The following is a 144,179-nucleotide window of genomic DNA, read 5'->3' as shown; positions in this document are numbered from 1 at the left end:
TCTTAATTTTTGCTTATTTACTCTTTTTTCCCCCACTGAATATTGTACAAAGTCAATTAGTCCTTCCACTTAATTATACAGATAAAAGACACTGTGGATGAAATAGCACAGTCAATATTGACTCACTGTGTGCTGTGGATCATTCCTCATTCTTTTTAGCTGACTGATGTGCAAGAAAGGCTGTCTGTGATATTGTGTTATCAAAAATGGTTTACAACATAGTGAATGTATGATTATAGTAGCATGCATAACTGGACGCTACAGGAACACACAAATGTACTGCATGTGCCATTTGCACAACAGCTTGCAGTGATGGCCCCTAAGTTAGGCCTCATTAAAGTTTTATTCCTGCCCCATTACCAGTGCATCATGGCTAGCACTTGATGTTGCGCAGGTGCCTCTGCTGCCAATTTATGTGTGATCTGAGCAGGGGAACAAGAGAGGCAATCATGGAACATGAGGTGACATTGCTTTCCATTAAACTCTATTGTTGATGTGTCAAACAGTCTAGATCTTAGCTTGCATGTCTCTGATTAAAATGAACGTGGATTACGATGACTCACTTCAAGCTTAATAAAGTGTGTGTGAAACCTTGTATGGAGGTTTTGATGGGCTATTCCAAGGATTTTACATTTATCTAGAAACACTTTAAAAAAATGTATTTGACTGCATTTGAAACTTGTGTGCATGTCACAAATATGTTTGTTGGTAAATAGATGTACACAGTGTGAAGTGCTACTACAAACAGTTTGGTTTTTCATTATAGACTTTTTATGGTGCATTAGAAATTTTTGTTTTTCCAGCATCTTTCAGTATCTGTTTTTCCCAGACATGATATTCATATTCAGGCATATTTAATGCATCAGACAATCATACGTTTTTTAGCTTCACACCCTATGTCAATTCAGGTTTGTTTGTTTGTTTGTTTATGTAATCAATTAATCAACAGATAAATTAACTGCTAAATCAAAAATCAATTGAGTAACATTCATGTCAGTGGCTAAATACTGTAAAGGATAAACAAATGAACAAATTGATAATCAAAAATGTCTATAAAAAAATACAAATGCACTGATAAAAGAATATTGAATTCCTTAACTGATAAATAAAAAAATCATGATACATCTTTTACTGGCCTTTGAAGACTGCCTGATTTTTAGAGTAAATGGGAGCTTGAGTAAATATCCCTGAAAGCATTAAAAGATAATGGAAATTGTGTGCTGTGAAGTACACTGGGTTTTTCTGTGGTAATTCCACTCTGCATTAGGGGTTGAGGAGTCAGCACTTAGTCACACAGCCACACTGATCAGCATTCACTAAGCATTGGAAACACTAAGCACAAAAACACAAAACACACACACACACACACACACACACACATCAAATACTCCTGCTGGTGGGGGAACACAATCAGCCAACTTCCTGTCAGATACATTCAGTATATAGCTATATCAAAACAGAGACAAGGTTCTGCATGTACTAATATGGAAATATAGACAAAGTGCTGAAAAATTTGTGCTTGTGGATGTGTTTGTGGTTATCTCTGTTTGTCTGGGTTTGTTTATCTTGGTGCAGAAATTGTGCAGTGGGTTGCACTTCACCCCAGCCTGATGATTTTCCATACTAGAGAAGCACAACAAGGTAAAAGATGGAAATGCCTACTTAATGTTAAAATACCTAGAGATAACCATTGAGGAATCTGCTGAGGCAAACTCAATGCACTGTGACCTATAGTAAATAAATAATGTGCTGACATCGATAGCATGACATTAACTGGATAATGCCTTACCAATATAACGTGGCACTATCAGCATCCTATAAACCAGCTACAGTTGTGGATTTCTGTAATTCATTATCATAGGTGCTATGCAGAGAAATGATGCATTACTACACTGACCAACCGCTTTATTAGGAACACCTGTACACCTGCACGTTCATGCAAGCAACAAATCAGCCAATCATTCAGATACAGGTCAAGACCTTCAGTTATTCACATGAAACATTAAAATGGGGCAAAAAAAAGTGATCTGTAAATGACTTTGACTGTACCATGGTTGTTGGTGGCAGACAGTCTGGTTTGAGTATTTCAGAAACTGCTGATCCCCCAATAACACCTTACTGATAAGAGAGAGTTCAAGAGAGAATAGCCACACTGGTTTGAGCTAACAACAAGGCTATGGTAACTCAAATAACTGCTGTTTACAACTGTGGTGAGCAGAAAAGCATCTCAGAATGCATAACATGTAAAAGCTTGAGGTGGATGGGCTGTAATAGCAGAAGACCACAGGTTCTGCTCCTGTCAGCCAAGAACAGGAATGTGAAGTTACAGTGGGCAGAGGTTTATCAAGACAGTATATAATAGATTCATGTTTTAGTGGGCTAATTAAATGGAAAACTAGTAAAGCCAAATTACCCTTTATTCATCAGGATGCGCTATGTGATTTGGTCAGGAGGATGGGAAAATGAGAAAACCAATGCTTATATCAATGAATAAATACAAATATTATCTCCCTTGTAATGATCAGTGACTCTGCTGTGATTGTACATTTATTAAGTATTACTCTCAACCTTGCGATTTAATTTGATTTGATACTGTGAACAAGAAATTGAATTTGGTAATTGAATCACGCTTAAAGAAGACTTCAATTACAGTATCAATCATAGGTTCAATTACAGTATGAATCATAGGTCCTTCTTAGTGATCTTAATGGATCACCATATTTTAGTAACGCTACTAGAACGATAACTGAAAATGTCAACTCTGGCCGTTAGGCAAAAAATAAAGCCTTTGAGAAGACAATAATTACTGTGCGTGAAGCTGGAATGGTGGGCTATAATGACAGCAAAATGAAGAGGAGCTGCAAGAATAATTACTTCCCAATGTTTTCACTGTGTGTGTGTGTACACACTGTGACATTGCAGTTCACTTTTTCTGTATGTCTAATAAGCTGCTCATTGTAAGTTGGCAAAGACTGAATCCAGTGCTAGAGAGTCTCATCTACTTGCTACTTCCTATGACTTCAGACAGATACAATGGTTCATTTAGCATGGGACGTGTGTGAGTTGGGTAATGAAGCCATAATATAGCTAATAAGCCGGCTTGGCAAGATTGCTGCTTCTCATTGATAGGCAGCTTGTATTTATGGCCATATAAAGTAACATGGAAATAGGATTTGTCTTGCCTACATGCAGATGCTTTTCGGTATTACTGCAAATCCATATTGTATGAGTTAAAGCAAGGCTTTGAATGCAATTATTGGCAAGAGTGCACCTAATGGACATGGTTATTTAATAAAAACACAAAGCAGGTAAGGTAATACATGTAAGGAATCAGTATAGTCTTACAAATCATTATGGTTTACTTCTGGTTATTGAGAAGGAAGAAAATGTAGCATGACCAGGCTATAAAAAAATATCAGTCAAATTTAGCCAGTGAGGCTGAAATAAGCAGCTTCAATTCAGCTTCAAAACGTGAGAATTCTCTCAATAATGAATGAGATTTCAGGAAAATGGTAAGAAATGCTGAAAAGATAGTCATACATTTCTTCCTGCTTCCCTTCCCCATACCTGAACCTACTTCAACCAGTGTCACTGCTTTCAGCATACCACGTCTTTCGGTTACTATCATCCTGAGTTATAACGGTGGATAAAGCATTGCATCTCTGATTCAGCGATTAAAATTTAACATTATATATTATCAGCTACCTGCAGATAAACAGTTGGGGTGCATTGCACTTGCAGGGATAAAGCAAAACAGATGTCCGATGTCTTATTCATGGGCTGCTGTGCTGTATCGTGTTAAACTTTCTGTTGATGGATCTGAATAGAGGGAAAGGAGCTATAATGCAGACAGATGAATTAAAGAGGGCTCTGAGCAGAAAGGGAAGCTCCTGACAAATTGGCTGTTAACTTGATACACACTGCAAAAACTTGGTTTCCGAGCAGCAGGGCCCGGAGTCTGACAGTCACAGTGGCGACAGAGGGATTGTGCTAACGACTCTGAGTGTTCCAGTAAATGTTATTGGTCAGATGCTGGAGCCATCAGTCTTTTGTGTACACACAAACACACAAACAAGCACAAACCCACACAGATAAAGATGCAGTCACTCGTATTTATGTGTGTGGCTGTGTGCATATTTGTGTGTGACAGTCAATAGAGTGAAGAGTTATGGATAGCCAGCACTTTTCCATGCCCTCATTCATCAAACACACACACACACACACACACACACACCATACCATTTGTTGCAGTGTCTTAATACCTGCATGAAATTGTTCAAACTGTCTTGCCCAATAAAAAAAACTACATCTTTAATTCATGCAATCTGAATCTTTTATAGATGTTGTTTAAGCACAACAGCTCGGAAACTGGAGAGAATCAAAATGCTTTACTAAAGAATCAAAATCATTACTAAACAAAGGGCATTCCCTCAGCACTGCAACATTTTCATAAAGGTTTGATTATAATTATGCATCACAGTTTGATTAAATGCTAACTCATAATGAAAACTGATTGTGCCCATTTCAGATGGCATGTTAGACAATGGCTGAAATTGTTTAACACTTATGAAAAACACAGTTGATAGAACCTAAGCTGACACTTTATTTAATTATTTGATTTTTTATGATTTATTTATTTCTTTGTTTGTTTGTAACATTGTTTGGTTCATCATGGTAATGTAGTCATTAATCTCTCTGCTCTGGATGTGCAAAGACCCACAGAGGGTCTCATTTATTGCATACGTCAATCTTCAATAGTGCTATAAATATTAAACATAGTGAATTGAGCATAGCACACAAAACCATTGATATTCAAAATGTAGATGTACTTTTTTCCTTATGCTTCAACACTTTATTGCTACATAGTAACAACTACTGATGCAAATGGAGATGTCATTAATGCTATGTGCATTGCTGTTGAAGTGTCTCACTTCTGGAAATGAGAAATCCTTCATTTCCTTACTTTTCTGGAGGAAGACTCTTTGCAAATGCATTTAATTCTCAGTCCCTGTGGATAAGGAATAAATTTTGGCAGTGCCAATCAGCTGGTTTGACCCCCTATAGGGGACAGGTTCAGAAGCACTTTGCTTGCACAGCTGATGTTAAAAAAAAAAAAAATTGCGAAATTTTCTTGAAAATAAATGTTCTATCTTTAGAATAAGTATTACATATAATACTTCTTTCTCTACAAAATGCTCATCTACATTCACTCTGGAAGGCTTTTCTCCATCTTCAGTCAGAAGGGAGAATTGAAGGGTGGATAAATTTCTTCATCTAAATTCTGAGAGCCAGAGTCATTCTGATCACTTCAAGTGGCTGAAAACAGCACAGCAAGGCTGTGCTTGAATGAGATGGAAGCTGATGTAGAAGAGAGACAAGTGGGCTGAGAGAGAGCTGAAAGTGTGGATGCAGGGGTGGTTATAGACATTGTACAAAATACAAAAATAAATAAATAAATAAAATAAATATTGGAAGGATGAAAAAAACAGAAATGTGTATTGAAGTGATCCATACAAAATAGCTAGCATCAGAAGTTTATTCACAAATAGCTATATTATAGTATTACTGAAAATACACACAACTGGCAAATCATGAGTATAGGATTAACTTTCCTATAATGGCTACTAAGCATTTCTTAAACTTAGTTCCAACGAAGATTAACTGTCATATCTTGCATACTACTTTGATGGATCTCCCATTGCCCTAGACTAGTCTCTTTTTGTACTTTTTGAGTAACACATGACATACAGTATCTTATCTATCAGGGTGAGTCAAATCAAAACCTTTTTTTTTTATTTTGCATTGTTTATTGCATATAGGTATCAGAAAAGTGTATCATTGTTCAAAACAATCTCCATTTCATTCAGTGTAAGTGTTCCAGCACTTACATTTACAAATTATTCAAATCTAAATTATGCTGCACTTTTAAGGTTTTCATTTGACTCACCCTCATATATAGTAATACACTTATTACCAATAGAAACACGATTAGAGTATTCTGGAAGTAAAATGGGAGATGGAGGGGATATGACAGTGACTAATGCCACTGTTTCAGTATAAACTTCACAAAGATCTGATATTTTATTTGCCCTGATACTCTCAAGTCAAAGGACCTAAATATGTCTCATGTTTGGATTTTACCTTTGATGTATAATTTTACTTTTATTCTAAAAATGAAATGGAACATTTTAACTTGAACAGAACATACATTCAGGTTAAGCAAGACGTTTTATGTTTTGCCCTCCTAGTCACTTCTAGATCAACACCTGTAAATCTCCAAGGCATTGCTAGGGATCAAAGGAAAAAGGAATAGAAGGATTTAAAAGAAATCCACCCAGTGTCTGCTTGCTCCTCAGATGACCCATGATTCTCTCCAGTTGCCTGTTACACACTTTTCTCAGTCATCCAAAACAGCCCAGATTCCCGGGAGATGTGTGTGTGTATGGTTGGATGTAGCTCATATTGGTGGTGCTCGAGGCTGCAGGACTTGATAGGGGACAACAGTGTTGCTATACTTCTTGACAGGTTAGGGCTTTTAGGGGAGATTCATTTCAATTTTCCTCCCAGAGGCTCTCTGTGACTCTGCTCACCCAGGTTTGATTGACAGCTTGGTCTAGACGTAGCAGGAGGTTTTCAGTTTATATTCTGTTTTGCTTTGTCGCTAATCATTAGTTGTATTTAGTCACCTTATTCAGTGTACTGTATAAACAGTATGCTCCTTGTTAGTCTGGGTTCTTTGTGACATCTTGCATGTTACATTTGTGAAGTCTTGCATGAGATTTGGACTCGTACTATGTTTAGTTATTATCTCCTTGGTTCCCTTATTTTGCAGTACCATAGTTTCCTAGTTTGTCTTGCTAATCATGAATTTTCTGCTGTTAATGGCTTGGCATTATTTTGAAAGTGGAGCGTTGATTTTCCCATGATGACCTTGTGTGCCTGCTACCTGACCCATGGTATGGACAGTGATCATGATTCTGGGAAACGCCCTCATAAAAGCCTCATCACTCATATTTAGCTGCTTCTGGTTTTCTTGCAAAATTTGAAACAGGAAATTCTGCCTGAAAAAGAATGCAGAGATTCTCATTTGAGAATGAAAAGAAGTGGCTTGTAGAGAACATTAAATTATATTATTTTATTATAAAAGATATGTATTTCAGAGTAAATATTGGTTAGAACACATCATAAATTTTTCTCTAATTGCGGTGGGATCTTTCTCCAATGTAAGCAAGCAAACAACAACAACAACAACAACAACAGCAAGATATTATATTATATCTACATTTGATTTGGCCTTGTAAGGTCATTTAATTAATCTCGGGTTAATGTATTTCACTGGAGATTAAAGAACAAATAAGTCTTAGTGTGTTTGTTTTTATGGTGTTTTAAGGCACCAAATATATTAAAAATATTTGCAAGTAGTTGCAAATATCTGCATTATGATACAGTATCTGCATTATGATACAGAAATGACTATTCTTGTATGAAATCACATATAGCTGATACTGGTCTCATAATGATAGTCCAGAATGACTTCTTCAGTCTGTTATCAAAAATATAATCTGCACTGTCCATGTGCGTTCTATATGATTTGTCTATTTATTTGACAACAATGTTCATAATTTTTGTTTGTTTGGTAGCAAGCAGTCTGAAACAACCCACACTATTGGCTTTCAGGCCCCATTTCCAGTTACAAGCCAATATACAGTATCAAATAGTCTTTACAATGAAATAATGAGTACTTACCAGAAGTTTGTTCTATTTTCATGTCCTTTCAAATTATTGGAAACTATAATGCTGCTTCTGATTCAAACAACAAAAAATGATGGCTCATTTAGAGCATAACATGGTAGTGTACAGTAGTGCAGGGTAAGTAGTGAGAAAATCTGTATTTAATGACATTTTTTTAATGCAGCCTAGATATTGATGATGTTATTGATCAAAGTATTGACAAATCAATTGTCAGGTGGCTTGTTCAAGGATAAAGAGGTTCATAAGATATGGTTAAATGAGCTCAAAGGCTGTATGTATTACTGAGAAAAAGCATGCTGTCCTATTGATTTGATATAAAATGCATATCAGCAAGCAGTGAGTATTATAAATGATTAGGGTTTTTTCAGTCTTTATTATTTATAAGCCATTCCAGTAAGATGCTGTTAGGTAATAAAAACAAAGCTACTTCTGAGCATGGAGGTTTGGCAATATAGAAGAAAGCAGGAATCCTGTAGAGTTAATTATGGAAAGCATATAACATACATTTACATTCCAAGTAATTAGCTTCAAAGCCATTACTTCTTTACACGCTATAACAGCCATACAGATTCTGAAAGGTGTACAGTCATGAGAATCTAATCTACAATCTCCTTCAAATCTACATATATTTTTTTTATTCATCAGGCCCTAAATAACAACTGGGTAGTCCTCACCAACTTCTAGAAACAAACAAATATCCTCAGGTGACAACCAAAAAACACAATAACTTTCCATATGTAGTCATTTTTTCCCCAAAAAAGTAAACCAAGAATGAAAAACCAGGTGGGAAAAAATAACTACTCCCTATAATTCAGTACCATGTAGAACCTCCTTTAACAACAACTTGAACTAAACTTATTCTGTACGAATTTAACATTGTCTCTCACATCGTTTTTTGGAGAAATTTTGGCCCACTCTTCTTTACAGCATTGCCTTAGGTCTTTTATGTTTGAGGGCATTCATTTATGCACAGCTCTCTTAAGATCCTGCCACAGTATCTCAATGGGGTTGAGGTCTGGACTTTGACTTGGCCATTCCAGCACCTTAATGTTTTTCTTCTTTTGTCTTTCACATGTCAATTTGCTGGTGTGCTTGGGATCTATTGTCCTGTTACAGCTTAAGCTGCTGGACAGATATATGTACATTTATTTTAAGAATATTCAGTTATAAATTGGGGTTCATTTTTTGTCTTTGTTTGTTATATTACACCAAGACAAGGAGCCTAGAGCAATAGTAGAGCCCTTGGGGCACTTTTATGGCTAAATGTCTTCCTCAAGGCACAAACTGAAATTCCAGACCCTAACCATAGTCTGCTTAAGGTTAGGCCATGCAGAGTATTGATCTGAATCTATATTTTATCAGAAAATAAGACATGCAGGAATTTTCATAGATTGATTCCCAGTCAAATGAAATTCTATGATTTTTAAAATTGTCACACCCATGCATATGATTGGTTTAGATTAGGGAATGAAGCTGGCTTAGTAGTCATCAGAAGGTGGAAATTACTTCAGTACTCCTTAACTATGGTTCTGTTTTAGGAGATTTGCACTTCACTTTAGTATAATCACTTACAGTCTTACTTTTTACATTTTTTATGTATACCTCAAAAGTTACAATACCCATTACAAATCATTATTTGAATATTTGTTCTTTCTTGCCAAGTTATCAATCCATTCTTTGGGCAAGGATTGCCTATTAGACTAACATGATATTCATACATTAAAGTTATGTAAATGAAATAAAAACATGATCTTATGAAATGCTTGTACAGATTTAGACAAAGATGGTGATAAGTTGGAATTCATTTGTTTTCATACAAATTAAGAAAATTTACTAACACTAACCTTACCCTAACTGCAACCTTATAGTCCCAATGAAATATCTTCTTAGCTATGATTTAATTCTGATTATTGATATATTTCCTCTTGAAACAGGAAGTCAGAGTGACATCATGTTGAATTGCTTGACTGACTCACACACCATTCAAAACATTGTTTGAAATAGGCCATACTGTTGAACATAAATAAACCTGACAGAAACAGAGAGGTAGCTAAAAATGGAGAACAGTGAAGTCTTCTCTTCTGATGGAGAAACCTTGACAGTCTATTATCGTGCCATCTGAGGAAGTGTCATAATCCAGCATTGAAGAGCCTCCTCGTACGAATTCCTCCTTCTTCAAAATTGATAAACTCCATCCATTTTTTTCTTCAACCAAGTGACGGTTTAAAAAGGGAATAGAGTGTTGGAAAACAGACAAAAACGTACCGACAATCCATGTTTACAGCTAACGTGCTACTATTGGAGAGCAAGTCCAGCCTCCAGAAGTCAACTATAAAATTAAAACAAGTGCAGCAGATATGGTTGCATTTGCAGGTTTACTTTACTACAACAGGTAAATAAATCTAAAAACGTTCACATAATCAACATTAAAAAAAAAAGGCATGGCTCAGGTGATTTGCAGAGAGACATTCAGAGAACAAAATGAGATTGAATCAAAGCAAAACTACTGTAAATAAGATTGAGATCAGGCAGCATGCACGAAATACAAAGGCTTAGAATCTTCGCAAGAGTGAGACTTCGCAGTTTGTGTGTGTGAGTCCAGGTTATTTATAGATGTATGTGTGTGTGTGTGTGCGCGTGTGTGTGTGTGAAATTGAGTCCAGGTGTGTGTAATCAATAATCAGGTGACCTTGAACGTGAGAGTGACTGTGTGTGATGGGAAATGGAGTCTGGATCAGCCATGTTGTGATCCTGTGGTGGATTTAGGGAGTCATTTCATGGCCAAATCCAGTGCTGACAATTACAATTACATACAAATTAAGTCATTTATGTACTTAAATATGATTTTGCTTTACATTTTCATAACCAACATTGGTTTCCTTACAACTTCATTCATATGAATAATCAATAAAAAGTTTTGCTTTGTGAGATGTTTGACCAGTTATTATTGCATTTTATATATATATATATATATATATATATATATATATATATATATATATATATATATATATTATTTACTGTGGAACATTGTATTAGTTATAATATTGTGATAATAAATTTTTTTATTGTTCTAATAGCAAGTCAAATACAGCAGTCTCACTAGTAGTCATAGGACTGGCCATATAGTATGACTGGTGTAATAATTGACTTTTCTTTGATATCAGTATACCTTAAGGTATTTTGCATTTTAATGGACATCTAAGCTTTATATTTGCATTCATATTACCACAGTATCACATACCGCCTAACCTCAAGCAATTACAGAGCTGCAAAGTGCTGATGGCCGACTCACTATTGCTGTTTTCAGTGCATGAGTGACTGTACAGTGTGTGAAAGGCTCTACCTCAGCTTAGTTCAACTTCTCAGACAAGCATGACTGCAGCTGAGATGCTTTAAGCTTTAACTCTTTGCATTATGTTTATGGTCCTCAACCTTGTAGCTTCAAAACTGGGTTTCACTTGAATCTGTGTCTCTCTTCTTTTTGATTGTCAGCCCTCTCCTACTTTCCAATATTGAATTCAAAGTTTTCTCATTTTTAATTTTCTTCTTTGCTACAGGTTTTTAATTAATCTCACCTGTTTTTCTTTGTATAGTATCCCATTTGTCTCCCTGCAGTTTTATTTATTTCTTTACTTTTCCCTTCCTCCTTGGACTGCCTATCTTTCCAGCCAGAACTCTAATGAGCTCAGCTGTGTGTGCATGCACACATCTGTGCGGCATTTAGTTCAGCCTAAGAAGCCCCTTCAGAGGACTGCTTATTTTATGATAATTCAAATCATATCATCAGTCTCTCAAAATCACACTGCTCTCTGTTCCTCCCTTAATCATTCCTCTTTCACTCTCTTGTTTTCCTCTCTCGTTCCTTGATGTACTCCTGCTGAGGTTTCATTTGTCTCTCTCTCGCTTGTCTGCAAATTTCTCCAGGATGATAAAGAATTGCAAATTAATGGTCCATTAATAGGATTCTCTATAGGACAAATTCACGTGACGCCATAATAACAAACCTATTTCTGGGTGGAAAATTGTCTTCCTATTACATTTGAACAACTTCTTTAGAAAGGAGATATACAAATTAGGAGATGATAATGGAATGTTTTACTTGTGTTTCTTCTGTATTGCCAATGAATTCTCAAATCTCATTGGTGAAAAGGTGTTGATTATAACAGCATCTCTGACAATAATTTGGTTGCAAAGTTTATACAGTATTAATGCACTTATTGTTTCTATAGTAACAGCACGTTCACAGAGACTTGTATGGCATATGGATATGTGGCACATAATCTCAAACTAATAAAAACAAACCATGTGATGTTATTTAATAAGGAAACATATATAATTGATATGGTGAAGCTTTCTGTAAGGAAATGGTCAGTAAGTTCCCTTTTCGATACTACACTCGTACTGCGTGGCTAGACGCTATGGGGAAAACTCTTTTTTCTCTGATGACTGAAGCCTTTACAATCACGCAGTGAAACTGCACGGCCATTGGTTCGTGCAGTGCAATAAAACGAACCAATGGTTTGGCAGAGGAGCTGCACGAGCCTATGGCGAGGAAGCCCGCCAGAATGGGCGGAGCCATCTGGCTATATAAGCGGGCATTGCACCAGCTCGTCCCCTGCCGCCATTCGAAGAGCTAAAAGAGCCTTTTTTCCCCTAAAAGAGCAAGCGGCTTTGTTGCAAATGCCACGCCGTCATTGCAGCTCGTGCAGGACCACTCTGCACGCTGACGATGGCCACTCAAAGTGCGTTTCCTGTCTGGGCAAGCCCCACGCAGAAGCCGCTCTGACGGAGATGGAGTGTTCACACTGCGTGAGCATGAGTCTCTCCTCTCTGCACGCTCGGATTACTTTCTATTCAGAGAGCGACTTCGCCCCTCGCGCCCTCCCGTTTTCTTCCTCCCAGGGACCTGCGAGGAAAAAACAGTGGGGCAGAGAGGCTCAGCGCTCGGCTGCGAGCGGGCTCACACCAGCTCAGACCCTGCATGCCTCGCTCTCGCCGTGCAGAGAGGACTCTCCCGTCCTCTGAGCTCCCGGACCAGCGTCCCTTGGCTGATGCGAGTGACATGGTTTCGTTTGGTGCACTCGAGGACGAACTGCTAGACAACAGCATGTCTCTAGCAGCGTCAGACGCGGAGGATATATCGGGCTCCTCTATCGACCCCTCCCCTCTGCTGTCTACGGATCCCAGCATCACCAAAACAGGGACGGGAGCTGGGATTGGAGTGGTCCACGCCAGAGGAGCCCACTCGCAGCCATCTGGATTAATGGTTCCTGCCGGGGTGCCACCAGGCCCCTCGTCAGCGAGCCACGCCTTTTTTTCCGGAGGTCCATGACAAGCTCACAAAATCGTGGCGTGATCCCTACTCGGCTCGCCTTCACACGTCCGTTTCAACCATTTTAGAGAGCTGCGCAGTGCGACGGACCTGGCTCTTCGAGTGACAAAGGCGACGGCGCAGGCCATCGGGAGGTCAATGTCCAGCTTAGTGGTGTTGAAGCACCACTTATGGCTGAACTTCACAGAGATCAAGGAGGCTGACAAGGTTCCTTTCCTCGACTCTCCGGTCTCTCCCACAGGGCTGTTCGGACCTGCCGTCAAGGGTTTTGCAGAGCGTTTTACTGCTGCACAGAAGTCGTCCCAGGCAATGCGACACTTCTTGCCAAAGCGCTCAAGCTCTGCATGTGTTACCAGTCACCCCAAACCTGCTCCAACGCAGCAGGTGGCTAAACCCATGCCTTCGCCTGCTCAGCCTACTCAAAAGCCTGAGCCTCCGCAGCGCTCCTGCTAGGCCAGATGCTACCCATTGGCCCAACCTCTCCCCGATCGCTCTGATCCCTCAGGTAATCACAATACAAACGAGTAGGTGATTTACAGGCACTCTCGGTGAGCCCTGCCTGCCTTGAATTTGGGCCTAACGACTCCAAGGTCGTCCTAAAGCCAAGGCATGGATATGTTCCTAAGGTGCTCTACACCCTGTTTAGAACACAGGTTATCACTCTCTCGGCGCTTTCTCCATCGGCAGAAGATCTGGAGTTGAACCTTCTCTGCCCTGTCAGGGCGCTGAGGATTTACATCGAGCGTTCCGCTCCATTCAGGCAGTCGGAACTCTTTGTATGCTTTGGCAGCCACACCAAGGGGTCTCCGGTCACAAAGCAGAGAATTTCTCGGTGGTTAGTTGACGCTATTGCGCTAGTATACTCCTCCCTGGGCCTGCAAAGCCCCATAGGAGTTAGAGCCCATTCCACTCAAGACGTGACCTCGTCTTGGGCGTGGTCTAGCAGGGTGTCCATAGCAGACATTTGCGCAGAGGCCTCGCTGTCCACATTCGCCAGGTTCTATAGGTTGGACGTTCCAGCCTTACAGCCTCAGATCCTATCTGCTTAAGGGGCACGCGCCTTTTTAGGACAGGCACATTCCTTGTACGTTCTTGGCCCTTTCAGAAGTGCTGAGACTGCACAGAATTATTTTGAAACGATTATCCTAGGCTGGGCTGACCTCAGGGAGTTCAGCCCTCCTGCCTCCTGCGGGTTTCACCCTTCTTAAACTTGGTCCCTCTGAGCCTTAATAGGTCAAGGCAGGTTCATGCCATTCGTTCCACTTTCACGGCACGGCATGATTGTATTAGTTCCCCATAGCGTCTAGCGACGCAGTATGAGTGTAGTATCGAAAGGGATCCTACTCAGTTACTAACGTAACCTTGGTTCCCTGAGATACGGGAATGAGTACTGCGTTGCAGGCCGTGCCATGACGTTGCACAACTCAGAGTCGTCACTTCAGTCGAATTTGACCTGAGATCCTATGGCGCAATGCCCGTTTATATAGCCAGATGGCTCCACAATGGCCGTGCAGTTTCACTGCGTGATTGTAAAGGCTTCAGTCATCAGAGAAAAAGGAGTTTTTCCCATAGCATTTAGCGATGCAGTACTCGTTCCTGTAACTGAGGGAACCGAGGTTACGTTAGTAACCGAGTACCTTTTCTACCACAGGATAGTTTTCTGGTTTCTTTCGGTTCACTTTGGGTTTCTTTTCTTTTTTTTTTTTTTTCTTTTTTTTTTGTTTTTTTTGTTTTTTGTCTTATTAATGTAAAGAAAGAAAAAAGAGAGGCTAAAATAGATCAAAAGTTCTTCAACACTGCTTAGTTTAGGTAAGTCCTATACCATATAAAGTGACTCACAGGCATCAAATAGCTTCGGTTTCAACAATTAAAAAAGCACAGTTACTTCAGCATCATGATATCTATCTATGAGAATGAGAGCCTAAATTTTCACTCTATTACGTTATCTACTTTCAATAAATAAATTACATTAGCAAGCTTGTTAGATTTTGTATCCTCCTGGCAGATATCCTTAAAGTAATCTTTCACTCAAAAACAATTAGAAACTTGGTAACTAACTAGGGCTCCAGACAGATGATAGGGATTTTCTGGACAGACTGTTTTAAAATGGCTGTCACTGTCTGTGTCTTAAGTAGCTTTCATGTCAAAACAAGTTTGTGACAGAATTTAGAATTTATGTAAAGTGAAGACATTAACTGTGAAGACATTGTCAGTGATCACTATCATTATCAGTGATTTTCCTGTAAATCACCACCACCAAGTAAACTGAAATATCATTTTAAATAGGACAATCATCTTCTTTACCCTTGACATTCACCCTTATATAAAATAAACACATTATTTCACATGTGATGATGTGAATTTCACAAGAGATTGTGAGTAATGTGTAATATGTGAAAAACAAAAAAAGTGCATTTCAATATGTTATACTCTGTGATTGAACTCAGGTAAACAAATGTGACATCATGTTAATATGAAATATGAAATACGTGAAATATAACTACATGTACTACATGTGGGAAATGAACATGTGAAAAGAAATGAATCTTCTGAAAAATATTAAACGAATGATGTGAAAAATTTACATGTGAACATAAATGGATTATGTGAAAAAGCACATATGAAAATATATGAATAATCTGGGTAGAAAATCATGTGAAAATAAATTAGTTATGTGAAAAATTACTTTGAAAAATGAATCATGTGCGGGGAATCATGTTTGAAAATAAATTAATTATTTGGGGAAAAAAAGCGTGAAAAATAAATCAATGTGAAAAAAAATCAAATGTGGAAAAACAAAAACAAATCCACTACATGTGAAATATCCAAATGTAATAATGTATGAAACATAACCTTAGAAGTGACTGAAAAAACAAATGTGTCAATCATAGTCAACTTAACCTGGGCTTGCATATATAGTTTCCAGGATTTCCTAATCCCTAGTTCATAGTATCTGTTTTTTTTCTTCGCTACTGTCTTTACCTAGGATTAGGTGAATGCAATAATCATTCCTTAGTCGATTTCAGATCCAGGCTAGAGACTAGGATGAATGCTGGAAGACAACAGAAGCAAGAACTGTGAGAATAGGGGGAGGGTGTGATAATGACACTATGCATTTACATTTATTTCCACACCGCACTCCAGAGTTCACAGGCTAGCTGGCCATGCATGAAGAATATAGTGCAAGGGTAACAATTATGATGCTGAAATTATTTCAGGTTGCAATGCTTATATCTGTAAAGAATGGTAAATGGTTTCTTTATATACAAATTTCTGCCATATACTATCCAGTGTTTATACAGAATGTAAGTATGCCAGCTAGAGCTTTTTTCAAAGCAATCTTAAAAGCAATATAGTGATCACAAAATAATACCAAATAAATTAAGATATATTACAATTTTTCAGAGTGTAACAGTTTGCAGACCATTTGCTTGATTTAAGGCTTAATTCACTAAAAAGCATGCTTTGTTCTGCATATTGATTTATAGTTGGTAAATATTCTAGAAAAGGCAGGAATGACTTCCTTAGTAAGCAAACTAATAAATTGTATTGTAGTGATTCAGGCGTGATAAATCAATCAAATTAATTAATTATTGCAGTGCCTTGTTATCTGCATCACATTCTGTGCTCATGATTTCTTTGCCAACTCTGCTCAGCCTCCAGGTAAATGCATTACTGTGTGTTTGTGTGTGTGTGTGTGTGTGTGTGTGTGTGTGTGTGTGTGTGCATGCATTTGTGTGCAAGAGAGAGATTGTGCCATAGCTCTTATCTTCTCCAACAATCTCCAACAATCTATCCATGGATTCAATCAAGCAGTGAAATCATTACAAAGATACTATTAATCATGCACAGCTTAATAGGCAATGTTTCAATTTGTAGAAAAGAAGAAAGAAAAAAAGCTTCTCACTTCTCCACATGTGGAAGTGAACTTGATGGAACCAGCTGTCTATAAGGCAGAATGTTTGGCATGGAAGGAAAATGTACTACTTTAGGAAAATCATAGAGCTTGAATTACAAACTGAGAGAAGGAAAGCTTTGTCTCAACAGCCATATCTTAAATGTGTATCTCTATTTAAACAGCAAGCTCACCATAATGACTGCATTTCCAGAAATACATTTTCTCTCCAGACTATAAACAACAACAAAAAATATATAGTATTTTGTGTTAGCTAGCATATTGTGTATTTGATCACACTTTATATTAACTGTCTCTAATACCTGAGTAGTTATACATAAACTATCCAGGCAGCTATAACATCATTGCTGATGTACAGAGAGATTATAAGAGTACATCTTATATAAATATGCAAGTGTATCAAATTGTGTATCAATTTGTTTTGATCCTCATTTCCAAAAAAACTGCTCTTCAAAAATGTGCATTGGCTCCAAGCATCCACCTAAAAGAGCTGGTTGACTACATGACTAACACTTTGCTACCAATGCTTTGAGTTATAAGGGTTCCCCTTCAGGAACTCGAGCTGCGTCAAAACTCAATGGGAATGCCCCCAGCGTGACCACACTCTGAATCACGTGTGCAATCAGTCCAATGGATGGGCGAGACGTCACGGGCGGGGTGACATGGCAACCTGGAAGCTTAAAAGCATGTACGGTGGATACAGCGGCATCTTTCTGTCATTCAGCAAGTGCTCTGTGTGTGTCAGTCTGATTTTGTATTGTCTGTCTTTCAAAGCATCATGTCAAAAGCGATTAAAAAGACAAAACATGAGGGCAAGAGCGGGCAGTGTTTTAGGCTGTGTGTTCCTCCCTGCCCGAGCTATATTACAGGTGGGGATACACACTGCCTGTGCGTTGTCTGTCCCGCTTGCGCCTTCTGGCCTGTTCGGCGACGCCTTCAGTTCCGTAGGCGACAGGTACCAGGAGGCTCGTACACAGGCGGCTGTGTTCCAGCGGTTCCTCCCTCGCCGCTCTCTAGCTCTTGGGGCTGCCGGGCAGGAGCAGCCCCCTCCGTGTGCCAGCTCCTCATACCGGGAGGCGCGAAAACCGAGCGTCGCCTCCTGTGCTCCCCCGCGTCATGACCCGGGAGCCCCAGAGATGCTCTGGGCCAGGGTCTTCTAAGCCGGATCTACGGACTCTTCTTCTGTCTAAGAAGACCTCGGCCAAGAAGTCCTGATGCTTGTGGCCCAGGTAACTTCTGAGGGCAAGCCCCTCTGGGGAAAAACAGTGTACACCTCATCATACGGTGCCTGTCTCTCCTCAGTGCCTTCGGGAGATCGACCTGCCAACTCTGCCACCTATGGTACTTCAGGGTGCAGCGGTCTCCAGTGAGCGCTTCTCTCAGTTTCCGCCCGGGAACGTAGCGGTACTGGGAGGCTCACTGCTTCTTCGGAGCTCTCCAGAGCAGCTAGTTCGGCCATCCCCTGCCAGACCCATGAATGGGTCCTGCATACTGTAGAGAGAGGCTACCGAATCCAATTCGGTTCTCCACCGCCTCGTTTTTGCGGGGTTCTTCCCACTCTGGTGGGCCCTGAGCAGGCTCTGGTAATGGAACAGGAAGTAAACACTCTCCTGAGGAAGGAGGCCATCGAGGTGGTCCCTCCTCACGACAGAGAGTCCGGGTTCTACAGCCGGTACTTCATCTTTCCGAAGAAGGGTGGAGGGTTGTATCCTATTTTAGATCTGCGTCATTAGAACCGCTCAGTCATGCGACTGAAGTTCAAGATGCTCACGATCAAACAGGTCATGTCTCAGATCAGGTCCGAGGACTGGTTTGTCACGATCGATCTAAAAGACGCATATTTCCATGTCTCCATCCTTCCCCAACACAGGAAGTTCCTGAGATTTGCTTTCGGGGGCGACGCTTACCAATATCGGGTTCTTCCGTTCAGCCTGGCACTCTCACCCCGCACTTTCACGAAATGTGTGGATGCTGCTCTGGCTCCTCTGCGACTCCAGGGAATTATATCGACGATTGGTTGATATTAGCTCAATCGGAGCAGGTGGCGGTTCGAGAAGTCGTTCTCGCCCACATGAAAGAGCTGGAGTTAAGACTAAACGCCGAGAAAAGTGTACTTTCTCCAGTAAGGCGAACCGCTTATCTGGGCGTGGTGTGGGATTCGACCACGATGCAGTCAGATCTGTCTCCTGCTCGGATCGAGTCGAACCTCACAGCAGTCACGAGATTAAGAGAAGGCCGGTCAATCACTGTAAAGCAGTTCCAGAAACTGCTGGGTCTGATGGCAGCTGCGTCCAACGTGATACCTTTTGGCCTGCTGTACATGAGACCCCTACAGTGGTGGCTCAAGACCAAGGGGTTCTCCCCGAGGGGAAGCCCGCTCCGTATGATCAAGGTCACGCGGTGGTGCCCACGTGCCTTAGACATGTGGAGGAAACCTTGGTTCTTGTCCCAGGGTCCGGTGCTCGGAGCTCCTTGTCGCCGCGTAATGCTAGTGACGGACGCATCTCTCACCGGATGGGGAGCGGTCATGCTCACGGTCAGTGGAGCGGCTGCCATCTCACGTGACACATTAACTGCCTGGAGATGCTGGCCGTGTTTCTAGCATTGAACACTTTCTTCCGGACCTAAGAGATCGCCATGTGTTGGTGCACACCGACAACACAGCGGTGGTCTCTTACATCAACCACCAGGGATGTCTGCGTTCGCGCCCCCTTTACAGGCTGGCGCACCAGATCCTTGTGTGGTCCCAGGGGAAACTCCTCTCTCTGAGAGCTGTTTACATCCCTGGACATCTCAATATGGGAGCAGACGCCCTGTCGAGGCAGGGGCCGAGGCCCAAGGAATGGAGACTCCACCCCGACATGGTGAAGCAGATATGGAGAGTGTTTGGCCAGGCTCAGGTGGCTCTGTTGGCGACTCAGGAGACATCGCACTGTCCACTCTGGTTCTCTGGTTCTCTGGTTCTCTGGAGCTCCTCTCAGACTGGATGCCATGGTACAGATTTGGCCGAGGCTGCGTCTGTACGCCTTTCCCCCGGTCGCTCTGAGTTCTGGAGAGAGTGCGCCGGGACGGGGTCCATCTGTTGCTAGTAGCCCCATTCTGGCCGGGCCGAGTATGGTTCTCGGACCTGATTTCCCTTCTCGACGGCTCTCCATGGGAGATTCCCGTCAGGAGGGGTCTCTTCTCACAGGCAGGGGGCACCATCTTCCACCCCCGCCCAGAGTTGTGGAAGCTGTGGGTGTGGCCTCTGAGGGGGCACAACTCGTAGCTTCTGGTCTCTAAGCCAAGGTTGTTGAGACCATTCTCCAATCCAGAGCTCCCTCAACGAGGAAACTGTACGCCTTGAGGTGGAAACTTTTCACTTCTTGGTGCGGAGACCGCCGGCTCGACCCAGTTCACTGCCCAGTTGGTACAGTGCTGGAGTTCCTGCAGGCCCGTTTCTCCACAGGGTTGACCCACTCCACATTGAAGGTCTACGTGGAAGCCATTGCGGCCTACCACGCCCCTCTCGGTGGTCAGTCTGTGGGCAGGCACCCCTTAGTTACACGTTTCCTCCACGGTGCGCTGAGGCTGAGGCCTCTGGTGCGATCTCATGTCCCTCCTTGGGACCTGGCTGTGGTGTTAGAGGCTCTCTATAAACCCCCTTTCGAGCCTATAGAGGGGATTTCTGATCGTCTTCTCACTATAAAGACTGCCTTTCTTCTGGCGATTTCCTCTCTTAAGAGAGTTGGGGATCTACAGGCCCTCTCTGTGGCCCCCTCTTTAGACTTAGTGCCTGGTATGGCCAAAGCGTTTCTCTACCCTCGAGTGGGTTATGTACCTAAAATTCCCTCCTCTACACCATGGCCGGTCGTACTCCAGGCCTTCTGTCCTCCTCCCCTTCGGGAGCCCGACCATCAGAGGCTTAACTGTATGTGTCCAGTGCGAGCACTGGACGCATACGTCCACAGAGCTGCCCTGTGGAGAAGGGCAGACCAATTGTTTGTGTGTTATGGTCCCCCTAAGAGGGGTCTTCCTTCTACTAAGCAGACCCTCAGTCGGTGGATCATGGATGCCATCTGTCTAGCCTATCTCCCCTCGCCCTTGGGGGTCAAGGCTCACTCTACCAGAAGTGTGGCGGCCTCCAAGGCCTTTTTGGCAGGTGTGTCTATGCAGGACATCTGCAATGCTGCGGGTTGGTCCACGCCCCTGACATTCGCCAGGTTCTATGGCCTCGATATGCAAGCCGCTCCGGGCTCTTCTGTTCTCTTGCCCTAGCTGTGCTCTTTCACTCTAGGCAGGGATTCGTAAGTCTGGTGGCGTGGGCATACTCCTTCCCATAGCGTTTCGACGCAGCTCGAGTTCCTGAAGGGGAACATCTCTAGATTATGCATGTAACCATGGTTCCCTGAGGGAACGAGACGCTGTGTCTCAGGGCCATACTTCCGGCATCCCTGTGAGCGCTTGCTTCATTTTTCAGAAGCTGCCGCTGTATCCACTGTACGTGCTTTTAAGCTTCCGGGTCGCCACGTCACCCCGCCCGTGATGTCTCGCCCATCCATTGGACTGATTGCACACGTGATTCAGAGCGTGGTCACGCTGGGGGCGTTCCCATAGCGTTTCAACGCATGCATATGCATAACCTAGAAACATTTACTACCAAGCAGGTGTTCTTAACTTTAAGTGCAAGGGTTAAATATAGGACTACCTGTCTGATGTCTGGTAAGATGTCATCATACGATGTCACCATACTATGGTTCATTGGGTCATAATGATAATCAGTACAAAATATTGCAGTCAGAATACACAGTCTGTAGTATTTTAGTTCTTAATTCACATGTTTTATCTATTTTAAGCAATGCAGAATTTATTTGATGACAATTAGTACAGAAATTATGTAAATTTCTAACCACTCAGGTGAACAGTGTGTTGGACAGTCTTTCCTTCTAGCTCCTGTATAATCAGCATAGTCTCACCACTGCAATTTTTTTTAATGCATTTTGATTTTTTTTTAAACTAATGGTTAAGGTTAGAGTTAAAGGTGAGGTTCGGTGCCCCTCGAAAGTTTGTGAACCCTTTACAATTTTTCTGTATTTATGCATAAATTTAAGCTGAAATGTAATCAGATCTTCATATAAGACCTAAAACTAGATAAAGAGAATCCAATTAAACGAATGACACAAAAAACATTAGAGTTTTGAGATTTATTTATTGAGCAAAATTATCCAATGTTAAATATCTTTCTCAGAAAAATATGTGAACCTCTAGGAGCATGAGTTAATTTAACAGGGTAATCGAAGTCAGGTGTTTCAATCAAGGAGATGGCAATCAGACCTGCTCATGTTTCAAGGACATAAATTTAGTTCTTCACTATCAAAGTCTGGTCTTCACCACACAGGTTTACGGAAGTGTGCCATGTGATTGATCAAAGGAGATCCCTGAGGGGCCTCAGAAAATGAGGTACTGATACTCACCATGCTGGAAAAGGTCACAAAACCATTTCTAAAGAGTTTAGCCTCCACCAATCCACTGTGAGGCAGATGATATGCAAATGTGGAAATTCAGCATCACTGTTACTCTCCCAAGGAGTGGTCATCCAGTAAAAATCGCTCCAAGGGTATGGCAAATAATATTACGGGAAGTCACAAAGAACCCCCGAAGGACCTACAGGCCACTCTTTCATTGAGTAATGTCAATGTTCATGAGTTCACCATCAGGCAAACACTGAACAAGAACAGACTGCTGTCCGTCTGAAGTTTGCTCAGGACCACATGGATAAGCCAGAAGCCTACTGTAAGAATGTTCTGCAGACAGATGAATCCAAAACAGAACTTGCTGGTTTAAATGAAAAATGTTACATTTAGAGAAAACCAGACACTACATTCCAACTGTGGTGAGTCATGCAGTTGGTTTATATTTTTAGACTAAAGTGGCACGTTAATTGCTCTGGTAGGGTTGTAATGAGCAGGGCGTGGTTTACTCATTGTGTGATTGGCTGTGTGGTCTGTCTGCTGTTTTCCCCTCGGATTGGCAATTTAACGTGTTGGAAAATCTTTGGCCTCCGGGTGCGTATTTTAAGAATACCAACCATATCGGCAAAATGATGGTAGGTGTATGGGTCACTTAACGTTAATGTAGTGCACCATAAAATGTTTCTCTCTTTTTTAGGTAGAGCTGCCCATATTTGAAGATTGGTTTTCCGGATATTTAATCAGGATTGCAGGGTGGTATCCAGTGGTGCTGCTGTTTTGCTCCGCGCTTGTTTTGCTCCGTTTGCTTCCGGTGTGACGCAAACTGTGCTACCTCGTGGGGCTTCTTGTGCGACGTGGGTTCTGTCGTGCCGTGTGTGTGACATTGTACCGCGTCATTTCGCGTGGAATTGGTAGATTTTGATCTTTTGTGACCCTATGTCCAGGCTTGTAAACCCGTCTTCCAATATTTTGAGTCCCATAAGGAGGGTTTTTGTGAAAGTTGGGTCACCTGGGTTTATTTTTATTGAAACTGTGTATTGTTTTCTTCTTTTTTTTGTGGGGTTAACTATTGCTTCATTGATTCTGTCTTGTTTCTGAATGTTTTGATTGTATTTTTGGTGTATGATAAATTTTCTCTTTTTGTCCTGTGTTTTAGGAGTCAAGCCCCCAGGGCAGGCTTTAGGCTGTCCCTCCTGTATGGTGGTGGTGTTTCCGTCACAGCGTGCTGTGTGGTTGTGCATGATTTCACCGGTGTGCTGTGTGAGTGGGCCGTTTGTCTTGGTGGAGGTACAGATTCTTATATAAAATCAAGGAGGTTGAAGTTGGTTTATCTGCCCTGGGTTGACTTTGACCCATTGTCTTTGTGAATGTGGGACCATTATATTGGGGGGATAGTTCCCTCTATTTTAATGGAGTTGTGTGATTTTTGTCTTGGTTTTTTTAATTGAATAAATGTTTTTTTGTTTTATGTGATTGATTTTTACATTGTCAATAAAGTATTAAAGTTTCATAATAGTTTGAATAATTTTGCTCAATAAATTTGTTTGAATTTGCTTAATTGGGTTCTTTTTATCTAGTTTTGGGACTTAGATGAAGAGCTCATCACATTTCAGGTCAAATGTATGCAGAAATACAGACAATTGTAAAGGGTTGACAAACTTTCTAACACCACCGTAAGTGCGTACTGCTATTCTAATGACTTAATTTAATAAAGAAAATTTAATAAAATCACTTCAGCTCATTTCCTAAAAAAAAAATTGGGATGATTTGGTACTGTAGAGAGTGCTAAAACTTTCTGCAATCAAGCAGAGACTCCAAATCCTCTGCCTTAGGACTCTACACAGCGAGACACAGAGAGAGGAACACGCTATGCTATGCTATGCTCTTTTTTTACCAAGGTAAATGAAGTTTTCTCTCACTCCTGCGGCACTTGCAAACTCACCAATTCCAGGCGTTAATCTACAGAGCCTCCCTACAGCGAGAGAAGCTTCAGGGGCTAACCTAATGACAGGAGAGAGACCATCTTAAGGATGGGATTATGGCTTTTGCAGAATATAGGTAGGGATTTGGCTGGTTCAGCTCCTGGCTGAGATTCTGAAGGTGTTACCTGCTCTGATCAGCATCTTTTACCCTGAGGAAGTGAATCAGCACTCAAGTTCAAGGGAAAGAGGATGAGAGTTCCGCAATGGTGAGCCCACATGCATTACACATCAATGATCTACTCAGAGGCACTTCTCAGAATCCCATTGTGGTGTGGTCAGCGGCACACCAAGACAGGTTGCAAGGGGCAGCAGATCGCAGATCATACCCTTCGGTACTTGTAAGGACATTTTCTTATGAATAATTTATTTATTTTTATTTTTTTTTTTTTTTACTTCTTGCTTGGGCAGCATGACAGCTGATTCATGAAAAAATGTGCAAGGTTAAAAAACACGGTGATTAAGTTGTAGAATTTCTTACAAGTTAATTTGTTTAAAATCCAACAATATTGCACTCATTTGTCAGCCTTTTAAGCCAGACATTATGGCTTTGGATGTTGTGTGTTAGTTTCAGACAGACTCTTATCATCACAGAACGAAACAGACTACAGTATGTTTGTCGGTTTGAAAACATTTTGATTCACTGCTTTCCTGTATACTATAAAAACAGAACTGGTTTCTCAGTCTTCTGAATAAATCCGTATAGTGCACCCTTATACTTGTACAGCACTCTCTGCTTTCAATTCACAAAACTCACAATCACAAAATTCACAAAAAATGTGGAAATACATCTGTGCTGTGTGTAAGTCTGAATTTGAGGTAAGACAAAAAGCTACAATGTAAGGTTGCAATAAAACTCCATTAGCAGTGGTATTACGGACTCTGTATTGACTTTCATTCATCTCCTCTGGGAAACGCTACAACCAGAGAGCACAGACTACCTGACTGTACAAATCCACACACACATGCACACACAGACACATATATCTCACTCCACACTCCATAAAATTTAGGTGCAGCTCTTCTCTCTGGATGATATGCCGTTTTGTCAATGGTTTATTTTGTCACTTGAGACTGGCACAGAATCTACTCCAGGAGAGATTTTCTTTCTGTCTCTTTTTCTCTACACACAATGAAAATAATTAACAAAGTAACCCAGGCCTGGATTTTTCTTAGATCACACTGAATGGGGATAAAGTGTGCATAAAATGGTAGGCTCATTGTGAGTAATTTTCAAAGAATAATTGTGTGAATGATGTTACATGCAAAATAAGGGTAGAAAACAATATGTAAATTAGGATTTTGCATCTGCTTTTTGTTTTCTAAGAGACTCCTGGAAAAGTCAAATTGAACCTAAACCTAGCCACACACATAATTGTGTGTCTAATGTTATACTGATTAAAGGCTGTGAGATGTGAAAGTGCAATATGAATGCAGACTAAAAGGATGTATCTTCCGTTTATAGAGTAGGGTAAATAAAAACCTTTTCACAGTCTCTAGGTCCTGATGGCTTAGAATGTGTGAATATCTAATGTGAAACCAACATGCTTTGCTTATATTGTTACCATTTTCAGAGACTTTTTCAGCATTTTGGGAGATTGAGTGATAATCTTGATGAACTTTCTCATTATTAAAACTTAGCGAATGGTATAAGTTTGTCTTCATCTAATGGAAATGGATCTGGCGAAATTAATGCAAGGTCTCTGGGTATATTTGTGCATGTCATTACTGCTCCCAAAGTGACTGTCAGACTTAATAAATCATATTTCAGGTACTAAATTAATCTATTTGCTTTGACTCTATCCTGTATTTTGGGTAGAAATGCAAATCGCAAATTCATTAAGGCATTCACGCAGAAAATATGCTATCTTACTCATTTTAAAGATTCTGTAGACATTAGTAGTACATTAGTAGACTGTTTGGGGGTCTTATCAATTTGCATGTGTTTTTGCGCACACAAACCTTTAGTAAATCAGTTCCTATGTGTTCCATCTGTGGCAAAAGATGTAAGAAACAGGCAAGTAAAATGTATGTGAAACAGTGCTTGCAGTGAGTGGACAGTAGATCCTTTACACCAGTCTGTGAGTTCAGTAAACAAGGTGAGTCGATACACTTGTTAAAGATTGCAGATAATGAAAATATGGGAATATATATTCCTCTCATCAATATTTAATGGAATGGAAAGTCTAAAGATGCAGAGATGTAGGCTCAAAAGCCCGAAATGCAGAAATAGTATCCTGGATAAATAATTGAGTAAGTATCACTATTGATTCATAATATTACCTTTTTTATCATTTTACATTTTCCCCTACATTTCTAATCTCAAAATGGCATCCAAAATAATTAAATAAATAATGACACAGCCTAAAATCCTAGATGCTGAGGTCATTACAATGACAAACATCTGAACGTATGATGGATTATTTCTTTTATTAATCATCAGGTTACATCAGATTATCTTTTTCTTCCATGTTCCTTCCCCCAAAATCAATTTGTCAAAGTGATCATCCAAATCTAAGACCCTGATTCTGACAGATTAAGGCTTTTGATGTGACGATACGTACAAAAGCTCTCCACACTTGTTTTTCAAATGCTTTTCTTGCTCCAGTTGGATCTTTTAAGATCAGGAGTGCTTTCACACTTGTTTGTTAAAACACCAAATTTTAACAAAGCTCTAGTGCACAGTCACAGCCAGTTGGATTTGGGTCCAAGCTATTTTTTTGGGGATTTTCCAAATCTCATGGTCATTGTCAATAATGGGTGAAGCACAAGCAAACAGACTCAGTCAGCATAAACAGATCTATTACTCAAGGTCAAAACTACAAAATACACAGCTAGAATAACTAGACAATGCAAACTGGAAACAAAACGCAAGACAGCTCTGAACTTCAGTAACACTACAGTAACACTAGACATTGCAAGACAAAGGACACAAAAATCAGTATAAATAATCTAATTAACTAGATTAGAAATATTAATTAGAAAATGTGTCAAAATGAGACACAACTGTATTTAGGCTTCTCTGTTGTAGGAAAGTTAACAGCTAATCATTATAATACTGACAGGATAAACTGTTATCATGTCATTTCCCAATTACCAAAATAAAGATGTTTAAGATTTTTAATTCTGCAACTGCTAGAATATTTGTCCCACATATTGTATATCTTCTTTAGGCATCTTGTCTGTCTTCAAATTTTCAGAGCCTTTCAGTACAGCACATGACTTATGACTTCTTAGTTTATATTCACAGACATCATTGACAAAGTGCAGCATTTAAAGTAATGACTGGTTAGACTGAACCTGTAGTGACCCTTTCACTTTTTCCAGAAATAGTCTTATCAAAAGAGATGCTGTGCTATAATGTGTCTAATATGCTAAGACACATCATTTAATGTTAGTTTCATAGCTATCATCAATCTGTCTAAAAATCTCACACTCAGCCATACGCAGACTATAAGTCGCTATAAGTTTTTTTTTTTTTTTCAATTTGCATTGGCTCATGTTAACAGAGTGATACTAAGTTTTGCTGATAATAATATGCAGAGCAGACGGTAAACAAACAAGCCTATGAGAGTTGACAGTGAAACAGCACTTGCGTAGGGGTACTGAAACTGTCTGTTCTGTCAAGAAGATAACCTTGATGGAGAGAGAGAGAGAGAAAGAGAGAGAGAGCACTCTTGAACACCTTGCAAACTTTTAGGAATACACAAAGTGCACTGTTTTACTTCTGCCAGCGGAATCAAAAAAAGTAAGCAAAATAAAAACTATACATACAGACATCCTGCCTCTGTGTCTCTCACGTTCTCTCTCTCTCTTTTTTTTTTTTTATCTCTCCCAGGCTTAATGATAAACATTTCAAATGATGCCGTGTGCATCCGGCCATGACTACTTTCATTATACACCATGCTCAGATTTAAAAATCAGAGTAGTTATGCATACCAATTCCTTCTGTTTTCTCAGCCCAAAATGTTCCCCTGTCTGCCAGAGACTGAAGAACAGTGGTAATGAAGAAGAATATTGTAAGGTATAATAGGGACAAAAAATAGTTTGCCGTTTGAAGGGCGTGCTAGAATTTTTCTGGTTTATTCAGAATTACTGTTGAGGCTTAAGAGCCTAGGGCACCCTTCATTGTGCTTTAATCCAAAGAATGTTCTTCAATAAAGCAAATTTATGACCAGTGGTAATTATAAAATTCCAACACTGTTAACTATCAACATTAAATCATCACTTCATGCAAATCATGCTTTTTGTGTGGTTGAGCTGGTTTTGAAAATCTTCCATGGATTTCAGATGAAATGCATGGAGTTCTCTTAGTCACAATGAAACTTAGTCACAATATGAACATATAGTATGTTTCCTTTTTTTTTCTTTGTTCACGAAGAAGGAAATCCTTAGGGGAAGACAGCAGCAAATATATATTTTAAACTAATATTTATTTATTTAGTTGATTATTTTATTACCAATCCACCAGTGATGCATGCAGATTGAGTGATTGATTGATTGATTGATTGATTGATTTTAGCCTCTTGGCTTATTTTTTGAATGCATCTGTTTATATCTTTCTTTTAATCAGTTCAAGAGGGTGGTCTTCAAATGTAATTTTTTTCTTTTTTTTTTTTTTTTTTGCAAAAGTTTGAAGTGGCAAATCTTTGATCACCTCTTTGCTTTCTTTGCTTTGCCTCTGATTTATGCCATATTCATTTTTGATCACACAGACTACAGAAAATATCACCTCGTTCAGATGTGTACTGAAGGTTTGGCACTCACTTTTATATTTAGTCTAAAAAGCATAAAAAAGCTGTCACAGCACGCCATCTGACTCCAACCTCTTCATTAATAAATGGTCTCTTTAACTTTGTTCTTTGGGCTTGTTTACAGACGCTGTATAAACAGGCTTTAAAAAAAATTTGGACACACATGCAATTTGTTTGCCTAAATAATTCACCGGTAATGTACTGACATTCAGATTCGGAGGATATTAAGATGGTAGATCATGAAATCACATGACCATTTGTGATGCATTAGCAAAGAGAATGTGGTTTATTGGACATATTGTGATAGCATTTTATGATGCAGTATGGAACTCAAAAACCTATTGCAACTATATGTGAGTCTGCAGTAGAAAGACATAAGCTACTTTCCATTTGAGTAAACAATGGATAAGTGGGCATCTTTCCGGAGAGTGAGACAGACACTGATCCTTTTTCCACAACAAATCACTCAGCTGGAGAGATCAGACATGCATTAATGAGACACAAACTGATGAGTGAGCATATGTGTGTATAGGAGAGACAGATGTCCTCCATATAATGACATACAATGGGACTCATTTGTCAATCTTTTAGTAAGGTTGTGTGTAAATGTTTGCATAAGCCAAACCAATTTTCCACCGGGTTTATAAACGTTCCTGAAATGCTGATTTTCTTCATACTCACTTGTTTATGTTGATCACCCGTAAAGTGCAAACCACATTCTTGTCACAGCTCGTTTGCATTTAGTGATGCCCACAAAACTCCATAAAAGGTCAAGCACACAGAGAACTGGAAACACTAAATGACTACTAAACAAAAAGGTGAAAGAAAAGGCAGAACTGGAAGTTATTTTTGACTCACTTCTATGCCAAAAATAAATATTTAGCAGTGTAACACCATGTGAAAAGGTCAAAATCTAGAGACAAATTACAGAAAAGGGAAATTAAGCATGAATTAAGTGAAGTGACAAGAAACTGATTTGACATGAAAAATGAGAAGAAGAAAAAGTCTAGACTGTGCCCAGGCGATAATGTGCTAGAAGTGTTGCCCTGCATTAAAAGAACGGGGGTATGGACTTTAAATATTGTTGGAAAAGTACTGTATACTTTTATATGCCAATACCACTATATGACAAGAAAATCTTGACTGCTGATAATACATCAGTATTAAGATGCTTAACAGCCCATGCTTTGATACAAAAGCACATTGCAAAATCTAATCACAAAATCTAACCTTAACAGAAAAAAACTCAATCACTTTATGTCTCCGTGCAGCACACAGAGCACATCACGGCGTTTCCAAGTCTGGCACCACAATGACCCAAAAGAGCGACTCTTTTTCTGAAACAGACGGCCAGGGTATTGTTGTAGAACTACTTGTTTAGGTCTCTCATTTCCAAATTCATCTGGAGCCTGAAGGTGTAGTCCACTCACACCCAATTCCCCCTGAACCGATGACAGCGGTGGGGCTCCAGCCGCAGGGCTAACATTAATGTTAGCTTGGCCTTCCATCGTGATTTCGTCCTCTCATCCGACTCCTCCCACAACCTGTCTTTTTTCCGCTTCCAAGCTGGACGTCTCTTTATTTTTGTCTGTTGAATTTCCTTTAACATTAAGCCACTTTCTTATATCCATCATTCATCACCATACATTACTAGCTAATGCTAGCTCCCAAAATTCTATATGCGGCGTGCTTAACCTTAACCTAGCGGGTCATCCTTAATCTCGCAGTTATATGCCAGATTTGATGGTTTTCCATCTACATTAGGCTGCTAAATCACAATTAAATTATGTACCAAAACAGATGCTCCCCAATAACCCCCCAACCCCCCAATGCCTTTCTCTCATAATCGTGACGAGCACTAAATGCTAATAATATATAATGACTGGGTTTCACAAAATTTTCTCAATGGTACTCTTAGTCCCTGACCTAGGAAGGGCATCTGGCGTAAAAACTGTGCCAAATCAAATACGTGGACCAGTGATCCGCTGTGGCGTCCGCTAACAGGAGCAGCCAAAAGAGGAACAACAGCAACTCTTAGTTCCTGACCTAGTGAAGTAGCATGAGGATGTGTTTCTGTGTCTCTGATAGAGATTTCATAGTACTTCTATAATTGCTCTGGATAAGGGGGTCTGCTAAATGCTCGAAACGTGATAAAAATAAGCAATTTAAACTTGACAGTATATTCCATGTATAAAAGTGCAGTAGTCCAAGCAAATTATTTGATTTGAAGCTGATCAAGTTGAGGTTTACATTAGTTAGTCGTCTTATGTGGACATTTTCACACACTCAGGAGCACGAGTAGAATACAGATTTTTTTTTTTTACAAAATTACTGGATTTTTATGAATACCAACTTTCATGTGTTAACTTTCCAATGAACGATTTACAAATAAATCCGTTTGTATTCAGCTTGATAAATGAGACCCAATGTCAGTTAAGACTTTCTCAGTCTGATTTAGACAGATGTCCATTTTATGGCAAAATTCTGTCACCATCCTGTCAGTCTCTACCCAGAGGGAAAGCTATTATCATATTTGAATGACTAACACAGTCCCAAAACAATATATTGCAATGCAATGCAATATTTAGATGTCCAATGATAAAAGTCACTTTCCTTAAGTGACAAGGTGGCAACATTTCAGGCTGTGGCTGTTCATGTGGCAGCAGTAGGCACTTCTGAGGTGTATAAAAGCAACATAAATACTCACAAGGTTGGCACGATGGTGCAGCTGGTAGCGTTGCCACCTCACTGCTCCAGAGTCCCTGGTTCGATCCTGAGCTTGGGTTATTGTCTGTGTGGAGTTTCTGTGCACATTCTCTCCAAGTGAGTGTGGGTTTTCTTCTGGGTTTGCCTTTTTCCTCCCACTGTTCAAAAACATGCAGGTAGGTGGACTGGCTACACTAGATTGGCCCTAGGTGTGAATATGCGTGCATGATGGATTCTTCCACCTTGTGTTCCTGAGATAGGCTCTGGATCCACAGCAACCCTGACCAGGATCAAGCAGTTACTGAAGATTAATGAATGAATTGATCACATGCACCTGATTACCAAATATGACTGAGGCATAGCTACACAAAAACTGATTTTATCAGAAAATGTGTTTTTGCACTTTTACATGTGTTGGTTATTTCTGGCATCCCTGCATTTAGGTTGTCGTCCTTGGCTATAGACAGCTCTCCCATGACTCACAAGATACCATTCAAATCTATAGCTCTATCCGGATGGGATTAAATTTACTCGAGGTCCTGGGGTAATTTCCTACTTCATAGGTGCTACTCTGGGATTTTATTTCAGACTGGATCGGCCATGCTGGTGTTCTTCCCCGTCCTCCACTAAAATAAAATTACAGGCCGAATTACGTGCTGTTTAAATGTCTACTCAGCGCTCGTCTGATCATTATAATCCTGTCCGGATACACATGTCCGTGATTTTCTATGTTGCCTTGTGTTGGAAAAAAAGATGTCTGACTGCTGCTACATGCTGTATTTAGTCTAGAAGCACATACATCAGTGACCCTCCCCTAGATAATAAACACTTCCCAAATCACAAAACGAAATTGCACTTAACCATATACTTGGTCTTGCCAGTAAAACCTTGACTACACGCTCTACCTAGGAAAGCATTTTCAGGAGGAGAAAGAAAATAAATTCATTAAGAAAAGTGAGATCCAACAAGCTGATTAAAAGAGCCATTATAATGGAATAGGAACAGGTATAACTCATTAATTTATATTCACACATCCACAATATCATCAACTTTAATTTTTGTAAATAATGACTAGCTGTATCACTGCCAGTTCTTTATCTAATGATGCACGTGACGCAAACATCCGGGTTCATAGAAGATCCAACCCACTAGAAACTTACTCCCCTGTGGTAATTTTCTTGTCCAGATTTGAGACTTTTATCACTCAAGAAACATATTAAAAATTATATATTACAGACACCCCCCTGAATAAACGAACCCAATCCGAATAGGGCATGATTCCCATCTGTCAACAAGTGCAAATGCAAGTCAACAAGGATTTTGAACAAGTACTAAATATACCATGTTACTATGCCGATTTGTCCAAATACGAAGAGTTTTCTGAAATGTCTTTGTATAAACCAAGTTATGATTCCAACGATAAATCCAATGTAGAAGTAAAACTTCTGCATCTTAAACTTATTCTATCCTTATTTCAAATCGAGTGTTCTACAAAATTGAAGACCTTTCTATAGACCTAGAAAAAAAACTGGTATTTCCTTGTGTGTTCCCTTATGTGCTTCCTTGTTTCATTGTATGTAGAGTTTTTGTTCTCATTATATGGATTTTATATGGATATATGTGTTATTTGGGGTCTGTAATCGTGCCACACACACACACACACACACACACACCCGCACACACACAGACACACGAGAGAGAGAGAAAGAGAGAGAGAGAGAGAGAGAGAGCACATTAACGGTGATGCGTCCAGTGATCCTCTCTCTCTCTCTCTCTCTCTCTCTCCTGGTGTGTGTGGGTATGCGTGTGTGTGAGGTGGGAGAACGAAAGTAGCACGAACAGAGAAACTTGGGAGTCTTTGAGCTATTTTCACAAGAGGCTGGAGCTGGCGAGGTGTTGTGGAAAGAAGCGTTTAGCTGTAAAGCGGACTAGGCTGCTCTTTCTAAACGATGGGATTCCACAGCGCCATCGGCGTGCTCCTCATCACCAGCCTCAGTGGGTTTACTTCAGCTTTGGGAGCGAGCAGCTGTGAGTGTTATTCTTTCAAGTGTTTTCCATTCAAATCCTGAGTGTTATGAATGAATAGCACAGAGTATCCACTTACACGGTGTTCATTTACGCCCAGCTGAATTGTGCGTAAATTCCGCGCTGCCAATTTTGGAAAAGAAACAAAGAAAAAAAATTCTGGTTAAAACTGAGTTTGAAATAAAGTGGCATTAGCTAGCATTGTACAATGATTTGTATAATACTTTACTGGGATATACGAGCTTATTGGGAGAAAATAATAATAAAAGACTGAGTGTTATTTTTTTTTTTTTAAAACTAATATATGTATATATAATTACGCATCAAGTCTGTTTCAGTTGCTCATCTAGCTCGGTGCATGACTGCTCAGCTTTTTTTTTTTTTTTGTTTAATTCTCTATTATATTGTCATCTGTTTGGGAAACTCAGCTGAGAACCTCTAACTGTATTTCGCGCAAGGTATGTGACTAATGCCATCTAAGAGTCTAATGGTTTATAGCCTACATTTTCTCCTGTGCTCATGTGCTTGTCTGACTGTAAAGGCATCTCATAAACCTCCATATTCTGTATTGGAGTAATCAGGAGTATATCCTCATCAAATACAATAGTGGCAATGATAGTATAGTAATATGTGAGTAAGCCACCAAGCCTAGCTCAGGCGAATTGCCCAGTTATAGACACTGAGAGACAGAAGGAAGGAGGAAAGGAAAGGGTGAGGAAATAATGCCACTGTCAAAAAATGTTTTACGCGCCGATCGTAAAATACATTAGGTGAACAGAATTGCTCTGCAGAATGGCCCTTTTTTTTCAGCTCTCTCTATCTTACTCCTTGAGAGCTCACTGACTTTCATGCGCACATTTATGATGTCATGTAATCTCATCTGGGGGCATGAGAGCGCGGGAAACGCTTGCCAAGTCGTGCGCACGCAGAGCTTTAAGCGCCCTGGCGCTCAAGTGCCAATCTTTTGCTGCTTTCTAGTTCTTGCTGAGGGGGCATGGTGGCTTTGTGGTTAGCAAGTTTGCTGCGCGCCTCCAGGGTTGGGGTTCGATTCTTCCACCCTGTCTGCGTGTCTGCATGGAGCTTGCACGTTCCCCCACTGCTTTGGGGGTTTCCTCCGGGTACTCCGGTTTCCTCCCCCGGTCCAAAGACATGCGTTATAAGCTGATTGGCATCTCTAAATTGTCCGTAGTGTGTGTGTGTGTGTGTGAGAGAGAGAGTGATGGATTGGTACCCCATCCAGGGTGTCCCCTGCCTTGCTCCCCGAGTCCCCAGGGATAGGCTCCAGGCTCCCCACAACCCTGTGTAGAATAAGTGGTACAGAAAAAGGAAGAATGGATGAATAGTTCTCGTTGGAAGATTGTGTGTAAGGGTTTGAAGGTGGTAATTACGACGTGGTGTGTGTTCAAGTGACTGTGGGCGTGAGAGAACTTCTTTGGTTAAATTATTTTTTTTAGCAGCCTATCATCAACTACAGGAAGCTTATTTTGCTGCACTGAATGTACTGAAAGGAAACAAAGAACTAAAGTGTTTACATGCATAATTACAACTTAAATCTGACCATCTGCTGTAAACATTACTTTCATATTTGTTATTGACGCGCCCCCAACTTGGAAAAATATGTGAATTCACGCACGTTCATTTTTCTGACACATTTGCACACGAACTCTCTCTCTCTCTCTCTGTGTGCGTGTGTGTGTGTGTGAGGGGGTGTGTGTGTGTGAGTGTGTTGTTTGGGAGGGATTTGACGTTGGTAATATCTTGGTGGAGACCAAATATCCCCACAAGAATAGGAATATCTGAATATCTGTTTGACCTTCTCTGGACTTTTTTATTTCACAAAAACTAACTAACTAACTAACTAACTAACTAAATAAATAAATAAATAAATAAGCAAATAAATTAGGTGTAGACATATAAGCTGTATTAACAATTATGTCAATTATGTCCTCACACGCTTATTAAGGCAAAATTGTGTGTGTGTGTGTGTGTGTGTGTGTGTGTGTGTGTGTGTGTGTGTGCGCGCGCATGTATGTGTGTGTGTGTGTGTGTGTGTGTGTGAAAAGGACAATATATTCTACTATATAAAGTGATCTAGTATACTGCCCTGGAGAGCAGCAGCCAGGCTGAGAATCATGTTTTCTCTCTTTTAACCAAATTTAGTTAATTAACAGCTTGGTAATTAGCTGAAGAGTTGAATGAAGCGAATAATTAAATAACTTAGAATGACTTAGAAGTAACTTAGAATAAAAATACTGATGGTCCCGTGGTCCCATATAATTGCCTTTCGACAACCCTGTATTAGACAAAATTATACTGTGTATGTATTTCCACTCTTGTAAGCTATACTGAACCTCAAACCATATATTATTCAACATATTGTCTTGTCTTGGAGTAATTAGGGTTATCCAGGAGCGTCCTTGTCAAACGCAGTAGCATCGTGGCAATAAGTGAGTGAGTCCACAGTAATATAATTATGAATGTATAAGCCATAGTATGGGTGAACCACTCAGTTAGACACTGACAGCTAGAAGAAGAGGAAGAAAGAATAGGTGAGCAGAAATTAGTGCGTTTGCATTATTTCCCCCATTTCCCCCAATTATAATGCATATCAGTTTGACAGTATTGCTCTGTGTTAAAAAAAATGCCAAACTAACCAAGGGGCACTTGCAATTATTAGGCTTATACCACATTTCTCATTTTTTTTTGGAAAAAAAATATTACACAAAAAACATCTTAGACCATTGTGTTTTAGATAACATAGCTGCACATTTCATTGTATATCTACCATACCACCTAGATTCATCACACTGAGGGCCTTACAGTTGACTTATGATAAGTAACTTTAAAATAATCTTACTTGTGATGTTAGATGTAAATATACTTTGTGTCCAACTTTAATGGTGAAGGCATAAAAGCTGGAAAGCAGAGAAGTTCTCAGGAGATTAGGGTCAGTGTATTCAACTGAATCCTCCACCATCTGTGTGAGAGATGTAACGAGGCATGATATTCATAGTCAGTTTCTACATCTCGCAGGAAGGTGAGTGGTCACGGCTATGATCACAGCAGCCTGTGATCCAGTGCTGAAGCTTTCCATGTGACTATAGGGTTCAGCACCATGGAGAACAACAGTTTTCTCTCAGTGTCCCAAGTTTATTCTACTGTTTCAGAATTTTTAAAGCTGTTTCAGAATTTAGAAAGCATAGTCAAAATGAACTATGTTTATTGGGCTCTGTCTGGATCAGTCTGTGCGTGCTGTTGTTTGTGAGTGGATATATGCTGAAAATCACAGTGGATTATATACAGTTGATGCCAAAAGTTTACACACACCTAGGCTAAAGATATCCAAACACAATTTTCACACATGTTACCATACATTTCCTGTGTTAAGTCAATTAGGTTACTACTTTATTTCCATCTTGAGGGCAAGATGGATGGAGCCAAATACAGGGCAGAGGTTTATCTTAATGTCATTAAATAACTAATAATAGGTATAACTCATTTTTCTTATTGAAAACAAAAAAAGCTGCAGAGGTACTTGGATTCATATAAATAAGTTCTGGAAGGCAATCACTTCAAAACCAAGAGGTGACTGGATCCTGCTCCCAAATGATCTGGCACAAATTATGTACTGCAGGGTGGTGAATACATATGCAACCAACAAATGTTTGTCTCTTGTTTAATTAACCAAAAACATTTTACAGCTTCAAATGTTAGACATATTATGTAAATCAAATGATAAAAAATTCCAATTAAGTCCATTTCAATTCCAGGTTGCAAAGCAACAAAATGTGTGAAAGATCAAGGGGTGTGAATACATATGCTAGGCACTGTATAATGTCCATACTCCTTGGTTTCTAGTTTCCCAGGAAGGTGTATAATTTAACTAAGATCCACGATTTTTGACAGCAGATCTATATATTCAGGTGTGTCTCCTGAGATGCCTGAGCTGTCTTCATCTGTAATTACAGCTTTGCCTCAAACAAGTTCCTGCAAAGATCTTGAGCCCAAGACAATGAACCACCATGGAAATGATATCAAAATACTTTATAGGATGGATTATCCAAAATAAAATAATCTGATTCCACTTCAGTCAGCAGATGGCAAAGGATTAAGTCAAATGCATATCAGTCAATTTGAAAGACCTGATGTGCACACATTGCACTAATGCAGTGGCATATTTCATTTTCCATGGAACATATCTGTTTTCTTTAAGATTTTGACAGTTGGTTTTGATAGGCATACCTTAAAAAATATTCACAAAGAAGAAATGAAGTGAAGGTAACATGAAAAAAATGTGAATTGGGTTATCCTTATAAAAACTAAAGATTATGTATGCAGCCATTGTCTGTGATTGAGTGGCAGACTGCCAGTTTCCTTTTGGAACTAGTGGAGTATTCCCATTTGCTTATTTCTGTGCCCAATAACAATAGCAAAGCTGTCACCCCATGATTGTAACCATGACCATGACCCCACAAGAGCAATCTGTAAAAGGTCCCCTCTACATCAATGCTTGTCCTCTTGCCTTTCTCCATCATGCAATAACAGGCAGTATTCATTACTAGTGCTGATACAGCTCTTTATTGGATAAGAATCACTCAATATTCTGACACTATTATCATTCAAAATCACCACAGAGCACATGGTCTGAGATGAAGGAAGATTCAGTCATTAAAAATTTGCAAAGGTAGATGGTGAGCTCCATGTCACTGCTTCAGAAATATCTGCAAGTGACACTCCTATTAGTGCCATCCAGGCAGTAGTTATACTGTGAGTTGAATGATATTTAATGGAAAAAAGGTATGACTTGACCTGCATTCAAGTATGTTTGCACAATCACTTCCTTGACCCAATGGGCTAACCTGTCTCTAGACAGCTGAGCCCCTTTATGGTGCTTCACAAAGCACACAAACAGCTGGTCAGTAACTTGAGAGTCCTGAATGGTCGATAGGTTTATTATTATACCACGGCATCAATACTGTACCTTTGGCAGGATTGCTGGGTTTGACCAGAGCATGACCTTTAAATGCCAGTCTCTTAAACAGGTACTGCATGCTGACCAATAATGTATACAATTTTCCAACTCATCTGACCATACTGACTGCCAGAAAAACAGTCTTAAGTGACACTCACTGTATTTCTGCATCTTGTACTGTTTCATATGTCAAGTTGCACAAACTGCTTAGCATCATGTTCAGGTCTCACAGTGGAATCACTGTTTTATGTGAAAGTCAGAGATGTTCCACACCTTTAAGGAAAGATTTGAGTAGTTTATGCACTCCCAGCAGCAAACCATCAGTCTGTTCCTGGTGTGAGGATAATGCTGCCACATACACTTTTAAGGTAGAATCCAAAAAGAGAAGCTTGTTGCCAATGCTGCAAAACACCAAAAGATGGTTTATGGTGCAAGGCAATAGGTTTATGCTCAGAACACTCTCTGGAATATGTCTGACCCTTTGTGAACATGCCAGTAAGCTAGAGTTGCTCCCAAGGGCCAGACACATATTTTCTAGATGTGTTGTCTGCTGTGCCACAGTGAGCCGTGCATCCAGGGCAGCTAGTCCAATCTTCTGGATAGAAGGCATACAGTGCCAGTTAGAAATGTCAACAACAAGCAGAACAATGGATCATTTAACCCAAATGGGGATAGTAATGACACTGTTTGCATAATCTGTGGAATGCACTACAGTGTCATCCATAACAGTGACAGTGGTATAAAGGCATACAGCTGTAGATTTGGTCACCTGTGTGCCATTGCATCCTGGTCCAAAGCCTCTGTCTTTGCATTGTCCATGAACCACATTGGACAGTGAGTTTTCTCTGTTTGCAAACAGATCAACTTCTGCTCTTTAGCAGAAGTCAAAAAGCTCTTCCAAATTTGCTGAACTTTTACTTAAGCCTGTGCCAATCTTCAGGTACAGGCTTGCTGCAAGACAACACATCCATTTTCTGATTGAATCAGCCTAGTAGGTAGGCAGTTCCTAAAGACAGATATACAGCTCTTATAGTCAAGGGCACATGTGGCATGCAAGTAAAGTGTCATACCAATGAACTGCAGAGTCTGTGCAGAAGTCAAATGACTATTCCCTGCTGTTGGTCTGTCCACACAGCAGCCAGTTGACCCGAGATAAAGGAGTACACATAGACCCTGGCATGGCAGGGCTCTAGGGCATCGCTCACACACTTTGTGAGCACCAAGGGTGCTAACCCAATGGGAAGGACTCTGAATTGGCATGCAACTTTAGAGTCCATGCTCACAGACCAATAGTGTCTGTTCACTGTTCTTGTCACATCTGGTATGTGCAACATACAGAATGGCAGTTGTTTTAAGAAGACACCTAGGTCTCTCAGATCCAGGAAGGGATCTCTTTTAGAACTAGGAAATAAAAGAACCTGGTCAGGTGTTTATATCAGTGTACCATTTCTATTGCTTATTTCTCTAGTAGTGACTGCATTTCCACAGTCAGTATAGCCCATTAGCTTGGGACTTACACCTCTCTGAGGCAAACCCCTGTGTTTGGAGGTGAGCATTGGTGAAGCTGGAAAGGATGCCCTGTGTTGTCTCACATGTTTAAATTGTGTCTCAGACCATTTAGTGCCTCTTTGGCCAAAAACCTGTCCAGGTACAGGCAACAGATAGCACAGAGAATTTTTGCAAGCCCTAGCGATGGCATTTGAGCCAACCAAACTTATATTCATCTGTTAGCAGTTCACACACCCTGTTGCCATGGCTCCCATAACTTAGTCTATAAGATCTCTGTGCCCATTGAATTTCCTGTTAGAAATACAGCATCATATGCTTTATAAACCAATGTATCAGCTCTCTTATGTTCAGGCTGTATGCTGTGCAGATTTACACGCAAGGTTTGAGCCCTAATGAGGCCACTGGTCTCTCAACCAAGGCATTGATATAAGCCTCATGCACTTGGCTTATGGCCACTGCCAGCTCCTTTATTCTACATTCCAATGCAGTAAAGACACTCACTCCTTCTCTTTCATGGAGCTGATCAGCTGCATCTTCTGTTTCTAGTTGTTCCTGCAGTGTCAACATATCAAAGAAGCTTACATTTTTCTTCCTAGTGGGCTCTGCGGCCATGTCTGTTGCACATTCCACTCTGTGCAGTGGCAAAACAGAATCAAAGGATGGTAATGAATAGCCAGCATTATTTCCACTGCCTGTGAGGCGCACATCATTATCAACATTATGTTGCATCGAGTTCAGGTTCTGTAAGTGCCCGGTGAAGATACTCTGGTCACAAACAATTTAGGCATTGATTGTGTTACTCAACCAACTCTATCAGAGTCTGGTAGAAGAAATAGAACACCATCGTGTCCTGAATACAAAAGGTTGGGAAAGTTGGAAAAGTTTGATCATTCAGATAAGCAAGTTATGACATTCTGGAGTTACTAAGGTTGAGAGATTAGATGCTCTGTGTCCACAGCACCCACACTTCAAAATATCTGCAAGTGACTCTCCTTATAGTGCAGTTGGTATTTGGCAAGGAAACAAGCAGAGGGAGTTCCAAAGGAAACTGCCCTGGTGGTCTGGAATGAAAAGAAGTAAAACATCTATTCTCATGTTCTCCATCTTTTTTTTTTCTTTCATACAATTACTGCATTCAGTAAATGTCACAAAGTGCACCTGGAATGCACAAGTACAGACATTAGAAAACAACAAACAATGTCCTCCTCCTCTTCTTCTTCTTCTTCTAGTTGTAGCACACATTTCTAACTCTGTGTAGGAGTTCTAGTGCTACTAACAAAGATATATGAGAGGGCACATAAGATGACATCTTACCTGAAGTGCTTAATCACAGTAACACACTGCACTGTGATGCAACTTCAGAAGACTGGGCAGAAATGTTATTTTGAGTTTACATTGTTGTACACTAAATTATATATTCAGGCATTTGTATCAAAAGATATAGCTCTTAGGCAGCTAAAAATTAGAAACTAGATATCAAAGAACCATTGAGGAAGGGCTGGGTTCTTCGAGGGTTCTTAGATACCTAAAGGTTCTACCTCAAATAGACAGAGAGACAAAGCAACAAACCTTTAAGGGTCATAGATGGAGGGTTTTTTTTCTAATGTTATATGACAAAAATGCTCAATATGGGTCTAAAGTCTACTACACTGAACCATGGTCCAAAGTGAAAATGAACATATTGAGAAGTAGCCAAATTTGAGGTGATCTATTATTCTTACACTTGCTTGTTCATATCAGTGGAAAAGGGAAAAATGAACATAATAATCAAATTCTAGGTTGCAAGTATTTGTAATTTATCAGCCTTTCTACCCAGAAAGTTGCATGAATATTTTGATATATTCATTCGTATTGTTTAGCACTTATTATTCTGACTTCACTGTCACTTGAGGAATATCAGTCCTGGCACCACATTTAAGAAGTACTCTGTGTGAATGTTACTGTTGCATAGATTTTAATATGAAAAGAAGAAAATATATTCTGACAAGGAAATAAAATATTCCACAACCATAAGATGCAAACAGTAAGCTTAGACACGTTTCACTTGCATGTTGTGCTTAATCTAATGGAACACATCTTCCCTATATCAGACATTAGTCATGCTGTTACTTGTCCAAGCTTATTCAAGAGCAGATTGCATGCAACAGCAATCATAGCAGTCAACATCTTTACTCTTTTAAAAAACACTAGACAGTGCTGCTGCACACAAAGAGCTGAGATGTACAGCTTACTGTATGTTGTTGCTTTCTTGATGTAGATTATGGATTACTGTGTCTACACTATGAAAGAATAAAAGTCTGTGATTACATCAAAAAGACAATCTGATGTGTGCTAACTAGCCTAGGTAATGGATGTGTTTTTATTTATTTATTTATTTATTTATTTTTACTCCCTAATTGCATGGCAAGGCTACTCTCTTTGAGTACAAGGAGTAAATGTCATAAAGTGCACTTGGAATGCACAAGAACAGACACACTGCAAAATATGACATTTTAGCAAATGAAAATATCTTAAATATAGTCAGATGTATCCAGTATGTCCTATTATAAGATTACCATAAATCAAATGTAAGATTTGTAGACATTTTGAGTAATTTCAAGTTCTAAATTTTCTTATTCTATTAGCAGATAATTTCGAAAAATAAATGTGTCAAATTAGCAAAATTATCTTCCAATTGAACAGGACAATTTCAAGCTTTATATTAGTAAAAAAAATCAAATTTCACTATATTCAATATATAATTTCTGGATAACATTTTTGCAGTGCATTCTCAAACCAGCAATGCCTTTATTTTAAATTTATTTTTCTCTTTGCTATTTGCAAGTGCACAAAGAGCACAGAATCAATCAGAACTGAGCAGAACCAATATTGTAAACTTCTGTTGGTTCTTCTGATCCAACTCCAGCATACAGTAAACTAAACTAGTTAGAAAAAATAGGTTATTTGTAGGCCCAATAAAGTAAGCTAAGAATAATTTTTTAATGCCAAAATAAGGTCAAATGCAATGTTATAATTTATCAATAGAGTTCTCAAATTCTGTATTTAAAAGTGCACAGATATGCTAGCTCACTGGATCACTTATTGGTTTAGCTAACTAAGCTGTTTTCCTGTCTATTGCAGACTTTAACCCAAATCTTTCAAGTTTAATTGACCTTGTTTCTTCATTCATGAACTGAATTCGTTTAATGTTATAACCTGTGCTACACATGTGAATGATACATTGAATGAAATCACCTGAGACTTGATGTAAGTTAGTAAGATGGAGGTAATACATATATAATGAACTAGTGGGCTGCACGAAATGAATATATGATATTATACCACAGCACAGCTGAATTCTGAATTCAGGACGCATGTAATAATTTTCTATAATAACACAGCTCTGAGAGTAGTTCTGTAACATAAGTGAAATGTTTATATTAATGCGCTTGCTCTAATGTGATATCATTCATATAGTAACAGCTCAGTCACAGAGACTTTAATGGTGGCTGCTCTATGTAGTGTAATGATGATAATAATAAACAGATTAAAACATGATTAAAACAAAGAAACATGTATAATCAATGAGACAGACATTTTGTACATGGCAACCATGTATTTTTTTTGTCTCACTGACTTTGAGAGATAATACAGGAGCGGCTGGTGAGGGGACAACTGTTTTTAGGTGCTATAATATAAATGATAACAGAAACTAACTTGCTTCGTGAATGCTACATAACATTAAAAGTAATTATAAACTTAAAAAGTGTGATGTGTCATTCATTAATAAATTCAAGCTTGTAGTCGTTGGCAAATTGCTGTAGGTATAAGGTAAATAACACACTTCGGACCATACTGTTACACAAAAATAATTCACTTTGGGGTGGTAACAGTCCTTCACTTCATATCACGCCACCCTGGTGTGGATTATTTTTGTATAACACCAGGGTCTGTCATGTGGTATCACTTACTTAATAAGAAGTAACAGAAATTTCAAATGAACATTTCTGCTCCAGAGTAGTTAATTAATAGAGTAAATTGCCCAGAGTAAGGATGATTATGATTTTGGTTGCATTTTTATTCCTAGTAAAATACCATTTACAAGAGGACAGGTAGGGATATTTTAGTGGTTAAGATTGACCATAAGGTTGTGAGTTACCTAATATACCTAAATACCTAACGTGTCATAGACCTCATTTTTGGCCCATGTTTCAGGCCTTAATGCTCAGTTTCTCAGCCATATGCTTGGATATGATTCTGCGGATGACAACCTCAGCGCTCAGTTGAAAAAATCTAATTGATTACTTAATATATTACCTTGTATCTCCTACTATATGTGATCATTTATAACATGTGAGACATTCAACCTGCAGTTGTTTTCCCTTCATGATAAGATGGCAGGCTTATTTTTGCTCATTAGCTGTCACAGAAAAGTCGTCGCATGGAAAATCCGCAATATTCTTCTGTCATTTGGATGTATTCTTTGTGGTGCATCCCTTCACTGCACTATTCTATGATAGACAGACTTTAGACACTCAAGCAGATGTGTTTTTGTTCCTTTCCTCCAGGCCTCAGGTACATGCTGTCATGCTTAATTAACTAGTAATTTAAGAATTTTCAAGCAAATACTGTGGCATGGATTGTTTGCTATTTTGTCTGGATATATTTTCTGCAGTCATGCTACTGGCATAATGGCATAGAAATAGCTGTATAGTCCTTTTTTTTAAAAAATGGATCGAGTATGTCAATATTCTTTTGAAAGCTACCTGCAGGTATGAGATTGCAGAGCTGAGTGGATACAAGTGTTTTATTACAAGAAAGAGAAAGAAAGTGGGGCATATTACCTGAATACAATCTATGAATGGTTCCACTAAGATTTGCTTGGTATCCATTGTGGCTTTGTGCACTTGAGTGAGCAGAAAGCTCACAAGTGACACAAATTCGATGTATGCTGCCAATGTATAGAACATGTGCTGCACTTCATTAAGCACCATCGTCATGATCAGTTTATTTTATGTCATTCTACAGTCGGTTCAGGTCCAAGCTGAAAGCTGAAAGTCCAGAAGGGATGCCGTTCTTATATCAGATTTACAACTGATTATATGATTATATAACTGATTACTCAATTAATTTATCTGGGGTCCCTGGAGGACTAGTGGTTAGGCCACTGCACTGTCATCGCCCTGGCCTGGGTTCGATCCCTGGCCAGGGAACCGACCCCAGCCACTTGGGTTGCACATGACAGTGCACTCCTAGTGCCGGTCCCAAGCCCAGATAAAACTGGGGAGGGTTGTGTCAGGAAAGGTGTCCAGCATTTAAAATAAATAAATAAATAAATCTGTGCCAAATCAAATGATCTGCTGTTGCGACCCCTCACCGGAGCAGCCAGAAGAAGAACAACAACTCAGTTAATTTAACTCAATTACAAAAATTAATTCTTGTTATTTCTATAGTGTTTTTAACATTTTAACAGACATAATCAGTTTATGGCTAGACATAACAGATTATGTTTAGAAGAACAGGCAAAGATTGGACAAGCAATCTGTCAGAGTTACAAGAGATACGTCAGGAAGAATGAGAGTGACCTTATTTCCATGTCTTTGGATCTCTCTCTCAGCCTGATATCAGTATTTCTGACAACTTGCTGTTTTTGGACTGTTGGCTTTCAAAACTAGTAAAATATGACCCATGCTTATACCCTGAATTAGATCCAAAATAATGAATGCAAGGAGATAAATTCTTCACGTTAGTGGGTGTGTTGATGATCCAGCACTGCACTGGTTCTGTAGTAGCCTAGTCATTAATTCTCAAAATGGAATCAAATCCTCACCATACTTACTCCACCATACTTTTCAACAGACCAGATGGAAAACTTCTTTCTTCACTCTCTTTAGCAGCTAATGCAAAGGGAAAAGCTAAGAAATATTCACTTTTTTTCATTGGCTATAATGAACAGTGGAATAATAGAAGTCGCTGATGGACCTGGACCATGGGACTGGATCAGGAAAAAAAAAACAGTGTGTGGGCGATGAAGAAAAGATTTCTTCTTTCTCCATGCAAGAGGGATTGATGATTGGCACACTATGAAGCAATAAGTTTTTTTTGTTTTTTGTTTTTTGTTTTTTTGTTTTTTTGTTTTTTTTTGTGAGCAACAATTCCATGAGCAGAAATGGACAACTCTCCATAGTTGATTTTCTTTATGACTCTGGAAGTCATACATAGATTGTTTTCATGTAATACATCCTGCATTTACTTTCGCAAATACACATTTAGATCTGTTATATGTAAAATTTACCCTACAGTTTAATTGTCTTATTGATTGGTTCTTGATGTGCAGAGTATTTCTAAAACTGCTGCAGTGAGAAGAGTAGTGATCACACAATAATCTGAAAAGCCACAGTTCATTGCTTTAACCAAGGCCAGCCAAGCATTGAAATTGCATCATAAGAGAGACAATTAGGGCATTGAAATTTCAGCATGAGAGAGACAATTAGGGATGAAATCCATTGTAATCAAGTTTTTTAGATAGTACAAGGTTAATGTGTATCTTGTTAAATTCATGGAAGTGGCACTTGCACAAACTTGGCTTTGTGTTAATGACTTCATCGACATACCAGTGCATGCATCATATTACAAACTGTTATCTGTCAGTAGACCTGTGTTATGTAGCACAAAGAAATTTCAGCTCCTTTTCAGTTTCCTGCACTTCATGAAATCAGGTTGGTGTCAAATCTCACAGTTCCTCACCTTTCCTTAACTCATTGGCTGCTTGGTATAAAATAATTTTGGGCAGATGTTTTATAGATCCACAGCGAAGACAACGAACACAGATTTGGCGCTTTCACCTTAGCATGTTTCTCAACAGGTTTGTTCCCCCGGTGATGACAGACTTTTCTATCAATATGATTCGTTTTAGCTTTAGCTTTCTGCATTTTGGGAAGTAGGAACAAGGCACAAACTGATTCATAAGAGCAGTAATGATGACTTCATTTATAGCGTTTACAGCATTAAGACTTACAGAACATATACTCATGCTAGTTCAATAAGTCAGGGTCTAAGAGTGCTTTCACATATGTCGTGTGTAGTCTGTGGTGCGTTTTCTCTTTGGTACAGTTCAATTGCACAGATGAAAGCATTCTCGGTTGAGGACCAAAATAACCAGTTAAGGACGGCCTACAGAGTTCCAATGAAACTGTAGTGTGGTGCAATTACAGTGAGAAAGCAGTTTGATCATGAATTGATCCAACTGTACAAAGTAAACGAAAAATGCCATGTATTTTGGCTGCAGGTGACATTTTTCTGCAGATGCAAGCTGATAAACTCTGCTAATGGACTGGGCTGTAGTGCTGCAGAAGTGCCATATGTTCTGGAGATTTCGACCGATGAAAAACAAAAGAAAACAAATGTAAATGTAAACAAAATATTTTCAACTAGCTATTTCTATAATTATTTAGTAATTTATTGAGCGCAGCTCGGTGTTGTCCATGCTTGGGTGATTTTTATGATTTCTACGCAGGCTTGGTAAAGTTTTTTCTGTCATCATATTTCTGATGAATTAATGTTGAATGAGTTTTATGAGTACTTTTTTCAGCCCTACACAACCCCCAGTCTACATTTATTTGTTTTTTGTTTTTTTACATGAGGAAATAAATCAAATCATATCAACCAAAACCAAAAATATCAAATTACACTCTGCTTCGGACTCAACAACTGCCCTAATAATACCATTGCACTAAACCCTGTTATAAAGAAGTTATTACAACATGAAAAGAGACCAGGTAGCAAGGTTTATATATATATAGATATAGATATAGATAGATAGATAGATAGATAGATATAGATATATGTAAATAAAATATATCCCTTCATATGCCCCCACCCAATAATGTATCTGACATATTTACCAGACAATTGCAACACATTGCTTTGAATTCTGATGACTAGTAGGTAATATTTTCTTTGTGATCTTTGTCCATGCTGCAAGTATGACTAACTAGCCATGGTCCAGACCACTCCTGAGTCATTATCACATCAAAAGAAACCAGCAAAATAACATTACTGTGCAGGTCCCAATATCCCTCAAGCCATCTTCCTCAATTTCCCATATTTATGATTCAGTTCCCTTCTTCCCTTTTCTCTTATGTAGAATATTCCTGAAGATATATAAAAACGAGAAAATGCAGTTAGACTCTCTGAAATATAACTATAAATACCAGTTGTGCCCTCAACCTTAAATAGTAATGCATTTACCAGTCTAATTTGTCATAATTTTATAATAAAATGACCGCAACTTACCTTCCTTCCTCCAACAACAAACAGACACTTATTGGCTACATTACATTAGGGAGGTAGAAGAGAGGAGTGACGGATGGAAAAACGAGGAGGATGGAAGGTGGGGAGGGGGCAAGGGTCCTAAACTGATGAGGCTTGAGCCAAGGCTCGCAGATGAAGATCAAAATAGGCAGGCAGGGATTTTACACAGATTAAAGCAGAATGGAGCACAAACAAAATCCTCCTGGGTTTTAATGAGGGGAAATTAAGCCCATGGTTGAGAGTCTGATGAATACAAGCAAAATAAGCCCCAAACAAAACGTCCTTAAAAAGAAACATGGCATTTTCTCTAACCAATGTGTTTACCACCCATGAGTTAATGCAGCACATTTTCTAAACAGAACCGTAGGAAGAAAGCTTGGGGTCAGGCCGATTTTCAATTACCATTTATTTCCTCTTAATACAGATAGGCCACTGATTCTTTTATAAGTGCCTTTTTAATGACTGTTTTTAGAATGCAATACTGTTTATTGCAGGAATTCTAATACAACCTCTTTATTTAAACATACGACCCCGTTTCCAAAAAAGTTGGGACGCTGTGTAAAATGTAAATAAAAACAGAATGCAATGATTTGCAAATCATTTAAACCCTATATTTAATTGATAATAGTACAAAGACAACATATCAGATGTTGAAACATGTTGAAATTTTATGTTTTTTTTTAGAAAAATACATGTTCATTTTGAATTTGATGCCAGCAACACGTTTCAAAAAAGATGGGACAGAGGCATGTTTACCACTGTGTTGCATCACCTCTTCTTTTAACAACACTCTGTAAGCATTTGGGAACTGAGGAGACCAGTTGCTGTAATTTTGAAAGCGAAGTGTTTTCCCATTCTTGCTTGATATAGGATTTCAGTTGCTCAACAGTTCAGGGCCCCCTTTGTTGTTTTTTTTTTTTTTTTCGTTTTATAATGTGCCAAATGTTTTCAATGGGTGGCAGGTCTGTACTGCAGGCAGGCCAGTTTAGCACCCAGACTCTTTTACTACAGAGCCATGCTGTTGTAAAACATGCAGAATGTAGTTTGGCATTGTCGTGCTGAAATAAGCAAGACCTTCCCTGAAGGTAGGCCTTCCCTCCAAATATGTTCCATTTACATATATGTTGCTCCAAAACCTGTATATATCGTTGTGCATTGATGGTACCTTCACAGATATGCAAGTTACCCGTGCCACGTGCACTAATGCACCCCCATACCATCACAGATGCTGGATTTTGAACTGTGTGCTGATAACAAGCTGGATAGTCGACGAACTGTGTTCACTGTCAGTTTTTCAGAACTGTTCCTGAGCCCATGCAGTGATTTCCACTACAGAATCATGTCTGTTTTTAATGCAGTGCTGCCCGTGGGCCCGAAGATCTCAGCCATTCAGTATTAGTTTTCGGCCTTGTCCCTTGCATACAGAGATTTCTCTGAAGTCTCTGAATCTTTTAATGCCCCATGTACATCCATGTACCATGAATGATGAAATCCCGAAATTCTGTGCAATGTTACTTTGAGAACCGTTATTCTTAAATTGTTGAACTATTTGCCCATGCAGTCTTTCATAGAGTGGTGAACCCCTCCCCATCTTTACTTCTGAAAAACTCAGACTCTCTGGGATACACTTTTTACAGCCAATCTTGTTATTGATCTGTTGTCTAACTAGTTGTGAGATGTTCCACCAGGTGCTTTTTTAGCATTACAGGTTTTTGTCGCCCCCGTTTCAACCTTTTTGAAATGTGTTCCTGGCATCAAATTCAAAATGAGCATATATTTGATATATTGTGTTTGTACTATTTTCAATTAAACATGGGTTTTAAATGATTTGCAAATCACTGCATTCTGTTGTTATTTACATTTTACACAGTGTCCCAACTTTTTTGGAAATGGGGTTGTAGATGAAGATATAATAAATCTATTTCACACATCTAGTATGAAATTTTTTGGTATGGATCAAAATACACATCCCATGGCTTCTCCAAATGTGCATTTTACTTACACAACCACTAAAAGTAAATGGACCCATTTAATTTCTAATAGGCTTTTGGTTATCCTATTACCAAAAAGCTCCTGGATGCACAATAGCACTATTGATTGACAAGCAGATTGGTGGAAATTCAATAATCACACCTTAATCTGTCATTAATCCTACTAATCACAGTGATCATGGCAACCCATCAGTTGAGTGAACGAGCTATAAATGGCTCGGAGCTGTCTGGCTAAAACAGCTGCCATGTACATTGATTCAAGTGGATTGTGTGAAGTGCATGCTGTTGTGATTGCACACATCTTGTTTTGCTGTCTTATCTTTGCCATCTATCCAACTTTCTTATACTTTTTATAACATTTTCACCTTCACAACTTTTTCTTCATATTTTTTTCCAAACTATTTATAACATTTCTAACTTCATTTCATGTCTGTTCCTTCCCCATCTTTTGTCCTCTCGAGTGTTAATGGTGGCAGCCCTTGTACTCTGTGTTCTGTTTGATAGGACATTGGCTATGTAAAGGAGTGGGGCAATAATAGCTGACCTTTAGAATAATGATGGTGTGGACAGGTCAGAAGTGAAGGGCCCTTCATCAGCACCCCATCTGAACACTCAGAGACTCCGATTCACCTTTAGAACATCCGCTACTTGATATCAATCATCCAAACACTTCAAATTCTGGGGGCTCTCTACACTCCACAGTTTACTTGACTTTAGAGAAATATAATTATTCCATGTGATTAAGTGAATTTGCTTGTTTTTATTCACTGTAAGTTTGGGCGATCATCCAGTCATCCAATCACATAGTAACAGTGCAATGCATAAAATGATTCTGTTAATGTTCACATTAAACATCAGAATGGGGAAAAATGTGTTCTCGTTGACCATGTCATGGTTGTTGGTTCCAGATGGGCTGGTCTGAGTATTTTACTGATGATCTACTGGGATTTTCGAGCACGACAGTCTCTAGAGTTTACATAGAATGGAATTTTTTTGTGAAAAAAAAACATCCACTTAGCAGCAGTTCTGCATGCAAAAACACCTTGTTGATGAGAGAGGTCAGAGGAACAGCAAGGCTACAGTAACTTACACTGATCTGCCATGACATTAAAACCACTGACAGGTGAAGCGGATAACATTGATTATCTCTTTACAGTGGCACCTATCAAGGGGTGGGGTATATTAGGCAGCAAGTGAACAGACAGTTCTTGAAGTTGGAAGCAGGAAAAATGGGCAAGCGTAAGGATCTGAGCGACTCTGACAAGGGCCAAATTTTGACAGCTAGACGACTGGGTCAGAGCATCTTCAAAACAACAGGTCTTGTGGGGTGTTCCCGGTATGCTGTGGTTAGTACCTACCAAAAGTGGTCCAAGGAAGGACAACCCGTGAACCAGCGACAGGCTCACTGTTGCGCATGAGGAGTGAAGGCTAGTCCGTCTGTTCTGATCCCACAGAAGAGCTATTGTAGCACAAATTGCTGAAAAGTTAAAGCTGGCTATGATAGAAAGGTGTCAGAACACACAGTGCATCACAGCTTGCTGCATATGGGGCTGCGTAGCCGCAGACCGATCAGAGTGCCCATGCTGACCCTTGTCCATTCCCGAAAGTGCCTACAATGGGCACATGAGCATAAGAACTGGACTATGGAGCAATGGAAGAAGGCGACCTGGTCTAATGAATCATGTTTTCTTTCACATTATGTGGATGGTCGGGTGTGTGTGCGTTGCTTACCCGAGGAAGAGATGGCACCAGATTGCAATATGGGAAGAAAGCAAGCTGGCGGAGGCAGTGTGATGCTCTGGGTAATGTTCTGCTGGGAAAACCTTCGGTCCTGGCAAGCATGTGGATGTTACTTTGACAAGTACCACCTACCTAGATGTTGTTGCAGACCAAATACAACCCTTCATGGCAACTGTATTCCCTATTGGCAGTGACCTCTTTCAGCAGGATAATGCGCCCTGCCCCACTGAAAAACTCGTAACTTACAGGACTTAAAGGATCTGCTGCTAATGTCTTAGTGCCAGATACCACAGCACACCTTCAGAGGTCTTGTGGAGTCCATGCCTTGATGGGTCAGAGCTGTTTTGATGGCACAAGGGGGACCTACACAATATTAGGCAGGTGGTTTTAATGTTATGGCTGATCAGTGTAAATAGCCACTCTTTACAACTGTGGTGAACAGAAAAGCATCTCAGAATGCACAACACATTGAACCACGTCAAGTTCCACTCCTGTTAGCCAAGAACAGGAATCTGAGGCTACAGTAGGCACAAAACTGGATAGGTGAAGACTGGAAAAAGGTGAGCTTGTACCCACTGTTTTAAAAATGATTCAGATTTCCTACACTGTGCTCTAATGTTGGATTTTTTCTTGACCAACCCCCCAAAAAACAAGCACTTGTACTGCAAAAATTATATTTTAATATATTCAATATGGGCAAATTTATCTAATATTTCTTATATTTGATTTATTATAATGCCTTATGAAATTATTATAAATCAAATATAAGGTTAAGGACAAGACTATTTCATGCTTGAAATTAGTAACAAATGTCTATAAATAGGTTTAATAATCTTATATTTGGTTTATTGTAATCTTATGATAGGGAATACTATAGTTTTATTTTTTACTTGCTAAGACGTGTGCCTTTAAGTCTAAAATGTAGATAGTAATGAAAAGTCCACACTTCATTCTGTGATACATGACTTCATTCTGCGATGCATCAACATGTTAATTGGATAACACCTTCTAAAATACTATTCTAACATATATCAGATCATAAAAATGCACAGCAAATGGAAAAAAGCTGCATTTTTTAACAGAATTAACTGTTCAAGTATTTTTACACTCACAGATACTATCATTGTGTTGTCTATTTAAAAGATACTATTTAAATGCTATGCAAAAATATGAAGCTTTGGAGTGAAAAATGTGTGGATGATTCATAGGATTATTTACTTCATAATATTACTACTATATTTTGACCTTGCTTTTAAACAGCATTTCAAAATATGAACTTTAGGGTGCAATATGATGATAGATACAAAACCAAGACTAGACTTAATGCAGCTCCTTGCCGAAATGGCCTGCATGTGTTCATGGCCAGTATCATGGATAACTGAGACACAAGTTTGTTTTTTGGTGAACTCACTCATGCAAATGTTCAAGCAGTACTTAAGTCATAGTTAATTGTGAGTCATTTCAGTATTACAGATATGACACAATTCTCTAAACTCAGGTCACTGCTCTCAAAACCATTAACACAGCCGTCTGAACACTTTGTAATTATCTTAAATTGATTGTAAGTTTTTGTCATTTCATGCAAATTACAAATTACATACATAATTTTCTCAAAACACTATGCACAAAATTCTTCAATGTTTTCATAATAGATCATATAGCCAACTACAACTTTAATATATCACGAAAAAAGCAATTGCAGCTTTTTTATTGGTTTAACACAAATCACAAACATTTATGTACCATTTTTCCAAACACAACAAACAAAATTCTGTTATTTGTTAAATTCTCAGTTGCAAATGTTATGTTCTCAATTAGCCCCAAATTGATATCTTCTGAGTTAGTAATACACACAGCAGGAAATGCAAATTTCCTAATTGTTTACACAACTGTAAAAGGGGAAAAGAAAAAAGATTGCAATTCCACCATTCAAAATTCATCATTCTATATCTGAAATTCTATATCTATATCTATACCACATACCATCTATATATACCACAAAACTCCTCATTAAAAAACTTCATGATAAACATGTATTTTCATTCATGTTTGTGTGTGTCTACAGCTGTTTATGTTTTAAAATCAACAGAGAACACACTTGTAGTTTTGATGTTAATATTTATTTTTAATAAATGCATTACTGGAATAAAATGCAGTGCTTCATTATGCAGTACAATTGAACTGTTTGGCCAAGATAAGAGTGTGTTTAGTTGGCTGTGTTAATTGTTTTGAGAGCAATTACAATAATTTGGAGAAATGTGTAAAACTGATCAAGAAAAACTGTAACTCCTGACCTCTTTTTGCATGTGTAACTCAAATTACTAAAATGACCCAAGATTTGAATATAGTACTATGTTATTTCTCAGAATTGCAAATGGGCTTTATGCACTGTACTAATCTCAAAAACCGCAGCAATAATAACACAAATCCATGATAATAACAGTAATAACACACTTCTACAGGAAGCATACCTAATGAGATATACACTAACATGCACAAGTGCTTGTTGGATTTATTTAAAGACACACTTATTGAACAAACTGATTGCTACTGTATGGTACCAAGAAATGACCACCCTTTTTTCTTTAGCAGTCTAAATAGGTGGGCATTTCTTGGTGCTCAGAGTTTAGTGTATGAAACTCACACTCACTCAACAATAACTATTGTTTGTTAGTGCAGATAGTGTGCTATTGTGTGCCTAACTCCGTTTGCATGATCCTTGGAGAATACAGCACTTTGAGGAAATTTGTCTTATATCTGTGCTTCTGATAATTAAATCTAAACTTGGTTTTTATATTATCTATTGCCTATCTCAACTGCCAGAAACTCCACCGGGAAATTAGTTTTGTTTACTGAAATATCCTGCAACAAAGATTTCTAGAAGTGATAACACTTATGATAAGTGATTAGAGACCTAAGGTTTTGTGTTTAATCATTTTCTTTTGCACAAACAATTATATCAGTTCTTTTTTTTTTTTAAATGGTCTTGATGTCAACATCTTGCTTCAGTAATCCATTATTTTAAGCCTATACAGTATCAAATGCTGCCATAATGTTAAAAACCTTGTACACTTAATTTAAATCAGGGGTGTCCAAACGTTTTTAAAGGAGGCCATATTAGACCTCATTAAAATACCCTAAGGCCACAGTCATATACACATTCATATACACAGTAATATTGAAGTTGAAATAAAATAATGAAAATGATCTCAAAGTGCAGACTTTCAGCTTCAGAGTTAGAGTATTCAAATCCACATCTGGAATTACAGCACTTTTTATATGTGTTGCAACACCCCCCAAATTCGGGGAACAAAAATAATTGGACAAACTTATAATCATAAATTAAATTGTCATTTTTAATACTTTCTTGAAAATCCATTTTAGTTAATGACTCTTTCAACAAGTCAAGAATTCCTGAAAAGGTTTTCAATGCTTAGTGGTTTCCAGCTCTTTTGAAATCACCCCTTCTGACTGTTAACTTTGCACTTTTACTCTGTAGCCATGACTAAATATCTTTCTGTAAATTAATTCGCTGGTGTAGTCAGGGGAAAAAGGCAGTCAGTTAACATTTTAGCTAACTGTGTTAATATAGTCTGCTGTGTTAACAAAGGAATAATTGCAATGTGTTGGCTGGCAGGCCACCTATCATACATTCTTAAAGAAAAGCCATGGGCCAGTTAACATCTGTCCTGGGTTGCGGTTGTCCCTGGAGCCGGACTTTGGACCCCGTTGATTTAAATTGTTATACGAGTAGTTGTGTATATGTCTTCTTGCTATGTGTGCACTTTTCTGTTTGTGTCCAGCATTTTCTTTAAAATAAAGTGACAATAAGTGTGCATGACTTCCAAACCCACAAACAGTGGATAAAATCCAAAGATATGGTTGTTAGAATGGAAAGCAATGCTGACTGGTACTATTGCTCACCTGTGCATGAGTCTGAATGGGTGGATGATAGAGAGAGAGCAACTAAGGAGAGGAGATTTTCAGTTGTTGTTTCTCTTCTTGCTCCCATTAGGCGTCACAACAGCGGATCATTGGTCCGCGTATTTGATTTGGCACAGTTTTTGGCAACCCTCCCCAATTTTATCCAGGCTTGGGACTGGCACTGAGAGCACACTGGGTCGGTTCCCTGCCTGGGAATCGAACCCGGGCTAAGGAGGTGAGAGTGCCATGGCCTAACCACTAGCTCTACAGGGACCCTGACAGGGGATTTTCAGTACTCGTTAAATGTTTATCTGGTAAAGCCAGTCTAAATAGGGTTATATTTTCACTTACGTACCATAGAAATTGGTATAAAGTGCCTACTCTGAAATAACAGAAACAAGAGAGAACATTAGATTGCTCCCTGGACACAGCTAATGGCTCCCCAACCTGCTGTTCATTCTGGTGTTTTTCTTGCATTATGAGCATATTTTTTCAGTTCCAGGTTTTAATGTGAACAGTCTGCACAAACAACGTTCATTAGAGAAGTTCAACCTTGAGTGCTAAAATGAAATGCTGAGGGAACACAACGTAACATTGCTTGCACAAGGACATCACTTTCCTTATGCCAGCATGTGGAATATTATACATAGCATATTTCACAATGGACAATCAGCACTAACAGACATTCTCCGTGTCTGTCTGAGTATATCACACGAATTAGGTACTTGGGTACTGCAGACCTTTGATTTATATTATTGGTCAGATGTGCATTGCAGCATCTGAAAGAATGATGAAGAGCCTGAGCCAGTGTTAATTCAATCCCTGTAGCTTCAAGATGCTTCCTCTCTGATCAATATACATATAATTGCTATTCTCGTCTAATTCAGGATTGTGTTCAAATGAAAACATTGTGCAAGTTTCTCCAAATGTATATTACTCAATTGTAATCACAGTACATCAACTGTACATTTACCCATTTCAATCAAACTCAGCCTTCTATCTGTATGTAACATATATAGCCCTTACTTTCACTGACAGTAAAATAGATAAAATATACTGTATGTAATATATTAAAACCTACGCACTAATAATAGTCTTTCTATTTGAATTGAGTCCCAGAATCCTCCTCCTTCCAATTTAAAATAAAGCCATTTAGGATACATTGCTTATCACTCAAATCATATACATTGCAATGTATTGCAAAAGACCCTTTATTTGGATAGTCCACTTAAGACACTTTACAGATCATCTGCCATGAATATCAACCAATGTTCATGTATGTTTCAATAAGTGTATCAATATTATAAAATGCATCAATAGAGTCCAGATGAATTGAATTTACAATTATGATAGGTTTACACATGAGTCGCTAGTCTATAGATGATCTACTGAATATGAAGTATTAAAAACAGGACCTTCCAAATAATGTGAAAGAAAAGTTGATAGATAGATAGATAGATAGATATCTACTATAGATTATGGGCATAGATTATCTACTAAGCATCAAAAACCATAAACATTTGATTTATTATTTTAAATTAATTAATAGTCTGATTGTATATCATGTTCATCTCTTCATTCCACAGATTCTTACAGTTGTAATTGAATGGTACACATTCCAACTAAGACAGACTTTAAAGTTTACCCAATGTCCAACCAAACATGCAGTAGCTAGATCATTAGAAATATGCTTGTCTGTTGGCTAATTGTGTTTTTTTTTATCCCATTTAATACAATGACACAGAAAAAACATCAAATAACCTTTGCTTTAGTAGGGAAGTATAGTCCAGCTCTATCATTACTAATGTCATAGATTACTGGCAGCTTTATTGCTGTTCGTGATACATCATCTAAATTACAGAAAGGAAGTATTAAAACCACGAAAGTACTGCATTACTGCGTGCAACACACCAAGAGCATGACTGTCATAAATATGTAAATAATTAAATAAATGTGAAGAAAATGTCAGGAGGCTATTATCAGTAATTCTGTCATTTCATCTCTATTTTTCTTTCTTTCTCAGTACTTTATCCTTACACTAAAAGCGGATTTTTGTCACAGCCATTGATTGCCTTCAGAAAGGTCAGCAGTGCTGCCATCCTTATTATACAAAAGTGCAGGGAACGTGTGAGAGGGTAATTTAATGCACATTTATCATAATACAAAGAATTACTTTCTCCCGTTTCTGTGTAAGCTCTTGATCTTTTAACTCTGAATGAATGTATTTCTTAGGAATATGAAATGGGCATTGTGAATCATGATCACAAATATAAGACTGTAAGACTGTATTGAGAATGAGACTTTTAACTTTTTGAGCATAGTTTGAGAACCTGCGATCTTTTTTATTATTATTATTATTATTATTATTATTATTATTATTATTATTATTATTTTATGAGAAAGCTGTCTAATTGTTGGGAATTAAACAGCTAGTTTCTATAAGTTAATGACATAGTGGTGAAGGTAAACGTTCAGTTTTGTCTTTTTTTTCCTCCCTGTAAGTCACATTTCCTGCACATTTGACTAGTAATTCTTACTCACAAAGCAGTCAGACAGTAGGAGTTGTTAAGATTACTGTAGCAACTAAAGGAAAATTTTTTGTGCCATTTATTCCAATAAAAAATATCCATTCAATTCAATTCAGTTTTATTTGTATAGTGCTTTTAACATTGGACTTTGTCACAAAGCAGCTTTACAGAAATGTATAAATTCAGGATATAAATTTTAAATTTATGAATTTATCCTTAATGAGCATGCCAGAGGCAACAGTGGCAAGGAGAAACTCCCTGAGACAATATGAGGAAGAAAAAGAGGAACCAGAATCAAAAGGGAACTCATCTTGGTGACAAAGGATAGTGCAATTATAAATAAATCCCTTCTATAACTGTGTACTACATGGACAAATAGTGCAACTGTGTAACCAGGAAATACATTACAGTTTTCACATGAAGTCTTTTTTGTTGAACTTATCCACTGTTTACTGATAGAGACTTGAGTGCAAAACTGTTTGTGGCAATTATAGTCCTAAGCCATCATAGCATATCTGTTCATATGAATTGTGATCCAAAGCCATCTTCATGGTTTTTAAGTGCTACCATCTTCAGTAATCTCAGTGATCTTCAGGCTGTCCATGTGGGTCCATAATCAGCAGCAGCAATTCATGATTTCCAATTGATGAGAATTCCAACCAGAAATAGGGCATCAGGATGGACCAGGCAGGTCAGGAGAGCAGAATGGGTCAGGATCACTGATATCTCAGGAGTAGCATGTGTAGCTTGACAGAAAGAGAGAGAAAGGGAGAGATTATTAGGTATGCTTATTGTCCCGTAATGCTTAAGGACAATGTACTTTGCATGCAGAGTGCAAGCAGGGACTCCGGCAAGGCTAGCAACATAACAGCATAACTAAAAGGGAGAGCCAGAAAGTAACGCAGACATGAGGGCAACCTGGGACGTAAAGTGGCCGGCCACTCCACTGTCAACAAACCTGAGATCTGCTCCTTTACCTAATATTAAATATCAAGCCTTCCTAATAATAAAATATTCACAAAAGGCTTGACTAAACAAATGTTTTCAGCCTAGACTTAAACACTGAGACTGTGTCTGAGTCCCGAATTGGAATGCCGATCCATAACTGTGGGGCTTTGTAAGAGAAAGTTGTACTCCCTGCTGTAACCTTCACTATTCAAGGTACCAACAAATAGCCTGCACTGTTTGATCAAAGTAGGCATGGTGGATCATAAAAGACCAAAGGTTTGCTCAGGTACTGTGGTGTGAGACCATTCAGTGCTTTATAGGTCAAAAGTAGTATTTTATAATCAATACAAAATTTGATTGGGAGCCAATGCAGTGTGGATAAGATGTGGTCTTAGAAGGGGTGATGTGGTCATATCTTCTGGTTCTAGTAAGGATTCTTGCAGCTGCGTTCTGGACTAACTGGATCTTGTTTATGCATCTACTGGAACAGCCAGACAGTAAGGCATTACACTAATCCAACAATCCGATAATCCAAAAATATATATGGGAAGGTTCTGTTCAGCATTCCAGTCATAGTTTTATTTTCCTCCAGCTGAATTTCATATTTTAAAGCATGCTGATTTTACTACTGTTTGAGTTGTCCAAAAACACTAATGTATATCTGTCTATCTGTCTCTCTCTGTCTCTCATATTTAGATTACTGTGAAGAGCCACTGCTGGCATCGCTCCCCTCAGCCTCCTTTCAGAGTTCATCACGGTCTTCTGAAAGCCACTTACCACAATTTGCAAAACTCCACACCCGAGATGGTACATGTTTAAATTATTTTATTTCAGCAGTTAGCTGCAGTTCCGAAGAGCTATTACACAGGGCCTGTTGGAGTTGTTTGATCTTACTGAGGGCTACTTTCATGGCTTATCAGCGCAAGCGATAAGACCTGAAAGGGACCACTAGTGAGAAATGTGTTCTTGTCCAGAATATCTTTACTCAAATCTGTTTGAATACTGTAGGTAGTGTGCAATGAATCCTGTCTGCAAAAAGTATAGCCTGTCTCAGTGCAAGGTTCATCTTTCAATGACCATGTAAGCATTGATGACACATTGGTAACAGATTCACAATGCAAAAATTGAGTCTCAGTTTGTAATAAAGACAGTTCTTGACATTTCATCTATTAAGCATGTAGTTCTGAAATTCAAGGGTCATTGTTCTAAGGTTTTGACAAACCAACAAGGTGAAATGATTTTAAGTGTGCCGTTGTCAGTTTTATCTGATAGACAATATAGAATTTCAGTTCATAACAATAGTGGCCACAGCATCAAAGAATAGAGTATAGCAGGGAACAGATTGTTGTTTATTAGCAGAGTTATATCTGTTTATATTTGTTTATCTTGTTATCTAGCTACTCAGACAACAACTGTTCACTGCACTGGATTAAGGCCAAATATAGTACTGCATCTGCTACAGATCTGAATAGCAGAGCCTGCCTGGTATCCTCTTGCACAATGGCCATATAATGGAACTGATGTGTTTTATGTATTTGCCCCAAAACAGATTTATAACTGGCCCGGGTTAACAAAGAATATTGTTCAATCTGGCCCTAAGCTGTGGCATGTCTGAATGGTATTTTTAATATCTGGCCCAAATGTAGCACAGACCCAGTTCAATAGTGGTTCACACTATTAAGCTAGTATTTCACATATTTTACTACTTTCACCTTACCATCTAAAAAATTATTAGGCTGTTTCCGTTACCTTAATTAATTCTATTTGACCTGTATAATCTATTTTTTTATTTTCACATGATTTTCCTTTTAAATGTGCATCATCCATCTTTGTATATACTGCTTTGCATTACGCTTATAGTTTTTTTTGTTTTGTTTTTTTCAGTGAAAAGCTTCCCCAGTTTTAACATTTCCGGTTTGCCATTACTCATCATTCAAAGTTCAGTCTGTGTGATATTTTATTTCTCCTATGAGCTAGATGTGTACTCAAAATGCATGTGCATGTGACATGAGTGGTCAGAAATGAAGATCACAAAGCAAACAGAAAAAGCAAACAGCCAGTGTGACCGCTATTTAATAACGTAATTTCCTCAATTAAGTTCAGAAGAAAAGAGTACAGCCTGGTCTTTTGTTTTCCATCGCTCACACTGTCACTCTGCACAAAACCCATTTTTTTCCCCATTTGGTCATTCCTCCTGATCTGTAATCTAAATGAGAAACCTTTATGTAGTAAGTGAAATTACTCAGTTTTTTGTGTTCATTTTCACAATAAAAACTGTCTTACCAGTGTTTAAATCACTCATTTTTTATAATTGTCATTGCTGGACCTACTTTTATAACTCGTTTTTGTTGTTGGTAAAGTAAACAATGCATTGACTATAAAAATCTACGTCTGTGAATTTTTATAGCTTGATTTAGTTCAATATGTCAATTATCAGTTATGTCGACTAATCGCTGTAGCCCTAACGTTAGGCAGACCCTTCTATCTCCGTGAGGTGTTTGCTAATATATTTTTTTCCATGCATCTGAGTCAGTAGTGATGGAGCCAGAATGCTCACTTCCAATCCATCTGCTTCTGGTGGATGTGCTCTAACACCAAATACTGGCATTTTTCATTTTTTCAGACTCAGTTTTTATTCCTCCAGGCAAGAAAAAAATATAAATACATGAATGAATGAATGAATGAATGAATAAATAAATAAATAAATAAACAGGAGACAGAATGGAAGATGGCAACATCCAGGTGGTGCAAACATGATAAACCTGCAATATTTACTTGTAAGCCCCTACATTTTGCTGTTTGCACACCCTCGAGCTTTATGGGGATTGTATATATATATTGTACCAAGTTTAAAGCAAAAAAAAAAAAAAAACCTTTACAACTCACAGTGACTAAGTAACTGGGGCTTTCCAAATATCAATGTAACGGTCCATTATCCTCTGTATGTAAATGAAATGCTAATATGACTGGGCAGTTGCCAATCAAATTATTTTATTTGCTGTAGATATCATCACAAGTCATGCTCACAGCCAAGACACACGCTGAAATCAGTGCAGTACAATATGAAATAGGAACAGCAGTAAGGAATCGACAATCCCCTGAAGCCAATTCATAATTACAGGATTACAGTCTGGAAATCATTTTTTTCATAGCACATTATACTCCAGAAAAAGATCTCCTAAACAAGCAGGAAATAACTGGTTGAAACTTTTTACTCATTTGATAATTGTATGTGCATCAAGCAGGGAATAAATACACTGGTTAAAGCTGTAGGCATATTCAAACCGTGTAATGACATACAGTGGAACATAAGTATAATGGTTTAAATAATTTGCTTAATTTTCAGAAACAAGAACAACCCAGCCTGGGACATAGGATTAACATGCACTTTCCTCTGCATTTTAGTAAAAAAGCACCAAAAAAAATGGTCAATAGCTTGCAAAGGAAGTGTTTTGCTTCACAGCGATGTCAAAACCACAAAACAGCTAGTTAACTAGTAAAACAATGAGCTAAGAAAAACAAAATGATTGCCAAAAAAGGCAAATGAAAAGCAAACAGGAAGTCCATATTACTTAGAGAGGCAAGCTGGAGAGAGAGAAGCCCAGAGAAAGGCTTAAGGTCTATAAACCTAAGGCTGACACTTGAGGCAGCAGTAGGATCCTATGACTATGATCAGAGAAAGAGAAAAGAGCAGGGCATAGGACCAACACACGGGACAGTTCAGAGGCTAATTCTGATTTTAAATCCATGGCCTCTGAGAAATGCCAAAGACCTAAACAAATATTATTACTGATGAACAATTACTGAACCTGGTTTACAGACAGAGTCTGAGATGGACACTGAGATTGGATCTGAGACAATGGAAGGATCAGGAATGGAATCAGGGTCTAAGATTATGGTTAATGACAGTAAGAATCAATCCCAGTTCTCTTCTCTTCACCATCCACAACTACACCAGAGTTTATCCTCATCCCAATTGTGGATTTATGGAAGTTTCCATATTAGAGCATGTGGAACAGGGAGTCGCTGTTTGTTTGTGGGCAAGGAATTGGATTTCTCTAAGCTCTAGGGAATCTAGTTACTTCTTTTCATGATCATTACATTCACTTGCAATAATCAGGGAAAGGAAAATCGATGAGACAAGCAGGACGCCCTGCAGGTGCTTGAGCCATGGACTCTGGTAGAATATAGAAAAATACAAACAAATGTGGAAACACTGAGGAGCTTTTAGGTCTATTAGAGGTCTAGAGGTCATTGGATTTATTTGGCTACTGTAATGTAATATTACACTGCTCTGAGGTCTGTTCATTGTCCTCTAGAGCTGAATTAGAGATTGCCCTCAGAATAAAGAGGAATAAGAATAAAGAATAAAGAGGACAAGCCACAAAAGCTAAAATAGTTTCTATTCTTTGTTTTGTGTCACTGCTCCTAACTTCCTGCCCTCTCGATTCCCTCTTTGTTCTCTCTGCAGGTTCTGGTGGATGGTCTCCAGACAGTGAGGACCGTCGACCCTGGCTGCAGTTGGACCTAAGAGATCGGTTGGAGGTGACAGCAGTGGCCACACAGGGCCGATGGGGCAGTGCAGACTGGGTGAGCAGCTACCAGCTGCAGTACAGTGACTCAGGCAAAACATGGAGATCCTACAGACAAGACAACATGCCATGGGTAAGTCTGCAACCATATGCAGATTCTGCATGCATACTGCTATAATGAGCGGCTCTGCTACTCAGTCACTTCATCATCATGACTTACAGTTTATTTCTGCTCTGTTTATTCAGATGAACATATGTGTTCATGTTTGAAAGAATGCCCAAAGAGGCATTATTTACTATCAAGGGAAATGCTGCAGTAACATATTGAGGTTTACCAAGTAATTTAATTTATTTTAATTTAAATCACCATTAATGCTGGTCACATGACTAACAGTTTGTCTATATGGAGCACTATTTTCATGCAGACACAAGCACACCTTAATGGTATTAATAGTTTGGCTGGTCATAAGCCGGTTTTATCCACCCAGTTGCTATTTTCATGGGCATTTTTATGAAAACGTATCCGCTGACATGGGTAGAACAGTGACGCAGGTTGTGTGTCATTTGAAACTTGCAGACGCACTGGTATGTTGTGCCCTATTTGGTTCAAACTTGTAGTTTCTTCCTCCTAGGAGCCAGTGTTAATAGAGATGCAAGGGGCAAAATTGTGTTTTTGTGATTGCAAGAAGTTAAATGCCCTGTCATATTTCTTACATATTTCCAGTTTTGTGGATGTACCCTATTAATATCAGCTCACCTAAATATAAATAACCTTTTTTGCAATTATAACTCAATATAACTGACTTAATTATTTAATCTGTAAAAATAAACCATGTGTAGTGTGTAGGAACTACATAAAGGCTCAAATGCTATTTGCATTCCTTAAATGATATCGACTTAAGTGAAGAGCAGTATTAAGTCTAGCACCACAGACTGACAGTTTGTTGTAACCACAATATGTCATGCTGAAATTCATGTGTTGAGTAAATACACTCAAAAAAACTCTATAGAATGCCATTAGAGGCCAAGATTAAATACACTGACCTACATATCTACTATACTTATAAACTAAACTTACTTAAATTGAGCCATAAGCATAGCAGATGAGTGCTTGGTCAGTTTATCCTTCAAACAATGACACGTTTTCTTTACAGGAAAGCAAATCAAAACAAAAACATTTACATTTTATTAATTTGGCAAATCAAAACAGTAAAAGTAAAAGTGTGATAAATAGCCTACACTACATGCACACATTATAATATATTATAATATTATAATATAGTATCCTGTAGATACAATAAATTGTGTGCACAATTAACTGTAATATAAAGCATTTTTCACCCCTGTCTTAGCCTCACACTTTCTGCCGTTGTACTTTTAGTTCATCATGCATAAAAATAGGATGCGCTGGAGCTGCCGAATAATGAGGGTGAAGCCATATTTTTAAATTAAATTTACACTGATTGATGTGATACATCTAGGATTATTCACGCAGAAATATTTCAGCAGTAGTCTTTTCTCTTTATATGACATCATACTGCAAGTGCAAAGAAAGCTTCTTCGGTCCACATTTTCTATCCCCCAAATTTTTCAGGCTTAAAGCCTAGTGCTTGTGCCCTGCCAAGAAAATCAGTTTAAGCACCTGCATAAGCCGAAAGTGAATACGGATTTTTTCCACAACATACACTATATGACCAAAAGTATGTGAACAACTGAACATGATACCCATATGTGAGGAGACCAAACCTGTTCCAGCATGACAATGCCACTGTGTACAAAGTGAGGTCCATTAAGCCATGATTTGTCAAGACTGGAGTAGAAGAACTTGAGTGGCCTGCACAGAGCCCTGATCTCAACCCCACGGAACAGCTTTGGGATGAACTTGACCACTGACTTTGCGCTAGGTCTCCTCACCCATCATCAGTGCCTGACCTCATTAATGCTCTTGTGGCTAAAATCCCCACAGCCATGCTCCAAAATCCAGTGGGAAGCTTTCCCAGAAGAGTGGCGGATATTATAACAGGAAAGGAGGACTAAATCTGGAATTGGATGTTCAAAACACGCATATCGGTGTGGAGGTCAGGTGTCCACAAACCTTTGACCATATAGTGTATCTTTTGGACTTAAGTTGCAGATTTTAAATACAAACCAACAGTATATGATGCGTGACATATAATTAAAATGGAAAACAGAATGTCTAACAAACTAATGAAATCTCACACTTTCCAAATGTATTGCGACAGTAGAGACAAGCAATTAGCCAATATAAACGCTAAGCTGTAGATTAGACATTTCATTGAACAACAACCGTTACTTCTGCCACTAAAATATCATTGTAGAAGCTAAAAGCGACAATATATAATGTTACATTTCTGGACTATATTAAAGCTATTACTAAGAGAGAGAGAGGGAAAAAAAGATAAGAAAAAAAGGAAGAAAAAAAAGAAAATCAGAAATTAGCAACAGATAGATAGATAGATAGATAGATAGATAGATAGATAGATAGATAAGGATAGGTGTGTGGCAACAGTTCCAGCAATGTGTATTTAAATCTTGTTAGTGGTCCAGTGTGTGCAGTCATGTCCTCACCGCTAAGTTATTCTTCTCTTAAGGAACACCAAAGGCCCTAATGAGTCCTACAGAATAATTCCACAGACGTTAAATTTGCTTCATGAACTTAATTATGGTTGGATTTTTAAGAGTTCATTTTCAGCTCTGAAAGCTTTAGGAAGAGTGCTTTTGAATGCATGGCTCGCATGTTAATTAGCATGACAAGTGGCAAGTTAATTTGCTTAATCACTTCAGATTGTAATTAATTAGCCTGTCCATTGTTGTTCAGAGTGACTTAAGGTAAATTGCATGGGCACATTGTACAGTGACCAGAAATATGAAGGTTAATGGAGACTCCAGAAGTGAAATGATAAACACTCCATCTAGATAAAACTCTCACTGAGCCATTTACACTTATGCATATAAGGAGCTGCGCTGGCGTCCTTGGCAAACTGTACTGTGACGCACTGAGTGTGGGAAACTTTCTCATGGAGATGTCACTTTATGCCAGAGCAATGCCAGTGTTCCAGCAAAGCCAGCTGGTGACAGAATCAGACAGTCACGCATGGTCTGACGCCATCTGCTTCATGCCACCGACTCTCACTAACGAAGCACACTACCCATTACCCAAGAACCGACTTGTCACTATCACTCATCAGCTTGCAACCATTAATTAAATTTAACAAATCAATCCTTCCACTTACATATAGATACATAGTGTAAATGAGCAAACGTATTTAAATTGTATTTAAGTGCAAAGAAAGCTTATACGTACCCTGTGGTTTCTATTGTACACAATTCAGGACTAATAATGCACTTTTTTACTGAAGCTAGAAAGTGGGGGGTGGTTAGTCATGCATCATTCAACTTTCTGAAAGGGTGTACTTTTCCATTCTCTCCACTGCTTTGCTATTTTAATAGCACATGGCTTGTGAAGGAGGCTTCAACCCCACCGTCCACTCATTTAATTCAATTCAATTTAGTCAGCTTTATTGGCATGACAGCAGATACAGTATAGCCAAAGCACTGAAATGACAAAGAAAAACCAAGGAATTTTAAATAAATACAGCAAAAACAAATGCACATAAATAACACTAACACATTGTGTTGTGCACTCTTTCTCTGATTCTTTTTGACTCTGTGTGTGTGTGCGTGTGTGCGTGTGTGTGTGTGTGAGACTTTATTAAAAGCCATTAATCTGTGCCTTGCCACCAGTATTGTCTGTCTCTGTATAGTTCTGGCTTAGAATCCATCTATCTATCTATCTATCTATCTATCTATCTATCTATCTAAAACTAATAGTGCACAGTCAGATTCAGTTACAAGGTGAATGTTTGATAATGCTGAGTGATACTAGTGCTCCTCATAGGAAATAATTGTGTAGCAGAGTGCTGATAATTCTAGGGGCCAACAGCACGGGTGGGGAATAAAAAATTCCAGTTGGATGTCTGTATATAATGTGTACAAAGCGCAGGTTGGGGCCTAAAGCAAAATTCAATCACAGGGCCCTGAAAAAGGAATTGAAGATATTAAAATCTAAGTTAACCAAGAAGGAAGATTTAGGCAACAAAACAGATTATACAAGACAATATTAGATGCTTTGGCATAATCGTCAAATGATAATCATTATTTTCAAAACAATGTGTGAAACACTGCAAACCAATTAGTCATTTGGTCAGAACATTCTTTAGACTTACGAGGCCCATGAAATAAGCCTAACTTCTCGTCTTCTCTGCAAACACAATCAGGAAAGCCCAGAGGCATAGCTACAGGGCAGGCAAGGCAGGAAGTTGCCTGGGGCCCCGCATTCTGAGAGGGCCCCAGAGGGCTGATCATTTCAATAATCTGATATTTTCATCTTAAAATAATGCACAACAACATCCAAGCAACCCCGGGTGGGGGGGTGCGATCTCATTTAAGACTCGTTTATGCTCCTGTGCCACCCCTTCATTGTACTGTAAATAGTTGAAGATGGACATCTTGTTTCCTCACTGAGGTTTGATTTCCTATTTGTAAAACACACCATGAAGCTGTAAAAATAATAAACGTTATGTTCTTTTAGATGTGTTTTGACTACTTTTAAATGTAGATTATATAATTATATCTCTAGGGAACATGAAGACATGATAACAATAAAACAAGGGCCCCATGCATTTGTTTTGCCTTGGGCCCCCACATAATCTACGTTCACCTCTGGGCAAGTCCCATGGTAACACGGTATGGTAATGCATGTATTTTTGAAATGCGGATCATTTTTAGGCTGTAAATTCTTTATGCTATTGAGAATACCGAGACTTTCCACAGTTTGCAAATATCCGCGTTGTGTACTGTGTTTCCATGTGACTTGAAAGCCTGATTGTGTTTGCAGGTTAGTGGAGAAGTTTCTTGAGCGCAGTAAGGCTAATCATATGTTGTGAAAATCACAAACTTTACATATGAAGTGGGCTATGCTGAATATGTTTTAAGTAGAGGTGAAATTAATAATTCCATATTGATCTCATGCATGATATACAGAGCATTCGAATGAAAGTTTGATACGTTGCTGTGCAACATATGCTTGTGCCAGAACGCTGATATTCAACATACAGAAGGTGCTGCAGATAAGGTGAGCTGGAATCTTGACATGCAGTTACTCTGTTCATTCTCACACTGTATTGCAATCTATAAAAGATGTCCAATTTACTAGTTCAGTGGTGCAGCACATCACCTATCAGTTCTCATACACATTTACTGTATATTACTGTATAAGGAAAACCTGTGTTCCAAAGTTTCTGAGTATAAAGCACGCAGATATCAGAGATGGCCAAGAGGTGAATGTTTGGTGGTGCCTTGTGAAACAACATACCTTGAAATGCTGTGGTCAGATAGACAGGTGTGTTTGAATGAGGTTACGTGTTATTTTGTCCATATTAGTCCCTAATAATTTTATATATTGTGAGCTTTCATCTTTTTTGAATTTGTTGCGCTACATTATGGCTGCTGTACCTTAAATGGATGCAATGTGGAAAATGTCAGTGCAGTACATGTAATAGAATGTGTTGGAGTAATATGGATAATTGTTTAATGTTACTGTAAAATTGGATAATTTTTGACAAATATCATTCAGTTGTTTACAGAGGATATTACACCTCATTGTAAACATTTAAGATGAGAAATTCAATAAAGGCACACAAATTCAGTGCTCTATGTCTTTGACGAAATTCTTTAAGCATTTGACTGTCAGGTTAATGCAATGAGTAAAGGGATAATGTATTTTGTTGACAGTGATACATTGGTTGATGAATTTGTTTAATTTAGAAAAATGAGTTAAAGATTTCAAGTGAGTTACTGCCTTCTGCATGTAAGACATAGAGCTTTGCTCACAGTGTACACAGTTGTGGTACTAGCATTTAACTCATGCTGAGTATACACATTTGCTTCCTGCCTCTTGCTCACACACTGTTATAATCCCATTTCAGAAAAGAAAGCCTGCACTGCTGTATGCTTTAGAACATGTTTACTGTTTACTGTTGCTCAAGATTGTAATTACTATGAATCATGCAGAATGAAACATTTTCACAAATTCAATCAGTTTATTATTCTTGCTTTAAAAAAAAGTTGCAAACATTTTCAAACATGCAGTTTCAGGCATTAATACATGATGAAGTGAAAAGACTGTCTATCAACACTAAATAGTCAAAAGTATGTAGAAACATGACCATCACACCCATACATGAGCCTTCCCCAAACTGTTGCCACAAAGGTGGAAGCACACAATTGCATAGAATGCATTAGTATGTTGTAGCATTACAATTTCCCTTCACTAGAACTACAGGGTAAAAACATGTTCCAGCATGACAATGCCCCTGTGTACAAGGCGAGCTCCATGAAGACATGGTGTGTTAAGGTTGAAGTGGAAGAACTCGAGTGGCCTGCACAGAGCCCTGACCTCAACCCCACGGAACACCTTTGGGATGAATTGGAGTGCCAACTACATGCCAGGCTTTCTCGCCTAACATCAGTGCCTGAACTCACTAATGCTCTTGTGGCTGAATGAGCACAAATCCCCAAAGTCCCGCTCCAAAATCTAGTAGAAAACCTTCCCAGAAGTAGAGAGGGGACTAAATATGGCATGGGATTTTCAACAAGCACATATAAATGTGATGGTCAGGTGTCCACATACTTTTGGCCATATATTGTATCTATATAGTGTTTGTGTGTTTATCAGCAAACATGTTTAAAGTATTTAGTAACTTTGTCTTCACAAATTTATTAGCTTACCCCTACTTTAAAATAATAAATCGTTTTTGCCTTTAAGCTGGATGAGGTCTCTCAGGGTACAGCCAGACTGTATCTATGATAAAATGCACTTCAGACTCCACATAGTTATTGTTCAGATTGTAGTGGTTACTCACACTGACTCCAATTATATATTGCTTTGTTTCGTTTGGGCGTATTGTGACAGCTGTGAGATCGATTGCTTTAGCCTTCAGCACCATGCGGCTGGTCTGTGTTCTCCTGATTCTCTAGGTGTAAAATACCTGCTTAACCATTACCACACAGGGACACACACATACACACAAAATCAATACATTTAATTTTAGAACTCCAATTTTCAGCAGCTCTGTATGCCGCATCTCTGTGTGCTGCTCAAACTATAGACCAAATTGTAAAAGTTTTAGATTCATAAAAAATAAGATTAGAAGAAGAAAGGGGGCAGTTGTGGCCTCAGACTTGTAACCTGAAGGTGAACCTGAAGGTTGTGGGTTCGAGTCTCAGGCCCAGCAGGGATTGTAGGTGGGGGGAGTGAATGACCAGCGCTCTCTCCCACCCTCAATACCACGACTGAGGTGAGACTCTTGAGCAAGGCACCGAACCCCCAACTGCTCCCCGGGCGCCGCAGCAAAAAAGGCTGCCCGCTGCTCCAGGTGTGTGTTCACTACTGTGTGTGTGCATTTGGATGGGTTAAATGCAGAGCACAAACTCCGAGTATGGGTCACCATACTTGGCTATACATCACTTCACTTCCACTTCCTCTGCCATGATCCTACAAAAGATTATATATATATAAGATTATATAAACTGACAAGAATTTGATATCAACAAAGAAGTGCAAAATAATTGTAAATATCAGAGCAGTATGCTATCATTTGATTCATCTGTCTTTACAGACCTTTTGTTGGCCATCAGTGAGACATGCTATAGGGCAATGTCTTGACATGATAAACTTAATGAGGCTTAAAAGTAATAACAATCTGCAGCTCTTGAATTCAAACTACAGTATCCAACAGTAGGGTAGCAGTAGATCAGTTTTAGACCTTATGTCAGTTGTGATTGCTGATAACAGTCTCATGGTATTCCTATAGCACCTATATTTACAGAGTTGCAACTGACTGTGACTGTGGCATTATGGGTTCAGAGCAATTCTAATAAGAAAATAGTAATTAAAAAGTATACACACACATGTTTAAATTAATGCCCTCATTCTAATAGGCTATTCTTTCTATAGTAACAACAAGGACTTACACATAACAACTTACATGGCGTGCATGCTCCACATGATCTGATTTTTATAAAATAAAGTGTGTAATTGCTGTTATTGTGAAATATTCTGTAATAAGAGATTTATTTGGCATTATTTAAAAGGAGGCTCCAGTGTAAGTGCTTTGTAACACTTTTCCGCCATGGGAATGTGTTTAGGACAGAGAATGTTTATAGCTGTTCAGTGCTAAGTGATAACAGGAACTGGTTTTATAGATGTTCCACAACTTTAAACATAACTATAAGCAAAAAAGGGGTTATATGTCGTAAGTTCAAGCTTCTTTCTAGCAATAAATGCTTAAAATGAGATATTTTTAATTTCTAAATTAAAGACTATTTCAGGCTTGAAATTTGTAAAAATGTCTAGCAGTATTGTAGGTTTAATAACCTTATATTTAGTTTATTATAATTTTGTTTATCTTATAATAGTAAATACTAGATACAATTGACTAGATTCAAGATATTTCCACTTGCTAAGAGGTCATTTTTTGCAGCGCACTACGTCATTGATTATTTCCTGTAATTGCATGCCCTGCTATGTTCGATTCCTTATATGCATACAGTATGTGTCTAACATAGGTCTTTGGTTGATAGTATTATCTAAAGCCACCTGGCAGCACCAGAAAGGATTCAGCTTTCACACTGTGGCCATTGGAAATTTCCAGAATAAGCCAGACATATTTTAAATCATATTTTAAAACTACTGAAGTGTGTCGCACCTTACCTTCTGATATTCATGCTGAATATCCTTAAGCTGAATAAAGCAGTTGGAATTAAAGGTGCACTGCTCTCAACTTTTGCATTAATAGGATTGGAATTGTAGCTGTTGTGTGGCTTATTTTTTTCTTTATGGATTACGGATTTCGGCACAGAACACCCCCTCTTCATCTCACATAACAAGGATTTTTTTTGTCAGCACCCACTCAAATCGATGCCATTGACCGACGGGGACTTCAGCTTGAGCAGCTAACGTGGCTTGGCACATTTATCACGCAGTGACAGATCCCATTAACACACTCTTAAAAGGTCAATCAAATCCAAAACATGTTTATGGATATTTTGGCCTGGCTTTTCAAAGGAAAGCCATTCTTTCTGACTCACTATAGTCGTATCTCCATTAATTACGTATGCTAAGCTGAATGCACTTGTCTTCTATAAAGTCAGAGGGAACTGCTGTGAGACATGTGGCTATTGATTATAGTAACCTAGTGAACAACACTCATATACTTAAACACTGCATTATAACACTCACAAAACTATGTCATACACCTTTCATGCCTGATGTCATATCACTGTCATAAGTTGTCAAAACAGTAATCTTACCATTATCAGCAGTTGTTTACATAGGTGTAATAATGTTTAGATTTAATGTAATGATATGTTATTGGCTAAATTTTTACCAAGTGTGCTCTAGTTACCAAATGGCTTAAAGGAGATTTTTTTACACATACTGTATGACAACTGTCATAAGATACGTCTTATATTACATTATGAAAATCACTCTAAGAAAACATTATGACACATTGATATAGCAGTTAAATTAGGACACAGTCTCATGTTGGCATCAACTGCCCAGAAATATTGTACTTTTTGAGTACTATAATGATACACAACGACATGTTACTTATTAATTGTACAGTGTAGTATAATTGTTTTTTTTATAAGATTTTATCTATGCCTAATATTTTATGAAATACCTGATTCCTGAATCTGGATAAGCAAGGATATTTCCTCCAATCGTGAGCAGTCACGTCACAGGTAGGAGAGAAGACATGATACAGTCCCCTCTGAAATTATTGGAAAAACAAGGCCAATTCTTTTGTTTTTGGTATGCTTTTGCTATGGTGTATGCACACATTTGTGTTTGAGATTAAAAGATTAATATGAGACGATAGATCAGAATTGATTTTCCATGGTTCTTCCATGGTTCCATGGTTCCTGATTTCTCCATGGGCAAGGTGGCTCAGTGGTTTGTACATTTGTCTCACACTTCTGGGGACGAGGGTTCAAATCTCACCTCTGCCCTGTGTGTGGTATTTACACGTTCTCTGTGTGCTTCCTCCCCAGTTCAAAAACATGCATTGCAGGCTGATTGGAATCTTCATATTGTGAATGTGTGTGCAATTGTGCCGTGTGATGGGCTGGTACCCCATTACAGGGTGTCCCCCGCCTTATGTCCCGTGGTCCATGGGGTAGGTTCCAGGCTCCTCTGCTACCCTGTGTAGGATACGCGGTATGGAAAATGGATGGATGGGTTTAGCAACTTAAAACATGGCACCTTTGGTGGCAGAGCACCCAGTTTTTAGGTGAGCAAAAGTATTGGAACAGATAGTCTTAAAGTGAATTAAATAACACTTAATATTTGCTTGCATATTTCTTAATTACTTGCAATAACTTCATCAAGCTGGAAACCCACTGACATCACCAAACTGTTGCATTGTACTACAGCTTGTTTCAGTTGTTGTTTGTTTTGGGGGGGTTTCTCCATTCAGTCTCCTCTTCAGGAGGTGAAATGCTGCTCAGTTGAGTTAAGGTCTGGTGATTGACATGGTCAGTCTAAAACCTTCCACTTTTTTCCCCTGATGAAGTCCTTTGTTGTGTTGGCAGTGAGTTTTGGGTCATTGTCTTGCTGCATATTGAAGTTCCTCCCAATAAGACTGGATGCATTTCTCTGTAAATTGGCAGACAGATATTTTTTCTGTAGACGTCTGAGTTCATTCTGCTGCTACCATCATGAGTTACATCATTAATAATGACTAGTGAGCCTGTTCCAGAAGCAGGCATGCAAGCCCAAGCCATGACAACATACTTGACCGATGAGCTTGTATGTTTTGGATCATGATCAGATCCTTTCTTTCTCCACACTTTGGCCCTTCCATCACTTTGGTAGAGGTTAATCTTGGTTCCAGAACTTTTGTGGTTCATCTCTTTGGTTTCTTTGCGAATTACAATCTGGCCTTATGATTTTTACTGCTGATGAATGGTTTGCATCTTATGGTATGGCCTCTATATTTTGGCCCTGGAAGTCTTTTTTGAACAGTGGATTGTGACTCCGTCATGCCTGCTGTGTGAAGGTTGCTGGTAATGTCACTGACTGTTGTTTTTGGGTTATTTTTCACAGCTCTCACAATGTTTCTGTCATCAGCTGCTGTTGTTTTTTTGGCCAACCTTTTCAATGGGCTTTAATACACCAGTGGTTTCTTTCTTTTCCCCTCTTTTCTCAGCTTCAAAATGGCTTGATCATACCGAAATGTCTTCAGTGTTTATGCCAAAGATGATTATAAATAGTGTTTTATATTCAGCTTTTGAAATGTGTGGAGAACAGGGTTGAGAGCAGGATGGATAAAAATAGGCTCCAAGGTCCCCAGTTTGATCCTGATCTCAAACTACTGTCTGTGCAGAATTTTACATGTTCTCCCCATGTCTACATGGGTTTCTTCTGGGTTCTCCAGGAAGATTGGGTACTTTGAATTTTCCCAAATTATGAGTGAAGGTGTGTGTGCATATTGCCTTGACAAGGACTGGTGTCCCATCCAGGGTGTATTCCCACCCATCACCCAGTGTTCCTGGGATAGGCTCCAGATCCACAGCAACCCTGACCAGGACAAAGTGGTTACTATAGATGAATGAATGAACATTAACAAAAATTGGTTAAAGGAATGTTATAAGCAGGTATAAGCCTTAATGTCACATACTTTACTGGCTTAATAAATCTTATGATGTTACATAACATTGTCAGTCTTATTATAATTATACTACAATGTTTGTAATAACACCTGTTTTTATGCTAACTAGATCACATTTAGCAAAAATAAGCATACAACAATCTGTTATAACATCAACATTATGACCAATATCTAGTGGCAGAGCCAGGAATTAATTTCTTAGGGAGATGAGGACATACTAAATAAAATCACAGTGCTATCTCTACAATTAAATTGAGAAGATTTTGGGTACATTCTGAGTGAATGCCAGACAGTAGTCTGAGCAGTGATGACACAAATATGTTATTCTAATTATTTAAGGTATGATCTACTGTCAACCAATCCTGCCATATAATTAACTCTGCCAGAAAATACACTATATTGATTAATCCTGTTTCTCACAGCAGCAGCTGGTAGTTAATAACATGTGAATAAAAACAAACTAAGGGACTAAATGTCACTCCCCCTATCCCCACATGCAATGCCTCTGCCGATATCATATCAATTACCAGTAGTGGATACATAACAGCTTTATATTACTGGACATCAACTGTTATGACAAGTTATGACAGCATATCACATTAGGCGTGACAGGTGCATGACAAAGCAAGGAAACGTGTTCAAGTGTTCAAGTATAGTGTTACCGGTTAATGTTATACAAGTTGGCTTATGCATTTTTTTATGCATTGTATTTTTGTTGTTGTTTTTTAGTATACTCAAACCCAAATGACTAAGAATGATGCGGTTGATGTGAATTTTGTTCAATTCCACACATGCATATGAGTTAAATATGAATTAAGAAAAGGTATAACTTTGGCTAACCTAACTTGTAATCTTAACCTTCATAGCTTTTATACAAATTGAGATATACAATTAGTTACGAATCTGCAAGCATAGGACCATATTGCTTTGGCTATATTGTAGATTGTAGATATACAATAACTGCTACACCTGATATAGAAGCACAGCACACACTAACTTGCAACCAGCAATGTCAACACTGTGTGTAAATCAACCACCCTGAAAATCATAAAAACATTTTTCATTACAGTGAGTTATTGTAGGGCATCAATATTATGTTACCACATCAGTTACGTTAGCTGGCGTTCTAACATATACAGGGTGAGTTTAAAAAAAAATGTTAACACATATGACACTACAACACATATGATATAACTAGAATAAACCTGTATGAATACTGAGTTAGAGTTACAGCAGTTGTCATCAGTAGTCTACTATTTTTCGGCACATTCTTTCTCTGTTCCCCTGTTATTTGTAAAAATCTGCTGTGATAACAGTCACATGTTTTACATGTGTATAATTCAGGTAAGGGAAAAATTTATGTCATTTAAAAGACAATATTAAGTAGGCTCTTTAACTGTGTTGTTCCATGCTCCTGCCTCTGATAGGTGAATAAGTACCAAGTATTTATGCCGTAGGAGGATTAGACACAAAAATCATCATCTTTGAATAAGAATGAGAATTACTTGTAAATTCGGCTTCACTTCATCTGAGGGAATGTGGGCGCTGTTTAAGTTTCGTTATTGACTGGCCTGCATACAAAAGCACAAAAGAGTATTGATGAATTTCTATTTCTTTATTCATTCCTTGATTCGTTTTATTTGTTCATTTATTCGTTTGTTCTTAAATCCATTCACGCATCCATTTGTTTATCAATTCAGTCATTCTTCCATCCATCCTTGTGACATTTAAACATGAGCCTCATCATCGTCTCTTCACTTGACTGATTTCAGTCTGTGGTAAACATTGGTGGGGGAAATAATTGGCTGAGTAATTCAGTCAGTTCTGTTCTACTGACAGCCTTTCTTGTTATTAATGCCTTTTTATTATAACTTCTGTACAGACTATGTAGGCAGTAGATGTGAAAGTCTATTATCCTCAGAAAACCCTTTTCCTCTACATTTTTGGCTGTTTTGCAGAATTTAGCAACAGCGACATCTGATTTTCTGAGACTGCCACACACGTGTAGTTACTGAGTGAATATTAAGTGCACAAAGCCGCTGTGTAGTATCGGATGATCAGTTATCGTTCATCTTGCAAGTCTTACTCGGTCATGCAGGTTCTCTCCAGAGATCCTATTTGGGTCCCTGTTCAATCCTTCATTATTCAGAATGCACCAGTTCTTTCTGCATCAGTTTATTCATATCACTCCACTCCTGTGTTTTCTCAATGCAGTGGTCAAACCCTGCATATTTCTTCAAGCTTTTTGAACTGACCAGCAACTTTACCTGCAAGAAGGACATAGCATCAAGACTCCTCTCTGTACTGGCGTCTCAGTGGTGGAATGAACTCCTGCAGTTGTGTAAACAGCTGAGTCACTGGCTGTTATCAAATACAGAGTGAAGTCCCATCTGTTTAATAAGCACTTAACTGAACATTAATTATGCACTTAACAAAAAGGCACTTGTAATTTGTGAATTAATGCATACATGTATCAACAGAGACTCCTGTTTCTGGCAATGCTTTTGGTTGTTGATCTCTTAGGATTCTGACCTAAACTACACTATGCTGTGTTTTCCATATAGAAACATCAGTGTACCTCTCTAACTAGCTCACCTGCTAAATGCACTAATAGTGAAATTCTGGCTCTGAATCAAAATTATGTTTACAGTACCAAAATAAATGTCATAGCTAAGATCTCTAATGTTACAGTATATGGACAAATAACAGGATTTCTTGAATAAGAGTAAAAAGTCCATTAAATGAGAGTTTATACATCTTACAAAACAGAGTTTATACATCTTACAAATGCATTTTTGATAAATGTCTGAAGCCAGAGAATTGCTCAAGTACTCTTTTCCTGCATATATGTTCACAATTTCTCTTTTTCATTCTTAATATCAGTGGACTTTTGGCTCTCTGTATATAATTTGTTGTTTTTGTTCCCAGTTCCCATGAAAGTGAATTATTATCAAGCACAATGGGCCTCAAGAAAGTGAAAACACATTGATCAAAATGATCAGTCCTCTTGTACTAATTGCTACTTGAGAAATTTAGGCTGACTGATTAAGCTTAAATTTGAAGAATATGCATTTATGTGTTCTTTATGCCTCTACTTTCTCTCTCTCTCTCTCTCTCTCTCTCTCTCTCTTTCTTGGCTCCTGTCCACTCTCCCCTACCAATCTTCTGTCCTTCAAAAAATATTTTTTCATTGCACAGTGATGATGAAGAAGTTATTTCAAGACTTGTTGCTTATATAATGATCTCTCCAGTATGCCACTATAATAGAAAGCGCTCCACAAAGCCTGGTTCATTTACACCATCCTACAATGTTACCGAAGTCCCAATCTTTCTCCCACATTCAGTCTATTTGGGACTCTGTTTCCAAATTGATGTGCAGGGAACAAACATTATAGCAATCATTCCCTGTGCTAAAGCTATTGCAGCCAGTTTTGTGCTCTCACGCATACTTTCATTCCCTCTTTTCCTTTTCTGCATCTCCCTCTCATCTGTCCGTACAATGCAAGATCCATCTTCTATTTTCATTACTGATATGTGATCAACAATTTGTGCCCCATTTTTTCTTTATACCCAACACATAGCTTCATGTTTGCTTTTCTGCAAGAGCGAAATGCCAGCCATGTTTGAAGGAGAGCCCACTGTCTCGCTACAGGCTCAGCTCGATGAAGTGATTTATAACTCAGGACAAAGTGACAAAAAAAATTGGCCACAAAGACAAGAACTCTCACTGAGCAGGGAGAATGAGTCAATGTTCATGAAAAGTCATTTGATTTAATTACATCATTACTTGCATTGAGAAGAAGGTGCAAATAACTAATTATATGCACCATTGCCCTTCCTTTGGTTCCACTAATAATTACCCATACCAAAACAATTCCATTAAAAACATGATTCCAAGATATTTCACAGCAAATTGTATGTGTTTGAGTGTGGTTTATGAGCCGTATGTCATATATAAATATCGTATCGTAAATATGTGCAGACATTTTCAGGGAACACAGACACAGACTCAGTGGTCCAGCACAAGCTCCTCCACTCCATCAGGATTCGATTTCTGCGACTTCTGCCCCTGGAAGGAAACCCCACAGGAGGAATAGGGCTCAGACTGGAGATCTATGGCTGCAGTTACAGTAAGAACCTACACACACTCAAACGTGCAACCCAGTCACACAGGAAAAATGTTTGCATACAACTTATCTACAGCACCTTCTATACCCTGAATATCAGCGTTCTGGCACAAGCGTATGTCGCACAGCAACATATCATACTTTCACTCGAATGCTCTGTCATGTATTGCACCAACATATTTTAACCAAGCTATTTGAATATTTGAATTGATATATAATAAATAATTTTTCTCTTTTTCCAAACCTATCGAGTATTACCCACTTCTTCCATAAAGATGCTGTTGTGCTTTTCACAACATATGATTAGACTTCTTCTCTGGGCATTTTTTTAAACACATCAAGTCTCTGTAATCTCAATAGCCTTTAAAAAAAAAAAACCTGTGGTACTGTACCATGTTACCAAATGACTTGCAAGCCTGATTGTGTTTGCATAGAAGAGGAGAAGAGTTACAAGTCTAGCATGAAGTGAAATTTATTTATTATATGTCAATCTTATTCAAATAGTGTAGCGTTTGAGTGAAAGTTTCATATGTTGCTATGCAACATATTATTGTGCCAGAACACTGACATTCAATGTATAGAAGGTGCTGCATGCAAACCTTTTTTTCTGTGAGACTGGATTGCAAATGTACTAGTAAACATATGTTTTAGTAACCTTCTTTGTAATTCAATGTGTGTCTGAGTGTGTGATTGTGTGTGTACATGTGTGAAATACATATTTTCCAAAGAGGATTATGCATTCAAAGAATTCACTACTTTTAGCTTTTTCAATATAGACCTCAAGAGACGTGTGACTGTTTCCAGCTGATGGGGATTCAGTGTGTCCTTCTATTCCCTCTCTTGACTTCTCTAAGCGCAAATTCTTTCTTTCAAGTCAACCGTGACAGCGACGAAATTACTGACAACGCTCTCTCAAGGCTGCTGAGGTTTTAGATAGTCATTTTGCATTCATCCTCACAGTCAAACCAAAAGACTTCATAATGATCGGAAGTCAACCTGATGACAGCTAAGAACACTGAATGATTTTATTATTCCTGGCACTGTAAAGAAGTTTGTTCTGTAAAACAAAACAAAAAAAAGCCTTTAAAATAGTAAAAGGAAAAGTTTTTAAAAATCAGAAATAGCTTAAAGTCATGTTAAATATTCCGTTTAAAACTGCATCAGTTCTCTCAGGTATACTTCTGAAGCTCCCGCAGTCCTTCTGGACATTTTGGCTGTCTCTTGCTTCTGTCTATGAATTTATGCTTGTTACATGTTCAGGTAGTATCTGGATCATTGATTTAACTATGATTACATTTCAAAGTATTTAAAATGACTGACTTTTGTAAATATTGCACCAAAAAATGATTTTAATCCAGTTTAGACCTCTATTTCCTATTTTAATCCAGTTTAGACCTCTATTTCCTATTTTAATCCAGTTTAGACCTCTATTTCCTGCCGTCAGAAGAATTCCAAAGCAACGAGGTTTGTAGGTCTATTTCTAGAAATAGTGTTTAGATCAGTAATAATTAATATGAAAATCAGATATATCATGTATTTTAAAAATACATCTTGCACCTGTGCTACCGTGAAATCAAAAGAAATTATAACTCTTGCTGCGTGACGTGACACATTCCGTGACTGAAATAGAGTTTCACTGTCAATTTGTTCCAACCACTTCTCACTTCTCTGATGTGTTCATGTGCTTTTCAGAGTCAGATGTGGCAGAATTTGATGGGCACAGCGCTCTGCTGTACCGGTTTAATCAGAAATCAACGAGCACAGTGAAGAATGTGATCTCAGTGCGCTTCCGGAGCAGACAAGCCAACGGTGTTCTGCTCCACGGAGAGGGCCAGAGAGGAGACTACATCACCCTGGAGCTCCAGAGAGGAAGACTTACACTGCGTCTCAACCTAGGTATGAAAAAAGAGAGAGAGATGTGAATGAGGCAAGGGAAGAGAGAGAGAAAGAGAGAGAGAGAGAGGGAATAGCTAGTGTTTTATTCTGCTTATACCACAGCAGTTTGCCAATGGTTACTCATTTTTATTGAATAAAGAGCACATTGAACTCACATCCATAAAACAAGTTAGTTCTTGTCAACACTTGTGCTATAGCAGCTATAAACTGTTGTTTCATCCCCTGCCTCTCTTTTTTCTCTCTTTATTGAAATTAATAAGACAACAAACTGCAGCTTGTCATGTTACTGAGAAACAAAAAAAAAACAGCAAGTCACCTATCACTTAGATTTTCTACCTCAACGGTTTCAAATTAAAAAAAAAAAAAAAACAGCCTTGAGATAATAAAGATGTACCATTACATAAGCATTTACCAGTTGTAATTTCAAGAAATATACACACACTGACCACTGTATTAGGAACACCTGTAGACCTGCGCATTCATGCAATTATACAATTAGCCATGTGGCAATGGTGCAAAGCATAAAATCATGCAGACACCACATTACAAGAAGCAGAAAACCACATCGGGTCTCAGTCCCTTCAAACTGGATAGTTGAAGACTGGAAATACTGCCCAGGTTTGATGAGCCTGTGCCCAGTGTAGCCTCAGATTCCCGTTCTTGGTTGACAAGAGTGGAACCTGATGGAGTTTTCTGCTGTTAGCTGCCTCAATCTTTAAAATATCATGCATTCTGGGATGCTTTTCTGCTTATTATGGTTGTAAAGAGTGGTTACTTGAGTTACCATAGCCTTCCTGTCAGCTCAATCCAATCTGGCCATACTACTCTGCGTGCAAAATTGCAACCCAGTGGATGTTTTTGTTCGTCCCCCCATTCTGTGTAAACTCTAGAGACTGTTTTATGTGAAAATCCTATGAGATCAGCAGTTCTGAAATACTCAAATCAGCCCATCCTGCACCATCAACAATGCCATGGTCAAAGTCAGATAGATCACATTTTATCCCCATTCAGATATTTGATGTGAGCATTAACTGAAGATCCTCACCTCTCATGATTTTATGCTACATGGGATAATTGCCTGAATGAGCAGGTGTACCAGATCAGAATAAAGTGGCCATTGAGTGTATATGCCTAACTATGAATTATTTATAAGTAAAATCTACAAGAAGTCCTTTTTTTTCTGCCTAATCAGGGTTAGGATTCCCAAAAGAATTGCAGCACAAAGATCATTGTTAAATAGTAGAGCCAGCATCACACTGAACCCTCTATCTCCCAGAACCTTCTCTCTCCCAGACGATCTTAACTGGGAAATTCAGCCCAGGACTGTGTGGATGTGTCAGATCACATCCACAAACAGTGCTATTGTTATTATAGTTTGTTTATACATCACTGCAGTGCCAGCTAGTTTAAAAGGTACATTAATCAATAGAGCATGGCATGGCAATTTGCAGAAGACAGTGAACATATCACATCTGGTTGTGTGTTAGAGTGTATATAATTTGTGAAAAATTGTAGATGCACTTTAGCTAACAGTCAGGCACAAAAAGGCTGAGTGAACAGGAACGTAACTTTAGTGTCTGCAGTTGGGGTAAAGCAAGAGTTAAACAAATGGCTTATTCTGATGGGTACTTTCCTAGACCTGGCTTCTTCTGCCGAACTCAAATCGGCCAGAAGAAAATGGTAGAAACAAAAAATTTGTAAATGTCTGAACTGAAAAAAACCGTCATTGTTCTTTCTCTTACAGTCAGTTAGTAAATTTACCACAGAAGCTACAGTAAGAAGATATTATGAAAATAAGTTGACAGGGGCTTTAAAGGAACAGCTTTACCTACAAAGTGCTGGTACTGGAGACTCCTTCCAAAAGGAAAATGAAATATTTATAAATTAAAAAATATCTTTACAGCAAGCATCCCCATATAAAGAATTTTTTTTATTTATTACATAACACTTTATTAAACACTTTGTGGCAGCGGAGGCGGCGTCGAGTGCCGGTTTGTGAATGGATGGCAGAGCCAGAGAAGGTGAGTGATAAGGGTTGCACACCTGAGAGGAATTGTACAAGGGTTTTGTTTTGCAGGATAAAAAAGGGAGAGACGAGTGCCTCGAGAGAGAAAGCCAACCAGCACAGAGCCGTGTGTGTGCATGTGTGAAATAAAAAAGCGAAAGTAAACGACAAAGCCCCTTTTGAGTTGTTGCAAGCCTGCCTCCCGTGTCCTCATTCCCGTCCCGACCAGGACAAGTGTCACACACGTACATATATTTTTTTTATTGTTATGCCTAAAGTAGCTTAAATATAAGTCCCTGTGAATTAGTTGTTACTGTAGAAATGATAACCTATTATCACAGGTTGTATAATCATAGCTATACAACTGAGAATTTAAACTATAGGCTATGATAAACACTATACACTACACAATAAACACTACACAAATTCTGTAAGTATTCTTGAAGATGTAAATTGTATTAATAATCCTTAGCAGCAGTACGAACATGTAAAGTGACTTTTGTGTATAGAACTGATATAATGAGACAGTTTTAAAAGTCTTATGGCTTGTGAGAAGAAATAACTGTTCATGAATCTAGTACCTGGCCCATGCTCTGTAACATTCTTACAAATGGGATGAAGAATGAAAAGGTAAAGAAAGAGGAATAAGAAAGAGATATGGAGAGGCTAGAGACAGAGCAAATGAATAATGTGAGGTGAGCATGGAAGACAGAGATAAAGATTGAGAGGGCTAGGCAATGGGGAAAGGAGGAAGGTGAGGGAAAATGAAAGGATGAGGTGGGTTTGATAAGGGAGAGTGCTAGGGAAAGATAAAAAGAGAGAATGAGACAGACAACAAGGAAGATGAAGAAAGCACTGATAAGGGAGGAAAAGACAAATTTGGTAAGAGTCAGAAGGAAAGTAAGAGTAAAGTAATGAGGCGGGAAGGAGAGTGAGAGTGGGAAGGAGGAAACGAAGAAAAGGAAGAGTGAAAGTATAGGGAGGGGAAGAGAGACAGAGATTGGATGGAAGATGTATATGAAGAAGAGGGGATTGGGTTTTCACTAAAGTAAAATTGCAAAAGGGTGAGTGAAGACAAGTGCATGAAGGAGAGGATTAAGGAAGTGCTGTGAACAAATGATGGACAGAGTTTGGGGTGGTGGTGTGAATGAGTGCAGGAGGCGGTGTTATGACAAGTGAAGTGACCGAGTGGAGGAAAGACATTAAGGTCAAGTGGAGTGAACAAGTAAAGGATGGTGTGTAGAGATCAGAGGAGTGAGGGAGAGCTGTGATATTTACAAGGAGGAGGGAGGAAAAGGAAGAATGAAAGTATGGCACAATTAGGGAAGAGAGCAAGAGAACATGAGAGATGTGGAAGGAGAAGGAATGTGAACGAATGAGGAAGGTGGAGGGAGAAAGGAAGGAAAGGAAAAAGGCAAGGGAGAGAGATTGTATGGAAGATACATATGAAGAAGTGAAGTTTGAATTTTTGCAGAACTTTAATTGAAGATGTGAGTGAAGATGAGCGAGTGCCGGAGAGGGATTTTGGGCAGTGGAGTGAATGAGTGCAGGGGAAGGACTAAGGGAGAGTGGGGTTAATAAATGAAGGGGGAGTGGAGTGAACAAAGGCAGGAGAGGTGTCGGGGGGAGTGAAGTGAATGAGAGTGATTAAAAGGGAGTGGAGTAAAGGAGTGTATCAATAAGGAAGTGGGGTAGATGTTTACAGTGACATGAGGCAGAGGTGTTCACACACTCACGTTTCAACACTGTGCTGGAAGCTGTTGCTATAGCAATTCATCCTCACACAGACACACACTCACACAGAATGCGCATGTTTAGACATCCGCAAGCACAAGGTCTTTGCACAAAATTGCCTGGTATTAGCTGTTCCTCTCTGAATGGCTGTGATCTTTTTCACATGCAAACAGACAGGGTTCCATTCAAATGTTTCACACATTTTAAAGTTGAATCTGTGATTGCTTTCTAATGGAGTTAGTGTTCTGCTCTTGCGGGCCACAATATTCAACATTACATAAGAATAATAGATGTTTTTCTCACCTTGTAATGTAAATTGTGGGGCCACCACTGATGCTGCTTCTCTTGCCCAGATAACATTTATCAGATCTATGTATTCATACTTGAATGGCCTATTCAATGGTGAATGAGTTAGAACTAGCAAACAAAAGCTAAACTATTAAGAGTAGATACATACATGTGGAGTTGAATAATCCTGAGTCTCTCTGCTTCTGCCATTTTTTTATTCTGCTTGTGGATTGTAGAAGGCAGAGGAACAGTCCTCAGGTGCAGTACCCTGACCAATACTAGGGCAAGCAAAGGGCAGCTAAACCAGGCTAATGATGTATTTTGTTTTGGTCCGTTTCAGAGTTCCAAGTGGTCTCAGATGGATGAATCAGCACTTTTTATGCAAATGTGAACAGAATAAATTATCTCAGAACCCTTTAAAACAACCCACAAGCGAAGCGTACTCAGGCCACCTCCAGAAGTTTGTTTTTGGTTCATTTGTGGTCACCTTGATATGTATGTTGTGAACACAATGTGGTCTCAGTACACTTCACATTTGCTTTATGGATAGAAAAAATTTGTGGGTTGATGTAAAAACAAACGAACCAAAACCTTGCCTGAGTATTGGTCAGGGTACTGCACCTGAGGACTGTTCCTCTGCCTTCTACAACCCACATGCAGAATACAACCCACAAGCAGAATAAAAAAATGGCAGAAACAGAGAGACTCAGGATTGTTCAACTCCACATGTATGTATCTACTCTTAATAGTTTAGCTTTTGTTTGCTAGTTCTAACTCATTCACCATTGAATAGGCCATTCAAGTATGAATACATAGTTCTGATAAATGTTATCTGGGCAGGAGAAGCAGCCCCAGTGGTGGCCCCACAATACCTTTACAATTTGTAATTGCAATTTTTTTGTAATTGCAATATCTGATCTGATTTTTGGGAGAACCCACATGCTATTTGACCTTTAACATTCATATATGCTTGTTCACCACACCATTCCAGCTTTAGTCCCCCATTTGCTGTTATAGTTACCTTCACTTTTCAGGAAAGGCTTTCCACCAGATTTTGGAACATGGCTGTAGGAATGTGTGCTCAATCAGCCACAAGAGCATTATTGAGATTGGACACTGATTTTGGTTGAGGAGGCCTGGGGCGCTCTCAATGTTCCAGTTCATCCCAAAAGTGTTCAGTGGGGTTGAGGTTGGGGCTCTGTGCAGGATACTCAAGTTCCTCCACTCCAAAATTGGCAAACCATGTCTTCATGGACCTCACTGTGCACAGGAGCACTGTCATGCTGGAATAGGTTTGGGCTTGACCCCACAGTTCCAGTGAAGTTTCGAAAGTCTTAATGCTACAGAATATAAAGATATTCTAGACAATTCTGTGCTTCCAACATTGTGGCAACAGTTTGGGGAAGGCTCACGTATGGGTGTGATGGTCAGGTGTCCACATACTGTTGGCCATATAGTGTAGTTGCAGAAGAACATTTTATAACATTAGTTTAATAATTTGAAGTCTGGGAGAGGCAAATAATATTCAAGGCCTTGTCCGGAACCAAATTCTGAACACAAAGTAGAATGCCCAAATAGTATAGACACCACTGGTGTAACAACATACTATTTAGTAACGCTAGGATGTCAGCTAAATAAAAAGGCCTTGCTGTAGGTTCATTCCTGATTCATTATGATTTCTGATACGATCAGCGTGCTGCTCAGAGAGGTCTGTGGAATGAGTTCACACAGGGTATTTGACGCAGTGTAAATTGAAAAGTCACATTAGAACAGGTGAATGGAGACCTCAGCATTAAGACCCACCTCTCTCTTGCTCTATAACTAATTGCTGATGTCTGGTTGAAGTGCTCCTACTTTTCCTCAGCTTGGTGACGGATACTGCTGTATCTCTCTCTCTCTCTCTCTCTTTTCCTTATTTGTGTCTTTCACTCTTTCTAATCACAGATGATGCTAAACCACAGTCCAGTGGTAGACACACTTCAGTGATGTTAGGCAGTCTGCTGGATGACCATCTCTGGCATTCTGTTCTCATAGAGCGTTTCAACAAGCAGGTGAACTTCACAGTGGACAAAGACACGCAACAATTTCGCACACAGGGCCAGGAGGACTCTCTGGAGGTAGACTATGAGGTGAGGACCGCCACCCCACAAACTACACTGGATTAAACCTATTCCACACTGAAACATCCTCATGATTAGGGCCTTATCCAGAACAATCAGTGAATAATTGATGGATCTTCTCTAAAATGTTGACATCAGTGGTCAAATCTCTGACCAACAATGCTGTAATAGTGCAGAAAATTGTTTACTAAATAGATAGCATCTCCATACCTCATGAATACTGGTGACCCATTTTGTTGAAAAATGCATAAAACAAAACCATAGAGCATTTTGAACATCTTACAGTGTTTTAGATAAATAATTAAAACATAAAATATTGAACTGGTTTCCAGACAGAGCTGTGCTCCCAGAGTGTGTTTTGGATTCCACAATCAAGCCTGTAATTTAATAATTTTGTAATGATAATTACCACTTGCATTTGCTAAGTCTAAAATAAGACATTCAACACTCTTTCTAAGAAAAAAGATTAAATCTTTTCAAGGAAATTAATTTGATTGTGCAGACTGGTATTTTTTTTTTAAATTGTCACAGTTGAGGTTTGGCTACATTCTTTTAAGAAACAGGGAAGTGGGAAAATGCCACATATTTCCCACTCACGGCGAGCGCTGCAAGCAAAGGCACTCATCAAGGAATAGCAGCCCACAGCACTACAGCACACTTCTCCGAACTGGCATGCTTGTTTATGCTGACATGTGTGTTTTTGTTTTGATTCATGTTGTCTCCACCTGTGTCCCATCATTAGTTGTTTCCCTCATGTGTCTTGATTAATCACACCTGCTTTCAGTTTGCCCCTTGATTTGTGTGTGTATTTAAACCCTCGTGTTTCTGTGTTTCTGTGTTCAGTATTGTTCAGTGTTAACCTGCCTGTCTTTATCGAGCAGTTTGTTTCATGTTGGGTAATTCTGGTTCCCGATCTCGTTCTGTCCCTCGTTTGTGTATTTTGGATTACCCCTGCTATTGCCGTTTGCTCATTGTCTGACCTCTGCCTGTTACCGTTCCTGAGTTTGATTCACATTTGGATTTGTCTGCCTGCTCTTTTAATAAAACGCCTTTACTGCACCTGCATCTGTCTCAGCCTCTCCATTGTGACAGAATACTTCGCCTCTACCATGGATGCAGCAGGAAGGCGAGAGCAGCTTTACACCATAATGACCATGCCAGCATTCGACTAGGTCCATTTTCCCCAGTGGACTCCCCTATATCCCCCGGCCCCCTTCAACAACACTGAAGTTCCTCCAGAAGCCTACATGCTGCAGTTCCAAATATATTTTGAGAGAATTTTGGATGCCAAGCCCAAAGAGAAGCTGGCTGAGGTTCTTGTTCTTGTTGTCCCGGCTCACCGGCCAAGCCCGCAGTGGGCGGATCTCCTGGTCACCAAGGGACCCCTATGCCTAGGAAGTGTAACTGAGTTTGTATACCTCTTGAGAGTGGTGTACAGGAGGCCTGAGTTTCAACCTTGAAAATTTTTTTGGGAGGGCCAACCTGAAGGCCAAACCCACTCGGCCGTTGACAAGCTACTACATGGGGAGGAGGGCCGGAGACAAAGAGGAAACAAAGTCCCCTGCAGAGCTCCCTCCAGAGGCAGAGGCGATAGGGTGGCCTCCATAGCCAAGCTCTAGCCTGAGGCCGACAGCGTGGTCTCCCACATCCTGCTCCTGCCTGAGGCCGACAGTGCAGCCTCCCATGTCCTGCTCCTATCTGAGGCTGACGGCGCAGCCTCCCTTGACCTTGTTGGGTTATTCTGGTTCCCGATCTTATTCCGTCCCTCATTTGTGTATTTTGGATTAACCCTGATATTGCTGTTTGTTCATCGCCAGACCTCTGCCTGTTACCGTTCCTGAGTTTGTTTCACGTTTGGATTTGTCTGCCTGTTTTTTCAATAAAACGCCTTTACTGCACCTGCATCTGTCTCAGCCTCTCCTTTGTGACAGAATGCTAATTAGAAAATCTGAATTCCTTTGTAGCGTGTGACAGGAGTGTTAATTTGTCAGAAGAACTTATCATATTCTAATACTCAAATGTAGGGCATGCAGCATGTTGCTTTTCTTTTATTATTAATCCATTTGCTTAGTAATTATTTATAAATTGCATACACTTACTGTTTCATAAGCCTCCCTTATTAAATGATTCATGGTTTCAAGTTTGAATGGAAACTAATTATTTTTTTATAGATTAAAGTTTTTTAAATGATATTTAAAATAGGATAATGCTTCACTCCAATGACCATACCCATTTACCTACATAAAGAATAATCTTTGGATTTGGTGGAGTCAAAGCAGAAACAAAAAGAAATGAAATGCATAAGAGAAAGACTGTTCATATCCTATAACAAACCAGGAGAGTAATTAAGCCTTCCTTTGCTTGGGAGAGCTGTGACTGCCAAAAAGAGATGCATTGGTTAGAAAGGCAAACGCTATTATAACAATCTTTTTCCATAACCAAATTACACATAGACAGGCACCAGCTAAATGACTAATTTATCCTACCATGCAGCATGTTTTATAGCCTCTATTGATCGGGGGAATGGGGGTCTATAGTAAGCATCTCGTGATCACTAAGAAACTGCATGTGGCTTGTTTATAACTGATTACTGCTCTTCTTTTTATTGACCTTATACTGCAATTATTTTCCATTCACCTTGCAAGTTTAATAAAATACCTTGCACATGCTGTCTTTTAAATAAAGCCAATTAAATCTTATTTAGTTGCATGCTGCCATGGTGTTAAGTTGGCCAGATGAAACTTGTAAATGTAAGCCATCACTCATTTGCATCGTATTTGCCGCCCTGTGACTGAACAGCACTGATCAGAAGTGAGAACAGGCTTGCTTTTATAAAATGATGCTCTACTCTCTCTTGCCACTGTTACAGGATTGCAGAGAATAGGAAGAAAAACTTAAACTACTTTAGCTGACAGTTAAAGTAGTGCTCGAGTGTGGGAACTCCACTTGCAATTTCAAAAGCAATCCTGCAACATTCTGTTACGTATTGATTAAAACAGTAACAGTAATTCATTAAAACAGTAATCAGCAAGAAGTAAAGGAAAAGGAAAGGGAAACAGTTTTGAATATTAACGTAAAGCATGTACTTTTTTCTTGCCATTTACCAAATTATGTGTGTTATATATTTTATAAACATTTAATAAAAAGGGGTAATAATCTCAAGGCCCAAAAAATAGCCTCCATCCATCCATCCATCTGTCCATTCATTCATCTGTCCATTCATTCATCCACCCATTCGTCTGTCTGTTCATCCATTGAACTATCCAACCATCCAATCCATTGAACTATCTAACTATCCATCCATTCCTCCATCCACCCATCCATGGTTATATCCTACTTAGAAATGTGTATGTTCACAGGAAAATAGGAAAAGAAAAACATGTTTACCATTAACAGGGTTCTTGTCTACTGTAAGAGCTCCAAAATGTACTCATCTCTGAAAAAAAAAAGGTCATTGTGATTCATAAGAGGACTCTTGGCCTTTGAATGTTCCACAGAGGACATATGAAAAGCAGCTTAAAATTGCAGTCAAAACAGTTGTTAGTACTTCAGCAAGTACTGCACCCATTTATATGATATACTTTCAAAGATTTCTTAGAAATCGTGGGATTTACAGTATTGCCACACATTGTACCTCATTACTTTATTTGTTTTTATTTTTATTTTGTTTACATTTTTCTAGCCCAGAAAATATCTCAGTCCTAGTCGAAAAACATATCAGTTTAGCTTTTCCTCTTTTCCTAAATAATATACTGTACGATCTACCTCTATATTTATAACTTATTCTATGCATATAGGAAATGAGTTCTCACCTTGATTATCAGCATCGTCCACATCGGTCTCTGAGGTCACTCGCAGCATTCAGCACAACGCAAGGTTCATCGTCATCTCTTCACTTTACTGATCTCTGTTCAGGCTTACATCAGTGGGGAAATAACTGCAGATTCATTCACTCGATTCTGCTATGTTGGCTAAATTTCTTGTTAGTGATGTCTTTTATGGAGATCATTTAAATGTTTTAAAATGCTGTAGTCTATACAGTGTATCTGACCACAAGCTGAATTGATTAGGCTTATGTCCAACCTGCTACAGCACATAGCTATCCAGTAACTTGATACCCAGTGGAAAATCTCACTTAGCTAGCAAGCTAGCAATCTTTAGGCAGACTAACTTCATTCACAGCTGTGTTTGTTAAACTGGCTCCTTACCCAACATGAGTGTTACAGGCAAACCTCTTAATACTAATGCTCAGTTTTTGCCTGTTTTCCAGAATTTTGCAGGAGTGCCGCATTATTTGAGTTCAGTGTATCTTTGTGTTTTGTATCTTGGCTATTCCTGGCATTTGTACATGTGTGTGTGTGTGTGTGTGTGTGTGTGTTTGTCAACTCAAGCTTAGTTTTGGAGGAATCCCTCTGCCAGGCAAGCCCGGGACCTTTCTGAGGGAGAATTTCCATGGCTGCTTGGAGAACCTCTACTACAATGGAGTCAATATCATCGACATGGCCAAGAGACGCAAACCTCAGATCTACACTGTGGTAGGTCACTAGGGTTTGCTACTTTTAGCATATTGTCAACATGTTAGAAAGGCAATTATTGCTTCAGATATAACCCTGTGTTAATATAATCTCTGTTGTCATACCAACTTGTACACACATCTGAGGACACTTTTTTGTTTGTAAATGTGTTAAGGATCATTGTGTTATGCCAGTTAGTATGTGTGACCCACAGTTAGTCACAGATCCACACACAGTTCTGCCTAATTGCAGTGATAGTTTTTCCTGTCACTATAATGTCAAGTTGAGGATTTTGTGTGTGTGTGTGTGAGAGAGAGAGAGAGAGAGGGAGAACAGTTGCTATGTGCATGTAACTGTAAAAGTGCCCTTTCTGTGTCTAATTAACAGAAATACTAAGAAGTGAAGCAAGTGCTCTTGCTCTGTCGTTCTCTCTGTTGTTCTCTTCCTTTCTCTCTCTCTGGCAGGTGTTTTGTTCTTATTATATTTAATATAATTATATTTATTTCTTATATTTATATATTTAATATATTTAATATAATTATATTTATTTCTTATATTTATATATTTAATATATTTAATATAATTATATTTATTTCTTAAAAGCGACGTTACTTATCACATCTTTAGAAGCCAAGCGGCAAGTACTTTAGTTCCACATCTTTAAAAAGCTGTTGATGCTTGAATTTGTTCCAAAATCCAGTACTTATAAGCATGCCCTAAATTTTGACATTTAGCAGTCACTAGTAAACTGTAGGCAGGTTTGTGTACTTAATGACCAGCCCTGTGAATAGTACATAAAGGACATAAAGGGCAAAAAAGCTAAATCATTCCTACACTGAGACGTAAACTGCATGAAGAGTTAATCCTGTGACATTGACCACCTTTGTTCTATTTTTTTTTCTATCACTGTCTACTTTACACCCACACTCCAATCTATCTTCTCTTTGCTTTTTGAATCCTCTTATGAATTTACACTCTCTAATTGTATTGCTGTCATGCTGTGAGGGATGTCTCCTCTTCTCAACAACCAAACCCCCCCCCCCCCCCCCCACCCCCCCATTTGCACACATCTTTTAAATTCATCTCTTCCATCCTACCATCCCCTGGTCTCATATTCATCACCTACTATTTTTTATTTCATTATGTTGTGTTTACCCTTTCATATATCTTCTACCTATTCTCTGTCTCAGGGTAATGTGACATTCTCGTGCTCCGAGTCGCAGCCAGTGGCTGTGACATTTTTAAGTGCCATCAATAGTTTTCTGGGTTTGCCTACTGATTGGGCAGCAGAAGGTCTGTCCATACGGCTCCAATTCCGCACCTGGAATCAGGACGGCCGTCTGCTTACTGTCCCACTGAGCCAGGGCCCGAAGTCATCATCTCTCATCCTGCAGCTCAGTGGGGGGCTTTTCCTGCTCACCCTGAGAGGAATCCCAAAAGGCACGCTTCAAATTAGCACTGGTGAGAGAAAACTTAAATCTATTCAATCTACCAGTGGCCACACAGACACAATTCATTTATTTTTGAACTTGTGCAAACTTGTCTTTACTCTCATTTTAGTTTTAGAATATACAATCAATGCGCACTTTAGTAGGAACACCCATATCTCTGCAGATTAATCACGCAGATATCCAATCAGCCAATCATGTGGCAGCAGTGCAACACATACGGTCATGCAGATACAGGTCAAGAGCTTCATTTATTATTCATATCAAACACCTGAATGAGGAAGAATTGTGATCTCAGTTACTTTGACTATGGCAGGGTTGTTGGTGCCGGATGGGCTGGTTTGAGTGTTTCAGAAACCATGGATCTCCTGGGATTTTCACACACAACAGTCTCTAGAGTTTACACAGAATGGTGCAAAAAACAAAAAAACATTCCAGTGAAAGTGGCAGGTCTGTGGGTGGAAATGACTTGTTGATGACAGGGGTCAGAGAAGAATGGACAGAACCTTGAGGCAGTGTAATCTGACATGACTATCACTGAGAATGACTCTACTCTTTGAGATAAGAAGAAATCAGGCCTCGCTTTGCTTCTTTATACCATTCTGTGTATTTTTCTTATGACCACTCGTGGTGCTGTTGTACTTGGTTCCACAAAAATGGATGGCAAATAATGACAGTCTCTGACCTGGTAAAGTCTCCATTCCTTAGGTGTGACTTTCTGTGCACCAGGTCCAAGTTTGTGTGATGGACAGTGGCACTCGGTGGCAGTAGAGGTCAAAGGTCAGCAGGTCTATCTGACTGTCAACAATCAGAAGCCAGTGGTCATGGAGATCACTCCTCTCATCAACAGCTTACAGAGAACAACTGTTATATTTGGAGGTACTGTTTAATAAAAAAACAGCACAATAAGATGAGCCACAAAGGGTTACTTTTAAAACACACTAAAGAACAGAAATACTTATTTCCTGCTTATTTTATCCAAGGGGCTACAGAATCATATTAGCACTGTGATTACTCAGTATTATAAGAAATAAATTGTTTTGTTTGTAAAGGTTGTACTGTACAGTAAAATCTTAAGATATATTAACTTGTACTTTAAAATCTATTATCCTGTTAAGGTGTAGAAATGCAGTCTCCATCAGTGGCTTCAACCAGTTTGCTTTAAATCGATTTCATGCACGCGAATGCAACCATATTGATCATTCATTCCAGACTGACTTCTTCTTTGACAAATTGCCCTGACCTATTGGCTGCTGGCAAGAAAATTACTTATAAATCACCTCAGAATTGTGTTTGGCCTAAGCAAAAGAGACCATTTTCTATTTAGTTGCTACTGTAGCTAAATCATTTAATTCACCTAATTTTTGTATGAACGATTAGGCACAGAAGGCAGAAGTTATTATGTTATCAATAATTATTTATGAGAATGTAAAACTGCTGTTCCTCCAATTTTGACCCACAGCAGGTTCTTCTTTTATATTCATTAGTAATTTTCTTAACACATTTCACATGGAATTTAAACCACTTTATATCAAAAAGCTTTGGTCCTCACAAAGTCCTTACTTTGGTCCTTATTGTTGCAAATAACCTAAAGCTGCTCTGAGTAATCTTTCTCCAATATCCACTGTCTTAACGAAATCCTCTAAATCCCTCAGCTTGGAATATGTCAGTGTGATTCTGCTAATATCTGCTTAAACTGCTTTGTGGTTTACTGTTGTTTTTCTCAAAGCAGGATTTATTTGGATTTGCATGGCTTCCCCCACCCAATATTTAAATGTAGACATTGTATTGTTCCAGGCTGCCCTGTATCGCAGTATGAACTTGGCTGTGAGAAACCTCACACAGGATATCAAGGGTGCCTCCGCCTCATCTTTATCAACAACCAACCTATCAACCTTAGCAGAATTCAACAGGAGAAGCAGGCAAACTTCAGCGAGCTCAGCTTTGACATCTGCAGTATCCGTGACAGGTCAGAATTTTCAGAGTTTTCACAAATAAGTCTCCCTTTTTGGAGTTTTTAGCCCCTTGACACAGCTATAATGTCTTATTACAGTATTTACAGTACTGTGCAAAAGTCTTAGGCACCCTATTATTTTTTTTTAGTACAAACTTTTTTTATAGATTTTTATTTTATGACTTCTACATTATCGAGTCAGTACAAAAACATTAGTTTTCCAGCACAAAATTAAATGTTACAGAAAAATGTTTGTATGTCAGTAAAGAAAGCAGTGTGTTACATAAGAGACACTTTTCAGACAAAAAAACATAATGAAGGCTGCTGGGTTTTGCTGCAAAAATAAGAAGCAAGTGTGACAGTCAAAGTCTCCAGAACTGTGGCTGCTTCTGCAAAATGCTCAGTAACACTTACAGCTCATTTCCTTAAAAAACTGCACAAATTGTACCTGAGACTACTATTTTTTTTTTTAAAGCAAATGGTCGTCACGCTAAAAATTGACGTTGTTTCATTCATTACTGTTTAGTGCTCTTTATAGTATTTTTTTATATAGAAACATTTAACATTTTGCACAGTACTGTGTGTGTGTGTGTGTGTGTGTGTGTTTGATAAAGAATAGTCTAGAAATACCAAGGTACTGAATGTTTGGACTTATTATTATTGTTTGCTCACGTACTGCAATCTGTGATGAATGAATCAGCACATCAGCATACACTATCACATCACAATACCAAATAAGATCCAAGTACATCCGCAAAAGAAATCTCATATTTAGTTTGATCTTACCTTGTCAGGTGTGTGCCTAATTTCTGTGAACATGGTGGAGTTTGTTACCAGTCTTGGGACCAATTCTACTGCAACTGCTCTGGAACGGGCTACACAGGCACAACCTGCCATAACTGTGAGTTCAACACAACCCTGAAACAACATCATGCACACCATATAGTACAACTACAGTGCACACTTTAGACTTTATAACATTTTATATTAAGTGGCTTTTTTAAAATAAAGTTTTGTATAAATTTGCTGCAAGTTTTATTAAACATTTTAGGCTTTTCACTTCTAGGTCAAAAGCACAGGTATTTAACTGTCATTATTTGCACTATTCATAAAATGAGGAAAAATCGATCACACATGCAATGTGTGGTATTGTGTCCTCGGGGTGCTATATGGTCTTGTTGTCACAGTTTTTGTTTAACTGTGATAAAAGGGTTTCTTGAAATAGATCTTTGTTTCTGTAAAATCCAGGTTTTAAAAAGATCAGCCACTCCACAATTACTATTTGCTGAAGCCATTTCAGGAGAGTCCCTGTAATGACTAAAAAATGTTAAGAGATGCTTGTAGAGTGTATTAGACTTTGGGCTGTTTTATATCTTACGTTTGTACATGTGGCAGGTCCTCTTCAAAACACACTACATATTTTCAATAGGTTTCTTATTCAGAGACTGAAAACTAATTATCTTGAAAACTAATTATCTTTCAATAATACTTATCTTTCAATAATTATCTTTCAGGATAATTATCTTTTTGAAAGATCCATCTGCAGCCAGATACAGAAGTACAGATAGATTGCTTGTATCATAATACAACACCCTTTTTGTCAGTTGCACCAAAAACGCATCGCATGAAACAGACTTTAATCTATTTGCTAGTTTAGCTTGTGTTGTCCCTGACAGATAAACAAACCAATAACAGCCGAGAGCAGGCAGCTCCTCAGCTTACGCTTCCTACTCCTTCCTACATTTGTTTAGCAAGACAGTAGCTTTACACAACAGACAAGGCGCAAACAACAGCCGTTCGCAAAATACGCAAAGTTAAATTGACAGATTGAAGAAACACAACATATCTGTTTAACCTCTCCAAATAGTGTACTGAAATCCAGATAACACAGCGACACACATGAACATCGCTACAGCCAGAAACAGCACGGAAGTAAACAAATGCATTTGAAAAAGGCACTCGAAGAAAACAAGTGCTGGATAACATCCCAGATGCCATGACATTTTACCTAGTCAAGGGTAAAATTTCCGTCAAAAACGAGTGTTTTAAGCAACTTCTAAAAACAGTTGACTTATGAAGTCTCTATATTTTTCTAATACTGCCATTCCTCAGTACACAGAATGCTGAGAGAAGTGCAATAAAACACAAAACTGTGAAACATGAATAGTTTATTTTAAATATGTTAAATAAAAATGTAAAACCAACATATTTAAATGCTATCTCATCTATCAATCACCTTTCCATGTATTTCACTTTCAAATACTAAAGACATTAACAGAGGTGATGTACTTTTTTTTTTTTTTAAATCAGCACGGTGGCTTAGTGGTTAGTGGTAAGTGGTTAATACGTTTGCCTCACACCACCAGGGTTTGGGATTCGATTCCTGCCTCCACCCTCCATTCCTGCCTCCACAGAGCTTGCGTGTTCTCCCAGTGCTTTGGGGGTTCCCTCCAGGTACTCTAGTTTCCTCCCCAGCCCAAAGACATGCATTGTAGGTTGGTTGGCATCTCTAAATCATCTGTAGTGTATGAATGTGTGTGCAATTGTGCCATGCAATAGATTGGCACCCCATCCAGGGTGTCCCTGCCTTGTTCCCCAAGTCCCCTGGGATAGGCTCCAGGCTCCCCACAACCCTGTGTGGGATAAACGGTACAGAAAATGGATGTTAGTAAGTGCCCTTTATTAAAGTTTATATGGATAGGTACTTTAATCTAAGTGATCTCTGTTAAGTTGACTTTTAGTTTAGGTTTCCTTGTATAGATTTATTTTCATCAATAGGGAAATTAGTTTGCTTGCTCGGTTCAGTAACTTGCAAAATAGCCTTTATTTTTTAACCACCATTAAAAAAAATGTGATTAAATCATGGATCGTTATCCAGCCTGAAAAAAATCATGATATGATATTTTTGCCAGATCGCCCATCCCTACCCACCACCATATTTCACCATGACTATCAGGTCCTTTTCCTAGATTTTTCAACAAATATGCCAATGGTGTTCATGAGTATACAGTGATTTTGGTCTCATCTGAACATAATACATGATTCCAACTGTAGTTTCAGTGGCACTTGATGACGTTCAGGCATTGCATTTTGTGGGTTGCGTTTGGAAATGTCCTCTTTAGTGCAGCCCGGAAAGCTTTTTGTTATGGCACTGGTTTGTAATAGTTGAGTTTAAAACTTAACAATAATAAGTTTTGTACTGTGCAGTTCTGTATGTGTGTTCTTCCCTGCCTGCCTCACTATCCTCCTCACTGTGTGTGGCTGTGCAGTATGCCCATGTGTCCAATTCCTGCCAAATATTTGAAAATTTCCAGACATAAAGCTTTTTATTATCGTCCCAGTTGTGCTTTATGGTAACTGCTAATGTATGTTTATATCTATTACCTGGCTTTTTAGTATTGAAATGTCTTTGGTATTTCCCATGGTAATGGATACTAAAGGAATTTTACATGTGTACATGTAATTTTACCACATTTTGAAAGAAAACAAATATGATTATAATTATGAGTATAATTATACATTGATTTTATGCAATGCTTTTGCCTGTTGTCATGAATGGTCATGCCTATTATTCTGAAGTCGACTCTAAGATGCTTACAGATAATTGCTCACTGTGGTGTTAGAGCAGTGTGAGACATCAAATCACAGTCACTGTGGATTAGCCAATGAACACCATCCACCGGACACAGTTTATTCAGATGCAGTTTTGTAAAATGTATCTAAATTTAAGACAGATATTTTTTTTTCTGCCACTGTCCGGTAGATATTTAATATTGAGTTGATCAGTACAATGGTGAAAATGAACTACTCCTCCCTGAACAAAGTGAATCACTGCTTGCCCGCACAGAATAATTTATCTCATCAGTAAAAGTCAGAAGTTGAATTTGACTCAAGTTTGAGCACAACGTCATAATTTAAATTCCAACAGATGCATGAAGGTGAAGTGGAATTGCTCTCTCCATAAGAGAATGAAGGCTTCAGTTTTGTTTTCCAGTCTGAATAAGAAGAAAAATGAAATCCTGGAAGACAAAAAAGAAAAGCATGTCTGGGGAAAGGGATGCCTCATCATCACATTGTACTTCCTTCTGTTTAAAAATGATTTAGATGAATTGCAAAACAGGCTCCTTTATTATATGAATATTTAATAGTTTTGACAATTTGAAACCATTTATTTACTGTCACTCCAACAATATAAAGATTTGTCAGGGGAATTCTTTCAAAATGGTTGTGATGCCACACTCCAAAATAAACCCATGGAAAGATTTGACAGCGACTAATGCCTAACCGTATGCTTTGCACAGAAGCTTGTCAGTGTTAAAACTAAGAGTGTAGCACAATGACACTATCTGTACCTGTATCTGTTCAGCGCTCCAAATATCCACATGTGAATTTGGTGTGGTCTAAATCTTTTTTATTTTTAAATTAAATATGCCCCCAGAAATCCTGGGAAAGACTGGAAAAAAAACCCAGAGGTAGATAATGCCAGCACTGTCAGCATGGTCTGTGAGTTCTGACTCTTACAGTTCCTCGACCTCAGCTACATCACTTCAGGTCTTAATTGGTCCCAACTAGAGATTTTTTTTTAAATCACATTCTTGCAGCTATTACTTTTGTGTACCTGCCCATGATATTTTCTAACAAGTTGCGTCTGTTTTCCTAGAAGCCTAATTTAATTGACCAGGCAATTACTAAGGAAGAATGAATGAATGAACACTGTATATGCATTACATGCATCATCGTTTGTCCTACGAGCTTCATATCTGTTCCCTCACTCATGCACACATAAAAGTAAAAACCTCTTGCTTGAATGACTTTTTTATTATGGCGCACAGGATCCCAGTCCCGAGCCACACCTCTAGTCACTGTGAACATTTCTGGCAACTGATACCCAAACCTGGCATTTTATACAGTGAAAATTGTTCGTCCTTGACTCTGTCACACTTCACATCTACAAATTCTTGAAAATGAATCCAGATTCATTTATGAGTGTGAAATTTTTGTCTGCTAGAGAAAAATTGCGGCAGCAAAAGTGTCTGAACTTGAGTGAGAAAGCAAACTCTATGGCCACCATTTCAGTGAGTTGAGTGTGTCAGTAACAGTGAGTTAGAATTTTTCCTTTTCTTCCTAATTTTAAACATGTTGTGAAGTGTACTTGTGAATGTACCATTTTACCATTTGTCAGACACATTTAAATAAGGTTATGTCTGCCATATTTGGGATGTGCTAAGTAGAAACATATTCAGATCTGTTTGTCTGTTTAATTGTGTCTCAGTTTTTGTCTATAACCTCACAGCCTCTGAAGGAAAGAGCCATGATGCATTTGAGTCATTGCATTAAATGATTAAACAGAAGGGGGCAAAAAAGAGAAAGAAATTACAGCTCACCAAACCTGCTATTCAGTTTCACCTCAGTCACTGTGCAGCAATTTGGCAAGACGTTAATACCAAAGGAGTCTCAGTGCTGAAGGAAGACAGTTTTTTCAAGCACATTGTGCTAAATGGATTATTTTAAACCTGTCATTCCATCTTATTAGCATGAACAGAGTTCACTTAAAGCTTAGTAAAATATAGATACGTTTGTTTCTTGTGCATGTAGAGATACACTATATACCTGTCTACAGATTTGGCAGTTAACAGCTACCTATGGCTAATGAAGTTATACTTCAACGACAACACAATCACCAAAGTAACACATAGATTATACATTTTAAACCATGTAGTTTCATGGTGCTTAAAAATATACACTCCTGGTGGTAGTGTTTTTTCTGGAGTGCTTTATTGAAGGGATTTGTCAGAAAACCTTTTATTGGTTTCATTTCAGGCTCATCTGTAATAATAAACAATAAACTTTGTTTATACAGTTATTGGCTGCAGGGTGAATTTTTAGCCCAGCATTGGCCAAAATTAAGCCATTTTCCAGCTATGGTTGCACTGACCTTTACTGAATATTGTTATCCAGGCAATATTGGTTTGAAACACTGAATTTGTATATGATGGGATTTCCTCCCTGAATCCACTGAGGTGTTTTATGTAGTGAAAATGTGTGACATGTCTGACACAACACATCTTGCATAAAGCATGCTTTCTGTACACCGGTGATGTTTCACGTAACTTAGCAACTGAGAGTTGGCTTGTTTACTGTTAGGATGTGTAACAGATAAGGGATATGGGATATCTGATAGTCAGTACTGTAGTAGCAGTTTAGTATCAGGAATGACAAATAGGATTTGTCCACCATTTTCCAACCAAAAACCATTATTTATTTCTGTCATTTTTTGGTCTTTCACAGCAATATATGAGCGATCATGTGAAGCGTACAGAAATACAGCAAGTCCTTCTGGTGTTTTCACCATTGATCCTGATGGCAGTGGTCCCTTGGAGTACACAAAAGTGAACTGTACAATTGCAGGTAAGCTACTTTCCACCTTTTTTTCTGATGCAGGTTTTGATGAATTTGTGCTGTATTTCTAGTCACAGGGTGTTAATTAGGTCTGTGAAAATGCCTTGAGAAATCACACATCTCATTAACTCAGTTCAGCTTGTCTTTACACCTCTGTGTAGTTCAGCGAGCTCCACTGCCACATCTCACACTCAGCCAATCAGCCACTGAAGAGTAGTGGAGGAGTATAAACGGGGTGCTAGTGCAGACAGAATATGGCAAGTTTAACATTAGATAAAAGATAGCTAAAAATATATAAATTAGGTTTATTTTTATGCAGACACATCCTATGCTCACAGCTCCAGGTTCCCTGGTTTGATCCTGAGCTTCGGTTAATGTCTGTGTGGAGTTTCTGTGCATGTTTCCTTAGTGTCTATATGGGTTCTTCAGTTTTAACTCCTAACTCCCAACAAAACATACCAGTAGGTAGATTGGCTATGCTAAATTGCCCCTAGGTGCGAAAGAGAGAAAGGCTGTATTACTGCCTTGCATCCAGTTTTCCTGGAGTATGCTCCAGATTCACCATGACCTTAACCAGGATAAAGTAGTATATAATATATATATATATATATATATATATATATATATATATATATATATATATATATATATATATATATATATATACATATAAAAACCACTGATAGGTGAAGTGAATTATCTCCTTACAATGGCAACTGTCAAGGGGTAGGATATGTTAGGCAGCGAGTGAACAGTCAGTTCTCGAAGTTGATGTGTCAGATGCAGGAAAAATGGGCAAACTTAAGGATCTGAGAGTATCACTCAGTACACAAGGGCCAAATTGTGATGGCTAGACTACTGGGTTAGAGCATCTCCAAAATGGCAGGTCTTGTGGGGCGTTCCTGGTATGCAGTGGTTAGTACCTACCAAAAGTGGTCCAAGGAAGGACGGCCAGTGAACCGGTGCCCAAGGCTCATTGATGCTCGTGGGGAGCGTAGGCTAGCCCATCTGGTACCACAGAAGAGCTACTGTAGCTCTAATTGCCGAAAAAGTTAATACTGGCTAGGATAGAAAGGTGTCAGAACACACAGTGCATCGCAGCTTGCTGCTTATGGGGCTGTGTAGCCGCAGACCAGTCAGACTGCCCATGATGACCCCTGTCCACCACCAAAAGTGCCTACAATGGGCACATGAGCATCAGACCTGGACCACGGAGCACTGAAAGAAGGTGTCCTGGTCTGATGAATCATGTTTTCTTTTACATCATGTGGATGGCTGGGTGCATGTGTGTCACTTACCTGGGGAAGAGATGACACCAGGATACACTATGGGAAGAAGGCAAGCTGGCGGAGGCAGTGTGATGCACTGGGCAATATTCTGCTGGGAAACCTTGGGTCCTGGCATTCATGTGGATGTTGCTTTGACACATACCACCTACCTAAACATTGTTGCAGACCAAGTACAACATTTCATGGCAACAGTATTCCCTAATGGCAGTGGCTTCTTTCAGCAGGATAATGCACCTGCCACACTGCAAAACTTGTTCAGGAATGGTTTGAGGAACATGACAAAGAGTTCAGGGTGTTTACTTGGCCTCCAAATTCCCCAGATCTCAATCTGATCAAGCTTCTGTGGGATGTGCTGGACAAACAAGTCCGACCCATGGAGGCCCCACCTCACAACTTATGGCCGAGCCATAACATTAAAACCACCTGTCTAATATTGTGTAGGTTCCTCTTGTGCTGCCAAAACAGCTCTGACCTGTTGAGGCATGGATTCCACAAGACCTCTGAAGGTGTGCTGTGCTATCTGGCACCAAGATATTAGCAGCAGATCCTTTAAGCCCTGTAAGTTGTGAGGTGGGGCCTCCATGGATCGGTCATGGTTTGTCCAGCACATCCCACAGAAGCTTGATCTGGGGAATTTGGAGGCCAAGTCAACACCTTGAACTCTTTTCTCATGTTCCTCAAACCATTCCTGAACAAGTTTTGCAGTGTGGCAGGACTCACTATCCTGCTGAAAGGGTCTGTGGAATTGGACCAGACGGGCTAGTCGTCTAGCCATCACAACTTGGCCCTTGTCAAAGTCGCTCAGATCCTTACACTTGCCCATTTTTCCTGCTTCCAAAACATAAACTTTGAGAACTGACTGTTCTCTTGCTGCCTAATATATCCCACCCCTTGACCGGTGCCACTGTAATGAGATAATCAATGTTATTCATTTCACCTGTTTTAATGTTATGGCTGATTGGCTGGCATTTATTTATATATATAAGGAGTTGTTTGCCATTAGATAATGCAAACAAAAAAATAAACCTACTTGGATTCGTATACACAGATTTTACATTTACATGTAGCATTTGGCAGACACGCTTATCCACAACTGAGATGATGATCTGACCAATTGAATCAGAAACAAAGTATAATGCAACAAAAACTAAAATATAGCCATAGTCGACCTTCAACATTGAAATTTAAAAAACAAGCCTGCCATGAGTAGGCACACAGGTGCATCCTGTGCTCTGAGGACCAGTGCATTTTTCATCATCCCCCTGTCAGGACTCATTAGTGATTTCAGCCATCTTGGTTTTTACCTTTTGACATCCCCCCAGCCTCCCCCATCAGACAGCAGGCTGATTTGTCTCCGGGATGAGCCTGTAATAAAGCATGTCATCTCACAGGAGACGAGAGGTCCATTATGTCAGCAGCAGGGAGGAATGTAGGTGGAAGAAGGGAAAAATCAGAGAGCGTGTCAGCCCGCAGAGACTGGCAGCTTGGCCTCACTAGACTGATAGCTCCATTATTCTTAGTTTCGCTGGAGGCTGACTCTGGCTGCAGGACAGCACTGGGGCTGCAAGTTAGGTTAAATAAGCCGGATGGGCACGGCCGCACACAAACTACGTTGGGTGAGATGGTTTCTCTTTGCTAAGTTTGTTTTAGGATTTTCAGCTTCTTCTCATTCAGAAGATGGCCATTTCATGCTGCAAACACTTTACTGGCAAATACAAATAGAAATCATCTTTTTAGCCGCTGCAGGCAAGAAGATTGTTTCAGACTGACCCCAATTACAGGAGCTGTTAGCCATGCTGATTCTTTAAGGCTCAGCAAACAGACACTTCTGTGCATCACACATGGGGAATTTTAATTTGCATAGAGAAAGGAAGTAAGCACCAGCTCCGTAACACTCTTCACTTCACAACCCCTGAATAAATGACCTTCTGTTCCCTACTTGATATTCATCAGGTATTTGCATCTCACTTCATCACATCGCTAATCTCCTTTTCTCATTCATGTGCACATGTGGGCAAATGAAGGCTAGGTTGAGAGGCTGAACCCCACAACAGGTGACAACTGCAGTCTTTGCTTTATGCTTTTAGCACAAAATCATTGTATGTCAGTATTTTTTTTTCTTCACAGAGGACAAAATGTGGACAGTTGTAGGCCATGATCACTTACAGCCTGTTAGCGTTCGAGGTTCCACTCCCAGAAGCCCCTATGTTCTCATTTTCAACTACTCTATCTCGCCTTATCACATCCGCTCCCTGGTGGCATCATCAGAGCATTGCCAGCAGGAAGTGACATATCGCTGCAGGAAGTCTCGCCTGTTTGACACATGGGGTGAGTATTGCTTTTATATTTTAGATTCATTTAAACATTTATTATACAGAATGTATTTGTTTATCTATATTTATAATAATTATACTATTATACTTTCTATAATTATAATTAAAAAAAGTCAACAATATTTCTTCCACAGAAAGAATTTAAACCACCCTAATAAGTATTTGCAAAATTATAGCCTTTTAAGAATTTCTCTCTTGTAACAAGCATTAGTTACTTCCACTTCCCATATTTCTCTGCACCAGCACACAGCATGGCACAACAGATCATTTCATTTTCCGAATGCACTAACCTTAAGTAACATTTCTCAAAATAAACTCATTATATAAAAACACAAGTTGTAGTTTTGTTCTAACAGGAACACCTTGTCAAACCCTATGACCAAAGAAAGACTAATACCAGGTGTACTGCATGCCATTCTCCTGCTGCGTCCATGGTGATGGTGAAGTAATCTGTCATGCGTCAGAGTCGGAGATGGATGCAATTGCAACAGGCAGACAAATCCAAAACATGAAGCAAAAGCATAAACAGGAACAGGCAAGAAGTCAGTTGATCAGCAAACAGCAATACAAGGGCGAAATCCAAAATACAAAAACCATGAAGCAAGGCAAGATCAAAAACTAGAATAGCAATCACTGAAACAAAGGCTGGGTAAGTCAGGTAAACAGACACTGAACGTTACTTCACAGACAGTCATTGTGCGAATCCGTGTATATATAGGGTGAGTGTGTGATTGAAAACAGGTGTTCACGGTTAGAACGTGCTGGTGGAGTGAGGTGTTGGGTATTGTAGCCTGTAGCAGCTATGTTTCTATGCCACGGTCTATTCTGGGAACTACGTGGTCTCTTGGTGTGACAGTATAGTACTTGCTTATAAACTTAAATCTTAAATATAACCTTAAAGTGTTTTTGCCAATGGAAAAAATACTACAAAATTATTTAAAACTATAAGATACAGTAATACAGTAAGAGTCAGGCAAATTATTTATAAAATTGTACTTTACAGTAGATGCTTTTTAACTCATACATTCAGTATCACATACATTCAGCTCCATTACTATTCATTTAAAAGACTGCATAAAATAAGAATAGGTAAATTTTGCTGTTTAAATGTGATTCATTTTTCATGCAAACAAATGGAAAATCTACTGACTTTTTTTTTTTGTTGTTAAAAAAAGTTATCCTAATAATAGTACATTCTCTCACTTTGCTCTAATATTTATTTATTTATGTAAAATCCTCTTCAGACATGGGGAAAACAATTTAAAAAAAAAATCTGAGACAGTAAAAAAAAATTTCAGTAACTGGATATATGAACATACTTACAATGGTAAGTCAAATGAAAACCTTAAATGTAAGACAAATTAGAGAAAGAGAGTTTATGGGATTGTTGAGACCTTCCTGAAAGCAAACCACCAGATGCAGCTTCTAAACCAAGCATGACTGACACTACAACTGGAAACAATTTAGCCTTGCACAGCGTTAGCATGTTTGGAAAGTTACTCATACCCACTATAAAGTCTGGTGGTGGATCATTGATGCTTTTGGGCTATTTTGGAGTTGGTCAGACATCATTTATGCCAATACGCATCTGTATATCTTAGCTTAAACCTGGGTCACCTCTGCCAGAAGGTTAAGATGTGTCCATAGGTACACATTTTAACACAATAATGACCCCAACCATAGGTTACAGGAACAAAATTTCAAGAATGTTTTCAATGGCCTCCGTGTCTGGATTTGAACCTCACTGAAAAAAAAAATTGCACAAACAGCATACACAAACCTACCTAAGAATATAAATGGTAAGGCTGTAGGACTCGAATCTGGACTTAGACTCAAGTCCAATCCCAAATGTTTTCTATATTGCCTTAGCCTTGCCTCAGACTTATACGGATTTGTACTTGGACTTGTCTCTTGGCATTGGTCTAGCTGAGAATAGTCTTGGGCTGAGACTTTGTAAAAAATAATTTTCATGCTGTCTTTTCTCTTTTCATGCACAAAGTTTGACAATTCCTTATTCTAGAAAACATCTGAAACATCTCCTTTTACAAAAGTTCTAGAAATCCTAATCATTGCACAAATGAAGCGAACTAGTTGAAGTAAAGGCTTGTCCTCGAAAAGGATTTGATGGGCTTTTTGGTCTCAATGTTAGACATTACTGGAGGTAGATGCTTTAAGTCATTATTTAAGAAAATATGTGCTCAATAAAACTATCCAGACTCTATATGTTCACTTAAAAAGTCAGTGTGAATTTTCTGGTACTAATTATTTGTAGAGCACAGCATTGATTTATTCCTGCACATTCCCTCTGTTGTCTATATTTTGCTGTGGGGAAGTACTTGTTCTCTTAGTTGGAGGAGGCTGTAGTTAATTCTTCAGTATACAGTTCTCTGTTCTGGCTTCAGTTTCACACTCTTCTGCCAAAATAAAAGCCACTATAAATCCCTTATGCAAGAGATCAACTTTGTGATCATTCTGTACACAGACACTTCTTGAAATAGAGTCAGATAGTGAATCTCCCAGCCCCAACAATTTTGGAAGGGAGATAGGTATTAAGTGTGGCTCTGCTCTCTAGATAAACAAAACCTTATTCACCTGGACTAGTTATACTGTAATTGCTATTAGACATCTGAAAGCTTCAGAAGAATTCCTTCCAAACAGAGGATTGATTGTTCAATTCTTTATGTTACATGCAATTTAATGCCAAACAGGTGATATTGTTCTAATGAATATGAATATTCCAATATGAACATTCAAAGTGGGATAAACAGATGATATTGCTGTTGCATGGCATGTTCTCATGCAGAAATACGTCCTAACAACACTTGTTTTCACTTCAGAAGATTTTTAGTAATATGAATACTCGGACCATGATGGTGAGCTCATTGTAGTAACTCTGGACTATGAACCAATCATGTTATTCAACAACCATCCAGCAGTGCAATTTGTACATGGTTCATAGATTGGATGAGAATTGTGGTTTTAGGTGGACCAGAGTTCTTTTACACTCGACCAAACACATCAAACTTGCAGTGCAAATAATGTCAGGTCTGGAAAAGAACTCAAGTGTAAAAATGACAATGTACCAAGTGAAAAAATGAAATTCATTTGGAAAAAAAAAACCTTTCTTTAAATAGATTTCTCTCTTTTTACAAAGTGAACTCATTTGGCACTGAAGTAATTGTGCATCCACGATGAATAATAATAAAAAAAACTAGCACATGCAGTAAAAGTGAATATTTCACACTTACAGTATTCTTTTGTACTTGCCACATATTATTCTTACATAAATTGTAAGGGCAACAATAATATCAGAAAGTTGCAGAGCAGATGGAAATGTGCTATATTTCCAGACGGCACTCCTCTGTCGTGGTGGCTGGACAGGGATGGTGTTAAGAGGACATACTGGGGAGGCTCTCTGCCTGGAGTTCAGCAGTGCTCCTGTAGCCTGGAAGGCAACTGCAGGGACATGAACTACTTCTGCAACTGTGATGCAGACCAGGAAACATGGTAATCTGTCCACATGCACATTAATAAACAAAGAAAAGAAAGAGTGAGCTTTCCATTAAACAAAGAAGTAAAAAAGTGCTGCAGGTGCTTAGCTTGCTAACAGTGAAATTAGCCCAGTCATGTAAAAATCCTTCAGTTTTTTTCCCCACATTATTAAAACATCTCTGTGGGTGAGCTTAGCAAGCAAGCTTAACTTCACATGGCCACCATTAACACCTTTTCAGCAGCTGGCAGATCATACAGTTCAGTTTTCACCAAAGACGTTTTTCGCCTCAGGCTGAGAAGCGACTCTGAATTTTTTTCTTCTCACTCATTATTCCTTGTGCCCTACACGCTCTCTCCCACTCTCTCTGCAGGGTGAATGATACCGGCCTGTTGTCTTACAAAGACCATTTACCGCTTAGCGAGATTGCCATCGGAGATACAAACAGAACGGGCTCACAGGCGTTCTTTCAGATTGGACCTCTGCGTTGCTCTGGCAATCGTGGGTGTTTTGTTTACTGATTCAAGGATATGTTTGTTACTGAATTCATTTTCATGTTCACAGCTGTTTCTATTTCTATAATTGGACTTATAAGTTATTTTACCCTGTTTCCTGTCCATCATTGCCTCAGGATTTTTGTGGAACTCTGCCTCCTTTTTTTTGGAGTCCTCATATCTGCATTTCCCTACGCTGCAAGCTGAGCTCAGCATAGACATCTCCTTTTATTTCAAGACCGGAGCTCCTTCTGGTCTCTTCCTTGAGAATGTGGGAGTACAAGACTTCATCAGACTGGAGCTGAGCTGTGAGTAAAATACAGTATTGCACATAGGAACCCTTGGAGACTGTTGTTCTAAAGTTATATATAGTAATGTTGTAAATTTTAAAAAAAAGCATTAGCAGGCTACATTTTCCAAAATAGTAGGCACTATTACATGATAGCCGTTGACTCATTTAAAATATATATATAAATGACAACAGTACTCACCTGTTTTACTCTCCCTAGCTCCATCAGCAGTCACGTTCACCTTTGACCTCGGTGATGGCCCAGTGGTTCTGACAGTCAGGTCACCGGTGCGTCTGAATGACAGGCAGTGGCATTACGTACGAGCAGAAAGAAACGTGAAAGAGGCATCATTGCAGGTCGACCTGCTGCCCCTGCAGCTCATTGAGGCAGCCGCTGAAGGACAGCACAGACTCCAGCTCAACAGCCAGCTCTTTGTTGGTAAGAAACTGAACTCTTTTTCCAACATAACATCAAACAGAACTTTGTATTTAATTTGTGAGCAAGGATGCATTGCAGAAACCTTGCATTTATTGCTGCAAAATGTGCCAAATACTTGTATTATATTTGTATTGCTGTATTTGAATTCTATGAGTTCTTAAGTCTAGGATTTGTATTTTTTATCTCCTTATTTCATTCTTTCAAACTGATTTCAGTCACATTATCCCTCTTGAATACAGCTGTGAAGTCTTGTATAGTATCAGGGTGGCAAAGCTTGACTAATGCAGTTGATATAATTTGCTGTTAAATATATGAAGAATGAACGACCTTAGAATAGTTAGACCACGATCAAATCTTTCCAGTACACAGCGACTTTTGGTATAGACATATGATAAAGATCTTGGAATTCTCGTATGGCAAAACATTCAGCCTGTTCACATTAGCAGGTACTGTAGCTCAAGACTGGATTCTTAAAAATTCTATACATTCTTTAAAAATAAATGCTAAATTCCCTTCAGTCATGTGCTTTTCAGAAAGATTTGTAAAACGTTGCTGGCCTTTCCGAACCCAAAGCTTAGCAGGAGTCATCATTATGAACTTATTGTGTGCATTTTTCAAAGACTTACCAAAATATATACTGGGCCTTCTTTGCTTGTGCACGCTAGGTATAAATGCAGATTTTTTATTTTAGTTCCATATATATACACTATATTACCAAAAGTATTCGGTCACCTGCCTTGAGTCACATATGAACTTAAGTGCCATCCCATTCCTAGCCCATAGGGTTCAATATGATGTCAGTCCACCTTTTGCAGCTATTACAGCTTCAACTCTTCTGGGAAGGCTGTCCACAAGGTTGAGGAGTGTGTTTATGGGAATTTTTGACCATTCTTCCAAAAGCGCATTTGTGAGGTCACACACTGATGTTGGTCGAGAAGGCCTGGCTCTCAGTCTCCGCTCTAATTCATCCCAAAGGTGTTCTATCGGGTTCAGGTCAGGACTCTGTGCAGGCCAGTCAAGTTCATCCACACCAGACTCTGTCATCCATGTCTTTATGGACCTTGCTTTGTGCACTGGTGCACAGTCATGCTGGAAGAGGAAGGGGCCCGCTCCAAACTGTTCCCACAAGGTTGGGAGCATGGAATTGTCCAAAATGTTTTGGTATCCTGAAGCATTCAAAGTTCCTTTCACTGGAACTAAGGGGCCAAGCCCAACTCCTGAAAAACAACCCCACACCATAATTCCTCCTCCACCAAATTTCACACTCGGCACAATGCAGTCCGAAATGTACCGTTCTCCTGGCAACCGCCAAACCCAGACTCGTCCATCAGATTGCCAGATGGAAAAGCGTGATTCATCACTCCAGAGAACGCGACTCCACTACTCTAGAGTCCAGTGGCGGCGTGCTTTACACCACTGCATCCGACGCTTTGCATTGCACTTGGTGATGTGTGGCTTGGATGAAGCTGCTCGGCCATGGAAACCCATTCCATGAAGCTCTCTGCGTACTGTACTTGGGCTAATCTGAAGGTCACATGAAGTTTGGAGCTCTGTAGCAATTGACTGTGAAGAAAGTCGACGACCTCTTTGCAGTATGCGCTTCAGCATCCGCTGACCCCTCTCCGTCAGTTTACGTGGCCTACCACTTCGTGGCTGAGTTGCTGTTGTTCCCAAACTCTTCCATTTTGTTATGATAAAGCTGACAGTTGACTGTGGAATATTTAGGAGCGAGGAAATTTCCTGACTGGATTTGTTGCACAGGTGGCATCCTATGACAGTTCCACGCTGGAATTCACTGAGCCCCTGAGAGCGGCCCATTCTTTCACAAATGTTTGTGAAAACAGTCTGCATGCCTAAGTGCTTGATTTTATACACCTGTGGCCAGGCCAAGTGATTAGGACACCTGATTCTGATCATTTGGATGGGTGACCAAATACTTTTGGTAATATAGTGTATATATATATATATATATATATATATATATATATATACTACCCATGATTTATAATTAACTGGACCTTTTATAAGGTCTCTGATATGAAAGCAGAATCATATTGATAAAGATCACCAGCTATTAACTGTGCAGGGGTTTAGTTAATAACTAGGCTTATGAGTCAAAATTACTTCTTCATTAAGTTGTAATGAGTCCTCTAGCTTTGAATTTGATTTCATCTCTTTGAAGAATGAGTTGATTACTGCAGTCACTCGAGTTGCAATAGATTTAATTGTACCAAGTGCATATTTGAAGAGATTTTGTTCTGGAAGAGGCAATTAAGACCATTTTTTTAAATAAAAATTGAAAAGCCTATAGTTTATTTTGTATAGAGCCTATTTCACCTTTTTTTTTTTTTTTTTTTGACAGCATGGCCGGGACTTTTCGGCACACGTAATCCGAATGAATAATTTATTGCCAGCTTCCAGACAATTGGCATGACAGTTCCTGATTACATTGTCATTTTGTGTCTGTAAGATTGACGTACAGTGAAATTGCATTGTGCTGGTCAGTGCCCTGAAAGAAACAGCCATATTTAACACATCACAAGCTGCATATCCTTAAAGCCTTAATTACAATGGATATAAAAAGTCAACACACCCCTGTTAAAATGGTAGGTTTTTGTGAAGTAAAGAATGACACGAAGATAAATCATGTCAGCTCTTTTCCCCTCTTTAATGTGCAATTGCAAAGTATACAAATAAAGTGAAAAATAATCAGGAACTTTTATAGGGAAAAAAGGAAAAATAAAAAACTTACAATAATTTGGTTGCAGAAGTGTGCACATTCCTAAACTACTACTTTGCTGAAGCACCTTTTGATTTTATTACACCACTCAGTCTTTTTGGGTAAGCACTATTTTCCCACTCTTTCTTCCAAAACATTCTAGATCCGTCAAATTGTACGGGCGTCTCCTGTGCACAGCCCACTTCAGGTCACCCTACAGATTTTTAATTGGATTCAGGTCTGGGCTCTGGCTCGGCCATTCAAAAACATTGATCTTCTTTTGGTAATCTCATTCCTTTGTTGATTTGGATGTATGCTTTGGGTCATTGTTGTGCTAAAAGGAGAAATTTCCTTTTTATCTTCGGCTTTCTAGCAGACACCTGAAGGTTTTGCACAAAAATTTACTGGTATTTGTAGCTATTCATGATTCCCTCCACCTTGATAAAATCCCCAGTTCTGGCTGAAGAAAAGCCCTAAAGCATGATGCTGCCACCACCATGCTTCACCGTGGGGATGTACTTTTAATGATGTACTTTTTTTTTTTTTTTGCACCAAACATACCTTTCGGAATTATGGAATTATTATACCTTTTGGAATTGGTCTCATCAGACCATAACACTTTTTGCCACATGGTTTGGGGTGATTTAGTTGTGCTTGGTCTTGGATGTTTTTTGTGAGAACGGGCTTCTGCCTAGCCACCCTACCCCGTAGCCCAGATGTGAAGCATATGAGAGATAGCTATCACATACAGAGAGTAATCAGTGCTTGTCAGATATTCCTGCAGATCCTTTAATGTTGCCTTTTGTCTCTTGGCAGCCTCCCTGGTAAGATTTTATCTTGTCCTTTTGTAAATTTTGAGGAACGTCCTGTTCTTGGTATTGTCACTGTGGTGCTCCATTTTCTCCACTTTCTCCACAGTGATGTGTAGACTTTTTATATCCACTGTACATGTCCAAGGTATTTTTCAGCAGTTAATAAAGCCAAAATCGGTGTTAGCTAGTTAGAATAATTAGCTAACAATACTGACTAGCTAACACCAACAGTGAAAGCTAAAAAGCTTATGAGCTTTTTGCTGCTGTGAGAATAGTCATGAGTGTTTACACTGTCCTAATTTTCTTTGTAAAGGGCTCTCATGAGGTTATAAGCTGACTGCCACCTCTGTTGTTAGCATCAGTAGTTGCACAGGATTTAGCTAGCATTATGTGCATTTCAATAAACATGGTGCATCCAAAGCATTACCTTACCTCTCTAAGTGCTAAAAAGATATATACTGCATTTATTATATAAAAACAGGCATTCAAACAGTGCAATTTGTTATACAGATTGTGATTGCATGCCTGTTCAGGAGCAAAATCACCAGTTCCAAATCCCATTTTCCAGTAATAATTTTCTCCACCATGGAAAAGTGCTGCCAGTGTTTATTCTAGTTTTACTGTAATTTGCTGCATTTATTGTCATTTTATCAAAGCACAGCATGTTTTTTTTGCATACAGGAGAATTATCTGGCTGTGCCCGGCACTTTCCACTATGCTATTTCTTTCCAAAATCTAAATCTAAATCTACACTACACTAAAGTTTCTTTGTGACAATGGTAAAAGCACTATGAAAATAAAATTGAACTGCATGGGCATTAGTAAATTTCTTTTTTTCCCTGATTTTCTTCCTAATTTAGTCTTGGCCAATTCCCCTATCACACAACTGCTGCTCATGCAATGTCAGGGGGCAGCGTAACACACTTGGAAGAAAGCGCTGTCTGCCTTCTTCTGCATGCAAGAGCTCACAGACTCCCATGATTGGCTAATGTCACTATGATTGATAGCGAGAATGTGCCATCCCTCCCTGCTGTGGTATCATCAGATGTGGAAATTGCGCTCTCCGGACAATAGGGCAAACGCTTTTCTGCTGCACCACTAGGGAGCTAATAACCATTCATGTATACACCTATATGGCAATTACGAAATATGCATTTTCATTAAGGAAATTCTTTGATATCATCTCTCAGGTGGAGCACCTACCACTCAGAGGGGTTTCCTAGGGTGCTTACGTGCACTCAGCATCAATGGGATGACCTTTGACCTTAATGAGCGAGCTAAGATGACACCTGGCATGAATTCAGGTTGCCCAGGTCACTGCAGCAGTGAGAGCCTATGCCATAATGGAGGAAGGTGTTTGGAGAACAGGAATAGCTACATATGCGACTGCACACACACAGCATTCACTGGATCCAACTGCAAAACAGGTGAGAAGTGTTCAATACTCTTCAGAAGAGAGGATATGATTTTTGGTTATATGTACTGTAAATTAGGTTCAGAAATTAAATTAACTGTAAATATGTGTCACAGGTGTTAACCATGGGTTATATTAAGAGTTGAGTTGAATGCACTTAGTAAGGATTTAATACCACGCACAAACATGATTAAAGAGTTAAGCGCTAATCAGATATTACACAAGAGTTACATGTTTTATTTTTAGGAGCTTGCCTAAAATAGATGTGTGTCTCAGTTACGAATGATTCTGACTTCAGACTTAAGCCCATTTTTTCCAGTGATATTGGCTCGAGTGAGGAGCAGTATTCAGTACCACTGTCTGATAGTTTGATGTAACCACAATATGGCATGCTGCAATTAATGTTTTAAGCTGTAAATACAGTAATATATAATAAATATGTATATAATGCCATTTAGGGCCAATATTAAATACATGCAGTACTGTGCAAAAGTCTTAGGCACATGCAAGGAAATGCTGTAGAGCAAAGATGCCTTCAGATATAATGAAATTAAATGTATCTACATTTAAAAAAAATACTATAAAGAGCACTAAACGTTATAGTTTAGTTTTAATGACTGAAACTGAGACTGAAGTCAATATTTGGTGTGACGATCCTTCGATTAAAAAAATAGTAGTCTCAGGTACAGTGTGTGCAGTTTTATAAGGAAATGAGCTGTAAGTGTTACTGAGCGTCTTGCAGAAGCAGCCACAGTTCTTCTGGAGACTTTGACTGTCGCACTTGCTTCTTATTTTTGCAGCAAAATCCAGCAGCCTTCATTATGTTTTTTTTGTCTGAAAAGTGTCTCTTATGTAACACACTGCTTTCTTTACTGACATACAAACATTTTTCTGTAACATTTAATTTTGTTCTGGAAAACTAACGTTTGGAAATCTAAAATGTTTTTGCACTGACTCGATAATGTAGAAGCCATAAAATTAAAATCTAGAACAAAGTTTGTACTAAAAAAATAAGGTGCCTAAGACTTTTGCACAGTACTGTAAATATGACGCTAATTAATGAATAAATAGTATCATCCCTTGAAAGTGCACAAAAAGTTTTTTTCCCCCTGTGTAGAGGACACAAGATCTATCTTAATCACAGACATTGCTTATCTGAATTAATTCTGAATTAATTTCAAGTAAGCTGTAAGTATAGCAGATGAATGCTTGGTCAGCTTATCCTTTAGACCTTGGGCACATTTTCTTTAGGGTAGAGCGTATTTTGACATTGTTCTATTAATATGACAACTAAAATTAGCTAATTAAATTCATGATAAAAAAAGACGACATTCTGTGCATACATTATGATTTCATGACCTTGTTTTAATATCTTGTGGCTTCATTCGTTTATGCAGACAATTACCTGTCAGCGGGTAATACAAAACATAAATAATATAGATAAACAAAATAATATAGAAAATTAATGTGCTGTTTTATAAGCTTCTTCACATAGCCATATTGCAGTGATTAATGTTATCAATAGAATTAAGACTATTCATGCAGATTTTTTTTACTTTAATGCTTTACTTTAATCATTCATATACTTAATCATCATATTAGTCTTTTTATTATTCTTTGCTTTTATGTTACATAACATTACATTTGACAGCAAAGGGAAAAAAACACTATTTCCTTATTTAGTCTGCATTTTTTAATCCCTGATATTTTTTCAGGTTTAAAGGCAAGTGCTCTTGTTTAAACCTCTGAGGAGTGAATAATATGCAGCTTTAACTTAAGCATGTGTGTAATCCATCTGTGAATAGGACTAACTTTCCCTGTGTAAATGTTGACATGACTTTTGGACTTAAGTCACCAACCCTGAAATACAGCCCTAAATGTCAGACATGTGCAGAATAATCTGTGAAGAAATAGATCAAAATCGTCCAGATGGCCAGGGATCCGCTCAACTTTTCAAAGACGGGGTGAGAAGGGAGGGGTTCGGTTGGCTGACAGCACGTCCTAGCTTGTCAACTGTCTTCAATCTGACATGGAGTTAGTGGGCCATAGAGGCGAAGCTTCACCTGCCGAGTAGAACCTAATTACAGCTTCCCTGCTTTTCCTTCAGACTCACCCAATGGCCTGTCAATCAAATTAGTGATGTAATTGCTCTGTCTCTTTACAGTGTGATTGCAGAAAGGGTCAGATTACATTGTGACTGTTTACAGCTCAGTGTGGTGCATGGCTGACAAATGAAAAGAGACAAGAAAGAGCCAGAAATTCATATCATAGCAATAAGTTTCCAAATGCTAGTTACCTAATTAGATGGAAAATCAGTAATGAGGAAGAAAAATGCCATATTTTCTCATGCATCTGATTGAGCTTGATGAGCCTGAGCTGCTGATTCTCTGATGTCTATGCTCACATGCTGCATTTGCAGGGAGAAGATAAAAAAATGTCCTTAATTTAGCAAGGGGTTTGTTTTTGTTTTAAGCAATCGTCTGCTTTTTCTATGCACATCTGTCTGTTTTAGCTATCTCTGCCTCCTTTGAGAGAGGGACGTCTGTAACATATGCCCTTCAGGAACCATTTTCTGTAATGAGGAACCAGGATCCAAAACAACTGCAGAGCAACAAACACTCTGACACTGTTAGATCCCGGGAAAATGTGGCATTTGGGTTCCTGACAAAACATGTGCCAGCTTTGCTCTTGTCCGCTCAGTCCTATGACCAGCGCTACATGGCAATTACACTGACTCAAAATGGTAAGAGTTCACCTGTTTTTTTTTTCTTTGAGAATGTAGTTTTAAAAAAAATCGTGCACTGCAATTACTGCTGTTACAAAAAAGGGATGTGGTGGACACAGGTGTGTGCTAATTAACCACATAAAAATGTTTGTATCGCTGTGCCTACTACAATTTTTATTCAACTCAACATCTCTATATCCTCCAAGGTCACCAATATGAAAAAAGATATTCTGTAAACACGCAAACATACACAAGGAATGCAAGAGGAGGAATGCCATTATGGCAGCACCTGCCATCTCTCTCTCTCTCTCTCTCTCTCTCTCTCTCTCTCTGCTGCTCATTTTCTTCTTCCACTTCTCTCAATTTTTTTATTGACTGGCAGAGGAGAGTGAAACACCATCTCTTCAAGTGGCCATGACTGGCTTTTATAAATCCTTTACAGCAGACATGGATCTGTGAATCAGACCGAGAGAGAGAGAGATAGAGATAGACAGAGAGAGAGAGAGAGAGAGGAGAGTGTGAGGAGAGAGGAGTGGGCAGGTTAGTGCAAGTATTCCCTGCATGCTAACTGAAAATGAATTACTCTGGCAGACATATCATGCTTCCACACAAATGCAAATGATGCCAGAAAAGTGTCAAGTATGAGATCTGCAGATCTCTGAATGGTCTAAATGAAGCAGCCAGCATACATAGGACATCATTGTACATTCTAAAAGCTTGTTTATGGTCTCTCAGGCAGTTTGCAAATCTGGTACAGGCTGAACCAGGAGACGGGTCCAGACACGTTCAGTCTTAAATCTGCCAATCTAGCTGATGGACAGTTCCACTGGGTCAGAATAAATCGTGATGGAAATCAGCTTCATGTCCAGGTAACTCCTCCATCAGGTGATTGGATCAGAACTGTTTCATTGCTGGACTGCGGTAACTGATTTTATGGGATTGGTCATCCAGTCATTGGTCATTACTTTCATTTAGATGCATTGTTTTTGTTTTGTTTTTTTATAAAGGTATGTGTATATATGTATAGTATTAGCCTGCAGTAAAATTGTAAGAGACCTCATTTTAGTATAACAAGTAATGCATTAAAGCTGACACGAACAAGCTGCACAGAGTTTTTCGAGTTAAAATTTATACTTAATAAAAGCTTATATTTAGTTAAATATGTCTTCTTACCAAATTAATTGTATTAATTAATTTGGTAAGAAGACATTTAATTTTACTAATTACTTAATACTTAATACTTACTTAATACTTACATACTTAATTTATTTTTCAATTTATTGTCTTTCTTTTTTTCTTATTCTTCCCTCTTGGTAATGGTATCACTAAACACTCTGTACCTCTTTGTACCTCTTCAAGATCTATAAAATGTAAATGATAACTATTCTCTTTCATCATTTTGTCTTTAAAATCTGCTTATGGGAGGGACATCCAAGTCTGACCTCTGTAGGAGTGTTCAGTTACACCAAGACAGACAGGAGCACATGTCCTATGGTGCGGAAAGCTCCGCCCTGACTGTAGGCATATAGGAACCAGTCAGTGCTGCACTGGCAAGGCAATCTGCCTGCCTGTCACAAATACTAGCTTACATTCTGGCATGGTGCTGTCTAAAACACCTGAGGTCTCAGAGACCAAGAAACCTCAAGACTGCCTGGTTGCCTGTGGTGCCCTTATCACAGCTAAGGAGTCCCATTCTTTCCGCTGTACTTCCCAATAAGCTCCTTTGCTGTGAGAACATAGAAGCTGCTTCCTAGAGATTTAATCCTTGACTTTGCTGGGGGAGACAGTGATGATGCAGCAGCTGCAGATGCGTGACCAGAGCTCAAATATGCTCAGCTATGCATATTTGATGCCGCTCCCCTCTAGCTAGCTAATGTGTTGAGAAATCAGACTATACAGATACGATTCCTCCTACCTGGGCTCCACTGGTCAGTGGGAATGACCTTGTCCTTCACGATGTCCCCCAGGCTGTCGAGACCAGCAGGCAGTCCACGGCACTCTCTGCTGTGAGTGAACAGATCCTCTGACATATTCTCTCTAGTTTGCCCAACAGTGAGTAACCTGTTGAGTCAGGCGAGACTCTATTCAGCCCAGCAATAACCCTTATGCAGCAAAGATGCAATGACAAGAAGAAGGCGAATGAGGCATTTAAATTCTGCCTACCCAGTGAGGCAACATCAAAACCCACTGCCCTCTACACAGTCCACACAATCCACCCCATCTGTTGGGTGCCTCAAGGCTCGACAGGCTCAAGCCCTATAAAAAGTCACCAACACCCTGGGCCCTTGCCAAGCCTTGGAGTAAGATGTCTTTTGCTGCAACCAACAAACTCCACCACATCTGATCCCAAGAGAAATAGTTTGATGTGTGGCCTCGGGGGGAGTTAAGCCCAGTTTCAGTGGCAACCAGCCAATTGGATATAAATTTAAAATTATGTTTTCCTTTCATCCTGCCAAAAAAAGAAAACTCTCCAGGAGCACCACGTGCTAGTATACTGTCAAAACACGACAGTTGTGGCATACATCACCCCCCAGGGCAGGAAGTGCTGTCCCCAGCTTTGCTGCCTGTAATGCATACTGCAAAATGAGGAAGTCTCCACTTCCTGTCACATGTAGTGAATGTCCCAGGTATCCTAAACCCAGGTGTGGATTGTTTGTCAAGGGGAAATCCATATGGAGAGTGGTATCTTCACCTTCAGGTAGTAAAAATTGCCATGGAAGAGATCTCTTCACCTCTTGTCCAAACATTCACTGTCCTCTGTACTTTTTGCTACAGGACAGGGCCAGTCTTAATGACGTATACACCCTGGCCCACCTGTAGTCCAGTGTGTGTCCACAGATAGTTGGTCAGAGAAAGTTAGTCTCCTCATGAATGTGGTGCAATGCTATGACTATCTGTATACACACCCTAAGGTATACTTTTAATTTGTTCCTCCAGAAAGTAAGCGGAATGCAAAAAAATGCCTTTGCAGTCAATTGTACATGCAACTGTAAGTTCATGTCAGTGTTACTGCACTGCGTTCCAGTAGTTGTTCTGTGGTGGTTTAACCTATGGTGGTCTGAGGGGACTGATAGATTGGCCTACAGTCACTGTATACCAATTTATTGTATCAAATAACTGGCAACTAAACTTATATAATAACAACAGCTTCTTTAGTGCTTACTGTAAGAACCGCAAAGACACTGTAATGAGGGTTTGAATGAACATCACTATATCTATTCTATATCAAATAACCAATGACGAAACTACAATTACGCATTGCTCTTAAACGTAACAGAATCTGCACATGAGCCTAGCTAGATATCAGTTGACTAAAATAAGAAAAGGTTGTTACTTTTCCCCATCGATGTTGAAATATAAGTATTTTTCAATATTATTGACTCTAAGGTTTATAAATGTAGCTTGTTCCCATATGCCTCTGTAGACCATTTTTGCAAAAACATTTTTAAAGAAAGAGTCTCGAAGCATATCACTAGCACAAGCCACTAAATTATTATTTTGAGCACAGCCAAAAGTGTGTATTGTTGTTGGGACTTCAAATAGCAGTTTACTTATCCTCATTGTGAAACTTGAGCTTCTCTAGATGCACCCAGAGCTGGTATCTTGGCTTGAATCAAAGCACAGACAGAGCTATTGGTCCACTTTTCTTAGTCTTGATTTGTTTTGCTTTACATATGAGTCAGATTTCAAAGGCTCAGCTCAGGTTTAAGATTTAACTATCTGTGATGGCTGGACACAAGCAAAAACTGTCCAAGTAAAGGTCAGAGAAATTTTGTTTTCAAGCCACAATCCTAAAGGTAAATAGACCACAAACCCAGTCAAGCACTTTAATAAAAGCTGGGAGAAAATAAACTTGTGGAATTTCTGGTGAAAACTAGTTAATATTAATCCAAAAATCTAAATTTTAAGTCGTTTCCACGCTGCAATAGGCTTATTTTTTACCCAGAGCAAATCAGAGCAAGCTTTATCAGAGCAAAACCTTTTAAGCTGCAAAGAAGGTGAAAGAAAGTAAATATGTGCTATTTTCCCTTTCACAAAAATCCTTGTTTTAAATAATGGATTTCATTCAGAATTTTTTTTCTTGGTTTATTGTATATAATATTTTATCACATGTACAACAAGTGCATGTTGATAATAGATAAACTGTGTTAACATATTAAGAAACCCCTGTGTCAAATGAGTGTGTGCTACCAGAGACAGAACGTAAATACCCATGTTCATTAGACATAAACATTACTCAGGTGCACGTGATATTGTGAGATGGTACCTAACAGAACCCCTCCTTTAAGGCACGGCCATTTGTGAGGCCGCCCCCTAGGCCTCTGACTTGAGCGTGGCTTGCGAGGCCGCCCCGTCGGCTGCTGGCTTGGGCTGAGTTGGAGAGGCACTGACACACAGGTATTAGCCTCCCCCCCAAAAAAATTGTTTGGGGGAGCCCATCCATGAGTTGGCCCAGAAGGGCCTTGATCCAGTCAAGCTGCCTCTGGTTCTCCCGAATTTGCTCATTCTGGGCCCACATCCACCGAATGGCTGCTGCATCCATAGTGGGTCTTGCGTTCTGTCAGGGATTGGAGTTGGAGGCAGATGCAAGTGTAGATATGGTTTAAATGGTGCAATACAAAAAACACACACACAGTACATGAACAAGAACAATAATGGCTAGATAAACGCATGAACAAAAGAACATGACGTGAGCTCGACAAACGCAAGACAAAGAGTGCTACCAGAGACAGAACTTAATACCCATGCTAATTAGACATAAATGTGACTCAGGTGCACATGATATTGTGAGGTGCAGGGGCTGATGGGTAACATAGTCCTGACAATCATATCAAGTAAAGTCCTGGACTACATGAACTACATATCTCTATATAAAGTTTTAGGAAATAGGCTTTACAATTCAATATGGCGATTTAAAAATTACCTGATGAACAAATAGAAAATACTGTCAGTTGGTAACTAACTTTTAAATACCGGAACAATGCAGTACAAAGTAATTCCAGCTAGTTACTGCATGTTTTTCCCTAAAATTCCTCACATCTGTATAAGATTTAACTATAAATTCTTCTCTCTTTTCTGAAAAAAATGAATAATACACTTTTAAAGCTTAAGTTAAATTCTGAAGAATGCATGAAAAGTATCAGGTAAACATTTATTATTAAATTCCAGTATTCCAGTATGTGTTTTTAATAAACAGGTTTTACTTTTTCTCCCTGAAAGAAAACGAAATTCCCTTCACATATATACGCTACAGGTGCACTAGACAGAGATTAAGCTGAAAAAAGTCCTGAAGTATTCCATTATTGCAACCTTGGGACACTCTTTATGGCACTGTTAGTAGAATTTCAGAATGGCCTTGTCCAATGAATCTTCATTTTTCTGTAAGTGGTATAAATGATCTACGTTTGATCTCTCTGTGTGGCCTCAGATCGATAACACAGTGATGCAGCAGTACAGTCTGTCTCCTGGCTCTGCGCTTGCTCCAGTGAGGATTTTAACTCTGGGGAGAATCCGAGGTGAGTTCCAGCCTCAGCTGAGGAACATCTCTTTGTTCCCTGTTGCTATTCTTTATACTGCAGCCCTGCACCTGTTCAGCTCCACCCAAAAAGAGCTGTTTGCAATCAGTACTACTATAATTCTCTATGAATTTTAATGACCACTTGATCTGAATTCTCTCTCTCTCTCTCTCTCTCTCTCTCTCTCTCTCTCTGTCTCTCTCTGTGCATCTCTCCTGCCAGTAAAGAGGCATTTGAGTGGTGTGGGTTTTTTTCAGAGGCAGGTTAGAATGAGGTGGGTGGTTGGCAGGGCAGAGAAGCAGGGAGCGAGAGAGTGCATTCTGAGCTGTCAGCACTGCGACAGATGGGTTGAGCGAAGGGTAAATGGATTTGCACGACGTTGCCTAGGAAACCTTTTTTTTCTAATCGGGCAACTAATAAGCAGGACACGACATGGCATGACCCTAATTTTTTTGGTGGAGACAGGAGGATGTTTGAGATAAATTTGCAGTAAAGTGCACACCTAAATGCGACAAGCTCTAGCACATCCATCCTTAGTCATTAATGGTGAAAAACGGTAGAGGGAAAGAAAAAAAATGTGAATGGATATATTGATTTCTGCAATTCTGCCTTGACTCTGAGAGATTAGAGTAATGAACTCATCTATATTGATGAAACGTGCCAGAAAAAATATAATGATAAACATCTTTTCCTTTGAACAGTAGCGAGTTTTGTGTTTGCCTAATTTCTCAGCCAAATTGCCCAGCAAAAATGCAGGGACCTTTTCATTTTCCAAACATTGGCTGGTTTTAAAAATGTACAAGAACATTTCAGGCCAACAGCTTACATGCACATATACTGTATACACTCCACATATTGCCATACATTTTTTGTGTTAAGTCAATTAGGGTATCTAATTTATTCCTATAAGAGGTCATTTCAAATAATAGCTAAGAGACAGATTTATTTCAGCTTTGATTTACTAGATCAGATTTTCAGAGGGTCAGATTTTGACATACTGTACACTTGGTTAGTATTTGGTGGCATTGCCTCTTAATTACTTAACCTGAATCAAACACACAGTAGCCTTCCACAAGCTTCTCACAATACTTTACTGGAATTTCTCCCCATTCCTCCTGACAGAACTGGTATAACTCTGTCAGGTTTGAGGGCCTCCTTGCTCAGACATGCTTTTTCAGTTCTGCCCACAAATTTTCTATGTGATTCAGGTCAGGGCTTTGTGATGGCCACTCCTTTCACTTTAAGCCATTCTGTTACAACTTTGGATGTTCCTTAGAATCATCATCATCCTGTTGGAAAACCCAGTTTCGACCAAGTTTTAACTTTCTGGCTGATGTCTTGAGGTGTTGCTTCAGTATTTTAGATTCCTCCTACGTCATGATGGCATCTATTTTCTGAAGTGTACCAGTCTCTTTTCCAGCAAAACTCCCCCACAACATGATGCTGCCACCTCCATGCTTCAAAGTTGAGATGGTGTTCTTCAGATGAAAAGCCTCAACTTTTTTTCCTCCATACATAGCGCTGATCATTATGGCTAAATAGTTCTATTTTTGTTTCATCAGAGAACCAGAGAACACTCCTCCAAAAGGCTGGTGAAAACCTGCAAACTTCGGTCGGGCTTTTTAATGCCAGTCTTGGAGTAGGGGCTTTTTACTTGCATGACAGCCTTTCAGACCATGGCAGTGTAGGACTCTCTTAATGGTGGATGTATATATTTGGTACCTGATGCCTCCAACTCCTTCACCAATATTCTCTTGGGGTTCAGTTGAACCTTTCAGACCAAAGTTTGTTCATCCCTTGGAGTTAATTCATGCCTCTTTTGAGTGATGGCATGTCTGTGTGGTCCCAAGATTTGAATATTTGCACACATTTGTTTAAACAGATGTTCATTGTACCTTCAGTTCTTTGGAAAATGGCCAATCACAAGCTTATAAAAATTATTATATCAATTTCTGGAATCTGCTTAATCTGGAATCTGAGACTGTTTAAAGAGACTGTGAACATAGTGAATGTAAACTTTGGACCAACTAGAATTCCAATATAGTGAATTGAAGTTGAAATAATCTCTAATTGATTGTTTTAAAATGACCTCATTCTACTTGGTCAGCTATTGCAAAGTTAGCTACAAACAAATACTTACGCACCTGATTTGTTAATGCAAGTATGATTCAGAATGTCTAGGAAGAGGTTGTGGGAAAAGTTGTGAGACAAAGAAAGGCCACATTCATTAAGACAGCAGCTAATTGAATGTTGTGATGTATATATATATATATATATATATATATATATATATATATATATATATATATATATATATTTATTCATTAAAATAGTTTAACAAGTTGGTCGGTTGAGACCACTTTTCTCAGCACAGTGGGGTTATTTATTTAGACTTGTAACTTGTAACTTTACAGCTCCCTTTAATATAAATTAAATCATAACAGAGGACAAGTTGTAGAAGAGCTGTACGCACATTCAGTTTCAACCAAGCTCTGAGAGAAGTCTCCAGTGATGTTTCAAATTAATGTTTTCCATTACATGATATGATTCTCTAGAATCTTCCTAAGATGAGGCCACAGCAAAAATGCCAACATCCTCATCTCAGTCAATCTGCCTCTATTTTATTTAAACGAGCAACAATAAAAATGTGCGCTTTCACATAACACACCGTGTTCTTTACTACGCACCCCCTTGTTTGATAAAGTCCCCTTACTTTTAGGTCAGGCTTTCAGACATTTGTTTCAGCCGACTCTCAGAAGCAGTTCTGGTGAAGTGTAATGAGCCCTTTAGTCTTCCACAGACCCTTGCTATAGATGCATTATTAGGCTCATTATTCAAATGTGTACAGTAATATTCTGGCTACTTATTGGAGCATTTTTGACTGAACTGAGGTCCAAGTTGAAATTTATAGGCCTACTTGTTTTGCAGTTTTTGAGATTTGTATTAACCCTATTTAAATCAAACCAGTCAAATAAGCGAATTATTATAAGACCTCAATCATAAATACATTTTGGATAATGTATTTCCACCTCTGTAACAAAATTTTAAAAAATAATAATAATAATAATAAAAATAAAAATGCAGACTCCTGGCTATGCTTCACAGAATCTTTGAGAACCCCTGGTATGAGTCATTGATCCGATTTACAGTCATTTTAACTTACAAAACTGTAGCATAAAGTGTACACTGAATCCTGCAAAAAAAAAAAAAATTCTGGAGTTGAATAAGTGCTTACCAATGTTCTTTGTTTTATATTCTTTGGTTGTAGGCAGTGACATCACTGATGAGGAAGTAGTCCGTGCAGGATCGAGAGGATTTATTGGCTGTCTGTCCTCTGTCCAGTTTAATCAAGCTGCCCCTTTAAAAGCAGCTCTACAAAACAGAGGAAGCTCAGCGGTCAGTGTACATGGGCGGCTGGAGGAGTCAGACTGTGGAGCTAAATCAAGCACAAACATTCACATTACAACCCACACAGGCTCAGGTACAACACTTTATCCATACACTCTATGAGCACTGATTTAGCAGTTTACTGCAAATCTCTTAAACCTGCATCATCCTCATGTTCACATGCATGTGCATTGTGTTAGATTAAATTATGGCGCTATATCATTATGGTTCATCTGTTCTTAAGCATGGACTCCTCTCCCTCTCTGTCTTCCGTCGTCTTTCTCTCTTCTAGTAGATGAATCATCAAAATCAGACCGAGGTAAAGCGCCTCTGACAAAGGTTGCACAGAGTGACTCAGCACTAATCGGAGGTGAGAAACAACAGGAACGAGTGTACGTTCATTCCGTGAAAGCATACTGTTCTCTGACGTTGAGTATCTTATGCTCTGTGAAGGTCAATGCAGTTGCTGATGCATCTGACCTTTATCAGTGCACTATGCCAAAATTCTGCAAACTTATAAACTAATAAAGGTAGACAATCCTGCTTAAGCTTTTCTTTTTTCAAATGTAAATATTTTCTTACCTAAGCAGATTCAATTCTTTCCATCTCAGGTATTGATTTACTAAAGGTTTATGTGTGCAAAAACGCATGCAAATGCCATAACACCCACAAAATTACATGCACACTGATTTATTAAAGGTTCTTTGAAGTTCCTTGGTAGTATTAATGTTGGATTTGTTCTGTTTTCACTGCACACTTGCACCTTTGATGCACTTGCACCTTTGATATGCTTAAAGAACCTGTGAAAATGCTTTCATGCCTATAGTGTATACCTTATCAACAAAATACACACTCGTTTTTATGCTCTTTTATTTTGCATTCATATTGTGTTTTGAAGTTTTCAGTGTTTCATCACCACCTGAACTTTTATACTTGACTCAGGTGACACATATTGAATACAAAATATACCAAAAAAAAATTATCATGGTAATATAAGGGAAAAAAAACTTTTAGGACTCATTTGATATACTAAGTGATAATTTCATGAAACTCTTATTATGGCTGCAAGTGGTCTTATTTTTCCTGAAACATTCTCGAACAGACAATCATATGTTTCAATATTCTAAAATGCTTAATATGCTTTCACCACATTATTATATGCTAACATAAAGAGAGGGCTAATGGTTAGGCCATGGCGCTCGCACGTCCTTAGCCCGGGTTCGATTTCCCGCCAAGGAACCAACCCCACCCGCTGGGGTTGCACAAGGCAGTGCACCCCCCCGTGCCAGTCCTAAGCCTGGATGAAATTGGGGAGGGTTGCATCAGGAAGGGCATCTGGCGTAAAAACTGTGCCAAATCAAACATGTGGACCAGTGATCCACTGTGGTGACCCCTAATGGGAGAACAACTGCAGTAACTACATATGCTAATATAATATAAATTATTTTTACTATCCTGGAATTAATCTTTTGGCCTTTTTTTGTTTTTCTGTACTGCTGAAGTAAACAAGTAACCAAATTCTTTGTAAAGCACACACAAAACACCCACTAACTACTTTTTTTTTTTCAATTGTACACACCCTTTAGTACTCTATTTAAGATTTTGGTCAATCAGGAACTCAGAATGCAAAAAATATAAAAACAAATGTAATGAAATTTACACATTTCAAAACTCTTAGGCCCTGATTTAGTAAATGTTTGTGTGTGAAAAAGTGCAAACTTTATAACACCCACAAAAATTGTGCAAGCTGATTTGCTAAGAGGATTGAATTTTCCAAATGAGCTAAATAGTTTTGTCTGTTCTGTGCATTTGCCTTAAAGAATGTGCAGTTTGGTGTGTTTCTACTTAAAAGTGCAAAATACAAGGACACGTCAATCCCCCCAATGAGGTTTTTTCCCCCCACAAGATTTACCAAGTCTGAATGTTGCTTTGGGTATGGCATTTGAATATGACTGAAGGGTAGGTATTATATTTGCAGAGGTCCAGACCATTCACTAGGTTGTAATAAAAGTGAAACTAGAAATACAAGACTATGGATTAATATTTCAGCATGATCAGAAAGATAACAAGTGGTGACTTAATATTCACAAGGTGAAGTGATTTCATATTAGATATTCGCTTCACATTTTCTCTGATGCCGCCAGCACTTAAATAGAGAAAGTAAAAAAAAAATTCATTCACCTGCACCTTAGGAACAGAACATACACTATTTTTATTTTGAATTTGTGTTGCATTTTGAGCAGCTTTCTTTGCGTATTTCCACCTTTAATCAGGTTTATGCTGGATGAACAATTATGTGCATGTGGCAAGTTTTAGTTTCACTTTACTTTTCCGGGAGTGCCTTAGGGGCCTGAACTCAGCACGGCTATCAAGAACAAATAGCAGATGCAAACATTCACCATGATCCTGACTAGAAAAAAGAGGTTGCTGAAGATGAATGAATCAATCAATGAATCAATCAATAAACTAATTATTTACAAATAAATACATTCATATCCAGCTTGATAAATGAGGCCCTCTGTTGACAATTCATGCAATTCTTCTTTGTAAATCACCTGCAACACACCCACTGACTGCACACGCAGCTTAACATTGCACATGCAAATTATATTAGTACATCAGGGCTTAATGTACTGGATATTTAAAGCTGCTAAGGGTCACTAATGGAAAGAGTAATAACTTGCTACACTCACATTGTGTCATTCACAGGAGTCGTGGCTGCCATAGTGTTTACGACGCTGTGTGTGTTGGCTGTGTTGATCCGCTTCCTCTACCAGCACAGGGAACCCCAACCTCCGCCTGCCATCGCCGTAAAGAGCAAAAGACCCAGTCTGGATGTGGAACCATGCAAACCAAGCCACGTTGGCAAGGAGTACTTCATCTGACAGGATTTTACTTCTGCATGCACATCAGTTGCGTTAGCTGCAGAAGTAAGGTTCTTAACAGCTGCACACGAGCGCCCGACCCAAGCCTTCTGACACTTCTGTGCCATCTTTTAACCCAGGCCTCCTGTCTGAGGCAGCTGCTGAGTTCGGATCCAAGTTGGACAGGAAGTCAGGGTCTGCATGCAGGACTCTACAGTTGCTGGTTATGCTTATGGATAATGCGAAAGAAGAGATTATTTTGAAAAAAAGACGAGGAACTAGTCACAATGTGTGTGAGATACGTGCTGTATGATCAGTGAGACGCACTCAAATACAGCACCTTATACACACCCATCTCAACAAGATGGTCTGCTTATCCAAACCTTTTATACTGAGCACAGGCTTTGTGTTTTGTCGCTTAAAAAAAGAGAGTGGCCACTCTAACTCATGTACTCTGATCACTGAGGAGGGCACTTGAGATTGACTGATGTCTCGTGGCTAAAATTTACAAATATTATTAATATTTGATCGCAGAACGATCAACTGTCTCTTGTCATGTCAAAACATATCTATAGTGACGATTTGACAAAATAAGACAATCAGTACAAACAAGAGACCAACCATAAACAAAGGAGGATTAGCTCTGACGTTAAATCAGCACTAGCAAGAGATCACTTGAAAAAGCTTTGTGTCTGTCCTCGGCTGCATGTCAGGGACTTTCAGCCTATCAGATTTTGCGGCCTTAATGCAGCTAAATCCATGACCGAGTGCCCAATGAGTCTACAGAAAGAAGGTCCTTATATCACCTGACAGTGAAAACAACCCCATCATGCCCCCTAAAACAATAACACGCTTTCTTACTGAAATTGATTTCTTTTGGTCAGGGGTTCAGTTTTCTATATGGCTATTGTTGTACATGACTGTTTATCTATTTCATAAATATATTTAATAAAAAGAGCTTTTTTATAGCCTCTGAGAGTACAGGACGCCCTTTTTCTGAGTAGTGAGTTTGGAGTTGATGTGGAGGTTGTTTTTTTTTTCTTTCAGATGACCTTAGTGAAATGACCAAACACCTACAGAGAGAGTGTTTCTTTTAAAGCTTTTCCACTGGACAATGTCATGGCTCTGGATCTAATCCAAACTTGCTATCCATATTCTGATGAAGTGAGTGTGTGGTGGTATTCAATCACTTACACTTTACAAGCAGGGCGTGCAAGAAGCAGAGCAAGAGCGAGATGAAGTTGTCTGTAGGATATGTATAACTTCATCATGCCACATTTACTGTACTTTGGCTATGTCAATATAAAAGCATCAGAAGCACATCATACAGTATTTATTTATCAGTATTACAATTTCCCCTCACTGGAACTAAGGGGCACAAAAGCAAGGTTTATGGAGACGTTGGAGTGGAAGAACTCTAATTGTACTTCATAGAGCCCTGACCTCAAACCCACTGAACACCTTTGGGATGAACTGGAACACTGACTGAACCCCAGACCTCCTCACCAACATCAGTGCCTGATCTCACTAATGCTCTTGTAGATGAATGAACACAAATCCCCACAGCCAATCTAGTGGAAAGCCTTCCCAGAAGAGTGGAGATTATTATAACAGCAAAGAGGGACTAAATCTGGAATCATATGATCCAAAAGCACATATAAGTTTGCTGGTTAAGTGTCCACAAACTTTTGGCTAGATAGTGTAATACCTATATGTGCTTTTGTGACATCATTACAGATTTATTTCCACTTTGCTTGTTAAAATAACCTTCTAGGAACGTTTCTGGAAATGCTTTCCTCTAGATTTTGGAGTGTGGCTCTGGGGATTTGTAATAAAATTACCAAATAAGCCAGAATTAATAAAAAGTAACATAAGGATGATTTTAATGTTGTCAGACCAGTGAATGATTGAAAATCTTTGATTTTGCTTCGAAATGTTCAATAATTTCAACCAAGCAATCAAATAGAAAAATTTAAACATCACTTAAAGCAGAATTCACATTATCATAGAAAAAGGGTTTAAAGGTTTCCGGAATTGAGTGGGGCAATTTTTGGATTTGAAGCTGGTGGATTCACTGACAAGAACATAGAACTGTGGGCAAATAAATGAAAAGACTTTGAAAAGTTAAAGGTATGATCAATTTGTGATGTTACCTCTTAAATCCACCAGGAAAAGTACATATGAAAAGAGATAGAAAGTCTGACAGGTATTCATCACACTAATACTAAAAAAAAATGCTGGGAAAGGGGAAAGAAGTACTGATACCAAGAATGGTAATCAAATTCAGCATGGATACTTAGGTATGGTGGCTTGATGGTGCTTGAAAAATATGTGAGTTTTGGTTAATTTGTCAGAAAAAAAGTGTTATTTGACTGTATGAGAAAGAAACGTATAAGAAGTAAGTATTTGTAGTAGATGTACAGTGGGTCCAAAAGTCTGAGACCACATTGAAAATCTGGGATTTTTTTTTTATTGGAAATGCACAGAAGGTTTTAGAATTTTGAAATATTTAAAACAAAGAACATCAATGTTCAACATCATGAATATTTAATATTCAAGATTGTGCACTATTTCTAGTTCCCTTTTTAACTGTAAGCGAATTTGTGATATTGACCATGTTAACTGCTCTGTACAAAAGGTCAGATTTTCCTCATGTCTAATCTCTTCTATTGAATTGCATGTGTTCAGATGACACTCCAATGGATTTGATCTAAAATGGATCATAAGGTTTTACACAAACTTGTGGAGTCCTGTCATTAAAGCAAAAAGGGGACATACCAAATACTAAGGGACATACCAAATTCATGTAAATATTTCAGAGATTCTACTTTTTGCTCAAGTTGCTGTCAGTAATATAATTTGTAATGCAAAATGTTGTATTGACTTAGAAAAGCTTGCACAATAGAAGCATTTTCACTAGTGCTCTCAGACTTTTGTACCCCACTGTATATATAAATATTCTTGACCCAAAGTAAAAAAATAATGCCATATTTAACTTTACCTTTGGTTTGTGTAGCTCAATTGATACAACTAGCCCATTCAGTATAACACCATGATGGCATGATGTGATGATTCCCTGGCTCACAGCAGGCAACCATGCCTTGCAAACTAAGTGAGCAGACTGGAATTACTCTCTCCTGGTGATGAAAGACAGAAGCAGTGACAGAAAAAAGAGACAGCATTGATTGAGAGCCCTGAGGATGTGGTGGTAATGAAACAGCCTCTGCTTGGCCATCTGCTGAAACAGGCAGCCTACAGACAATGCCAAATTACTCAGGAGGTACAGCTCAGATTTGATCTGGGAGCCTGTCACGACATTTGGGTGCACTTTGAAGTCATGCCTTCTGTTGAACAAGGCAAGGTTCTCGTTACGACAGAGAGTTCAGTGCTTTTACAGTGCCTGAGCAGGGAAGAGGCATCCAGGGTCTAAAAGTACACACAAGCACCATGCTGAAGTTTTTTTTGCCTGTTATGAGCTCTAAGCTTAGATAAAACAAAACAGCAAGAGCAAAAGGAACACAAGATTGAATTATCGGCTGATCCTAAATTCAATTAAACTCAAACCAAAGTGCTTGAAAAAGGCTTGGAATCCAAATCCTGCATCATAACACTTAGGCGCAATTTACAATCATGCCTTCTTATTGAACATAGAAATGTTTAGCTGTGCACTGCCTCTGAAATCAATCAAGAACCAAGAGCATCAGGTTCATTTTTAAAAAGCACTGAATTTTTTTTTAATTGCTCAACACTTTACCACTATTACAGACTCGTGGCAGCCTTTATATAGTCAGGGACATGTTTTGGGAACACTCTGGCAGGAGTGTGAAATAAAGCTAAGCTGAATATGTAGCTGGAGTCTAACAGCGCACATGCTGCATGCACAATCACTAGGCTAAAGCTTATTCTAGTATCCTCTATAAGCACAGATAAAAGGAAATGGCAAGAGCAAATGGAGTCTAAAGATCAAATTATAGACTGGCCCCAAATTGAATTAAGTCCTTGAAAAATGTTTGAACTGCAAATCCGGCATATGTCTGTGTGCTCACATAGAGGTGGCTTTAGTCAGTTTTAGTCAGAGACATGACAGAAATCCACTCCAGAAGCCTGGATGCAGATGGAGTGAGAACACAAGTAGAAGGAGAAGAAAAGGTGATAATGTAGCATTATCTCCACACAATGTGATAGACGCAAAGACGTGACGCTGAATGCAAAGAAAAAAATGCAATGGGTTGGTAGATATAAATAAATTCCTTTACTTATTTCCTTTTCATTTTCCTCAGGCATAGAACTTTCAGTATAGTTAGGCTCAGTGAATTTCAATAATGTCGTCTTCTATCACATTCAGACCTGTAATAGAAAAGCATTAGTGGAACGTGAGTTTATATCAGGGTGCTGGCTGGATTTACATTTACATTTACAGCATTTAACCAACCAGTATGTAATCATCCTGACAATCGTCATATGCTTTAATGGTCAATTGTATGCTGAATTTGGCGGATTTGTTTGAATACTGATCACATTTAACATATGTGCGTGCCATGAGGCTGATCTGCAGCAAGTTTAGTTGGCTTTGAAAAAAATGTAAGGAAGACACTAAATAATTAACTAAATAACACATGTCTCTGAGAGAGCCTCTGTTTGGAAACTTTATGGTGAGCACATCAGAGCTCTTCAGACACATGGGGGCACAGAACTCCTTTGTGGAGCACTAAATTACTAATAGAGAGTATGTTCAGCCCATTTTATTATTAGCCTGCTATTAATTGCACAGTACAATATATTTACTACCAGCAACATTAATTAAATCTAATTACAGTGTAGTAAATAGTTATGTAGTAGAGAAAAGTGAAGTAAGGAAATTAGTAGCTTAGTGGGAAGGGGTAGCTCAGTGGTTAAGACGGTGGACTTCTGATCGGAAGGTCGAGAGTTCAAATTCCAGTACCGCCAAGCTGCTGGGCCCCTGAGCAAGGCCCTTAACCCTCAACTGCTCAGTTGTATAAATGAGATAATTGTAAGTCGCTCTGGATAAGGGTGTCTGCCAAATGCTGTAAATGTAAATGTAGTAGATTTGTATTAAGTATGGTGGTGTAAAAAAAAAAGGCTAAAAAAATGTTTTATTAGTCTGAAAATATTTCAGACTAATAAAATTAGAGATTAAAATTACAGATAACTTCACAAGACTATACTGGGAAAAGTATTTTAGTATTATAATTATTATTATTATTAGGGGGCCAAGCACTGAAGGTGTGTAGGCACCCTATTGTTATTCTACCTTTTCTTCTTCTTCTTCTGGCTAGGTTGTCTATGGCAGCCCATAGAACCGTCTGGTAAAAAGTTGTGAAATTTGGCACACTGATTGAGGATGGTCTAAGGAACATTCTGACCAAATTTGGTCCAAGTGTTACCAACACTGTAGTGCCACCATCCGATCAAAGTTTGGCCTAATGTGGAAGTATGTTTATGGTCATAACCTTTGAACTGTGTGTCCAAAATTTAAAAGCTACTCCTACTACAAATTTTGTCCAATCATCACCAAATTTGGCACTCGTTATCTTCAGAGTAAGCCTCACAAAAGTATCAAAAAGAATTTTGATATTGCAAATGGTTTTCCCATAATGGGCCAGTGGATCTGAGAGTGAAGCCACCAAACAGGAAATAAGGCTGTATCTCAGCAACGGCTTTGTAGGCATCTTCAGGAAGATGACCTGAGGCTATGCAACAAATTTTGTGCCAGTGACACTTACTAGATAAAAGTTACAATAACATGCTATAAATGCTAACTGGCATTTTTGCTACTTCTCCTACTTTGCATCTTCACCACATTTGGCTCACATCATCTTGAGACCTGTCTGAACATTGATATTCAAAACCATTCTCCTGTAACACGCTGTCAAATGCACACAAAAAAAACAGGATGTGAGGGTGTATCTTAGCAATGCATCTACATATCATCACGAAACTTGATTTGTATCTTCAGGATGATGCCTTGAATGTACCCAAGAAGTTTCATGACTATGCTACTTTGTGGTCAAGAACTGTAACAACTTTCATTTTTTTTGTTATATCATTTGAAGAAGTAGTGCTAAATTCACAGTTCTTTTTTCGTATAATTCCCTGTAGTATGCTGAAATGAACACAACATCTGAAATTCAAGTGTACTTCCTGTTGACCATTCCTGTTGACCATCTGACAGCAAAGGCACCAAACAGGAAGTGAGGCTGTATCTCAGCAATGACTTTGCACACTGACACAGATCTTAGTAGGTATCTTCAGGACCATGCCCTGAGGCTATGCAACAAATTTCATGATAGCGCCACCTACAGGTCAAAAGTTTTTGCTGCTCCTCCAAATTTTTTGTCCAATCTTCACCAAATTTGGCTCACATCATCTTGAGACCTGTTTAAACAATTATCTGTTGCCATTCTAGCCATTCTAATGTACTATTATACAAACAACACATGACTGACTTGACATGACTTTTTATTGAGCAATTTTTAATTAAAAAACACATTATAAGACAGATATAAGTTTGGTGCAGATACTTGCACAAAGCAGGGAAAAAGGCCGAGACTGCTGACAAAAAATCATAAATAGATGTTTTTAAATTGCAAGAAGAAAAAAAGTTTCAGGTCAGAGCAATAGCGCTCACAACCACAGGTCAAAGTAGTAACAGACAACTCCACAGGTCACAGCGGTAGAGGCAGCTGCAGCAGCAATGCCACCCTGCTGCCCATTTGTTCATCTAGACCTTTCCTCCTGCACAAAGTGAATTCCACCACTGTCCGTCAAAACGTGAGTGAAACTACAAATCACACTTGAATCCCTTTGCCTAAAGCTATGACTCTGCTTTCCTGTGATTGCTGAGGCAACAGTTGTAGGATGTCTGTGAATGTGCGGCTCACCGAGTCTAGGTGCTTGGCCCCCAAAAATGCTGTTTGCAGCTTTAATTTTTATTTTCTTTTGCTTTAATGGTCTGTTACCATTTTGATATCACTTTGCATGAAATGCAGCTATGTTAACAAGACCATTTTTTTAATCCTATTCCCACTCGTTCCCAAAGAAATTCCTCCCACAAAAGTTAAAAAAAATGTAAATAAAATCCCTGAACTGTGGCACAGTGATGAATTCAGTCATGGTCAGCACTGTGTGAAAGAGTGTTTTAAGAGCTGTGGGTTTGCACGTTACTATCCAATCCCACTCATCTAGTTTAGAGTTAGATGAGCAGGGCGTGCCAGCTCAAAGAAGCTGATCCAGACTTGCTTTCAGATGTTACAGAGGCCAGGATTAAACATGGTGAAAAAAAGTCCCAGATGCTGCTGAAGACATTACATTCTCCATCCATCATTAAGCTCTAAGGAGTTTCTGCACCATGCTGTGTGTTCTCAGTTCCAGAATCAAAGATTTCAGCTGAGCTGCCAGCTCATCCACGAAAGTGCATTTTAAGAAATGGTACATCCTTAAATAGTGTAATATGATACACAGATTTACTATTTTGCATATTTTTTTATTGCACAGACATATTTACTTTCATCTTTAACAGTGTATCCTCAACTAGCATTGAAGCACACAGTCTTTACTGCAATAATAAAACAACCAAGTTTTTGTTTTAACTATAGAAAAGGTGACTAGTCAAGTACTTTTTTAAATTATTGGTCAATTAATACAGTAAATATTAATAATTGTGCAACCTCTAACAAGAAGCTGGAAAAAGGAAATAAATAAATGTATTATAAACCATACTGACTCAATGATTGGTGGTGAAAATTATGTCCTTTCTGAGGTCTTAAATAAGCTAAAAGCTAAACTACAAATATTTCCCACAAAATGCACAATGCTTGTTCTGGACATATGTTGCATTTTAACAGAAGTATTGTGATTGAAGCAATTCTTGACTATTTTTTGTATTTAGTGGCTAGTGGTAGCTGATTCAGAACTGTAATGCTTGATCGAAGAGATATTATTAGATACAAGTGAGAGAAATGATGTTTGAGAGATAGAAGAAGAAGTGACAGCCAGCCAGACTAACTAGCAGCTAAACCTAGTTTATTATATCACATTGCAAAATCAATTAGCCAATTCACTTGTCACTTGCCATTTGTTAGCATAAAAAATTAAATATTGTCAAAGTGCATTATGGGTAACACAAAAGACTGATTTATGCCAAATACTCACCTTATATGGTTTAGCATACAATTGTATCTGGCTATTGTACACTTTTTAAGAATTTTTGCTGTGATTATAAAGACTAGATCAAAAAAATGTTTGGAACCCATATGTAGTGCTTTGCATGCGAGGAGGGCTGAGCATGAACCACTGGAGAGCTGAGCGTGAACCACTTGAGAAGAAGGTAAGGTGCACAAGAGTCTTTTATTTACAGGTGCAGGAAAGGTAAGTGGGGTGGCAGGGAGTATTACAGACTTGGTACTGGGTGAAGGGGTCATGGTCATCCCAGAAAGGGGCACGGCACAGAAGAGGTTACAGTGCAGTGGCAGGATCCAAGGGGCTCTGTAATTGGTAGGCAGAGAGATTAGCACTGCTGAGGGTGCTGAGAGGATTGTCCTCCTTATCACCCACAAGGCATAGCGAGAACAACATTAGAGAAAGACATAAGCCCAAGACTAGCTGTCTGACCCATAGCGCAGGCCCCTTTTGTACACTTCCATCTTCTCAAGGAGGGTAGGGAGCTGTCACAGCCCTCATTGGTTGCCAGCAGTGCCTGATTACTCCGCCCCCGGCAGCCATGCCCTCCCGTGCTCTACACACCCCAGGTGGTGCTGAAGTGGCGCTGTCCTTTCAGCAGCATAGCAGCAGTAGAGTGAGGAGCGCTTGCTGGTTTATGCACACGGGCTGCCGGCCCGTCGTCACACCATAATATAATCATAATATCATATAATCATAATACGTTTTTCCAGGTCCTGCAGTTGATGAAAAAGAAAGTGGAGTAGAAGACGGTTTCTTAGCAACCCTGCTAAGTATGGGACAAGGGAGAAAAAACATTTATTAAAACAGTGTTGTTTAATTATGCTGAAGATAATACCTCAACCCATGCCTTGAAGGAAACTACATTACCGCTAAGTTTACCCTACAAGACAGAAAGATATGGTGATGTCGCAGAAAAAAAGCATTTGTAACTAATTTCCTTTGCAATGAGGAATACTTAAAATGTGTGAACAGAGTGTCACAAAATATATTTCAACTAACAGTACGTCAGTATGAGGTGGAGCTGATGGGATACAATAGCAAGCTGTTTATGGAACAAATCCAAATCATGGACCAGAATTCATAGTCAGTGCAGGCAGAGATCAAAACTAACAGCAAACTGGCTAATATAGGCAAGGCACGTAGCAAAGTCAAATAAACAATGCAAAGATCAATACCATGAAAATCAACAAAGTAAACAGGCTCCAAAATGGACAGAGGGAAACACAATGGCAAGACTTTGTAAAGTGATCTAGTAAGAATGGTGGTATTTGTGAGGCAGCGCATAAAACACCATTGAGTAGGTGGTAAAGTTGAGCTATTCAGCCAGCAATCTATTTTTTAAATATAGAGATGTCAAGGTATATATATATATATATATATATATATATATATATATATATATATATATGTGTGTGTATATATGCAAATGCGTCATCACATCATCAAAACAGAGAAGAGCTCGAGTTCATTTCTGGACAGATGACAATGAAGAAATTCTTAAACATTTACATGACGTTATATAAAATATTATTAACATGAAATTTAGTCAACAAAAAAGAACTGACTGAATTAATCGGTAATTATTTTCCCATCAATGTTAGTGTGGACAATGATGATAAATGCGAAATGTTTAAATTACAACTAAATGAAGTAATCTGAAGTAATCTACAAGAATTTCTAACCAAAATGTAGCCAGGACTTGCTAACGGTGACATCTAGAAATCTGAAGTGCCCTTGATCTATGTTCACCATATTGTTATTAGTGCAAGGTTTGCATAGTGTCCAGCAAATGATAATCTTTTAACATTAAGTATAATTTTAGCAATAAAATGTGGAAACATTTTACTGTTCACCCCCAGCTTTAAAAACTTTAATTTCAGGTTGAACATTGATGGGTAAAATGAAAGTTGTATGTCAGTGTATAATGTGAAATGTTAATATCCATTTACAAAAATTAATGTTAATGTAAAAGCAATGTGAAGAGCAAGCAATATATATATATATATATCTCTCGAGGATCAGTCAGAATATGCTAGGGGTCCATGGCCAAAAAAAGTTGAGAACCACTGGTCTATAGCAGGTGGTGGCGGCCATCTTGTTTCTCGTTTTCGATCTCAATTAATTAAAAAAAAAATTAAATTATAAACCTAGGAACTGCAAACATCCCAAGTATACTTCTTTCTATAGAGGTTCTGGTACTTAAAATAAGTGAAACAAATGAAATTTTCGCACTGGACATAAATTCTTGAGTCTGTACCCTGGATCAGTCCTAGGCTCATTTGGAGAAACATCTTAATGTGCAAAGCTGGATAAACACTTTACTTACACAGATTTCATGATAGTTCGTGTGCCCTCAGCACCCACAGAGCTGTACAAGCCAATTTCAACTCACGTCTCAGTACTCTAATTGATTATTAGTGAGAAAAACCAATTACTGTGAAATACAATTAGTCCTTCCTTTGATGGGGTACAGTGGACAGTTGACCCTTGGGAGAGAAATAAATCAGCAGCAGTGAGAGGGTGCCTTTAACTGCAGCAGCTGTTTAATGCCTGGATTAAATCCATTGCGCTCCTCACTTAACGAAAAACAAAACAATTATGTGCATGTCGATCAGAGCCCTTCGAAGGCCGGGAAAACTAATTAACCTCGATCGTCAAGATATTTTAAACGAAGCTCAACTGGACTGCAGCAGACGTCCTCGCTTATGCGATCTCACCGTGAAAAATGTGATAATTATCTATTTATGGACACCTGTGGCATTGAGTTCTTCTGCCAGATGGATTTTTCAGTCATTGTTTTGAGTTAGGCGCAAACATCTGATGCAACTCAGACACTGTCACTCTCTAGCTAACACTCGGATTCATGTCGAATGTTATTACTCTCTGATATTAAGTGAGTATTGGACTGCAGGCCCACGCTTTGCACTTCATCTAGCCCTCATACTGCTATGGAGTGACAACAATGAACTCATCCAATTGTGGCTGAACATCGGCGTGAGACTGCATGGTGGGGGCTGGGCCACTTTTATTTTGGGTCCAAAATTAAAACTCTACACAAGAATTGGTTGTTTGGGAATTTTTTTTTTATCCAGATTAGAAAATGCGATAAAAATCTTAAATCTGGCTATCGTCCATTGGGACTTTTTTTTTGGTCTATAATACTTGCCATTACCATCGATTGTCTTCATGTGTCTAAACCGATCCAATTTTGGCGTGGAATTCTCTGAATTCTTAGCAGTGTAAACCCTTTAAAGTCTTGGTATAATTCAGTTATGCACCTTAACCCTATCAAGCCAAATCGCTCAGGCTTTTGGGTTGGTAAATTTCCACCCTTCCAGCATTTTCGCACAGCATTTTAACCATTAAATTTTTCTTTCACAGCATTAATTACACTTACAGGGTCTATTACTACTATTTAAGCTATAAAATAATGAATATTTTGTTTACTATCCAGATTTTAACAGAAATGTACTGTATAATGATAATATGAATCTTACATTTTGTGAGATTACATCTAATCAGTTGATGGTTAAAAATATGGCTTTATAATAAATAAAAACACATGGAAAACTGTGTAATTTTAAAAACGTAAAGCCTGCAGTATGAAATTTGATACACATTATTTCAGTAACATTATTTGACTAATAGAACGTCATGGTTTGAATCAACCATAAGCTAGCCTTATTAAGTAAACACTCATTTACAAAAAAAAAAAAAAAAAAAAAAAAGCTCATAATCTTAATCTTACTGTGAATTTCCTATCTTTTAGAAGAAACTCAATGCATGTCTGTTGCACAAAGATAGCCATGCCTAAATGAGCAGTAAACACATAGCAGAAACATCCACTTTAGAGTACTATGCATGTGCTAACAGCTACACAAAAAAAGCTAACAACTATACAACACATCTCAGGCCATAGACAATGAAATGAGAGCCCAGCAATTACGTGTATAAAATTTGCACTGCTTTACAGTGTTAAACTAAGCCCATTATTTATGAACAGCTATTAAATTTATGTATGAAATAAGACTTCTTGATAATTGTTCTTTTAGATCGTTTGTATGGTGTAGTCTTGGTGGCTAGTGACCATGTGTATTCATGTATCCATATGTTTTTGAATGATTTGACTTTGTGATGCAGCCTCTTCATAGATTATCCCAAAACATTTCATTTTTTAATATTATCGTTGAATATTAATTGTAAAAAAAATTAAGATTGTAGATTTTTACTATATGCCTCCACTATATGAGCTGGCTATCATTTTTTCCAGGAACTTCTCCTGGATTTAATCACATTGTCAAAGGTTCGACAGTAAATATATTTGAGTAAACATATTGTAAGGTTCAGCTGAATGATAAGGTGGGAGAATGGAAGAGAAATTAATATGCAGTTTGAATGGAAAGATTTAAAATGCGGTATTACAGATAGAGGACCAGTGCAGACCATCTCTCGATAGATACAAGTAGGAGATGAGGAGTAAGATGTTCAGAACAGTCCAAATTTCAGAATGGACTGAACATTACAATTGAAATTTGTTCATCCTGTTCACTTGAAGAAGCCAGAAGACGACTACATCATGTCTCATACACCTCTTGCTCCAGTGTCTTCAGTGACACATAATATATATTTAATTACATCACAAGCCTTTCTATAACAGAAGCCCATATGTTTGTCCAGATTGTGAATGGATACATCAGTAGTAGTTTATTTTGGGGACAATATGCACACACACACACACACACACACACACACTCCACCACTGTCGTCCATTTCTTTACACCATTTCATTATAACACTTATGACTGTCATAATGCAAAAGCTGCCTCCACATGTAAGCTTGCAAGATTTTCATTAAACAAGAGACTGAAGGAAACAAAGACACGTTCTTACAATGAACACGCCGCTCAGGATTGCACGCTTGAGAGTTTCCTCTGTCTGTGCAAGATGGTTCTTACAGCCGCATTGATTCGCTGCCTCTGGTTTGGAAATTAAAGGGGTACATTGCCTTTGCATTGACCAGGCCAACACACAGTTCAATTTGTAAATGTTGCAGGATATAAGGAGGGCAATCTGGACCCCTCTCACTGTGCATTCATACATTCACTCCAGCTTTCACACACATTCAATACAGCGGCTATATAACCTCCCTAAATTAGTACTTCTTTTTACAGCTTGGAGAGGCATAGATTACTTAAGCAGGATAACTGCCCAAATTTAGTGCAAAATTGCCTCTCCATATGCATTTAAGGAGGCAGGCCAATTTAATTTCTCGCTGGTTTTGTTCTCTGCTGATATGGCTGGATGGACCAACGAACATGTTTTCTCATCTTGCCCTCCTCTGAGCTTTCCTCAGAGAGGAGTAGTTAAGCTAACTGGAACTGTCAACATGATGGGTCTTCCTGCTTTGCGTTAGTGAAGACATCTTTCTCATGTGTGAAGGGAGATGCTATGAGGAGTTCACAGTGTAAATTTCACCGAGGACGTGATCCATGGCTGATAATGCTGCACACAGCAGACAAGGGGGCATATAATTAGGAGAGGCTGTTTTCTAAGTCCCTGAATTATTTGATACAGCCTTTAAAGTAATGAGAAGCCAGAAACACATGTCAATT

At 38.8% G+C, this 144,179-nt stretch overlaps 1 protein-coding gene across 2 annotated transcripts; it reads left to right on the top strand.

Annotated features, from left to right (window-relative positions):
- Positions 1-33,645: 33,645 nt before the first annotated feature.
- On the top strand, positions 33,646-131,984 carry cntnap5l (contactin associated protein family member 5 like). 2 transcript variants are annotated; one of them, XM_026927812.3, is made up of 24 exons: positions 33,646-33,920; positions 60,518-60,628; positions 64,293-64,486; positions 80,092-80,239; positions 81,929-82,132; positions 88,104-88,288; positions 92,671-92,814; positions 93,984-94,254; positions 94,971-95,120; positions 96,039-96,210; positions 96,990-97,096; positions 102,484-102,603; positions 106,011-106,211; positions 109,567-109,723; positions 110,080-110,207; positions 110,338-110,508; positions 110,710-110,928; positions 115,650-115,886; positions 118,386-118,616; positions 119,334-119,467; positions 124,027-124,114; positions 127,383-127,595; positions 127,797-127,871; positions 130,211-131,984. In XM_026927812.3, the coding sequence occupies exons 1-24, from the start codon at positions 33,842-33,844 to the stop codon at positions 130,384-130,386; spliced, it is 3,915 nt and encodes a 1,304-aa protein (XP_026783613.3). In that variant the 5' UTR covers positions 33,646-33,841; the 3' UTR covers positions 130,387-131,984. The 2 variants fall into 2 exon arrangements, with proteins under 2 accessions (XP_026783613.3, XP_026783604.3); XM_026927803.3 differs by having other exon boundaries at positions 127,794-127,871.
- The last annotated feature ends 12,195 nt before the right edge of the window (positions 131,985-144,179 follow it).

This window comes from Pangasianodon hypophthalmus, chromosome 11, assembly GCF_027358585.1.
Source record: "Pangasianodon hypophthalmus isolate fPanHyp1 chromosome 11, fPanHyp1.pri, whole genome shotgun sequence".
In the NCBI taxonomy this organism is placed as follows: Eukaryota; Metazoa; Chordata; class Actinopteri; order Siluriformes; family Pangasiidae; genus Pangasianodon; species Pangasianodon hypophthalmus.
The sequence above is the reverse complement of the archived record's forward strand: the minus strand, read 5'-3'. Positions and strand labels throughout refer to the sequence as shown.

Excerpts from the sequence above, each read along its gene's own strand:
- cntnap5l (XM_026927803.3), top strand. The coding sequence starts at position 33,842 with ATGGGATTCCACAGCGCCATCGGCGTGCTCCTCATCACCAGCCTCAGT. Across the intron at positions 97,097-102,483 it reads AGGCACAACCTGCCATAACT|CAATATATGAGCGATCATGT; the intron begins GTGAGTTCAACA and ends GGTCTTTCACAG. Across the intron at positions 110,929-115,649 it reads CAACAGCCAGCTCTTTGTTG|GTGGAGCACCTACCACTCAG; the intron begins GTAAGAAACTGA and ends ATCATCTCTCAG.